Genomic DNA, 144179 nt, shown 5'->3' with positions numbered 1-144179 from the left:
GCTACTACTGGGGTCATTTTTGGATACTCAGCTACCATTGGGAAAAATGTGTGGATATTCAACTACCATTGGGAGAAAAAGGTTTTTAACAATTATTTTGGTTATCTTTTTGTTAATTTACACTCGTTAGAATTGTCCTATCGATTTAATACAAAAGGTACGATTTAGGAAGCGTAGTAACTCTATTATAGAAAGTCCGTAGGTCAATTTTAAACGTGTTGGTTTTTAGAATCAGCATTATGAAAGGATATAATGAAAATACCAATAGGAAGCTATTGTGGATATTCAACTACTACAGGGGAAAAGTGTGGATATTTAACTACTCTTGGGAAATATGCGTGGTTACTCAGCTACTATTGGGGAATTTGTGGATACTCAGCTGGTCTTGAGCCTTTATTTTTACAACTCAAGAAAAGCCACCTTTTAAAGTTTTCCACAACCCCATCTTTTCAGTCGTTTAAGAGAAAGAAAGACGAAAAATTACACATCTATTAACAATTTAACACAAGAAGAAAAAATATGTCCATGATAGCGTTGGGTGCTAACAACCACCCATCACCTCCTTATTTTTTGAAAAAAATTAAAATAAATAGGGGCAGAGGGAAGGTTATATTTCGCCTATTCCTAACCCCTGCGGGGCCAATACCTGCGGTGTTCTCAAGTACACAATTTAACCTAACCTAACAATACATAAAGAAACAAATGAACTTACAAAAACTACCCCTTCCCCCATTTCTTAATAGAGAGGGGGTGGGGTTCACATCTATGAAGGTTTAGAAGTATGAATATCATTCGTCCCATATGAACGTACATTATTGCAGAGTAGCTGCTCTACTAGAGCTATCCAGAGCGAACTAGATTACGAAATATTATACTCACAATTACTGTAGGTGTTCAATTTTCATATTCATCCACAAAAATATGAAGGAAACAAGGATGACAACATTCATAAAAGCGAAGCACTGAAACGGTAGGACAAACGGACATTAAAACTTGTGTAGTGTCAGAACTGAATAATCAAAATATAAATGTATAAGAGTCGAAGCAAAATTGTAAGTAAAATTGTTGAAAAAATGATTGATACAGAATAATGTTTATGGACATACTTACATTTTTAGGACTTGATTATAGAGCTGCTTCGCTTATAATATTGTACTTTGTTGTCCCAGGAATCAGTATACCAAAAATCAGATCAATCGGATTATTAGATCACATAAAAATTTGTTGTTAAAAAGTAAAAAAAATCAACATGTTTAAAATGGACGTACGGACATTCTGGTAATGATTATAGAGTTGCTACACTTTCTAAATCGTACCTAACTACTACAGGAATCACAATGAAAAGTTTGAAGTCAATAGGACAATTCTAACTTGCCTAAATTAACGAAAAAAGCTATCCGTTACGGACGGACGGACGGACCGACTCTAATTATAGAAAAGCTTCGCTTTTAAAAATAAATTTTTGATCCAAACTATGATACAAAATGAATGATAATCAATTTCTTTATTCAATTTAAAAACCTCAGTGAGGTTGTGGGCTAGAGTCCCTGCTTTTAAAGACACTAAATAGTTACCTGCAGTTGCTATGTCAGATGCGTGATTATAATGAAGAGAATGGGCTAATTCCATTACAAGGACTTTATAAAAATAATATGGTAGCGCAATTAAAAAATAAGTTCTATATCATCTGACAATGGATATAGAAAATAAGGTGATATATTAACAGGTGAAAAATTGTTGTCAATTTAGTCTGCTAATATGAACATTATTTATTGTACACTTCAATAATCCATTTGGAGGGGAAAGGGATGGGGTATCGTCAATTTAGCCAGCTGCGTGTAGCACTTTATCAAAGCATACAAAGTAGAAGATATGCTACGCAGCCTTAATAAGGCACTACATATACAGGTCAAATAATTAAAACGCCTACCATTTCCACTTTATGGTTCCTTCTTATATTCCAGAGACTAAGTCATAGGAATATTGATGAAATAGAGAGAAGGGTTTAGATACGATTACGACCAATAGTAACAAAGCTTTTTTAAAACTAGAAATTAAACTTAACACGGCCGTACTAATAGACATAATATATCTAGATGGTCAATATGACCCTGAAATTCGTCAAAATTAAAAAGGGATTCCACAGCAGACATTAACCTTTGTCTATTTTTTTGCATTCAAGTTATACAAGTGACGAAAGTTTTTGAGCATATTTATAATACGCTAACTTTATTCTAAGGAATTTTTATAGATTTTGTCATATGCTTCAAACTACAAAATAGGAAAAAAAATTTGTACACGATATTATTTACACGAGAAATATGACTACTTATAGCTGACTCCTAATTCGACTGAAATTTTAAAAAAAATAAGCCCTTTTCTACTAAAATCTGTGCACAAATTCAATGAATGACATGTTTGGAATGTACCTCCACTGTTCTCCTATTAGCTGATTTAGAATGTATGTCTCTAGATTGTCTCTATTCCCATACTTATATAAGCATAAAAAAAGTAAAAATTCAAAAGAATTTAAAAAAAAAATACATATTGAATTTATCAATACTTTTATCCGTGGTGTAATAAATACACAGAAATGCACCGTTTATCTGTTTAATGTACGCGCATTTATTCATTAATATGTAAATGAAATGCAAATGCACAGAGTATAGTTTGGAGTAATTAACATAAAAACAAGGATGATAATATCTTTGAAGAGGCATAGCGCAAATGATTATAAATCTATATAAGGTACTAGCAGCTAAGCTAAAAGTAACCACTTTTTTTGGGGGGGGGGGGGAGGGTCGATCACTACCTTTCATTTTTAATTTTATTGTTAAAATTAAAAATAAATTTTTATTTTGAGGGGGGGGGGGGGATTTTTATCTATTTTTCTTTGGGGGTTAGTGGTACCCTTCCCCAAAATAATTATAAACCTTCCCAGGACCTGTAAAAGAGAACCCGATCGGTTCAGCGGTTACCGAGATCCTTCGGTACAGACAGACACACATACAACATCCTGTTACTTTATTATAAGGACTATAGAAAGAATCCACAAACAAGTGAATGGAAAATATAGGAATATTTACTGTTTTGTTGGCCTCTAAGGTACTTTAACGTTATTTAGGGACAGAAGACACACATAATTGGTGAATGACTTAGCTATTAAAATAAAAAAACAAGGATGACAACATCCATAAGTAGCGAAGCACAAACAATTAAATAAGAATTTAGATATTAGTTGTAAAAAGCATGGATATTAGGGAAAAAATCACGAAACCTATTCAACATTTGTTTTTAATTCTTTAATATTTATATTTCAGTACTATGACTAAGAGACTGACGGTCAAAGTAAATTACATACTGGATGCTCAAAACAATGGGAAATTTAATTTTGATATTTTTAACTACAAAAATTAAAAAAAAACGGACCATTAACACCAAAGATATGAGGAAAAATGTGAAAAATATAGAAAATAGCCAAAAACCTGCAAAAAGGCAGTCTGACCACCATTGATGTTTTCTTGACACGACAGGAAATTTAATTTTGATATCTATAACTGAAAAACTTCGGAAATCGGGCCATAAACACCAAAATTATGGAGAAAAATGTGAAGAATGCAATAATAGCCTAAAACCTGCTTATAGGCAGCCTGACCGTCATAGTTGTTTTCTTAAAACGACAGGAAATTTAATTTTTATACTATAACTGAAAAAATTTTGGAAATCGGACCATAAACACTAAAGATACGGAGAAAAATGTGAAAAATAAAAAATAGCCTAAAACCTGCTAAAAAGCGGTCCTATCGCCATTGATGTTTTATAACTAAATGTGCTCCTTAATAATGGGAATGTTGTCAAAAAATTTCAGCCTTTTACATTTTATAGGAGCCGAGAAAATCAAGTTTCCCCCAAACTAAGACGGACAGACGGACAGACGGACATACGGACAGACGGACATTTCAAATTATAGAGTAGCTTCGCTACTAACAAACTAAGACGGACAGACGGACATTTCAAATTATAGAGTAGCTTCGCTACTAACAAACTAAGACGGACAGACGGACATACGGACAGACGGACATTTCAAATTATAGAGTAGCTTCGCTACTAAAAATAGTATATGCTTCTACTTAAAGCGCAATAGGGACAGAAGGGAAAAATGTACAAATAATGATACACAAAATTACCCCATATGTATTTAGATTACAATTAAGGGTTGAAACGTTTGGACAATCAAATAAATAAACCAACCAATCAAAATTTAATAAAAGGCCCTAAGATTGTTATGCCAACGAATAAGAATACGTTATCATAAGTCTTTGGGGACTAGTGCAATAAACAGCCAAATGTCCTCTCCCTCCTTGCAATATTATGTATCTTACCTACATGATATCAGTAACCCTTTCAGTATTATCGTAAAAGTTGATCATTACATCATCACAAACTCTAATAATCAGAGTTTCATTACTTTAGAATAAACTGCACAAAAATGGATGTTCAAAATCCATGTAGATATTATATGACCGGGGAAAATTCATGTTATTATTCCCCCTTTTATTCGTTGGTCTATTCGTTGTTCCAGTTGGTGGAGAGGAGATTGGGTATAGGGAGGGGAAAGTGGAATCGTTATTTTAACCCGCTACGTAATTCACTTTCATAGAAATCCATTTGCATTGCACAAAGCAAGATATAAATGATAATTTTGAAAATTGGTAACCTTTAGACATATAAATAAAGGAGATTCACTTCAGGAAGGGAGGTGATATTTGGCTGTTTATGAAACTAGTTTACAAAGTTTATTATAATCTTTTCTTATCTGTTGGCTTAGCACAACTTTTGGTTTTTTTTATTGAATTTTTTATTGGTTAGTTCATTAAGTTGAGTGTCCTGATATTTCAATCTACATAAGGGGTAATTTTGTCATTGCGGATGTAAAACAATTTATTATTGTCTTATCTCTTTAGATCCCTGGATTCTTTTTGTAAAATATCCAACAATATATCAATTCATTTTGTTTTTCAGTAAGATTTAAAAAAAATATTATTATATTTACATATTCAGGGGAGCTTCATGGTGGTCTTTAAGAGGTTTTTATAGCTTTTTTTATGACCAACAAAATGCTACCATTAAAAGCAAAAATCCCCATTCCATTCTCTTTTAAAAAACTCCATTTCTAAATCTCACGTTTTCTCACGTACATCAATATATCAAACGTTTTACTATCATCTAAGAATTCTAATACTTTCTGTGCTCGCGATAAGTAAAATTGCTGCAATTATGAGCCTTTTTACTTAAATTTAAAAATGTTCACATATCTATAATACAAAGCAGAGCGATGTCTGTCTGTCTGAAGCTTAAGATCTCAGTAATCACTAAACAGAATGGATTCTACTCTTCAGGGAATATATCTCCTGTTAGGTTATTTTTTAGGCTATTTTCTTGGGGGGTGGGACACCCCCAACCCCCCTAACCCCCCAAAAAAATCTTTCTCAATTTTTTTAAAAATCAGTTTGAAATTAGTGGTTGCATCTCCAATTTTTTTTTTTAATAACCTTTTGGGGCAAAGCCCCTAGAGGCTAGAGGCAAAGCCGCTAGTAGCATATACAAAGTAAAGCATTATGAATGAAGTAAAACAACAAAAAGTTTTTAGTTAAAAAGAACCTTAAGATGTAAATCCTTTCTAAATTTTCTGATTATTTAGGGGTTAAGATAATCTATCGTAGTATAATAAAGAAAATATTTTTTTTACAAATGTATAATCATTAAAAAAAACTTTTTTATATATAAACAAATCTAACATAATAAAAAGCTTTGTTTTTTTGTTCGCCAAGATATCGCTAACCACTGAACCGAATGTCTACTCTTACACAGAAGGGTTTTATGCTATTTTACTGCCCTATCCTAACTTTAAAATATGAAAGTATATAAGATAAAAGTAAGGAAAGATATCTGTAGTGCTATAAAGATCTTGTTTATTTTGTGTCAAAATAAATTGAAAATTTAACGCACAATTTAAATTCCAATGTTTTTGCTTTTTCCCCAGGTCTTAGGTCCAAATAAAAGATATCATGTAGAGCACTAAATTTTTCTTTTTAGAAGCGAAGCTTTTCTATAATTAGAAACGGTCTGTACGTAACACTTAGCTCTTTTTAATTTAGACATGTTAGAATTATCCATATATAATAAACCTTGCAATTACATGATGATTTATATAACAGTTAGGTATGACTTAGAAAGCGTAGCAAACCTATAAGCGTTACCAAAGACTCCTACGTCCATTTAAAACATGCTGATTTTTAACTTTGCAAGATATAATTAGTCTTTAGATCTGATTTTGAAGTACTGATTACTATTGCAACAAGTCCTAAAAATGTCCTTAAGCAGTATTCTGTATTTAAGCCACCACAGGACCAGTAGCTATATTCCACGAAGGATAGAGATTAATCGGTTCTGCGGTTACTGAGATCTTAAGCTTTAGACGGACAGATAGATTGATAGTGATTTATTTACAATTAATTGGCAATTAGTTTTCTATTGAAGTAATACATATTCACTTTTATTCAAATAATATCTCTTTTATTAAACAATGTCAATTAAACTCTTTATAGTGCCTATAAAAATGACGGTATACAAATGACCAATGATAAGCAAGTACACAGTCTCATTGACCAATGGCAGGCCAGCATACCTTTTAATTGACCAATGGTAGTCCAGTATGACGTCATTTTTATAGGCACCATAGCTTCAATGTCAATGTCTATTACATTATTACTCTACAAAATTTCCATTATAATCTAAAATTATGTACATGTAGTGCAGTGTTAAAAACATTGAAAAGGGAAAATTGTCTTTTAATGTGTATGTTTTTAGTTCTGTTACAACTATTAAATTTACTTATCCTTTACAAGGGAGTTATTTTTAAAAGTGAAGTTTTTCTATAATTAGGGTCGGTCTGTCAGTCCATAGCGGATAGATCTTATCGGTAATTTAGGCATGTTAAAATTGTCCTGTCGACTTGGCATGGTGATTCCTGTAGTAGTTAGGTAGGATTTACAAAACGTAGCAACTCTTTAATCGTTACGAGAATGTCTGTACGTCCATTTGAAACATGTTGATTTTAACCTTTTTAACAACAATTTTTAGTTTGAATTAATTATCATATTCATATAATTTTTAAATATTGATTCCTATTACAACAAGGTACATTATTAAAAGTAAAGTATATCTATAATTCAATCCTAAAATTGTAAGAATATCCTGAAACAGTATACTGTATTTAATCAGTTTAAATTCATACCTACATCTATATATTTTCTGTGCTTATAGAATCATGGGAAAAACTTGAATAGTTTACACAATCTTTAAAAAAAAATTGAAATTGGGGGTGCAAAAATTGGTAACATGTCACAATCTACCTACATTTTTTTGGCAGTAAAGATACTCTACAATTATGACTAATAAGTGTGGGTTGGTGTTCTACTTCATTCTTTGCTCTTTGTATTAACACTGTAATCTATTTATGGTCCTACGACAAACGCAGGAGTCCCAAACGTCGGAGTGGACAAACGTCGGAGTGGGCACTTAACCTAACCTAACCTATTTTAGACCATCTTATAGGTTTTTTAAATGCCTAACCCCTGCGGGGGGCTTATTTGTTCATTCATATCTTAACCTAACCTAATCTGTATAGAAATACTTAATAAAATTAATATTTTAACACTCCTGCGTTTGTCTTCTCCGACGTTTGGGACTCCTGCGTTTGTCCTGGAACCCTATTTATCATTATGATTTTCTATATATTTAGTAGCCATTTCCAAATAATGCTACTTAATATACCTAACCTAACTTAAACCATGCGGAGGGCCCTTACACTGTCGGGCTACTTAATATTACCTGATTTAACCTAACCTAACCCCAGAAGAGGGACCTAATAGAATCCCCCATCCTAAAAAAATGGATCCCCAACAAAAGTTATGGGATATAATCCTGCTTGTTAATTATAAACAAAGTTTTTGACTTTGTAAATCGATATATTAATACTTGGATGTTGCACCACATTTTCATGTACTCTGATAAAGTGATGCTCACAGCTGGCTAGAATAACGATACAACCCCATCCCCTCCCCTCCTGCTGGATGAACGAACTGACCAATGAATTACTTTGTATGAAATCATCATAAGTTCAGGAAAGCAGGGTTTCTACAATGGAAGATAAATTGAGAGACATTCTGCCTTTTGTAGGATTGAAATTTTAGCGTAGATCAAAATTTACCCACGATTGTTCTATCCCTTCCTATGATGTATTGAATGAAATATTAATAGATTTTTGCATGACCTAACTTCATCTAGTTTATATATATGTATGTTTCAAACAAACAAGAACGAAAGCATCCAAAGATTAACATTTTTAATTAAGGAATGTTTTATTCAGGTGCGTTCCTCCCCCCACTCTTATTTTAATAATGTGGGGTGGGGCGTTCTAACCTATTGTATAACATAACCTAAAATAGAATAAACCACGAAAATTACCCCCTTCCCTTATTTTCAATTTTGTTCAAATAAATAAGATGAAGGGCTGTGCTCGATTTGACAATTTAAGGGAAACTGCCTAAAATTAAGTAACGATAATTTAAATTTTATAAATAGGAAGAAAGATAAGGAGAGGAGGGAAGAGAGAGAAAGAGAGACAGAGAGAGAGAGTGAGAGAGAGACAGAGAGAGGGAGAGACAGAGAGAGAAAGAGAGAGAGAGACATAGAGAGAGAGAGTAAGAAAGAGAGAGAGAGAGAGAGAGAGAGAGAGAGAGAGAGAGAGAGAGAGAGAGAGAGAGAGAGAGAGAGAGAGAGAGAGAGAGAGAGAGAGAGAGAGAGAGAGAGAGAGAGAGATAGAGAGAGAGAAAGAGAGAGAGATAGGTAAATGTTAAAGAACTAAAATTAAAAGGAGAGGAAAATATTCAGAGCCCGGCAGCCGCGCGTCAGCAGCCTGTAAGCCTCAGGTGAATCAACCTTTAAAATTTTTTTAAAAAGGCAAGTCTAAACCTCACCTAAATATGGCAATCCCTCTTTTTAAGCATCCAAACAGGTTTAAATTTAAATCTTGAAAATAGTAAAAATAGGGAAGTTGGATATTAAGTGGAGAATATTTCAGAAGTGTTTTCTTGTAGAGAGATGTCGTATTAAAAAAAAAAAATTTCATGCCCAAATTTGTGTCTACACATTTTAGTTTAGAAATATAAAAAAAATTAACAATACACTATTATTCAGAGTCAAGACGAAAATTACACATTTTATATTGCAAAATTATAAAATTATAGTCCTAATATGAGTTCATACCAAATTTTGAATAATGCCTAATGGTTAACAATATGGCAGAAATATTGAAAATTAAAGAGTATCAAAAAGAATGATCGTTGAAATTGTATTACAGTATTACAATTACTTCAACAATGAAATTGGTCAGCAACACTATTCCATAAGTTTGTCCATCCAGCGCTGCTCTTTATTTTGTTTCTCACAACTTCTTTTTAATTTGAGCCAAGTAGTAAAGCTTGATTGTGTTAATTGATAATCTTTCTTGTTTTTATTATACTAGCGGCTACGCCCCTAGAAGCCTCTAGAACACTCAACGCTTGACCTGATCTCATTTTAAATTTGGGTTTTAAAAGAGTAAAAAGAATATTTTTTTTTGGGGGGGGGGTGAAGACACCCTCCCCAAAAATAGTTTAAAACCTTCCCAGGACCTATAAGAAGCTTCACTGTAAAGGAGAACAATTTCAGTTCAGCGGTTAGCGAGATCCTTCGGGACAGACAAAAAACGCTTACTACTTTATATAATAGGATAGCGTTTTCCCTCAAATTACCTTGTTGAGCACAAACTCCCCTATTTTATTTTTTAACAAATTGATATTAAGGAAAGGAAAATCGTTATTTGTTATTTAATGTTAGGTTAAATTATATTGTGTAATGGGAAGCCCCGTAGGGTTTGTCCAATGCATGGCCCTGTAGGTGTAAGGCATCTTATTTTTCCTTTATTATAAAAATTAACGGAAACCTCCCCGCCCCCCCCCCCCCTCTGTCAGTAATCTACAGAAACTTTGAGAGAAAGCACTTCCAGGAGGTAAAATATCATTGATAAAAAAGGAAAATCATAGAAAAGTAATTATATCCTTACACCAAAGTTAACCAAAAGTGCTTTTAGTCTAATTTCTCCTAAAAATATATTTGTTTCAGAGGAGCATCAAATAGGTCTACCGGTGATGTTAAGGTTTACTCCCCCCCCCCCCTTAAAAATATGATAAGAAAAGTTTAAAATATTCGTTGAAAAAAACATAATAAAGTAAAAAACAGGAGTACCCCTCTAACCTTTCTGAACTTCTTTTAACATGTTGATATTTAAAGATTTAGTATTTGTGAATAATTTATAGTTTTATTTTCACAGAATTCTAAATATCTTTAACACCTAGAGATAAATATTTGAACTAGTTCAAGCCGGGGGGAAATAAAAATAATTCACTGTTAAAATCCTATTACAATGAATTGCAGCAGTCCAACCCCCCCCCCTTCTCTTTCTAGAAAAAAAGTTATCATTATTGATTAACGGCTATCAAGAGTCTGTAAGCCGATGGGACTTACCCTATAAGCTACGGAACTTAAAATTCTTAACAAACTGCTCTTCTAAACAATTCTTAAGGCGGGTTATTAGCTGGCCAGCAAAAGTAAATGGGTAATTGTTTGAATTATCTAAAACAGCCTGCAGGTGTAAATCTTGCAATAGGAGCCAGCAGTTTTACTTTTATATCATAAAATTATTATTATTCCTACCTACATAATAAAACTTGAAATTCAAGCATCAATAAATTTTCAATTTAATAAAATAATAAAAATTAAGTTTTCTTGCTTATTATGTAGGTTGAACAAAACTCGAAATATCTAGAAAAGTGGCCAAAAACTAATTTTGTATAACATTATTTTTTATTGACCGTTTTGCAAATGCTACAAACATGTGCGAATATATGTTTTTTTTTTTGAAAGCTACTCTACATATAAGCATTTTTGTACACCCGACAATAGATCACTACGTCAGTCATGTTTTATGTGGATCATGGAAAGAAAACGAAGTAGCGGGTTTCGTCGTATTTTCACAATAGTTTTTCTCCTATATCTAGCCACTGCAGAAGGCTCTAACCCTCCGGGGTCATAATTAACATTTACCCAATCTAAAATAACCTATAAAAAGCTACTGTAAAAATAAGACGAATCCCATGATCTTTTTTTTCTCTTTTTACTCTTTGAACTGTAAATTACACTAGTTTTGCCACAAAATTTTGGGGTACTTTTAATGTTTGTGGTTTGTTTTAAACTTTACAACCAATAATTTCAATTTACAGAAGGGGAAATTTTGTTTATCACCATTGGGGATGTATATATCAATTCATCGATCATTGTCTCATCCCGATTCATTATGAATTTAAGTTGCTTAGTACCTTTTAAATTAAACATATCCAAACTTTATAAACACGGTTTAGTTTTTTTGCTTCAAATTATTAAATTCTCAAAATATTTAAAACCAACACGTTTTAATTAACCCAGTACTCTTATATAAATATTAAAATTTTGACAAAAAGAAATCTTATCTTAATTTTATCATATTTTTGGGGCTATTTTACTTGGAACTGAGCCAATATAAAGACAGTTATGCTTGTATACGAAATTTAAACCATTAATTATCTTGTTTTTAGAGTATACCACTTCATTTTATCATATCAAATATGCATTTGCTTGAAATAGTAAATATCAGAAAGTTAGGGAGGATAACTTCCATAAAAGCGAAGCTTAGCATGTCAGAAGAACTAGATAACAGTGACAAATATAGAGTTACTGCACTTATAATTTTAGATAAACGATTATAGAGAGTTGATATGCCCTCTAAACTCTAAAAACGTATTTTATGAATCATCATGCAATCGATAAACAATATGCCAAAATTAATGCTCAAAGCTATTCGTTACAGACGGACGGATGAAAGTTGAGTTTAGAAATGTTTCTATTTAGGTATACATATAATTTGCAGATTAGTGGTACATGGTAGTGGTGCATGGTAGATTCTTGTAATAATCCTTATACTAAAGTAACAGGATGTTTGTCTGTCTGTGTGTCTGTCTGTGTGTACCAAAGGATCTCGCTAACCACTGAACCGATCGGGTTCTCCCTAACAGGGTAGATTCTCATATGTCCTGGGAAGGTTTTTAACTATTTTGGGGGAGGGTACTACCACCCTCCCAAAAGAAATGACAAAAAATTGAAAATTTTCTTAAAATCTGGGAGACTTCAACGTTACATATGGTAGGTATCGTAACATAAATAAGGAGACTTCAACGTAACATATGGTAGGTATCGTAACATAAATAATTAACATAGACTTTAAGAAACAAAAACATTTAAAGTGCCACTAGAGGCCTCTAGGGGCGTAGCCGCTAGTCCTTAGATAAGGTATTAAAGTCGAGTTAATTAAATAGGTAGTATATCGATTTTATGTCAACATGTTTTAACCCTTATTTATAGGCTACATAAACCTTTGGAGTTATTTGTCAACATAAATATTCTAAGAAAGTTACCAATTTGATCAGTTCTTAATCAATTGATCAAGTGTGACATAATAGTGGCAACACTTTTTGGGAACTTGGGTAAAAGTCGAACCTCAACTTTAACTTTTTAATTTAAAAAAAGAAAATATTGGGGAGGGGGGGGGGGGGGGGGCAACATGTTACTTTTATATATACAAGCGGCTTTCAAGTATCTTTTCAAGTCACTACGATACCTCGCAATGTTACGAAGGAGTCTTTATACTTAACAAATTTCGATTTATTGTGATTTCTCTTGGGAGGGTACCCTCCCCAAAAATAGTTATAAAGCTTCCCGAGACCTATGAGAAGCTACCCTGTTAAGGAGAACCCAATCAGTTCAGCGGTTAGCGAGATCCTTCGGTACAGACAAACCATAAGGAAAACAGACAGACATTAACAGACATACATCCTGTTATTTTATTATAAGGATGTAAATTAATCATAAAAATACATTTAGATCATTAGAGGTATGTTAGACCAGAATAAGTTAACTTTAGATAAAAATTTAATAAAATACAAACAAAAATCGCCAATTCTTATGTCTGGGTTTATACTCTTTGTTCAACCTTTGAGTAGTACTTTGAGATTTTCAGTATATGTATTGTTAAACTAAAGTTATAGTGATTTTTAAGAATCGGATAAGAAAGTTAAAAAAAGGTTAATCTGACTGCTAGCTATAGATTTAGTGTCAGGTTAAATAACACCATGCCGAATTGTGGCATAACAAAGATCGTAAAACTTTGAATTCTTAAAAGTACCTCAGTTGGAAGTCTTTACCATGCATGGTAAAACTTTCATTTATCAAAAAAAACAAAGAATTGATTGTCTGAAAAAAAGACATACTTAGCGTTAGCACCAAAGGGTCCAAATCAGAGTTAAGGTATAAGACAATGGCCAATAAATTCATGTACATCCTCAAGAATATTAAACAATTAGTAGATTACAATTAGTGGTTGAAAAGTTTAGACTCTCAACTTATATAGGTAAACCACCAATCAAAATTTGATAAAAGTCTCCAAAAAAAGTTATCATAAAGCTTTGGGACCAGTTTGATAAACAGCTTAATGTCCCGTACCTCCCTGGTCTAAACGAAGGCTCTTGAAGTTGTACATATGGTTACTGTATAAATATTGGAAATTTATCTAGAGTTACAGTAATCAGAGCCTTGAAAGAATATAGATTAAAATTTAACCAGAAATAAAGGATTTAACACCCACACCACACATCATATTGACAAGGATGAATGTGTTAAATCAGGACAAAATAAAAGAAAAAAACCATGACAGCATCCAGAAAAGAGAAGCCCAACAAACCAGACAGACAAGCGAACATTGAGAAAATTAAAGTGATGGCTCAAACAGAATATAATTTCAAAAGCTGAGCATACATTCTATTTTTTTTTGTAAAATAGAGAATTTTTGATGTTTGCGGGCTAAAGTTTTTAGATTTTATTCTAAATGTCCTTCGCTTATTTGAGAGTGCCTTATTGTCTTATAAAATCATAGTGATACGACAGCTACTTGACGTAATGATTGATATCAAAACATCTAAATTTAACTTACATACTTTCTGTTGATTATTATAGAGTTGCTACGCTTCCTAAATTCAATCAGGAATCAACATGCAAAGTTTGATCTCGATATTAAGAATAAACATACCAAAATTAACGAATAATGCTACCCGTTACGGACGGACCAACCCTAATAATAGAAAAGGTTTGCTATTAACAATAAAAATTAATTCATTTACAAATAAATTAAGAGGTTTAGTGAAGATAAGCATTTAAAAAAAGGATTTTTAAAATCTTTAAAGCCCAATGATTTCTCCAATATAGAAAAGGTGTTTGTGAACTTTATGAATGAAAAATGTTTTGTACATTTTTTTTGTCGTGACAAGAGAATTACCTAAAAATGACTTATCACATTAAAAAGTACATTTGTATTCATGTATAGTATCTCTAAACAACTATCATATCCCTTATTTCTCTGATTAAAAAAAACTATAAATTATACAGTGTGTTTTTTTTTTATGAGAACTTTTTTGAAAGCAATTTTACCCCACTTATAGTTATCAGAATTTAATGATTAATGGCTTATTTTCTTCGTTTTTTAAGGCAATTAATAGAACAACAAAAAAATATTTCAGTTTTTATTTAAAAAGTACAGTAAAATCTAAATTTCAAAACTTAGGTGTCAACATATAAAAATGGTTTTAGCGCATTTTTCTTAAAAAAATGGATTTTCTGTAGTCGACTTTGGGGGGCCAGAGCTGGATCTTTGAAAGCGTAGCCGTGGCCGTAGTCGTGGTCAGAGTTACAGCCACCAACCTAATAGCGATCTTTAAATCATATTAACCACGCGTAATCGTGGCCACAAAAAAAAATGCGATCTTTAAATCATATTGACAACGCGTAGTTGTAATCGTAGCGTGGTTAACCACGCTAAAAGTGACCACAGTCCATTGGTGTGGCTAAAGCGTTGCTAAAGCCACGAAGACAGCTGCTTTTGATAATTTTAACGTAAAACTATTGAAAACGTAAATTATAATTGTTAAATGAATGTATGAATAATTGTACGGGCATGGAATATTTTATTTAAAAACTATCATAAAAATATTTTAATTGTGGTTTTTATAAATAATAAAATAAAAGTAAATTATAAAAGTTAGGATGTAGTTTATTTATATGATGTATAAAATAACGTACGGGCATGGAATGATTTGTTAATATTGAACCGTCACGTATGGGTATTGGGTAATACTAATAAAGTATGTTGCCTGTGTTACATAAAGAGACAGTTTTTAGGAAATTAATATGATAAAACTATAAATATACTTAAATTAAATTAAATTCTTTTGGGGATTTATTACTGCAATATTATTGATAAGGTTGGAATATGATTACATTTTTTAAATTTTAGTAATTGAATGTATTTTTTTATTTATATTGAATTTATTGGACTCTCCCTTTGTCTTGTGTGTAGTGGCTGTCTGTCCAGCCGTGCTGGGCAATTGGCCGGGCGTGCAATGTCGTGCTGTGCCGTGCCCCGGCACGATATAGGCCATACCAGCCGTAGTACCAACTACATTGGCTCATGCCCTTAATAATATGTAAATATTACAAACATTTAAAATGTGTTATTAAAATAGTAATTTTGTATAAAATATAATTTCATTTCTCTGATGAAAATAATTTATTTTTAGGTGGGCCATAAAAGATTTTAGATATCCATAATTCTAGGATAGCCGGCATTGCACTTCTGTAAAATCATTTAAAAATCCATGTTTTATTAGCAGCACTGTGGCGACGACTACGGCTACAGCTACAACCACAGCTACGCCTACGACAACGACTACAACTACAACTACAGCCATGACTACGGCCACGGCTACAGCCACGCCAACGGCTACACATTTAAAGATCCAGCTCAGTACTCCCTCCCTGGTTGAGATATGACCTTCAAACTTTGATATGTTCTAGTACATGTCCCTAATAGTATCTGTATACATTTTACCTCTAAATCTCAACTTTGAAGTGTTTAGCAGCCATTCTTGCAAAAGGTTGATTATTTGAGCATAAGAAAAATGCGCTAAAACCATTTTTAGATGTTGACACCTAAGTTTTGAATTTTAGATTTTACTGTACTTTTTAAATAAAAACTGAAATATTTTTTTGTTGTTCTATTAATTGCCTTAAAAAACGAAGAAAATAAGCCATTAATCATTAAATTCTGATAACTATAAGTGGGGTAAAATTGCTTTCAAAAAAGTTCTCATAAAAAAAAACACACTGTATCAACCTCATTTTTTTTCCCTTACTTATATACAATATATTACACTAGCGGCTACGACCCTAGAGGCCTCTAGGAGCCCTTAAGGAAGGGGGGGGGGGGGTGAACAACCTCCCCTCATTTTCAATTGTAGTTTTAAAATGAAAGTTACCAAAAATTTGGGTTAAGTTCTTTTTTGCTAGGGGCGATTTTCTATGGATTTTTCTTGGTACCTCCCCCAAAATAGTTATAAACCTTCCCAACACATATTAGAAGTTAAGTTATAAGAAGAGAGCCATGTCGGTTCAGTGGTTAGCGAGATCTTTTGGTACACAGACAGAGATCCTTTTAGATTATTAAATAAAAAATTAAATCAATATAAAGATGACGTATGAAATAATTTGGTAAAAAATCAAATACCTATACGATTAAGAATTTATTTTCTTATTAAAAATTCACGAATCGATTTGTAAAAAATCTTCGTAACACATTGATAAAAAGAGATTTGGAAAATAATTGATTGGTTAGCTTCGAACATATATGCAAACATAACAAGTAAGACTTTAATCAAAGCTAATAATTACTCGTATATTAATATTTTAAAAAAACAGACTTTAGATTTATCATATTTTTTTTAGATTTTTAAATATTTTTTTTCTGGGACCAGAGCCAAAAGTCGCTTTCCAACAATTGTACTTTTGTACAGCTGAAGAGGGCTAAAGTAACGATCTCACTAATCCCCTCCCCTTCTGCTAGATAATTGAATAACCAATAACCGACAAGGGAAATGGCAACATAAATTGAGAACACTTTTTCCTCTGTCATAATATCCACGTATTTTTACATCCATGGGAGTGGGCCAATTCTTTAACAGGGTACTTTTGGGAAAGCGCCATCTTTTCCAATTTAAGGAATTGAGGAGTAAATTGAGGAATAGCTTCGCTGTTGCTAACAAAGTATAAGTGCCCAAAATGGTTGGTAAAGAATGGATCCCTCTCTGCGGGAATATCTCGACTTCTACCATTCAATGGCCATTCATTTTTTGCAGTGCAGCTACTTTTCATCAATATTATGTTCGTACATCTATTAAAGTAAAAGAATATAGTGGGCAGGGGTTTAATAATTGAATGTTACGGGGTGGGGTGGGGCCCCTGTACCGACTTTCATAGGGTCTTTGATTACGATCCAATAGCGTCGGAAATATTAACACAGCCAAGTCGATACAAAAGAGCAGAAAGAATTTTGATAGCAGACGAAAAAGGTATCCACCACTGAAACCAGGTAGTTGTCTTGGTTATGCATCTATTCTTTTACATTTATTGTCCATCTGTCCGCAATTAAAAAATAAGAAGAATTAAAAGATAAGTAATACGGTAAAGCACGTCATGCCATAATTTGAAGAGAACAATTTTCCTCTATAAGGAAAAGAAGGACATCTTATGGGGTATTTTTGCCACTCCATTATTAATAAAAGCAAGGAGGACAACATACATAAAAGCAAAGATAAAAATAACAGACGGTCAGAAAAATGGGGTATTCCTATCCAGATTTTTGTTTAGGAATGAATATTTTTTGCCCGAGGGAATAAGCGATAGGTCATCATTTATTCACGAAATATTTCAAAACAAAGTTTTAGAATGTGTTTCCAAATTTCGAATGTGAAATTTCGCAATAAAAAACAAAAGTTACATGGAACATTTTGTTTTGTAGTATAGATTTTTTTATAGTTTTATTTGTGTCCCTAAAAATCTCCTTCCCGGATTACTAAACTACAAAAGCTGAGCTTATTGTTAGCTGAGCGCCAAGTTTGGTGTCCTATTAAATTAGCAAACATTTTTGCTAATTCTCTACTATGTATAACTTTAAATCTAGCTAGTCTATTAGTGTACTAGTAGCTTCTACCCAAGTATCTAGGGAATCTGTTTATGATAGGCTAGAAAAATATCATAAAAACATCCAAAGACTGTTATGAAAATAAATTAGCTTATAATAACAATCACTGGACTGTTACAGAGCTTCGCTTTTGTCGATGTTGTCATACTTGTTTCTAATGTACACTTTCGCGGGTTTTAATGAACAATGTGTCCTGGAATTAATTTAAAAAGTTAAGATCCTCAATCCATTAATTTGACCAATAGAAACAAAAGGAACGAACATTCCGACCTCATTATTGGTTAAAAAACGTACATTAATTTGTACGAAATGGCAGTTTCATAAGTAAGTCAGCTATAAAATAATTGAATTTCTTAAAATTAAAGCTTTGCTCTGGGAAATAAGAACCCCTTCGAGTTTTTATGATTATAATAAAAATAAGAATATTCGTCTCCTAGAAATTCTTTTCCAGTATGGCTTCGACTCCTATAAATGATAACTGAAAAATCAGGTAAAGCATCATATTACAGACATTTTCCATTAAATATTAAAATAAAATCATAAAATTAATAATAAAATAATAATAAAAAGCTGCTTTTAATCTTTTATTTTTTTATTTTTATGCAGAAAAATGATTATAAATCGATGGAAAAAACTAATCTAAGTTGGAAAAATCATTATGTCTAATTGAGTATCGAAGTTGATAAATCTATTTGTGCTGGTGAAATTTGACCGCCCGATTATTTCTGGCTTAATCTAACTCACAACCATTCAAAGGTTCAAATTTATTATAAATAGGGAGGTTTTTGATTAAATAATTCAGTTGTGTACAAACTTTCCATTAGTTTATATTATTGTGTTGTTTTTATGCTTATATTCTCATTTAAATTAAACTTTTGCCTGGGCACTTTTTATAATGTATGTTAGAAATCATTTATTTATTTAATATTTAATATTGTGTTTTTAATGTTTTAACCTATGTTATGTTTTTAGTAATTTTTTATAAGTGATCACATGGTTTTTTAAAATTTGCCTTCTAATTTTTTTTTTATCATATTTCGTCTTTTGTGTTTTACTTTGCATGATATATATCTTGTTTTAATTCAGTATGGTTCTTGATTTTTAACTATATAGCCTTCTCGATTCTATTTTTATTTTGATTTCTAACCTTTATTTGTTAGTTTTGTTGATGTATTATCATTTTATGCATGTTTTGAAGTCTTTTCATATACCCTTTAATTGTCGGAATTAAATTTTTTTTTAGGATTTTTGGTTTTCTAGCCTTCTTGCTCTATCTCTTCAGGTATATCATCTAACTTCATTATTCTGTATTTTATGTATTAAAATAATGATTTTACTTTTTATTAAACTTTAGGTTCCTAATTCTACTTTGTCTGATTGCTATTGCATTTTTTTTTCTATATTTGATATTTTACTTGCTTGTGTCGTTTTTCTTTTATTTTCAGATAATAATGTCCTTTTTTGGATGCTTTCTATGGATATCCACATGGGTTGGGTAAGATTGCTCTATAATTAACTTTGTCAGTCCATCTGTCAGCCAGTCGGTAATGCTATGGGGAAATGGGATTTTCATGGTTGCTATTTATGATATAAGGCTGAAACTTATTGTCAATATTCCCATCATAATTATCTATAAAACATCTTACATTGAGATGTCAGTCGTCATACAAAATAGGAATATTCAAAATTTTAAAAATATTAAAGAGGTCTTTAAATCTCCTTGTTTGTAATTTTATGCTTTGCTACTTGTTCAGATAATGATCTGAAATTCCTATGACCAATGCGGATCTAATCTGTCTGTATTAGTATTTTCCAGCATCTTGTTTTGTATTTAATAATTTGAAATATGAGAGTTATTTATCTAAATTGAGAAATAGTCATAATTTTTTTTGCAGGTTTGTTGTGTTTTGTGATCCACAATTCTATGGTCTTTCTCTATCTTGTCCACCTGCATGGAGATTTTTTTTACAGGTGTTGTGCAAGTATTTTAAAAAGCTTGGATTCACTTACTGTTCGTTTCTTTATTGTTTTAAATCTTTTTTTACCTTTCAATTAAATCCTAATACATATAGAATACAAAATGATATAATGAAGCTGATATCTAACAGAAATCTTTATTGCAGTGATACTATTCTAATACGATATTTTTTAAGGTCTACTCTACGCCTGCATGTTACTAGTCTCTCTAACCAGAATAATGAAAAAGTTTTTATTCAGATAAGATATGGTTTTTCTTTCCAAGTAAAAATGTTGGAAGCGTAAATGTAGTTTGTCTGATTTGCTTCGCTATTTATATTTTACTTAAAATTTAATTTTTAATTTTAGTTCCTTATTTTGAAATATGTCTATATTGTTATTCTATACATGTTCATTTTTGGATTTTGTTATCCTAGTTTACTATAAAATACGTGAACACTACAATTTATTTAGGTTTTCTGAGACTCTGACTTCAATGAAAAGTGTTAGGCCAAAAAAGTATCCGGCCCAACCCTACAAGGTAACATATTTTTTCTTCTGCTTGCTGAAATCTACTCTAAAATTAAAGACTATCCTTGGTAAAAGCGAAGCTATTTTATACATATAAATGTTGAACTGCCTATATGTCTGTCTGTTTGTAATGCGTTACACGTATAACGCTATTATAGTACATTATATTAGTGCCCTTAGAGTCAAATCTATAATAGCAATTTTTAACAGGATAGGATTCAATAATTTTCCCTCTCTTATGAAATATCACCTTTGATAGCAAATTATTATCATGTTTTTTCTCAGTTTTTTTTATGAAATAAACGCAATTAATTGTAATGTAATTAAATATGTTTATAACACTGAATAGTTAGTTTATTTTTCAGTGCATATTTACGTGTTTTGATGAGTTTCAGTCTTTCTTGAATTTTCTTTAACTTTAACCATGATTGTTTGGCATAATGTAATTCAAGTAAATTTTGTTATTTTTTACTTCTGTGTGGACTTGTTATATAATTATTTTTAGCTAAATTATTAATCTAAAATATATTCTTTTATTTCAAAATATAAAAAAAACTATTAAAAGCCATCTCATTCTATTTTGCTAATCTTTATTTTTATGGATGTTGAAATCTTTGTTAAATTACTTAAATTTCTTATTTTAGGTGTTTAATCCTGCATCTTGGTTGAGTTTAATTGTTGTTGTTTTTATTAAAGGTAAATATTCATTTGGTTGAAAATTATGACATGGCAAAATTTTTCGTCAATTTAGCTTGCTTACATGGAAATCCTTTATTAGTCAGTTTGTTCATCTAGTAGATGGTGAGGGGATGTGGTAAAGGGGGTGGAAGCATGATGCGTGTGTTACTTTATTAAAGAACAATTAATTCTGGCATAAGATTCAAGTAATAATGTGTCTTCGTTTGTCTGATAAGATTATCCAATTTGTTACTGCAAAGTTTTTCGTAAATTTGGGTTTGTCTGTACAGACATCCTGAATAGAAAGCTTTATTGTTTATTGTAAATATGACTATGAGATTAATTTATCGACCCTATTTATTAATTCTTCAAATTTTAGGTTTCTACCTACAGATAACGTTAGCAATTATGAACACTTTTATACTTTTATGCAACTGCTCTACAATTAAACAAGGATGATAACATACTAAAATTTGTTGTCAAAAAAGTTAAATATCCTCTTGTTTTAAATGGACGTACGGATTTTCTGTTAACGATTTTATATATGCTGCGCTTTTTAAGTAGTAACTAACCTAATTATAGAAAGCTAACTTTAAGAAAGACATGATTGTCCGAAGCTTAAGATTTCAATAACCCTACATAACCATATTACTAGAAAATTAATATAAAATATTACATGTGTTTTGTTAATAATGCTCTTTACTTACGATTTTCATACATATGATTAACTTTAAATTAAAAATTTTAAATATGATAATTTAAAATCAAACATTTTGATTTTGTCTGCTAATAAACAGGTGCAGACAAAATATTAATTAATACACAATGATTCTTTGACATGCGCTAGTGATATTTTGCGAGATTTTGCTTCGGATTTTTGTTGTTCTGCTTTGTTAGTATCTTTGCATGTTTTGTTTTAAATGTTTGGATCTTGTTTGTTGGTTAATTGATTTGTAGTTATATTGGTTGGTCAGTGGTGGTTGGTCTTTATTGGTTGTCCAGTATTGGTTGGTCAGCATTGGTTGGTCAATTGTGGTTGGTTGGTATTGGTTGGTCAATTTTGGTTGGTATTGGTTGGTCAATTGTGGTTGGTTGGTATTGGTTGGTCAGTATTGGTTGTTCTTTTTTGCTTTTTTGTTCATAATCTAGGGGGAGGTTCTGTCCGTACCTAGTGCAATGACCCCGTACAAGGCATGAGGTGGCGAGGAAAGTACGTTGAGTCATGACCGATGTTCTTAACTCTTTAACCACTGCTGACGCGTGTACTTCTAGGTTCTGTGTGAGCTGCCAGCTGTGGCTGGAGCGGTTGACGGACCGGTTGACTTAGACTGACAAACAGACCGACTCACTGACGCCGTACCAATTAAGGAACAAGTTTCCTTAGTTGTTAGGTCCCCGCACCGGGGATGAAGATTCGAAGAAGCCCACACATCAGCCATGCCAACGATGATGTACCATCAATTGGTCACCCGACCAATCTTTAGGTTTGTGTGTGTGTGTGGCGCAGCGTATTATTAGCGCCTGTGTTTTATTGTGTGCGTGCGTCTTTCCCTCTCCCTTGTCCCTATGACACTCCGCTGTGTCCGGCTACAGGTTACCTGCTATAAAAAAACCTAATCGAGCAGGTTTTCCACTGAATTGCCAAAAGTTTTATATAGATTATACTTCTGGTCATTTGGTGGGGAACTTGATACAAATATCTTCGAAAAATTGTACAAATTCAAACCTCTACTTTGAATAATCAAACAAATATCAAACTCAAATAAAATCATTAAATTAGCTTTAGTATTGGTAATATATTATCAACCTTTTCTATAAATCTTAAATTAAGAAGATGATTAAATTCTACCATTGGTCAATTACAGTGTATACTGGTATCTCATTGGCTATTCTATCGTATGAGGTCATAATCTGTGGAGGGACTTTAATCATCTTCTAAATTAATATATTTTATTGTAACATATTTTTAACTTTTGTTTAGTTAAGAATATAAATAATGAATATTTTATTTTTTTATTTGAATTATTTTCTTCACTTTCCATCTATCATTATTTTTATTTGTTCTGTTGCTACAAATTTATATACTAGAATTAACATCAATAGTTCATTATAATATATTTCTTAGAAGCTATTTTTAACAAAACTAAAACTCTTTCTGTACGTTAGATTTCCTAACAGTATGCGTAAAAAATGTGTAGCATCTCTTGAAGTATCCGGTTCCCTCGCTGAAAATTAAAATAATTTTTTTATAAGTATACAAGTGTTCACTAGTTTTTTAGTTGGCCAAATTTTCCAGCTGCCAACGAAACTGGAAAACCAACTACATGAGCTGCCAAATAAACAACATGAGTATTGTTTATGATAGCGAAGCAGCTTTAAAATCTGGGTATGTTTTAGTTAGGTTTATTATTATATCATATAATTATTTTAAATTCCACTTAGGATTTAAGATAAAGAATTTTCTGTTATCTTCAAGGCATTAATTGTTTTGGGTTGAAATGGATGTAAATTCTGCCTTGGTATAAATCATTATTTCTTGTATGGCTTAATATCAATTAATATCCACTGGATTAAAACCAGTTCTCAGCCACACTGAAAAATTATGTATAGCATCATATTTCTACGAATATTTAGATATTTAATATATTGATATTTACTGGTTTCAATCTTATAATTTTTTTAATATCCGCAAAAAGCTGTCTATAATATGATGCGATAAATAACATTTTATTTATGATATTTCATTCATAAATACTTAAATTATTTTGTCTTCTTCAGGTCAAAATTAGATTTGTGTTCCATGTCCCAGCTGCCAACATACCAACATACCAACATACCAACAACCTTCTTCAGCGGCATTAAACTAAATTAAGGTATTATTTTTGATAAGGTGGCTACTTTATTACCTCAATAGGTAACATTTTATTACGCCTCTAATCCATCTGTAGAATAGCTGCGTCCTGTTGATACGCCCTTTAATTGTTTATAGAGTAGCTGCATTCTAAACAATCTGTGTGACCTAAAAAGTCTGTGGAATAGATACTCTTTTGAATTATCTACAACGTAGCAGTGTCATTTAGCATTTATAAAGTGACTGCGCCCCTATAGAAGGGTTAAGATAGATCAAGCAATATTATTTGTTAAATTTAAATCTAAAAGGTAGCTTCTTTTTTAAATATTTGTATCAGCACTTCTATAAAGAAAATTATCTAATAAATTAATATTTATTTTTATTTATCTAGAAATATTTACTTGACTGCTGCCATAACTAAATGCTGAGCTGCCCAATAGACTTCTTGGCCAGAAGCTACAACCCTCAACAGAGCCCACTCCATCAGTGTGTACTTTTTTCTTCACATTTTTTAAAGGTAATCTACAGCTTGCTATAGATGTTGATATATAGCTAGGAAATTATGGAAAATTAGGATCATTTAATTCTTTTGTTTGTTTTGTGTTCTGAAGGATCTTGTTAACCATTGAACCGATATGTTTCTCCTTCACAGGGAAGCTGTTCATAGGCATTTGAAAGGTTTATATGTATTTTGGAGAAGGAAGAGAAATTGCCCTTAGGAAAATACACCCCCCCACAAAAAAATTCATTTCGTTTTAAAGAACCCAGTAATAGTGTCGGACTGATTATGACGTAAAAAAATTAGCCAATAAGAGGCTATTATTGACCAATGCAATGGCAAAATTTATAGTGGCCTCTCATTTTTTTACGTCTGACACTTTTACTGGGTTCGTTTTAAAAGTTTTGACATCATCCCCTTAAGTGCCCCTAGAAACTTGTAGTGTTGTCGCTAGTTATATCAAAAGGTACAAACATTGCGAATTAATTCTCACCTGAAAGGATCCAGGCCACGAATAGTTACACTGTTTTATAAATATATGGTGCATTATTTGCCAAATGTACCACTTTTCTGCACTACCTCTCCGATTTTGTTAATTCTCTATATTTTGGTCCGTTGGGTGATTCAAGGATGCTGGATGGCAAAAAAAAGGTTTCAGGGTCCCTGGATGTCTAGATATCTAGCTATCTATGAAGGTGGGTAACAAATACTAAAAAAACACCCATTTTTACATCCAACCTATACATTTTATACACCCAAATGATCGTTTATTCATGTAAAAATCGCACATAATGCTATTTAGGCCAAAACAAAAAGTGTATTTTGGATATCTAGCGTAATACCCAAAATACCTGTCCGAAAAAAAATCATTTTTTTGGCTTAAATCCTGTGTTTTATCTTTGGGCATATGTGGTATATAACGGTTCTAACCACCTGGGACTAAAAGGTTGTCAAATTTCACTTTGGGACACCCTGTAAATGTGATTTTTGCGTCTGTAGTGCTAAAACTTGGTCCAAATTGGCTATTTTTTCAAGTTATTCTAATATGGGTCTTAGTATGTTTGGCCATAGTGTTTTCTGATCAGATCAATATTTTCCTATATTTTTGGACACCCTGTATTTTCAAAAAAAAAAAAAAATTTTTTAGTTTTAAAATATTTTTTTTCCATTTTTAAGTTACTTAAAACTGTCATATAGATACAGATTTTGACTAATAACAATAATATTTGCCTATTTTTCAAATTTCTTACTGTGTTTAACGCAATACCATAATACGAATACATAGCATAATTTTGGCTTCCAGACAATGGTTCTGACGTTATAATGTCAAAGACAGCTGCTAGTTGAGTTATACAGGTCCATTTACAATACACATTTACAAATTGATTTTCTTACAAAATAACTACTCTCAAAAACTTTAAGCTGACGAAAGGGATAGTTTCACGAAATGCATTTAAACTAAATTTAGTGAACCACATATTTTTTTCTGGTTAATTGGTTAAACTACATTTATATGGCATATATTTGAAAGAATTTCAATTTTCTGCCACGTAGTTTTTAAAAGCGAAGCTTTTCTATAATTAGGGTCGGTCCGTCCGTCCATATGTTCGTAACGGATAGCTTTTTTCGTTAATTTAGGCACATTAGAATTGTCCTATCGATTTCAAACTTTATATGGTGAATCCTGTAGTAGTTAGGTATGATTTAGAAAGCGTAGCAACTCTTTAATTATCACTAAAATGTCCGTACGTCCATTTTAAACATGTTGATTTTTTTACTTTTTTTGGTATACTGATTCCTGGGACAACAAAGTACAATTTTATAAGCGAAGCAACTCTATAATCAAGTCCTAAAAATGTAAGTCTTCCATAAACATTATCCTGAATCAAGCAGTTTTTTTTAACAAATTTACTTACAATTTTGCTTTGACTTTTATACATTTATATTATGATTATTCAGTTCTGACACTATACAAGTGTTAATGTCCGTTTGTCCTACCGTTTCAGTGCTTCGCTTTTATGGATGTTGTCATCCTTGTTAAAATATTAAGACTTGAAAATCGTCTTTTTAAATTGCATATATCACAACAAGACTATTTTCACGTCTTTATATTTTAAAACTACGTGGTAGAAAACTGAAATTCTTTCAAAAATATATGCCATATGAATATAGTTTAACCCATTAACTAGCAAAAAATATGCGGTCCACTAAATTAAGTTCAAATGCATTTCGTGAAACTACCCCTTTATTTGATTTATTGTGTGAACTTCGATCCTAAAATAGCAATGGAAACTCGTTCATTCAATAAGAATTGCAGGGATGGGACAATGGGCAATTATTTCAATTTAAGAGTTTCCGCTGAAAAGCCATGGAAACAAGATTTTTCCGGAAAATTTGAAGAAAATAGTAAAGTGTTAATGTTATCTAATTTAGAAAACTCCAAAATGGGAAAAAATTCTAAGAAAAAGACTATAATTGTTAATTAGGTTACTAGTACATCACAATAAAGTAAACTGCAAATGCGTGCTAGTCCCCAGTCAGAACTTGCTAAATATTTCACAAACACTTTGGGCAGGTCGCAAAGGTTTGAGACCCCTAAAATGTTGAATATTCGATCCATTGTCAACTCTCTTACTCCCTAAAAAATTGTCTAAGAAATGAACACAACAATAGACATTGTAATAGAAAGCTCACAAGGATCGCATCAATTTTGAAACGCTATATGTTTTTTTTTGCATGATTTAAATATAGTTAAATATTGCTTATTTATCTATTATCTTATTAAAGTTTCTAGAAAACCAGTAGTAACTTTAGGGTATATTGAAATTATAGGAGTTAATCATAGAGAAGCTTCATATATAACATTGTATGCATGTTGTCCTAGGAATCAGTTTTCCAAAAATCAGAAGAATAGGAAAATTATATCATATAAAAAGTTTTTGTCAATAAGCTAAAAATAAAAGTGTTTGTGTAAAATACGCTACTCGAATTACAGACTCTAATTTAGTCTAATATTAAAGCATTTAGAATTGTTATTTTTGTGTGTGTGTGTTTAAGCTTGTGTTATGAAACTACTCGTGTAGTAGAGCTTATATAATTGTTCATAGCAAGATGTCTTTTAGACATAGTTGACGTGGGTTTATTTAACAGAAAAAAAAAAACAGCTAAATTAATAGGGATATGGTCGTTGAAATTTAGCATCCTTTTAGAAGTAACAGGATGTCTGTCTACAGAGATAGAGGGTACAATGGTCTGTTTATTGCACTAGTCTCCAAAGTTTTATAATAACGTTTTCTAATTCGTTGTCTTAACAATATTGGGGACTTTAGTGAATTTTGATTGGTTGTTTTATTTAGTTAAAGTGTTCAAATGTTTCAACCACTGTTTTTAATCTACAGAAGGGGTGCACATCAATTTATCGGTCATTGTTTTTTCCTTTAGATCCCTAAGATGTCTGTCAGTGGAGGGAAGTGTATTTATGTCAACAAGAGGAGTATTTTTACAGCCAAGAGGGTGTATACACTCCACTAGGTGGTAATCCATCCACAAAAATGGAAGATTTAAGTGCGAAGCGAACAATTTTTTTATCATCTTCCATTTATCATTTTAGACCCTTGTACAGGGTGTGTAGGGGGATGGACACCAAGGCAGCCCCCTATTGCATGCTCATAAACATAAATACATGTTTTATTTTTTTACGTAAAATATTTTTGCTACAATGTACCATAACTACAAAGCAACGTAGTAGTAGTGCGACTCTCCACGTTCAATCAAAGGATTAATTCAATTTAGAAAATTTATTTGAAAGATATTTAATTTTTACAAGATATTTCGTTCTACTAAATATATTTAACTAAAGGCTACGCCTTTCTAGGGGCACTTTTTTATTCTAAATTTAAAAAGAAAAAAATATTGGCGTTGAAATTTTTTTTAGGGGTGATTTTTCATAGAAGGGTGGTGATACCTTCCCAGGAGGTTGAATGCTTGATTCTCGCCCCCAAATACAAATTCCCCAATTCTAGAGTTTTTAACCCTCCCCCCTTACAAATAAAAAATGCGTTAGCGCCAACATACTTTTCTTTTCGAGTACCTGTGCTCTTTAATTAAACTTTAATAAAACTCTATTATATAAAAAGTTTTTAAATATAATAAACTGTAAACTCTTAGGAAAATTAAACCATATGGATTAAAACAAGAAAAATGTCTGAACTTTGGAAATAGGGACAAAATTCAAAAATAATAAAGCATCATTTGGTTATTTGAAAATATTGCACTTTGTAAGAAGCAATTGGAATAGATTAATTTAAATTAGGCTATTAGTACTCTTATCTACTACTAGCGGTTACTCCTCTAGAGGCCCTCTTGGGGTACTTGAGGTCAGGGGGATGGGAAGTCGACCCTCCTCCTCCAGTTTTAGATTTAAAAAAAAAATTCTATGAAAAGCCGCACTGTAAAGGAGAGCCATATCGGTTCAGTAGTTAGCGAGATACTTCGGTAAACACTGACATAAATCATGTTACTTTTATGTAGGGAATTTAAATTTTAGAATTCTTATCCATATTCGTCTTAAGTTTCTTTATTGACTGAAAATAAACAAGTTTTTAAAACTAATCCAATTATAGAGAGACTATAAAAGCTATGCTTTGTTTTAGACTTTATATAATTAGCAGCAAAGCCACTGTATAATTATGTTCTGTTCGTCTAAACGTCCATTAAACTTACTTAGTAATAGGGATTATTAAATTGTTATATGCTTTTTAAGAACGGATTGTTTCAAAAATGGATATAATTGTACATTTATCTTTTTTGGATGGTTTCATTCTTGTTTACGCAATGTACGCATTTAATTGCTTAATTAAAGTTTATAATCAGGCAATGTTTTGTTCACAAATTATATAATATGTTGATTAGGTTTCGTGATTTTTTTTACTTAAGAGGTTTTGTGAATTTATTCATTTTAATTCGTAGATTTTCAAAAGTAAGGCTATTATATAGTTGGAGGTGGCCCGTATGTCCGTCTATTACGAATAGCTTATATCGTTAATTGATGATTGCTTGATGATTCCTGTAACTGTTAGATACTATTTAGAAAGTGTAATGCAACTCTACAATCGTAGAAGGTAAAACTTTTTAAGGGAAAAGCTTTTCATAATTAGGTTCGGAATCATCTTTAAAGCTGCCCAGAAAATTGTAAGCCGAACCCCCTGACTTAACGCAACTTTCTGAAAATAAACTAAAAAAGACAGTTTGGTTCAGACTCCATTTCTTCTTCAGCATTAATTAAATTAATCCCTATATCACGAAACCTTCTGATTAGAAATGATGGTTTTGAGTGACTTTAACGCTTGGATAAAAAGATAGCTGTTGGTTTTCATTATTTAAACATAAAAATCTGCAGCCACAAGCCGTATTTTTTACTGCTTGCCAAGCGGATAATTTATTACAGCTGTAACCCACGTCAAAGCCGTTTATTTACTTTAATCTGTCTGTCAGACAGGTAAACAGATACCATGCCTGTCAAGTATTCCTTTAAGATGTAATTAGTCACATGATGGCCATCATAAAGCTAATCGGCTACCGAGACCAACTGTCTACTGTAACCTTTAACTCTATTCTTTTTACGGAACAAATTGAGAAAAAAAAGAATAAAAAATAAAAAGCAAGACAAATTTTTTTAATAATCATATCGTATTTGTAGGATTAAACACAATTTTTTACGAATAGTAAAATAAAAAAAAGTAATACCAGTTTTGTTGGCCCGGGTTTTTGGCTTCTCAGGGCCAACACAGCTGGAATTTATCTTATAATTTTCTATTAAACAAAAAGCTGTCTATAATATATCATTTCTACAACTTGCTTACTATACTTAAGATGAAAAATTTAATGAAATTAACACTTGTAATATTTAAAATATATCCGAAGCAAATTTGGTTTAGATTGCTAATTACATTTATACTGCTCTTATTAAGTGTGTTCTCTGTTTCCTAACTTACTTGGACTGAGGGACATACTGACAGGAGGAAGATGGTACCATCCTATTATATAAAGTAGTAAGTTTTTTTGTGTGTGTAGCTTAAGACTTCTATGACTACTGAACCGATTTCTAAAGCTTTTTATAGGTCTAGGGATGTTTTTAGTCTAATTTATTTTTAAGTTTAAGTTTGGTTTTAGGTTATTTTTATACTTTTTTTACTCCTTTGAATAAAGAGCTCCAATAATGAAAAAAAGGCTTGAACTAAGCGATGACAACTTACAAATTCACTTTCCATTTGTGACAAATGATCTTAATGACCCATATCTTCTTTTCAATTTGTCACCTATAGTTCTATAGTTCAGATAATTAATAATATTTTTTAATGGAAAAATAAGGACATTTACATTATTTTTCATTTTTGACTTTACAAGGACTGTACAATTCAAAGCGAAAAATAGATTCATTCCTATTATGATCTTAACTATTCTTAATTCTATTGTAATAACATATGTTATTATCAAACAATTGTAAATATTACCTGATGATATATTAGAACAGTAAATTGTTACTCAGTAATAATATAATAAAAAGTTAATTAAATATTAAATGGAATAAACAAGTAAATTAAGTAAATTGATGTAAATTGTAAATTTTACCATTATCATTTTTTCAAACTTTTTCTTTAAATGTATATTGGACAGAAAAATATCTTAACTGTTAAAAAATCTCCCCCCCCCCCTCTTTTTTTAAAATGTATAATTCCTGAATGAATGTCTAACTCTGGTGCCCCCCCCCCCCCCCGTGGGGTACTAACCCTCCGGGACTCTTCTAACCTTTGTTTAACCTAGCATTACCCATTATAAGTATAAAAATGCGTCTTTTTTCCTGTTTTTATGTGGTCCAGATGCAATTAGCGGGAAACCAACGTAAGATATATATTAAATTATGATATTATTGGTAAAAGTAGTTTATAAATGAATTACGACTTGAAAAATAAGTCAAAATTCAGAAACAGAATTACCGCTAGAAAATTATTAACATAAACTAAATATTGTTACCAGCTGCAGCGCCTCTAGCATCTAGGGGCTCTGTAGACAGACAAGGGCTTAATAAATTGTTTATAACCATCCCAGACATAAATCTGAAAATAAAATAGCCTAAAACAATCACAAGACTTGTTTGAAGCATTTCTAAATTAAAGAACCCGTTCAGTTATTGAGATTTTAATCATCTTAAAGGATTCATCAAAATATTATTATTAAAAAACAAAATAGTAGGTAAAATAGTGCTCGAAGTTTTTAAACCCCTCAGTATTTTTAACCCTTCCATAAAATTTACATAGGGAGGGAGTGTAGGGGGGGGGGGGATGTAGGATGGCTCGCATTAAATAAACAATAAACCCTTAAAATTACATACCAAGTTTTATCAAATTATATTATTAAAAGCGTCCGTCCGTCCGTACGTCCGTAACGGATAGCTTTTTTCGTTAATTTAGGCATGTTAGAATTGTCCTATCGATTTCAAATTTTGCATGGTGATTCCTGTAGTAGTTAGGTACGATATAGAAAGCGTAGCAACTCTATAATCATTACCAAAATGTCCGTACGTCCATTTTGAACATGTTGATTTTTTTACTTTTTTAACAACAAATTTTTATGTGATCTAATCATCCGATTGGTCTGATTTTTGGTATATTGATTCCTGGGACAACAAAGTATAATGTTGTAAGCGAAGCAACTCTATAATCAAGTCCTAAATATGTAAATATGTCCATGAACATTATCCTGTATAAAGCAGTTTTCAACAAATTTACTTACAGTTTTGCTTCGACTCTTATACATTTACATTTTGATTATTCAGTTATGACACTATATAAGTGTTCATGTCCGTTTGTCCTACCGTTTCAGTGCTTCGCTTTTATGGATGTTGTCATCCTTGTTCAATTAAAAAGACTTGTAAATCCATTAAATATTTAATCTTTGACGATACATAACAAGAACAATTATGTCATGATCATATAATGGTAATCTCATACTGATCGGTCAGTTCGTTATTCCAGTACGATGGGAGGAGACGGGGTAAAGGGGGTGGATGGGGGTATCTTTAGTTTAGCCAGCTACAAATTTAACTTTATTAAAGTAGATGATTTTCTGGTGTAAGATCCAAGTAATAATAATTCCATTCCTACAGCTTATAAATATAAGAAATAATAAAAAATAAATAGTTTAAAGCACTTTTGTAAGTATTAAATTTTATATATAAACACAATGCATTAAAATAAATCAAGGAGAAAAAAAATATTAAGAAAGAAAATTTACATATGTTTTTCATTATAGCATTGCTGCACTGATTATAATGTTATGATAATTTTGGCCACATTCTCGGCTATGTGTATTGCGGTAATGGATTTATTATAACTTGGATCTTACCCCAGATTTTCATGGTCTACCCAGGTTTTAATTAATACCATAAAAAACCTAGTTTTTACCACTTTTACGGTAAAATTTTACCAGCCTTTACGTTTTAAAAGGTGGTAAAATTTTACCGTAACCGTGGTAAAAACACTTTTTGTGGTATTTTCTCACGGTTTTTACCAGCTTTTTTTACCACAATTATCGGTAAAATTTTACCAGATTTCCGGTAAAATATTACCATTTTAGGACGCAAATTTATACCAGATTTTGACCAATTTTTACCACTTTTTTGGTAAAATCTTACCGCAAATTTCTGTAAGATTTTACCGAAAAAGTGGTAAAACTGTTCAACACCTGGTAATATTTTTGTCCTAAATTGGTAAAATTTTACCGGAAATCATGTAAAAATTGACCAAAAATTGTGGTAAAATCGGGTGGTAAAAATCGTGAGAAAGTGGTAAAAAACAACTGACCCTAATTATAGAGAAGCTTCGCTTTTAAAAATAGAAAAAATTATAAAATTTTTTGTTGTTTTTTTATATTTATTTAACTTGAACATAAAATAATAATTCTAATAATCAGCAGCCATTCTCAATGTCTCGCAGCTGAGGACCCTTGGGTGCGCCGCCAAACACACAAGTGTTCTTGATTCTACTGCTCTGGCCGAAAACTGTTGCGCAACCTCCTGGATTTGCTGGGCACCGGCCCCATTCCCTCGTATCACTGATATTCAACCTGGAATAAAATTGCTCATTAGTTAATTAGATAATTACAGGGATATAAAGGGATAAGACAATGGCTGATAAATTGATGTTCATCTCTAATGATGATACACATCGTTACCCCTTCTGTAGATTACAATAAGTGATTGAAATGTTAGGACACTCAACTTAATGAACCAACCAATAAAAAATCAATAAAAGTACCCAAGGTTGTTAGGCCAAAGAATAAGAAAATGTTATTTGAAAACTTTGGGGGCTAGTGTAATTTACAGCCCAATGTCCCATCCCTCCCTACTAAATATCTAATCTATAATACAAAGTAGAACGATGTCTGTCTGTCTGTCCGTCCGTCCCAAAGATAAAGCCTATACTCGCTGTTTACGCAAATGTGTCAGAACTTCCCCCCCCCCCTTACTCTCACACCTAAATTTTTTCTTTTGAAAGCAAAAATAAAAGTGTGTAGGTTCGACTCCCCCTCTCCCCCCTCATTCATTTCCTAAAGGCATCTTGACACGTAGCAAAAAAATCAGCAAACTTATCTAACTAAACATCTTTGAAAACGCAGAACGAGAAAAAATAAAGGGAAAGCTTACCTGGAAAACATAAGCAGTAACAACATCCGTGGCTAACAAGAACAGGCTGGGGCCATAGTACTCGGCATTACTGATTATATGCTTCACGTGGCGTATGGAGTCGTGGAACGCGGGGTCCTAAGTTATGGAGGATTAAATGAAGGAAGGAAGTGGACTGTTTATTACACTAGTCCCCAAAGCTTTATTTTCTTCTTCGTTGCTTTAACAACTCTAGGGACTTTTATTGAATTTTGAATGGTTGATTAATCAAGTTAAGTGTCTAAAGCTTTCAACAACTAATTATACTCCACAGAAGGGGTAATTTTGTGTATCATCATTGCTGATGTACATCAATTTATCCGCCATTGTCTTGTCCCTTTAGATCCCTGTCCCAAACAAGTACTAATATTAGATAAATTTAGACCTAAATCCCAGGCAGGGAGGGTAAAATGGTGTAAATATCATAATGGTATCCAAAGTTTCAGAAACAAGTTTACTTATTCGTCAACTCAAAAACTTTGAGTACCTAATTTTTATTAGGTAAATCTTGATTTAATTTCAATACTTTGTCTTTTGTCCTATCCCATAAGAACCATGTTTCCCGTTGTGTCTACAGAAACGTAAATTATTTTAGTACAATCTTTTTTTAAACTTAAACAATATTTTACTTCGTCTTAAATCATTTAATAACCCATTCCTGAATAGCCTTCTTTAAGAAGTTGAGCATAGATTTTAGCAAGGCAGCCCGCTGGGGTAGGCAGGTCAAACCAGGCTTGGGTACGTCCTAAATAATCAGATAGATTGATATTAATAATATGTTTTGTTATATTTAACTATTTTCAATAGTATAGGGCTACGTTATAGGATTTTATTTTTATTTAAGCAAAGTTTGTGTTATACAATATAAGATTAAAATCAATATTTCTTCATATATCCTATCTCTTTTTTACATTTTCGCATATCTTTATAATATTTTATCATTTCTTATTCAACTTCTATAAATGCCAGGAAAGGAAGTTACACTGGACTGTAAGTTTTACTGGTCTTGAAGGTTTAATCAACACATCTCTCATTCGTTGGCTTGCAACTTAAAAAACTTATCGTCCATTGTCTTTTCCCTTAAGATCCCTGTATAAATAAACAATGCATACCTGTTGAATAAGATGAGAAGCTAGCCTAGAGCTAGAACCTGAGCCACTAGGACCACCAATGGGATCAACAACATCCGCATCCTGAGCCGCCGCCAGCTCCTCCTGAGCGGCTCTGGCCGCTACGTCATGAATAGTTTCTGATCTATCACTCTTACAGCCCTAAATAATATTTTTTATTCCATCGTATTATAGATAGCTTTCTGTGGATATTCAAATAAAAATCATATAATTAAAGCCAGTTTTGTTAGCCCTGAGAGGCTTAAGGCTTAGGCTACCAAAACTGGTACTTGTATTATGATTTTTATTTGGAAAATGGTCAGTATACATGTTTTATCATTATGGCTGAGAACCGTTTCTAATCGATTTTAATTTGTTTCGAAGCCACGCTGGAAAAAGAATGAAAAACAAATTTTTCTAAACTTTTGAATATATTTCTTATTATAAAGAATCTACTTTATTATAATACGCTTTGTTTGTCCGCTTTATACGTCTGTGATGCAATCTTTAACATGCGATCCTTTTCAAGACAGACGGCGAGAAACCAGTATATAATTTACTACGTCCGTCGGTCATGCTTTAAAAGACAAAGAAACTTATTTTTATGAATTGTGCGTATTTTTCTTTATTTCTATGATATACATTATGGATGATGTCAACCTTGTTTTTTTTACCTAGCTTTCAGTGTAATACTTGTATATCAAACCATGAAAAACATACCTAGTAACAAAAGTAATGTGTTCCAATTCACTGCTGGCCAACTGTATGACCTTAAGGAGTGACTCCAACATGCCGCAGGACACCAGCGCCTCGCCGCCGCTCTCATACGACGCCAGGTGGTACAGGAACAGCCCGGAATACAGCAGACCCTGAATATTTTGGTTAGGTTAAAAAGTTATCATTCCTAAGTAAAGAACAGAATAAAAATATGGAAATAAATATTATATATTTAAAGTAATAAAGAAAGATGGATAAATAAAGATCGGTCTTATATGTATTTGATTTGTTTGGTTTTATTTTCTTCCATTCTAGTTTGTAAAGAGAGTTTAAAAATGCATGTTTTAAAAATTAACAATGCTGAGCTTACAAACCGCTGGATCGATCTGTATGGTTCTCCTATTCAATTAGCTTCTCATAAGATCAGGGAATGTTTATAACTATATATATATATATTCTCACTCCTAGGAAAAGTAACCCTAATATTGTTTTTTTTTATTCTTATTAAAACTAAACAGTAAAGAAAGGGCACCCCAGTACATTTTACGAATGCTCTATGCAAGGTGAAATTCCGAGATCTTAAGCTTCAGACAAAAAAAAGCCTTCCTGCTTTATAAAATAAGACATGTGAAAAGCCATTAAAGGGAGTGTGAACGTAAAAATTTCTCATCTGATTATCAAATCTTAACATTTACTAAGCACATTTCACTACACTGATCAACCAAAAACGTCCTATTAACAAAAATATCCAGGAATAATGCCTTGATTTTATGGTATTTTGAGAGGGAAAAAGGAAAAAACAGGGAAAATCTGAACGTTTTTGATTCTTATAATGATTGTAGGGATATTTAACTTGTCATATATAGTTGAAACAATTTACTTACTGTTAAGGATTTATTTTATGCTATAAAATTGCCAATTAGTTTTTTTATAACGTAGTAGTTAGGTAATAAAGACATATTTTAAATTCGTATTATTGACAAAAAAAATACCTCACTGTCTACAAAGGGTTGAATCTCATAGGTTATTTAAAATAATAATATCCTTTTTTATTGTGTTGGACAATAAATAACCCACTTTGGAGAATTAGTTTACACTTTTATCAGACTGTTTATAAAAAAATATTGCGTCTTTATTATTTACAAATTTGTAATTAAGATGGGCCATCTAAAGTTAATTGGATAATAATAAAAAACCTGTTTCTGGCTTTGTTATTGTATTTGGTTTTCAATAAAAAATATTGCTTATTTTATCAATTTCTAAGTAACTATACATTGGTTTTAAGCAAGGATTATGTTAAAAGTCAGCTTAACTGTTAGGAAAAATCTAGATCTATGTGAAAAAGTTTAATTTTAGCTATAATGGGAGAAAAAATCAATTTAATGGACATTTTATATAATACGGAAAATTTCTTCCTTTCCCTGTACCTTATAAAAATCGTCTGAAAAAGCCGTTTTTTAAGCAAACAAAAGCGCGTTTTGCTCTATCTGTGAGATATTATGAATGAGATAATGTTAAGATTTGATATTAAGATGAGAAAAATTTACGTTCACAGTCCCTTTAAAGACACAATACCTGTAATAATAATGTACAAACTTTTCAACCAATAATAATACCCTGGCCTTTCTAATTATAAGCCTAGGCAGAGCCATGCTGGTGATGCTAGCTCAAGCGTGGACCGTGGTTTATATAGAACTGAACTCCTGAAGCCAATAACCAATTACAGGGTTACGAAAGTTTAAATTGATGTTATTTTTTTTTAATGTTAATATTGAATGTAATATAGTTTTGTAATGACATATAAAATATATTCGATAGAATATAAAAAAAATATAGTGCATTCAATATTAAAAAAAATATTTAAATATATATAGTTGTTAACCATATATATATGAATCTATTTCCGGCCGGGTTCTTAAAAGATAATGCCGCGTTTTTTCGACATTTTTTACGCTATGAATAACAAGCGCGACATTCGCGAAATCTAAAAGAGTATACAATGATTTATTTAATTATTTCGCTTTTGATGGTACGGCCTTCCTAGAAAAAAAAAGATTATCTTCAATCCATTTTTGCTGCATATTAATTAATGCATCTTTTTAGAGCTGTGTTAGACATTAGAAAAATTGCTAAAAAAATAATTTAAAATTCAGTATTTTTATGTTATATACTCTGTTTGAAATTCTATCGTCAACGTTCAATCAATCAATGTCTAAAAAACGCCGAAAAAATGTGGCATTCATCTTTTAAAAACCCATCTCGGTGGTATTTCCGGTTGGTAAAGACAACATAAATATAGAAATCATGAAATATTGTTGTTCCACAATTTTGCCACATTTTTAAACATCTTGCTTAAAAAAAATCTTCCAAACAAATTGTAAATTCTACAAATTTAAATATTTAGAGAAAATTGAGTAGTAATTTACTTCTTGATTCAAAATATTTGATTAAATTGAATCAAAACTAATAATTATTTTTGGCACTCTATATTCAAATAATCATAAGCTTATCAATAGTGCGCATGCGCGCACAGAGGTGCCATAAATTTCAAAACTTAAAAATATAAGTTTTGTAGCGAAATTACTCTATAATTCGAAATCTCTGTCTTTCTTTTAGAAACATTCAGGGGAATATACGAAAGCTTATATTTATATTAAAGATGAAAAATCGATAAATTCAAATGCACACGGCACATCTGCGTACACACACACCTGGATTTTTTTTCTTTTAATTTTAATTCGTATGAAGCTAGCTCTAATAAGTAAATATTAAATTTGATATATTTTTGACGATGCGGGAGGATGTTTTAAAAGAAATGATGAAATAATTTTCAAGGTTTTAAAAAAAAGTTAGCTTCTTTTATGCGAAAAAATACAATAAAAAGTAAAAATTTTTACCAAAAAGTTGGTCAAATTTTACCAAGTTTTTTTTTTGTCAAAGTCCAAAAATCTGGACTTAGCCTAAAAATTTACCTTGTCAATTTTTACCAAAAAGTTGGTCAAATTTTACCAAGTGTTTTTTTTTGTCAAAGTCCAAAAATCTGGACTTAGCCTAAAAATTTACCTTGTCAATTTTTACCAAAAAGTTGGTCAAATTTTACCAAGTTCATTTTTTTTGTCAGAGTCCAAAAATCTGGACTTAGCCTAAAAAAATACCTTGTCAAATTACCAACTTTTTGGTAAAAATTGACCAAATTGCGTTTTTTTGTCTAAGTCCGAAAATTCGGACTTAACCTGAAAAATAGAGTTGTAAAATTGACCACATTTTTGGTAAAACTTCCAAATGTGGTAAAATTAAAAAAAAAAAAAAAATTTTAAATTTAGGCTTCATTGTATAGAAGTCATTATTTTAAAGTACTACAACTGATTATGAAGAGCTGTTTTTAATTTAAAACACAAAAAACGGGGTTTTTTGTTTCGTCAAATTTTACAAAAAAAATGGTAAAATTTTACTAATTTTTTGGCTAAAATTTTTGCTGGTAAAATTTACCACGAAACTGGTAAATTTTACCAGCTTGACCAGCTTTACCACTTTTCCGGTAAAAAGGGTGAAATTTTGTGGTATTTCGTAGAACCTGGGTATGATAAAGTGAACTCTGTAGCGGGCGAAAATAACGATCTCTCACATCCCTTTCTTTATCTCATCCTCTCCCTTCCTAATGAATAAAAGGCCCGACCAATAAATGCGAGGGGAAATTACAACCTAAATTAATGACAATTTTTCTCCTGTAATAATATCCATGTACATATATTCTTCATTGCGGTTATTCAAGTAACAAAAACCATATGTAAAACTTTTACTAATTTAGTCAAGGTGGGTATACTGTACGGTGCATATCCTATTATTTAAAGTAGTTAGCTTTTTTTCTGAAGCGAAGGATCTCGCTAATCGCTGATCCCAAATTGTTCTCCTTTACAGTAGAGCTTCTAATAGGTCTAATGGTTTTAGGCTTTTTTCTGCCTTTCCACTTACACCCTTACTTTCCCTGACTTACATCATCTCCCTTCTATTTGATAAATATGATAAATAAGGGGAAGGGGTTAGTATTTTCCTATGTCTAACACCTGAGTGGGGCTCTATTACTGCAGGGATACCTATTGAAAATAAGGAGAAGGGGGTTTTAATGCTTAACAGTGTATTTGAGAGAATTTACAGAGCATTTCAACCATGGAGGGAGAGGACAACATCAGATAATTAGAAGGAATCATCCTAAAATAATCACAAGCTAAAAAGGACAAAATTTTGGTCCTGTGAATAGGAAGAATCATAAATTTGTCGCCCATTTTAGAAATAGCATTACTAAAAGACCTTTATTTTCTAACCTAACACATAAAAACTATGAACTTTATTTAATATAAAACCAGAGTGATAAAAGAGAAAGATAATATGTGGATAAAATTTGATTTTTATGATGTAGGGAAAATATTTACTTACATGAAATGTTTCAGATTTTTTTTATAAATATTAAGATTTCTATTGATTCAGATTAAGTTTTAAGCTATTTTCAAAAACGTATGGCGTTCCCCTCATCACGCGACTAAGGAGAGTGATGGTTTATGTCAATGCATTAATCTTCAAATTTCCAATTAATTAAATTTATCCAATGAATACCCAATGTAAAATTCACTTTATAAATGTACTATACAAAAGGACACACTTTAATAAATGTATTGAAAACCTATAGCTTAATTTTGCTTTCAAGAATATACCTATCTTGTTACAGGCTTTTTCAAACAAACGTCATTATTCAATTGTATGATGCTAAAACTATGGATCATGGAAAGAAAACGAACTAGCGGGTCGTATTTTCACAGTAGCTTTACTCCTATTTCTAGCCCTTGCAGTGGGCTCTAAACCTGCGGATAAATCATGAACATTTACCTAACCTAACCCGAAATAACCTATCAAAAGCTACAGTGAAAATATGACGAAACCAACTACTTCGTTTTCTTTCCATAATCCGAAATTTAAAATCACAATTTTAATAAGTTGAAAGTTAGTAGAACTTTTCCTATTAAGTAATCAAATAATAAATGAAAATCTTTATTGTCAATTTTAACTAGACATTTTTCAACTTAAACAAGAACGAAAACGTGAAACATTTGTCAGCTATACATTTGTAAAGTCAAAGAAAGACGGACTAACGATGACCTTTTATAACTTTTACTAAGCCAACCGAAGATTAAATTATGCATCAGAAGCAGATAAAATATAGTTTGTCTGTAGCCTAAATAATAAATAACTAGAAACAAAAGTTATGAAATAAATAAAACAATGGATCATTTCAGTTATTAAAAATAAAGTCAAAATTAATGGCTTTCATTCTGATGTAGGAAAAAAATCCTAACCGTAATAGACCTCTTGAAGAAATGATTCGCTGTAAAATTATTACTTTTATGTAAAATCAATAAATATTTAAATTTTCCTTATTACTTATTAGCTAATAAATATCAATATTAGCCCATGTTAAAAATCAAGAAAAAAAACTGTCATATCGGTTTAGTGGTTTGCGATTTCCTAAGGTACACACACACACACACACACACACACACATACACACACACACACACACGCACACACACACACACACACACACACATACACACACACACACACACACACACACACACACACACACACACACACAGATCCAGTTACTCTTATATGAGGATTAATTGTTCCTTATTTTCAATAAATTTTTAAAAAAGACAAATCAGAAAAATAACTGGGTACAAAAACCTTTTAAACTAAATCAAACATTTTATTTGTGAATTGTGCTATTTAGAGAAAAAAAGTAGAGCAAGACAAATTTCAAATAATTGAATCATAATTCCCACAGACGTCAAGGCAAAAATTAGAGCATCATGCACAACAGACAGACTGACAGACATAGAAAAATTACAACTTAATATCAAAGAATAAAGGAATAGTTATTAGATATGCGTTAGTTAAAAGAAACTTAAACGCAAAATATATTTTTGTAACTAACCCCAAATCTATACTATGTGATTAATAAAACATCCTATTATATATAGTAGTACGGGTATTTTGTCTGAAGATTAAGATCTCAATAACTATCGAAGTGATTGGGTTCTTTTTTCGGTCAGATTCACATAGGTCTCTTTATGGTTTTCAGCCACTTTCTGCCCGTTTGAATATAGAGCGTCAGATGCAAGGTGCGCAACCGCTAGTAATGAATATTAAGTTACTGCTTTTTAAATCAAAGCTTGGTAGCCGCGCCTTCAGAGCACGGCTGCGACTGAAAAAAAAATTAGCCAAGTTCCGCTGAGGATGGCTTTTGTAAATTGAGGCTTCATATGCCGAGCCTTGCATTTTTCTTCATGACGATTATTTAGATATATTATATCTTAGTCGCTGGAAAACCGAGAAAAAGCCAAAAAAAACATTATTTGAATTAAATATAGATATAAAATAGCATAAAACTACCCTCTGATTTTTGTGAAGCTTTTCTATATAGAAACCTAAATCGGGTCAATGATTACCTTATCTTGAAAAATATATACTAGTAGTAGACATTCCACAACAATTATCAGATATAACTGCCCCCAAAAAAACACGATCTAAATAAAAACTCTCTAATCCCCCCCCCAAAAAAAAAAAAATTTAAGGTCGCATTATCGCGTGGTTATAACTATTTAAAATTAAATTTCATTTTGATTTGAATTAGTTAATTATGTAAATTCAAAACATCCTTACCCTACATCCCTGCCTAAAACTGTAATATGTGACAAACAAAACATACTTCACATGCAGGGATCTAAAGGGATAAGACAATGGCCGATATATTGATGTACATCTCCAATGATTATACACAAAATAACCCCTTCATAGATTATAATTAGTAGTTGAAACGTTTTGACACTGAACTTCATGAACAAACCAATCAGATACAATAAAAGTCCCCAAAGTGTTAAGCCAACAAATAGAAAAACGATATCATAAAACATTGGAGACTAGTGTAATAAACAGCCTAATGTCCCCTCCCTGCCTGCTTTACATGTAATAATCAACAATTAATATGACGATCACACTTAATACTTAATCTTTACTTACTAGACATTTTTCGTAGAATTTCATGTTTTTAGTAAAATATTCTCATAAAATATAAAGTTACTAGCGGCTTCGCCCCTAGCCTCTAGGGGCTTTGCCCCAAGAGGTGATCAAAAAATATTAGGGTGAAATTCGTAAAAGGACCAAGGAAATCTCCTGCAAAAAAAGGACCAAGGAAATCTTCTGCAATAAAAAAAAAATGGGGGGGAGATTTTTTTGTTATTGGGGGGGTTGGGGGTGTCCTAACCCCCAAGAAAATAGCCTAAAACCACCACAGGACCAGTAGGTATATACCCTGAAGAGTATAATCAAATCGGTTCAGTGGTTACCGCGATCTTAAGCTTCAGACGGACGGACGGACAGACATCATTCTACTTTGTATTATAGAAGATAGAGGAGAGGTGTATCCCACTTCTTAAGAGAATATATGGTAAAATAGTATCCCAATTTTTTTTTTGTAAATTTTATGATATTATCCTCTTCGGATTTTTTTTCAATTTTGAAAATTTGAGTATCCCCACTCCCCCGACATAACTATGTAACCTGGCCGCGGCGCTCGGCCCCAGCTTGCCTGCCCAGCCGCTTGCGCTCGCCCCCGTAGCCTATAACCTAACCTAACCTAATTGAAAAAAAGTGCCGAGGCCAGGTTTCATTATTTTGTCGAAGGGGGGAGGGGTACCAATATTTTCAAAGAGGATAATACTAATTTTATAGAAGTGATAAAAATAAAATCTAATATATTCCATACATTTTTGGAAATTTTTTGGTGTGGTAGAGGGTAAATATAAAACACTCTTTTACTCTCCACTCTTCCCGAGTAAAAGTGACAGAGATCTTAATGGATAAGACAATCGAAATTAAATGTGAACACTGATACTTTGTAAAACCCAATCAAGATCCAAGACCCCCAAAAGTTTCTGGGCTAATAAACTGTTATTTCAAGGTTTGGTTGTTTGCCATTACCGAAAAAAGATATAATTAAAGTACGTTTAAAAATCCCCAAAGTAAAAAAAGAAAATCTATGAAAATTACAAATCTCGCAACCTCGTATAATATAGTTTATTAGAGGCATGTCTTCTGACCTCTGAGAAGCGCATCTTCGTCTATTTATCTATCTATCTCCGCCTATAGGAGACTTAAAGTCTGCCACACAGAGAAATAAAGGGGGGTGGGGAGTGTCATCACGGAGAATTTAAGGAGAAAGGGAAGACAGGAGAAAAGGAGGAGAGGGAGAGAGAGTGAAGTAAAATAATTTCTCAGTTGACTAGTAAAGTTAACATGGTACAGTGATCACCATACAAATTAAACACACATTATATTCATTTAAATACAAAACCACTCTTGCTTTTACTTCACAGTTAAACATAACCATAACAATTCAAATTGAATTAGTGATTTTAAGTTAGCATAATAAAACAAAATAAATGAAATAAAAAGTGAATAAAAAAATGTTCAAATGGAAGTCAGCAAGTTTTTTAGCCAAGGAAAAGTTTCAGAAAGTTGTCAAGTCAAGATCTGCAGAAATTTTGGAGGATGATTATAAACAAAACAGGTTAAGTATTGGAAGCTTCTCTGAAAAGATAATTTTCTTAGTAATTATTTACAAACTGTGTTTATAAACTTAAATGTTTTGATGACTTTTTTAGGTTGGACAATTAAGGTTGGGCATTTAAGATTTTTTTTTATAGATTTTAAACTTTGTATTATGATCACTGTCATAATTAGGTACAACTTAAAGAACGTAGCAATTCTATAATCATTAACAAAAAGTTCGAATGTCCAACTAAAGTATGTTTGTTATTGACTCTTTTAACAACATTTAAAAAAAAATATAATTTCGTATTCTTCTGATTTTTGCAATAAATATTCATGGGACTATTAAGCACTAATAATCGAAGCATCTCAACAATCAGGTCTTAAAAGTATGTCCGTGTAAGGCATCTTGTATTTAAGTTATTCTAGTTATTGTTGAAATTAATTCTGTTGTTACTTAAACTTATCATTGTTCGTTTGTCTCTCTTAGTTATGGAGATTCGTTTTTATGAAATTATCTAATAACAAGTCAAAAATCTTCGACTTACAAAATTAAATAGATTTTAGCAGGTATTTATTTCTATATAGATTATTCAGATTTTTATTTGTACAAATATAGCATTGCAGAATTATTTATAGCATCGTGTTATGGATAGCTTTCCAGGAATATTAAAATGTAAATTGATAAGATTAAAAGTTAAAACCAGTTTTGTTAGCGAAGGCCCGGGTTAACAAAACTGATATTATTCTTTTATTTTATTTTATGATTTTTATTTTGATATTCGGGGAAACTTGCAGCTTACACCAACAATGAAATTAAATCGAAAAAAAATTATGAAACCTGTCGTTGCGGGTGCAACACTTGACGACCTTTTAATCTACCTCCCAAATATTATTTTAGATTTATTTCGCATGTTGGATATACCTTATACCTAGGAAAATTGTCTGTAATACGTTGCTATTCATGATTTTTGAATATGGCTGAGAGAAAATATTTTACATCAGAGTTTCATTATTTTTCCATAATATTCTATCCTGTCTATTTAAAGCTAGACAAAAAGTAATAAATAATATCTAAATAGTATTTATATTTATTTATTATTAAGTTCCAGATCATTAGTTTAACACATATTTATATTTTAAGCCTTGTTATTTTCATAACATTTTAATTTATTAATTTTTGTCAATAATTTTGCAATTTTAATAACATAACAATCTTATTTAATTCATTCAAATTTCAATACCCCTAATTTTATCCCTCCAACCCCCCAATTTTTCTTTTAAATCTAAAATACGAAAAATTAGCTTGATCAAAACTCTTGGGGAAAAGCCCCTAGAGGCTATGGGTGAAGCCGCTAGTTGATGATAAAATGATAAATGAATAGTTAAGGTTAGAACACTGTTAATTTGAACCAACCAAATAAGATTCAATAAAAGTCATACTATCAGCCTTCTGACAATTAACTAAACAAAATATATATTTTACACTTTTTGATTAAATTAAACTAGGGGTTGAGCTTATGTTAGCGTGAACTTTTTAATTTTATCATGCAATCTATAATACAAAGTAGAACGATGTCTGTCTGTCTGTCTGTTTGTTTGTAGCGAAGGATCTCGCTTACCGCTGAACCGATCGGGTTCTCCTTAACAGGGTAGCTTCTCATAAGTCTCGGGAAGGTTTATAACTATTTTGGGTACCACCACCCTATCAGGAGAAATCGCCCCTAGAAAAAAATTACCCCTCCCGAAAAAGAGACTCCAACGAAACATAAACCAACTATTTCTGTAATTAGATATTTTAAATAAAAAAAAACATTTTAAGTGCCACTAGAGGCCTCTAGGGGCGTAGCCGCTAGTTCTAATATAATCTGCAGCTCTGAAATTTTAGGAGATCTTTTCCAATCAAGCTTTTTGTAGGCTAAAAAGTTGATTCATCTAATGAATTCTTAATTAACCTAATTTATTAACAGAAATTCTTCAAAGTCCCTGGTATTTCCTCTTTATTTTCAAATAAGTTGAAAAATAAGGGGTTGCTGCCCCTTTAAGGGATTCGGCATACATTTTTTGTTGTTGTTAAAGAATAAGGTGAGGTTTGGGTTTCAGTGCTCGATTGCACTTTGAGGGAAAGCAATTGATTTTTATATTGGGAGAGCTTTTACTTTAAAAAAAATCAAGAATGACAACATCTAAAAAAATCTTAAAACTAATATTCAATCTAATGGTCTGTAATGATGGATTAGCCACTTTAATTTATATTTGAACAAAAGTAAATTAGTGATTTATTTATTGGTAAAACTGTTATATATGTACATACATAGATTTTATCTAACTTTGATTTCTGAATTTAAATCCTTAAAGAAGTTGTATCAACTTTTTTTTTTATAGCTAGCCGGTCCTTTTAGTAAGTAGTAGATGTAAAATTTTTCATAGAATTCAGATATGCAATCGGTTTTTTTGTAGACCTCTTATTTTTTAAGTAATTTAAGTTTTTAAAAAAAAAATTAAGTCGATTTTAAGGTACTAAAATGCAACAAAAAAAAGAAAGAAAATGGCCATTATGAACAAAAATAGTAAGATCTTTAATTTGACACCTTACTTTTTCAATTCTGTCAGGTAATTATTGAAAAAATCGATTTTTTTAAACCCACGAGAATAAAAACTTTGAACTCAATTTTATCATTTCACAAGTAAAAAAATATGGGTTCATATATACCTTTAGAATCAGAAAAATATTACGAATCCATTGTAAGCAAAATTGAAAAAAAAAGTTTACAACCCAGGTTCTACGAAATACCAGAAAAAAAAGGTCGTTTTACCAGAAAAGTGGTAAAGCTGGTCAACCTGGTAAAATATACCAGTTTCGTGGTAAATTTTACCAGCAAAAATTTTAGCCAAAAAATTAGTCAAATTTTACCATTTTTTTTGTAAAATTTGACGAAACAAAAAAACCCGTTTTTTGTGTTTTAAATACAAAACAGCTCTTCATAATCAGTTGTAGTACTTTAAAATAATGACTTCTATACAATGAAGCCTAAATTTAAATTTTTTTTTTTTTTTTTAATTTTACCACTTTTGGAAGTTTTACCAAAAATGTGGTCAATTTTACAACTCTATTTTTCAGGTTAAGTCCGAATTTTCGGACTTAGACAAAAAAACGCAATTTGGTCAATTTTTACCAAAAAGTTGGTAAAATTTGACAGATTTTTGGACATTGCCAAAAAAAATGAACTTGGTAAAATTTGACCAACTTTTTGGTAAAAATTGACAAGGTAAATTTTTAGGCTAAGTCCAAATTTTTGGACTCTGCCAAAAAAAAAAACTTTGTAAAATTTGACCAACTTTTTGGTAAAAATTGACAAGGTAAATTTTTAGGCTAAGTCCAGATTTTTGGACTTTGCCAAAAAAAAAAACTTGGTAAAATTTGACCAACTTTTTGGTAAAAATTGACAAGGTAAATTTTTAGGCTAAGTCCAAATTTTTGGACTTTGCCAAAAAAAAAAACTTGGTAAAATTTGACCAACTTTTTGGTAAAAATTTTTACTTTTTATTGAATTTTTTCGCATAAAAGAAGCTAACTTTTTTTTAAAACCTTGAAAATTATTTCATCATTTCTTTTAAAACATCCTCCCGCATCGTCAAAAATATATCAAATTTAATATTTACTTATTTGAGCTAGCTTCATACGAATTAAAATTAAAAGAAAAAAAATCCAGGTCTGTGTGTTTACGCAGATGTGCCGTGTGCATTTGAATTTATCGATTTTTCATCTTTAATATAAATATAAGCTTTCGTATATTCCCCTGAATGTTTCTAAAAGAAAGACAGAGATTTCGAATTATAGAGTAATTTCGCTACAAAACTTATATTTTTAAGTTTTGAAATTTATGGCACCTCTGTGCACGCATGCGCACTATTGATAATTGCTTATGATTATTTGAATATAGAGTGCCAAAAATAATTATTAGTTTTGATTCAATTTAATCAAATATTTTGAATCAAGAAGTAAATTACTACTCAATTTTCTCTAAATATTTAAATTTGTAGAATTTACAATTTGTTTGGAAGATTTTTTTTAAGCAAGATGTTTAAAAATGTGGCAAAATTGTGGAACAACAATGTTTCATGATTTCTATATTTATGTTGTCTTTGCCAACCGGAAATACCACCGAGATGGGTTTTTAAAAGATGAATGCCACATTTTTTCGGCGTTTTTTAGACATTAATTGATTGAACGTTGACGATAGAATTTCAAACAGAGTATATAACATAAAAATACTGAATTTTAAATTATTTTTTTAGCAATTTTTCTAATGTCTAACACAGCTCTAAAAAGATGCATTAATTAATATGCAGCAAAAATGGATTGAAGATAATCTTTTTTTTTCTATGAAGGCCGTACCATCAAAAGCGAAATAATTAAATAAATCATTGTATACTCTTTTAGATTTCGCGAATGTCGCGCTTGTTATTCATAGCGTAAAAAATGTCGAAAAAACGCGGCAATATCTTTTAAGAACCCGGCCGGAAATAGATTCTATATGGTTAACAACTATATATATATTTAAATATTTTTTTTTAATATTGAATGCACTATATTTTTTTATATTCTATCGAATATATATTTTATATGTCATTACAAAACTATATTACATTTAATATTAACATTAAAAAAAAAAACATCAATTTAAACTTTCGTAACCCTGTAATTAGGTATTGGCGTTAGAAGTACAGTTCACCACGGTCCACGCTTGGGCTAGCATCACTCACCAGCATGGCTCTGCCTAGGCTTATAATGAGAAAGGCCAGGGTATTATTATTACAGGTATTGTGTCTTTAAAGGGACTGTGAACGTAAATTTTTCTCATCTTAATATCAAATCTTAACATTATCTTATTCATAATATCTCACAGATAGAGCAAAACGCGCTTTTGTTTGCTTAAAAAACGGCTTTTTCCGACGATTTTTATTTGTTTCCTATATAAAGTGGCACCTCCGCCCCAACCCTTCCTTTGTTACCTACATTTTATTGTGTTTTAGTCAAAATTTATTATAGGTATTAAAACTGTGGCAGTTTACAGTGACAGCGACAGAAACTCTATGCATGTAGCCATGGCGGACGAACCTACTGTTAGAATTGGTCCAGCTGCCTCACAACAGAGCTATCTCAGGGGAGATACTATTTTAAAGGTATATTATACCAGAGAGAGGAGATACTGTTTATTAAACTAGTGCCAAAAGTTTTATAATTACGTTTACATTTTCGTTGGTTTACAACTTTCGACATCAGGACTTTAGTGAATTTTGATTGGTTAGCTCAATAGGTTGAGTGTTCGAACGTTTCAACCACTAATATTAATCCAAGGGGTAATTTTGTTAATCATCATTGAGGATTTACATCAATTTATCGACCATTGTTTTGTCTTATCCCTTTATATCTCTGACATTATACTGTTAGGTATTAGTTTTAGATGGACATTACAAGAATTGATTGATTAAAATAATCCTTAAATAAAAGTAACAGGATGTTTGTTTGTCTTCGTTTGTAGCAAAATATCTAGCGTACGTACACGTCTCTCCTCTACATTGAAGCTTATTGTATGTCTCGGAAAGGTTTTAATTTATACATGGATTTTTTTATAGGCCTAAGAAAAATTACCCCAAAAATTTTATTTTTTAAAAACTTTGAAAAATTAAAATTCAAGGTAGTGGGTCGGCTCTTTCCCAGCCCCCCCCCCCCCTCCCCACACCTTTCACATTGCAAAAAAATGGGTGTTGTTTTTTGCTTAATGGTGTGATTGATAATTTAAATTGAAACTTGGAAGAATCTACCTATTAAGATTTAGAATAACTCTTATATGCATCATCCTATTATATAAAGCAGTAAGACTTTTTTTCTAAATAACTACTGATCCGATTGGGTTCTCTATTTTAGGTAGGCATCACATAGGTCCTGAGTTGGTTTTATTCTATTTTCTGATCATATTTAAGCCTTAAGATGGATTTTTTACTTTTTCTATTGAAACTAAAATAAAAAAATGTTGGGATCTATTTCAACTCACCACTAACTCAAGTGCCCCTAGAGGCCTCTAGGGGCTTAGTTACTATTGACCATACACTGTATTATCTTAGGTTGCGGCGGAAACCGGCTCCGATGCTGTACATCCTGGCTATGGATTTCTCTCCGAGAATGTCGAGTTTGCTAATCTTTGCCAGGTAAATGCAGGGAGGGAGGGGACAATGGACTGTTAACTACACGTGTCCCCAAACTTTTATAATAACGTATTCTTATTCGTTGGCTTAACAACTTTGGGGATTAAGTGATCTCTGATTGGTTGGTACATTAAGTTGAGTGTCCAAACGTATCAACCACAAAAGGTAATCTATGTAAGGGGTAATTTTGTGTATCATCAATGGGGTTGTACATGTACAGTACATCAATTTGTCGACCATTGTCTTATCCCTTAAGATTCTTGGGTAAATGGATATATTATTACCTGGATGTTACACCAGTTTTTCATGTACTCTAATAAAGCGGTACTCACAGCGGGCTAAAATAAAGATACACCCTTATTCCTCCCTTACAACACCCCCTTACCTCCTTCTGGGTAAACGAACTGACCAATATATGAAGTCCATGTTAGGAACCTAATTTCCATGATATGTCATTAATAATATCCACGTGTATTTTATATCCCTGGACAGGTAATATTTTCCATTTGACTGCAGGGAGGGAGTGGATATTAGACTGGAAGTTATACTGGTACCCAAAGTTTTATAAGCACGTTAGCTCACAACTTTAAATCTTGATTGGTTCATTCAAACTAGCAGTGGCTGAACTAATCTAAGGTGTTGTTTTGTTCAATATATATGGGGATTTATATATGTATATTTCGTTCATTATCTTGTCCACGGTCATTAGTGTGAGGAATGGGGTTGACAACACACCCCTTAAAATTAAAATTATGTAGATTCCCCCCCCCCCCCCCCCCGTTTTTTAAAAACCTCTAAGATTACATCCCTTCCCGTAAAAACCCTGTGCACGCCACTGTACTGCTTACGTTTTTTTCTGGTTAATTTCAAGAATGTAATATTATATTAATAAGAATGATACCTACCTTTTAATTTAAATTTTTTTTTTTATCAGGAGAAAGGAGTTATATTTGTTGGTCCACCGTCCACTGCCATTAGAGATATGGGTATCAAGTCTACATCTAAGGTAAATGATAGAGTAGCTACTCAGGAACTTATTTTGGTTGATTTCAAGTAGAAAGAAATAACACTCTATACTATACCGGAGTAACAGGATGTCTGTTCATTTGTCCTCTACGATCTCAATCTTCTGGTCTTCCATAATTTTCAGGGAATGTTTATGCTGTTTTTTTGGCGGGGGGGGGGGGGGTATGACACCGCTTCTTGGAAAAATGACCTCGAAAATTTTCATTGGTAAAAACCCTCCAACCATCCTCTTTTAAGACGAAACACAAGTAGGCTCTAGGAAAAGCAACTGTGTATTTAAAAGAAGTCTGTCGTTACAATTTTTCTATTATTTAACCTGTTTTTTAGATGATCATGGAAGCCGCTAACGTACCTGTAATCCACGGTTACCACTGAGAGGACCAGAGCCTGGACACCTTGAAGGCGGAGGCAGACAAGATCGGGTTCCCTGTTATGATCAAGGTGGGAACAAGGACAAGTATGTCCACATGTACCGCAATAAAATAGTAAATAATATAAATATAAAACAGGATGTTTAATATGGACAATAACATAATATATTTCAACTTCAAGGCTCGATTATAACATTATACCTTAGGTATAATTCTGGGAATCAATGTTAAAAAAAAAAGGAATATGTAAGTTATATAAATTATATACAGGGTGGGCCACATAAATCCGGACTTTTTTCAAACGGCCATAGCACCAAAACTACTTGGCCAATCAGGACGTTTTACCACACTATAAAAAGCTTAGGTAATTACCTTTTAGCCCATAAAATTTTTTGGAGGATGGAGGATGTGTACTCCGTGCTGGCAGTGCTTATGTTCAACATGGCAGATTCGAAATGAGCGCTAGTTTACCCTAGATTATCAATATGGGCCCACTAAATCTGATCTCAGCCCATCTGTAGCTGAGATAGACTTATAAAACTTGCTGGAGATACTGTTAGATACCTAATGCAGGCACTAGAAAAAACTAAAGCTCTCTATCACATCTGGTTTGTCCGTAGTACTCCGGCAAAGTGAAACGTGGCAGATTTTAAGGTGTCAAAAATGTCATTAATCTTGAAAATTTCTTGGTTCTCGACTACATGGGCCCATTTGGAACCTTAAAAATCGTATTAGACTATGTGTTGCGATAATAACCATAACTTAATCTTCATGCCATTTCCAAAAAGGTATAAAACGTTGTTCTAGCTTAACTGTGGCCAAAATAAGAGCCGCCGTGTCGAATGGTAGCTTGAAAGATGGGTATATTTGGATCCTGCGGTTACTCACGTCCCTAAGGAGATGTGGCCTCCCAGCAGCCCTGATCTTCATACAATTGACTTATTGGCCTGGAGCGCCATTAAAGCACGAACTAATAGACGCGCCTATACCATAAAGACTAAGTGCAGTCAATATTCTCTAAAATGGCTATAACATTTGGAATGATTGTGCAGCTATTACCTTTTATGATACAAATAAGGATTTTAATTGCCAATTATCTGAAAAGTTTATATCTTTGAGCTAAATTTTTTTTTAATTTTATAACTCTGCTAACCCTAAATCTTCATGCGGTTTTTAATATCTTTGTTATGATTCAATCCACGCATATAACGATTGCTTTAATCGTTTTCCAGGTCCCATAACTGTGCTCCTAGACCTTTATTTTTTAAAAATCGGTTCAGAAATAAGGATTTTAGAAGCTATAATATTAGAATATTAGTTGTTTGATCCTTATCCTATTGGGGAGTCTGATGGAGGTCAGGAACAAAGCCTAAAACCAACCCTAAGACATTTATAAACCTTCCCTTAAAAGTGTAACCAAATTGGAACAGTATTAGCAAGCTGTTTTCGTTATCGGCCGGCCGGAAATCGGCCGACTTCGGCCGGATTCGGCCGATGAACATAATCGGCCCAAATTTTCTTCATGTTAAGTTTAAAAATATCGTATTCGGCTATTCCTCAGCCGATTTAGTCGTCTAAGGTGGCAAAAAAATAGTCCTGGTCGTAATAAATTCAAATCCGTTGACCAATCTAAAATCCGTCCACTGGTTGTCGCGTAACGATGTTTTTAAAGTTGTAGACATGATAATAATTGCATAAAATAGAAGTAAAATTTAAAAATACCGTAGCCGGTTATTCCTTGGCCGATTTAGTCGGCCAAGGTGGCAAAAAAAAAGTCCTGGTCGTAATAAATTCAAATCCGTTGACCAATCTAAAATCCGTCCACTGGTTGTCGCGTAACGGTGATTTTAAAGTTGTAGACATGATAATAATTGCATAAAATAGAAGTAAAATTTAAAAATACCGTAGCCGGTTATTCCTTGGCCGATTTAGTCGGCCAAGGTGGCAAAAAAATAGTCCTAGTCGTAATAAATTCAAATCCGTTGACCAATCTAAAATCCGTCCACTGGTTGTCGCGTAACGGTGATTTTAAAGTTGTAGACATGATAATAATTGCATAAAATAGAAGTAAAGTTTAAAAATACCGTAGCCGGTTATTCCTTGGCCGATTTAGTCGGCCAAGGTGGCAAAAAAATAGGCCTGGTCGTAATAAATTCAAATCCGTTGACCAATCTAAAATCCGTCCACTGGTTGTCGCGTAACGATGTTTTTAAAGTTGTAGACATGATAATAATTGCATAAAATAGAAGTAAAATTTAAAAATACCGTAGCCGGTTATTCCTTGGCCGATTTAGTCGGCCAAGGTGGCAAAAAAATAGTCCTGGTCGTAATAAATTCAAATCCGTTGACCAATCTAAAATCCGTCCACTGGTTGTCACGTAACGATGATTTTAAAGTTGTTATAAATGCTGCGTATATTATAAATATAATAATGTCGTCTTCGAAATGAAAATGTCACTCTAAGAAAATTTTTGAACTACAAACAAGTAACAAATGTGATTTAGATGGACCTTTTACCATAAAATTACTTTTTCATAAACTAATTATTATTTAACTACCTTTTTTAAAGTAGCTGCAACCATTTTCCACCCAAAAAAAATTATTGACTGCACTTAATAAAGACCTCTCTCATTGCCACTATCAAGGAGAACTTCGCCCTCTTGGACAGGGACATGGTGACCAGGATCGGGGGCCAGTTTAGGGGGCGGGTAAAGGCGGTGATTGAGGCTAGCGGCGATTTTATTGAATAATCTAATAGTCATATACCTAGTTTACTTCCCAGTTTTTAAAATTCAATAAAATCTTTAAAATTGACGATTTTATGTTCATTTGTTTAAAAATAAGAAAAAGTCCGGATTTATCTGGCCCACCCTGTATATGTATGTAAAGAAATGTAGTGTTATATTTTTCTACCATTGTGTAATGATATATAGTACAGTCAGACGGAGTGACGGCATACCTTATTGTAGAGTAGCTGCTAAATTTTATATTGTTTTTATTTTTCTACCTGTGGAAAACTGTTATTTGATATTGTCATAGGTTGTCCGCGGAGGGGGTGGCAAGGGTATGAGGATTGCCATGACCGCTGGCGAGTTCGAGGCCCAGCTGGAGTCTGCCAAGCGCGAGCCGATGAAGTCCTTCGGTGACGAAGTGATGCTCCTGGAGAAGTTTGTTGTTGACCCCAGACACGTAGAAGTTCAGGTCAGTTTTGTTCCAGGGGAAATTATCAGGAACGCATGGGCTTTTTATTTCACTAGTCCCCAAAGTGTTATAATAACGTTTCCTTATTCGTTTGCTTAACAACCTTTGAGACTTTTATTTAATTTTAATTGGTTGCTTCATTATGTTGATTGCTAAAACGTTTCTACCACTAATTGTAATCTTCAGAAGGGGCAATTTTGTGTATCATCATTGGGGATGTATATCAATTTATCGGCCATTGTCTTATCCCTTTATATCCCTGGGAAATTATACTTGATTAATGCCTATGGAGAGAGATGGTTGATTTAAAACGTAGTTAGACATTTGTATAAAGTTCCAAACATTCTTACTGCCTTGCTAAAATCTTCTAACAACCTATCTCTATTTAGGATGTACCCAAGCCTGGTTTTCACTGCCTACCCCAGCGGGCTGCCTTGCTAAAATCTGTGCTCAACTTCTTAAAGAAGGCTCCATACGCCACGTGAAGCATATAATCAGTAAAGCCGAGTACTATCCTGTTCTTGTTAGCCACGGATGTTGTTACTGATTATGTTTTCCAGGTAAGCTTTCCCTTTATTTTTTCTCGTTCTGCGTTTTCAAAGATGTTTAGTTAGATAAGTTTGTTGATTTTTTTGCCACGTGTCAAGATGCCTGTAGGAAATGAATGAGGGGGGAGAGGGGGAGTCGAACCTACACACTTTTATTTTTGCTTTCAAAAGAAAAAATTTAGGTGTGAGAGTAAGGGGGGGGGGAAGTTCTGACACATTTGCGTAAACAGCGAGTATAGGCTTTATCTTTGGGACGGACGGACGGACAGACATCGTTCTACTTTGTATTATAGATTAGATATTTAGTAGGGAGGGATGGGACATTGGGCTGTAAATTACACTAGCCCCCAAAGTTTTCAAATAACATTTTCTTATTCTTTGGCCTAACAACCTTGGGTACTTTTATTGATTTTTTATTGGTTGGTTCATTAAGTTGAGTGTCCTAACATTTCAATCACTTATTGTAATCTACAGAAGGGGTAACGATGTGTATCATCATTAGAGATGAACATCAATTTATCAGCCATTATCTTATCCCTTTATATCCCTGTACTTATCTAATTAACTAATGAGCAATTTTATTCCAGGTTGAATATCAGTGATACGAGGTCGAATTGGTCCGGTGCCCAGCAAATCCAGGAGGTTGCGCAACAGTTTTCTTCGGCCAGAGCAGTAGAATCAAGAAAAATATGTTTAAGTGTTTCAATCAATAAAGATAAAAATGAAAACAATTTTTTTTTTATTTTTGCGATTTGTGTACAAGCGATGTTTTTCTATAATTAAGGTCGTTTTTTACCACTTTCTCGTGATTTTTACCACCCGTTTTTACCACAATTTTTGGTAAATTTTTACCATATTTACCCTATTTCTGGTAAAATTTTACCAATTTAGGGCAAAAATATTACCAGGTGTTGAACAGTTTTACCACTTTTTCGGTAAAATCTTACAGAAATTTGCGGTAAATTTTACCAAAAAAGTGGTAAAAATTGGTCAAAATCTGGTATAAATTTGCGTCCTAAAATGGTAATATTTTACCGGAAATCTGGTAAAATTTTACCGATAATTGTGGTAAAAATCGCTGGTAAAAAGCGTCACGGAGTACCACAAAAAGTGTTTTTACCACGGTTACGGTAAAATTTTACCACCTTTTAAATCGTATAGGCTGGTAAAATTTTACCATAAAAGTGGTAAAAACTAGGTTTTTTTATGGTATTAATTCCGTCCTGGGAATATAGTATATAAACTACAATAAAAGGAATTATATGAAAATATCATATTATATTGTACAGGCAACGTCTTAACTTTTGAATTGAGTATAAAAATGGGAAGGGGGTATAGAGGGGGTAAAGAGGGGGTAAAGAGGGGGTAAAAAAGGGAAGACGATAGTGTTGCCAGAACAAAAAATACAATTGGCCATTTTTTAATTTTTTAATTTTTTTCCTTTTTTTCAATTTTGCTTACAATGGATTCGTAATATTTTTCTGATTCTAAAGGTATACATGAACCCATGTTTTTTATGTCTGTTTGAGAAAATATTTAGGTCTAAAGTTTTTATTAAACCGAGGTTAAAAAAATAGATTCTTTCAATAATTACTCAACAGAATTTTAAAAGTAAGGTGTCAAATTAAAGATCTTACTATTTTTGTTCTTACTGGCCATTTTCTTCTTTTATTTTGTTGCGTTTTAGTACCTTAAAACCGACTTAATTATTTTTTTAAAAAACTTAAATTACTTAAAAAATAAGAGGTCTACAAAAAAAACGATTGCATATCTGAATTCTATGAAAAATTTTACATCTACTACTTACTAAAAGAACCGGCTAGCTATAAAAAAAAAAGTTGATACACCTTCTTTCTTAACATGGATGACTAAGTACCTACAACTGATTAAATACTTATCAATTACAATTATTATGCAACACAAATCAGGGAGACGGAGATATGACAATAGAAAAAAACGTAATCACACCCGAAATTTCAATATCAAATTTTACCTTACATGGCTTGTAGTGGTAAATCATAGGTGGAATATAGGAATGTCAATTATTTTGTACCATTGTCCCCTTCCTCCCTTAGAAATCAATCATTTAAGTTCACAAGACCTTTCCTATCAATAATCTTTGGTATTTAGTAGGTTTAAAAATAATTTTAGATTTCTCTTATACTAAGTAAATAAATGTTTTATATTTATGTGTGCATGTCCAGTAATATCTTTAAAATGGCAGGAGTAGGACCGTTAGGAAAGCTTCTTATGTACAAACACAAACTCTTAGCTCTTTATTGTGTGCTTAGTTAGAGGAATTGATATCCCCAAAAAGTTTTAAAATTGGACCAAAAACTCCAAAGATATGGAGAAATATGTAAAAACATCTAAAAATAGCCAAAAACCTGCTAAAAGGCAGTCTGACCGTCGTGGTTGTTTCTTCAATCGACAGGAAATTTCATTTTGATATCTATAACTGAAAAAAATTTGGAAATCGGACCATAAACCCCAAAGATATGGAGAAATCGGACCATAAACCCCAAAGATATAGAGAAAGTTGTCAAAAAGTTTCAGCATTCTATCTTTTACAGGAGCCGAGAAAATCACGTTTCTCCTATTCTGTCTCAGACGGACGGACATTTCGATTTATAGAGTAGCTTCGCTACTAAAAAATACCCCCTGGCCTGCATCTCACCAACATCAGTAATCTAAATTTTAATCATGTGTTTTGGTAAAAAGGATAAATATCTAAACCTTGCTTCGTAACCTATGACCAAAACTTTTCTATAATTAGGTTCGTCCGTCAGTCCGTCCGTCCTTAATGGTTAGCTCTTTTCGTTAATTTAGACATGTTAGAATATCGATTTCAAACTTTGCATGACAGTTAGATACGATTTAGAAAGTGTAGCAACCCTATATTGTTACCATATTGTTGATTCTTAAGCTTTTTGACAACAATTTTTTATGGATATAATTATCCTATTCATCTGATTTTTTAATACTGATTCCTATTACAATAAGGTACAATGTTATAGCGAAGCATCTCTATAATCAAGTCCTAAAATGTAAGTTGTAAGAACTTATGCAACAAGTTTACTTAAAATTTTGTTCAGAATTATACATTTATATTCTGTTTTTTTTCCAGTTCTGACACTCTAAAAGTGTTAATGTTTGTCCTACCATTTCAGAGCTTCGCTTTTATGGATGTTGTCATCCTTGTTTTTAACTCAGGATGGAATCAATACATGCCTCCTATAAAATTGACTGAAAACTTATTATTTTTTAGGGATTTATCCCACCAAGCGAATAAGAAACATGATGAGAAGAGATCGAGTAAGAAGAATAAACTTCATAATAATCATCAATATATTGAAGGTAACATTAAATCATTTGGACGATCAACTAAATGAATTATGAACCAGCCAATAAAAATTCAATAGAAGTTCCCAAGGTTGTTAATAAGACTACGTTAAATTATTTGGGGACTAGTGTAATAACAGTTCAATGTCCCCTCCCTCCCTGGTTATGGTATTAACAAGGATGTACAAATATTGCTGTTATGTCAAACGAGTCGTAACATTAGTAAGATTATGGACAAAATCTTGGCTCATTAACGGGTATTGTTTCGTAACAAACATTCAGACAATGATTATAAAAGCAATGGATTGATGTCTGGGAGTATGGACCTTGATAGGTGTAGAGAATCTATTAGTTCAGATTAACAAAAAAATATTACCCTATAACAATGGATTTAGAATATACGTGGATTTATGACAGAGGAAAAGAATCGTCAATTTAGGTTGCTACCATGAACATCATTTATTGGTCAGTTCGTTCAACCAGTAGGAGGGGAGGGGATAGGTTTAATAGAATATTGCGATCGATATATAAACGTCCCCCTTTATAAATTCAATTATATGTAACAATCTTTTAATAAAGTTTGTACTTAGGTACCAACGTTTTTACTAGTAATGTATTTTATTTTAGCTAATGAAGAGGATATGATAGCAATACCTTCCGACAGTTTATACAGTCTGTACAATGATGCCTATAGCAGTGATGCCAGCTGTACATCTTCTGTACGCAAGGCACCTCCATCTTGGCATGGCACTCTACCAATCAGAGCTCCAAAGCAGCCAATAAATGGACCTAACACTTTTAACAGACCAATTAACGGGCAGGAAACTTTAAACAGACCAATAAGAGCTCCCCCAAAACCGGTTCGCACAGGATGGACAACCAACGACAGAATAGTTGAGATGAATGGAAGTTTAAATGGCGGCTCCGGGAGATCTGTTGTACCGTTAAGAGGTAAAATAACGATAATTATAGACAAATTCAAACGAAAGAATTTTTAGAAAAAAAATATCTAAAAATGTTGCAAAACAATTTATTTAGAATTAAATATAAATGTGGTATCCGCCTAGGACAAATGGCAGACACCAGAGTTCAAATGACTACGGCAGTGTGAACAGACGTGGACACCTATACTATAGAGAAGCTACGCTTCTCTAGCAATCACTAAATAATAAACAGAGTCTATTCAGTTGTTCCTTTATTCAGGGTCTAAGGTTTACTAAAGTTATATACAACAAACAATAATTACACAGATAGGAATAAATAATCATAAACAGAATCAATATAATACATATACAATAGTCAGTTTGGGCAATAATGATCCCCCATCCCTGGAAAGGGTGGGGGGAATTAACAATACAGCTTAACCATAATAAGGCTGTCAGAATCTATCATTAATTTTAGGCATAGGGAGGGGGTCGGCAGACCCCTTCCCCAGGACTCGGGGGAGGGCCCTCAGCCCTTCCCCGAACCCAGGTCAGGGTTGCCATAGGCATGGCTCACGGTTGCCGAATACCACAACTCTCCCCTCGGAAGGCTGGGAGGGGGGTCTCCCTGCCAGACTTCCGACAGTGGTTGAGGCCTTTGGCCCGCTCCTTAGGGCTAATTTATATACAAGCGATAATGATTCAATGGAATCCTAGTGGTGATTTTCAGGGCTGATGGGCTCCCAACGTGGGATAGAAGGTAGAGGCTGGCTTTTGTTGGACACGTAGCTCGGCGCCAGCAGGTGTCAGGTTGGCGTGGGGCACAACCGCTGCGGGGCCGGTCAGTAGCGGGGCATTCTGGTTGTTGTTGGCAGCGGCTGGGGCACTGGCTACCAGGTTGACCGTCTGAGCGACAGCCTGGCCTCCAGAGGGGCCGCGGGGCCTTCCAGAGTGTGGCCCAGGCCTGCCTGGGCGGTCATTCCCACTATCGGCTGATTGCATGGATACCATTTCCTCGGCTGCTTCCCGGCCGATAGGAATGGCATCCCAGTCTACTGAAAAGTCCCGGGACTTGGCATGGGTGAGCCTGGCTCTGGCCAAGGCCTTACGATACAAGGTTGGGTGGTACAGGAACACTTGTGACATCGCGTTCATGGCGGCCCGTACACCTCCTTGTGCGGCTGTAAGGGAAATGATGGTTAAGTCTCCCAGCAGCTTGAGAATCAACAGCAGCAAACACAGTATGGCTGCGCCATCTCCCCACTCGTGAATAGCCTGTCTGAACCCAGCCCAGACATCCAGGGTTGCTTCTCCTTCCTCCGCCAGTCGGTCAATATCGTAGGACACGATCCCATGGTCTCCGGTGGCTGAACAGCTACCTTGCTGAACGCATGAGCCATATGACAGGCCGGTCAGCATGGCGGCCTTATACGCTGGGAACGCTAGCAGCTGCTGCCAGTCGTTCAGCTCAGCCTGCGAATACAAGCCTCCCGAACTAAAGTCATCCAAGGGCTCTGTCAGCAGCTGCTTGGGTGTATCCAGCGGGGGTGGCCTCTTCTTAGGTGCGGGGGTTAGCTCTATCCAGCCTTCCTCAGCGTGTACAGTCAGGGGGTAGGTGGAGGAGCAGGGAATTTTGGTGGCGTGGCCGCTATACACCTTTGTCACGGCATCTACAAATCCTGTGGGCTCCACCGGCACCTTGTCCCAACATTCATTGCTCTCCCTGACAACATATTTGTTGCGTTGGCAGGTAAGCTGGAGCAGTACATCTCCCCTCAGCACAGAGAACGTGCTCCCCTGGACACGCACCGGATGGGCCGGGTCTAGTTGCTGGAGCTTCCAGCAATTGGCCGCTACTTCTTCTGCTGCGGTGCTTCTCATTGGAGTTTCCAGGGTAAATCCGATGTAACCTGCATGTATCTGGGCCTGCAGGGGGACATCCACGTCCCTGGCCGATACTCTGGGCAGCGCTTCCGCGGCCGGGTCGGCTGCCACGAACAATGCTGGGTGGTTGGTGGCATGGGCCTCAAAGTCGCAGTTCACTATTGAGGTGGGGGTAGTCATGTTGATGAAGAATTGGGCTTGATGGTCAACCAGAAACGCCTCCATCACCAGGCTAGGCTGGAGGCTGCGGATCAGCCTCAAGGGGCAATCTCTCCCCAGGTGGTCCCACACGTAGGTGGCCTCCCCAGTGATGCAGGACAGCTCAGAATGGGGACACTCTAGGGTCAGGTGGTCAGACTGGGACTCCACCCGTCCATTCTCGACTACATAGGTCTCTTCCTTGACCAGCAGCCGTCGCTCCTGGAGCACTAATTCATTGCGGTACAGCTGGCCCTCGAAATGGACGTCCTCCCCTTCACAACCCACCCCCTCGGGGCTGTTGACCAAGGCGCCCACCATATCGAGGGTGAAGAACAGGGGATGGTTCAGCTGAAACGTCAGTGGCTGGGTCTTGCCTGGCAGCGTGTAGACTCGGTTCCTGGCCAGGTCTCGGCACGTTTCTGGATCAATCTTGGTTGGCCGCATGAGGGTGGGGACCGAGGTCACCTTGAGGTGGCCCCATACTCCACACCTAAATGTCCACTGGGACACGGTGAGTTGACAGCTATATCCCGTTGTTTCCCTAATCTTGACTTGTTGCAGGACATGTACCTCATGGCCCAAGGGCACCTCCTGGTGTAGCGGCTCCGTGCTACACATCTTCTCCTTGTTGTAGGCTGTGACATGGGTGGGGTTGGCACAGTCCCACCCTACCAGGACGTAGCTAGTTGTAGGCCACACGGCTGCGAGCAGTAGTCCCCACAGAACCATCCACCAGTGTGAGAATCTACCAGACAGCCATCGACCTCGCACACGCATCTGGGGATCCTCGGCTCAGGCCACGGCTGCTTCTTGGGGCTGGACACTGCTAGGTTGCTCCTGGCTAGATATAAATTTCCATTGAGCGTTATCTTTGGGTGCCCGGGGCATCCCGATACCCTCCCCAATGACAGACTGACAGGCGACTGGCGCCTGCCTGGGTGTCGGCTCCCCTAGCCCCAAGGGGTCCCTTCCCTTGTCCATGGCATGCCCAGTGGCATGGGGCTGGAGTGCGTGTGGCACAGGCTCGCCCTGTATTACGTCCCTCCCCTGCCCTAGGAACTCAGGTGCATGTGGCACAGGCAAGTCCTTATATCCCCAAATTTCAATCTCCCCAGCCTCTGGTGCGGGAGGCACAGGCAAGGCTGGAGGGTTACCATGCTTTGGATACAATACATTTGTCAAGTTTAACTTATCCTGGCTCGGTTGGGAATGGTGGGCAGCTGGGTTCCCTCGGCTGGCAGGGGGCGCTGGCTGATGGAGCGCTGGACCCTCCCTGCTGGCTGGTGGCGCTGGCTGACTGGGGGTGACGGATGTCACCCCTCCCTCTGGGACTGCTGGCTCGTTCCAGGATCCAGGTCTCTCGGTGGCGGCAACGGTTGTCGCCCCAGGCACCAGGGTGGGGGCGCTGGATAGCACCCCCCAGTCATCGCAGGTGGCGGCGGCGGTTGCCGCCCCAGACATCAGCTTGGGGGTGCGGGGGCGCACCTCTCGTCCTTCCCAGGTGGCGGCGCCGGATGGCGCCCCATACATCGACTCCGTATATGTCAAGGCTTGGCCTGCCTCGCCAAACAGATGAGAGGCCATCTCCGCCGCTTGCCCCGCCAGGGATAGTAAAAGGGCGTTGCGGCGGTTTAGTGTGTCATGGGGGGGCACACGGTAAGCCGCCCATGACATTTCGAGTCTCCGGATGTGGGAATTCCAGGATTGCTTGGGCGGTCCTTGGTACTCCGGCAGGTTACTCAGCATCAGCTTGCGGTACTCGGCTGGAGCCGGCTGGGGATCATCCTGGAGCCATCCTTGGAGCTGGTCACCTCCTGGCGCTTGTGGCTGCTCCATCGGGTCAAAGGTTCAGCGGCGGGACACGAAGTTTTTAAGTCAATACTATAAATGGTTTACACTTGAGGCTTTCTAGCCTAGCAGCCAACACTGTTTATCACTAGGTTGGTAGTTTAACTACAAAGATTTAAATTAGGTGTACCTAAAGTACTTGTCACTAGGTGTCTGAGTTGTAGAGTAGGCTGGTAGGTGTAGATAGCTGTTGAGGGTCTGAACTGCTGTCAGGAACTGATTTGGTTTTCCTTATCACACTATAGATCGGAGGGAGGAGCTTGCAAGTCTTTTTTCTAAAAATATCTCTGTTGGATGCTATGGAGTAGCTCCGCTCCTGTGTGTGTGTGTGTGCGTGAAATATCCTTTCCTTGCAACGCGCTTACGCACCGTCAGATTCGCGCACACAGGTAAAACGCGCACCTATCCCTCAATCCGCTCTCTCATTGGTCCGCTTTGTCTTATTCGTCCGTTGAATTTTGTTGTGCGTCCCGAGCTCTGCTGCGCGACCCGTAAATGGCGCGCTGTTCTCCCGGTCGCTATCTCCACACCGTGGGCGGACTTATTCAAGTGTGGGTAGGAAGGGGGAGCGCGTGAGGGGACGGGGTAAAACCGTCCGTTCCCCCCTATGGGGAGGGGGGGGGTGCTGTAGGTTTGAAGTAACTGTGTGGTGAGGTAATTGTGCCCCTTTCCTTAATCCTGAGCTTATTGTTATGTCACCTCGATTGTATTTTCTTCAATTGATGGTGGGCCCCTCCCCTTCCGTTGGGATAAGGGGTGTATTTGTTGTGCTGAAGGCTTGGGGGGTTAGATTGTTTATCAATGCATTGTTATATTACATCTAGGTTCTATTTTTGGCTTTATCACAATACACAACAGATTTGCTTACCAAGCCTGTTCTATTTTTAGCTTTATCACAATACACAACAAATTTGTTTACCAAGCCTTGCTCATAAATCTATTGTTCAGTCTTCACACTAGGGTGGTAATCCCTAAAATGTGATATAATATCTGTTTTTCTAGATGGGTGGCTGTGCTGTAGCCTCTCAGGATACTTGGAGTTAACGTAGTTTTCTTCCGCTTGGTACACTACACTCGTATTTTCGCTCGCAGCTCGCAGCTATTTGGCTTGTTTCAGCCTGTCGGCGGCAGGGAATGTCCCGTCCTGCAGCACCGTGTATCCGAATCCGGCTGGTGGCGGCAGGGAATGTCCCTTCCTGCAGCGCCGCTGGTTCGGATCCTGCTATCTCTTGCAGTAAATGTTGGCCTATTTTCAGCCGTTTGCACTTATTTGGCCTGTTTCAGCCCGTCCGCAGGCCTGTTTCAGCCCTTGAGCGCTCAATTCTCCGTTAGATGTCGGCGCTTCTCGCGGTTCTCCGTCAAGTTTCGCTGCTCTCCGCAGTCTCTCGTCCGATTTCGCTACTCTCCGCAGCTCGGGTTCCGCCACACTTAGTGGTCTTTTGCTAGGTTTCGCTTCCACAACTGCCGGATGCAGAGTTAGACCTTGCTATCCAGGGTGGGTAATTCAGGTTGCTTGTGTCAGTTTTGCCAGTTTCACTGCTGGGAGTACCTTAGCCTCAGCTGCGCGTCTGCTCTACACTTGTGGTTTGCCGTAATCTCACACAGCTGTCACCAAAAGTTGTGGTATCCGCCTAGGACAAATGGTAGACACCAGAGTTCAAATGACTACGACACCTATACTATAGAGAAGCTACGCTTCTCTAGCAATCACTTAATAATAAACAGAGTCTATTCAGTTGTTCCTTTATTCAGGGTCTAAGGTTTACTAAAGTTATATACAACAAACAATAATTACACAGATAGGAATAAATAATCATAAACAGAATCAATATAATACATATACAATAGTCAGTTTGGGCAATAATGATCCCCCATCCCTGGAAAGGGTGGGGGGAATTAACAATACAGCTTAACCATAATAAGGCTGTCAGAATCTATCATTAATTTTAGGCATAGGGAGGGGGTCGGCAGACCCCTTCCCCAGGACTTGGGGGAGGGCCCTCAGCCCTTCCCCGAACCCAGGTCAGGGTTGCCATAGGCATGGCTCACGGTTGCCGAATACCACATAAACATTGGAGACATGTTGAGAGAAAATGTAAATATTTCTTGCATCGTATTAGAGACAGCTCACCGTGGAAATAAAAATGAAAAATTGCAGGATTAAAACCAGGTTTGATAGCTGCGAGAGGCCGAAGGTCCGGGCTAAGGAAAGTGGTAAAATTTCATGATTTTTTTTAAATATTCGTGGAAAATTGTCTATGATATGATAGTATTTCAGTATAGCTGAGAACCGGTTATAATCCAGCGGATATTAATCGGTTTCATACTGAAAAGTAAGTTCTTAGAATCTGAAAATCATTCCCAGTGCTTTCATCCATTTAAACTGTTTTTAACCTATTTTTAAAACGTATATAAAAAATATACTATGACACCAGTAGAATCAGACTGCAGAGCCTAAATTTGAATTAAATCCCCAATAAACTTTTTTGGGGGGATTTAAATATTAATTTTTACTGTTGCCGTGACCATTTTGACCGAAGCAAGAGGTTTTTTTTTATTTGGGTAAAATTCGTAGCTTTTAGAGTGTTTTGCTTCATAAATATTGTATTCTGGTATAGAGTAAAATTAGGCCTTATGATTGTACTATAAAAATTCACTAAAAAGTTAATTCTTTATGATATATCAACGAATTAACATTAACATGTTTGTGTTCTCTCACTTATTTTAAAAACATAAAAAATGGCTGTAAAGGGTTAAATGACAACAAATGTTTATGCAATACAACAAATTTATTTTTGTCACATATACAAATGCGTTATAAAATAAGATTATTCAAACTTATTTTTTAAAATAATTTTAAAAAGAATGTATCTTTTATTTGTATGGTTTTCATTCTTTTCATTTTAATTAAATAAAAATTATTTAACTACATTGGAAATAAGTCACTTTGTGAAAACACTCTTTTTTTTAATTGTTAGGAATTGAAATAAAACAAGACTTCTTATTGGTTAGATTTCAGAATTATTTGATTTATTGTAAATGTTAGATTTTTCAATGAAATTAATTGTTTTGGAAAAAAAAATTATTTCCAATGAACAGAGTAATGTTTTTTTTATTGTATCAATATAAAGTGAATTATATAAAAATGTTTTGTAAGCCACAATATTACCCGAAGTAAAAAAAGAGCTTTTGCTTCGGTCAAAATGATTACAGCAACACTAAAAATTAATTTTTAAATCCCCCAAAAAAAGTTTATTGGGGACTTAATTCAAATTTGGGCTCTGCAGTCTGATTCTATAGGTGTCCTAGTATATTTTTGACCCCCCATTCAAAAATAGGTTAAAAACAGTTTAATTGTAGAAGTGCCCTGGAATGGTTATGAAAACCTGCCCATGACTCAAGCGCCATCCCACCAACAACAAAACGGTCAAAAACTGTCCAAATCCAACGGCCCAAAAATTGCCCAAAACCAAATGGCGTGGCAACCCGAGAACAACTGTGAGAAAAGCCGGCAGAGGGCGACATATTCCAGAAGCTTTAATGTTGGCACCACAAGTAGTAATTATCAAAAGATGAATTTGACAAGAAATCCAAGGTGTCAACCACAAAAAGTTGGTGAGTGTTACTTTTTTCCCCTCATTTTCTTGTCAATTTAATTATTTTTGTCTGAAAAAAAAGATGAATTGTTTTCTTTAAACGGGAATATTTAAACAATATAAAATCAATTTATCTTATTAACTGCATTAGATGATTCTTATGCTTTTAAAAAGTTAATTGTTTATTGTTAATTACCAAAAATAATGTTTTAAATTTGATTTATTGAAAATTTTCTGGAATGTAAACATATATTTTTTTTCATTTTAAATCAATCTTCAGAGCTTGGCAGCCTTCATCTAGCTGTTTTGGCTGCTTTAGATGCTTTAGAATGTTATAAAAGTATATTTATTTATGTTTTGAAATAATATTTATGTAGCAATAATTTGAAATATTTCTATATGCTATAGTTTCTCCAATTATTTGCTGCAAAAAGGAACTTTGCAAACATATTTTCTACTTTTTGGCATGGGTAGAAAGTAGCAAAATCGGCCAGTATGGCTTTGAAACTGATTATTATCCGGTGGATTAGAATCGGTTCTCAGCATATTCTGAAAAAAATCAAAATACAGACAATTTTCCCACGAATATTAAAATAAAATTCCTAAAATTAATATCAGTTTTGTTAGCCTGGGCTTTCGACCGCGCAGAGATAACAAAACTGGTTCAAATCTTATAATATTTATTTAATTATTCGTGGAAAGCTGTCTAAAATACGATGAAACAAATAACTATTCTAATTTAAGAAATTTAGCAAGAAATATTTGATCCATATAATACCTACGTTTGCTTATAATTCTTTGACCATCCAAATTAATGATAATTTTAATGCATTTTCTATAAAATAACATCCTATTAACAACCAAACGGCAAACATACGGAAAATTTGTTGTATAGATATATGAAAATTGTTTAAAATAATGTACCAATTGGCTGTTTTAATTCTCTACGGAGATAACCCCACATATGACATGATATATCTAAGCTTTCCACTCTAGAAATCATAATAATTACACTTTATATTGCAGATATAAATGTAAAATATACGTGGATATTATGACAGGAGAAAAATTGTCCTCAATTTAGGCTGCATGCATTATCCCCTCTTATTTATTCAGTAGGAGGGGAGGGGATTAGGGAGTTCGTTATTTTAGCCTGCTACAGAGTTCACTTTATCATAGAACATGAAAATCTGGTGTAAGATCGAAGTAATAATAAATCCATTCAGATATAATACATTAGTGTTAATAACATCCTTATCTGTCATTTGTACAGAGAAAATATTTTAGTAGATTTTGTGCAAAAAAGTTGGCGGATTTTATTAAAATAAATATGAGATACAAGTTTAAATCAAAGGTAAATCAATAAACTGTCATAACTTAACATACAACCAACCCTTTAATTTAAGGATCTTTGTCTGTTGGTCAAAATTGTAAAGTGCTTCGATAACCACATCATAATAAGCCAACATTTGCTCAAAAACTTATTGATATTATTACTCGTTTGACATAACAGCTATAATCAGTACATCCTTGTTAAGGAGGGGACATTGGGATTTTTATTACACTTGTCCCCAAAGTTCTATAATAACGTTTTTTATTATCAACCTTGGGGACTTTTATCGAATTTTGATTGATTTGTCCATTTAGTTGAGTGTCCAAATGTTTTATTTACAGATGTAATCTACAGAAGTGGTAATTTTGTGTATCATCAATGGAGATACACATTTTATCGATCATTGTCTTATCTCTGTATTGTAACCCTTTCTAACTTATAGACAATTAATAATAAGTAAAGTATATGGAAAGTTTGTATATATCATTCATGCTAAGCTGATTTTTACAAATAAATATTTATACAATATTTTTATAAAAATCTCTTAAATTTTGTGTTTTGATCTTAGGTAAATGGAAAAATTGTCTCAAAAATCAGCCATGTGACGTCATAAAAATGAGGAATTATCCATCATTTTCTTAGTGGTTTTCTTTCCCACTTCTATTCTCTCATCTTCCACATTTTTATGACGTCGCATGGCTGATTTTTAAGACACTTTGTCCAGTTACTGATATTAGTGACTTTTTGACTTATTTGATTAGCTTTTTTTCAATTTTAAGGTTGTTTTTGCTGCGCTACTATTGTATATAATTGACCTCGTTAGTAAAATATTATTTTTATTTTTCAATCTCTTTTTTAATGGCATAATTTATTCCATTTTATTGAAACACCCTATTTAGTAAGGGGAGGAGGAATAAGTTATGATTTATGACAGAAAAGTATAAAATTGACCAAAAACTGAAATTATATAGGCCTGCATGTTTTAATGTTATGTGGTTGAGGACAGGAATTAATATTTGGAAAAATCAAATTTTACTAAAGTCAAAGATAAATTGATATAGAGTAGCCATTTTATTTTTATAAATTCAGAATACTTGCTCAACATTTTTTTTTTAGTAGCGAAGCTACTCTATAATTCACTTTGTCCGTCCGTCAGTCAGTCAGTCCGTCAGTCCGTCAGTCCGTAACGCTATGGGTAAAATGGGATTCACTCAGCTCCTATAAAAGATAGAATGCTGAAATTTTTTGACAACATTCCCATCATTAAGGAGCACAATTGACTATAAAACATCATTGGCGTTCGGACCGATTTTTAGCAGGTTTTAGGCTATTTTTATATTTTTCACATTTTTCTCCATATCTTCAGTGTTTATGGTCCGATTTTCAAAATTCTTTCAGTTACAGATATCAAAATTAAATTTCCCGTCGTTTAAAGGAACAACCATGAAGGCCAGACTGCCTTTTCAGCAGGTTTTAGGCTATTTTTATATTTTTCACATTTTTCTCCATATCTTCAGTGTTTATGGTCCGATTGTCAAAATTTTTTCAGTTATAGATATCAAAATTAAATTTTCCGTCTTTTAAAGAAAACAACCATGACGGCCAGACTGCCTTTTTGGCAGGTTTTAGGCTGCTTTTTATATATTTAACATTTTTCTCCATATCTTTAGTGTTTATAGTCCGATTTTCAAAATTTTTCAGTTATGTATATCAAAATGAAATTTCCCGTCTTTTAAACAAAATAACCATGACGGCCAGACTGCCTTTTTAGCAGGTTTTAGGCTATTTTTATATATTTAACACTTTTTTCCATATCTTCAGTGTATATGGTCCGATTTTCCAATTTTTTTAAGTTAAGGATTTAAAAATTAAATTTTTTGTCGTTTTAATAAAACAACCATGACGGCCAGACTGCCTTTTATTAGGTTTTTGGCTATTTTTATATGTTTTACATATTTCCCCATATCTTTGTTTATTTTGATGCAATTTTCAAACTTTTATGGGATATCTGTATCAAAATAATCTTTCCCATTGTTATGAGCATCTTTAATATAATTTACTTTGACCATCGTCATCAAGCAAAATAAAACAAGGTTTCATGTTTAATTTATCCAATAAATCTATTCTTGATTTTAGTAAAAACCTTTTAAATCTACCTGTACGTATTCCACTACTTATGGATGTTGTCATCCTTGTTAAATCTTTATTTCAAACTTAATTGATTTTTTTGCTTTCCCATGCTACTTAAAGATATAGATCTTCTAGTTTCAAATACTTGTACTGTATAAATTTGAGAATATTTATTTCTGAACTATGTTGTTAAAATGGTTTGGCCTAGTTATTCATTAAATGCCGAAATTTTTTTTTACCCCCCCCAAAATTTTTACCCCGGGGGTAAAATTTGATTGGGGGGGGGGTAATTACCCCCCCTAAAGTCTGTTGGGGGGGGGTAAATACTCCCCCCAAATCTGTTGGGGGGGGGGGGTAATTACCCCCCCCAAACTAATTTACCCCGGGGGTAAAATTTTTGGGGGGGGTAATTTAATTATGTAAAAAAAGCACCTACCTAATCTATTAAGTTAATAAGTACTATCCTATAACATAAAGTAATAAGTAAGGTTTATTTGACTATAGCTTCAGATTTCATTACTTTTAATACTGAGTTCTCCTTTTTAGGAAAGCTTCACATAGATCCCATGATGGTTCCACACTATTATAGGTCAATCCTTTGAGTGGTTTTAGGCTATTTTTCTCCTCCCTTTTTACCCTTTAGAAAACACGAGTTCTTAGATGCTAAGGGCGCCACTACTATTCAAATACATAGTAGTAAAAAAAATTTTCAGTAAAATTTTTTTTTAAGAACATTCAATTTGGGGGGGGGGTAAATACCCCCCCCAAAAATTTTTTTTAAGAACATTTATTTACCCCCCCCCCAAAATGGTTGGGGGGGGGGGTAAATACCCCCCCCCCAAAATCGTAAGGGGTAATTTTTTTTGGGGGGGGGTTTGTTCACAAAATTTTGGGGGTGCCAAATGGCCCATTACCCCCCCCCCCCTTGGACGCCTATGGATGGTATACGCTAGATTAGAACCGTTTCTCAGTCATACTGTCATGTATAGCACAAAAAATGTTGTACGAAAACTAATATAAAAAACAAAATCAAAACCCGTTTTTTCTATTATTTTGTTATCCGAATCTTTCATTAATTATTTCATATTTATTTAGTTAAAAGGAGAGAAAATGAGCACCAGCAAATAGAGGCGTACACAGCATGGGTCAACTCACAGCTTAGGAAGCGCCCTGGCATGCCTTTAGTTCAGGTACATTCTGTTCTTAATTCATTTCCTAGGCTATAGATAAATAATTTGGATCATGGAAAGAAAACGAAGTAGCTGGTTACTTCATATTTTCACAGTAGCTCTTTTCCTATTTATAGCCCCGGCGGAGGGTTCTAGCCCAACGGGGCCTATTTCCTATCTCTGTGAGGTAATCATTAACCTAACCTAAAATAACCTATCAAAAGCTACTGTAAAAATACGACGAAACCTGCTTTTTCGTTTCCTTTCCATGATTCAATAGTTAACATTACGGGTTAACTCACAAACAAAATATGCATGACAAATTGTTTGTTTGTGCTCTTATTAAAATTTTCTGAAACCTACAAGACTTTATATGTACTTCTGGACTATTGATAGGATATGTCCGACCGTACGTCTGTCTGTCCGTCAGGATAGTCTCTACGCTGTTTCTTCCTACTAATAAAAGCTGGTTGTCTTGATACCTATGCAAATAATTGTTCTTTTTTCATTTAGACATTGCATTGTGTAATTAATTTCAGAATTATGCTTTTTTAGGATTTTCAAGATGACCTAAAATCTGGAGTAATGCTGGCTGAACTGCTTGATATCATAGGTTAGTAAAATTATAAGGAGGGTAGATAGATATTCCAATTTGATATACAATTTCATTTACCAAACAATTTATATACAAAAACTAGTATTTAGGGGCTATGTTTTGGAAAGTGTAGGGAATGACAGAAAAATAGCCTAAACCCATCAAAAGACTTAAATACAAAAAGATAAAATGGCCTAAAACCATCCCTCGACATATATATAGCTTTCTTAAATTAGAAATCACAATCGGTTCAGTAGTTACAGAAATCTTAAGCTACAGACAAAAACTCCTTACTTCTTTATATTAAAGGATACCCTTATATTTATTCTGCTTAAAAAGACAAAAACCTTATTGTTAAGGAAATGTGATTTCTTAACTGCTATTTTAGCTAGACAGCTGCAATTTTTAGTCAAGATTCCTATTATTCATGCACATATGCTCTATATATTTTTGTCCGTCCGTAATGTGTTTCTCGGCTGCTATTGAATATAGACAGCTGATTTTTTAGTGAAGAATCCTATTTTATATGTTCATCTAGTCTATTTTTGTTCGAATTAATTTCGTTGTTGGTATAAGCTGCTCCAAAGCATAGTAATGAATTACGCCTGTTTATGCGCTAAGGCATTGTCCTTTCTCTTTCCAAAGGCTTGAATAGTATTGAATAAATAACCTAAAGCATCTATAAGTGTAAATAAAATATGTAAATATATATTCTTTAAAAATCTTTCAAAATTTCCAAGAAATCCTCCGAAGGTAATTGCTATGGTATACTTGACATTAAAGCATCATGCAAGATTACTACAGTTTTGGTTTCTTAAATTTCATGGCATTAAAAACGGATTAAGTCATCATTTAAATTAAAATTATTAGGGTCTGTCCATACGTCCGTCCGTCTGTACGTAACGGTTAGTCCTTGTTAATTGTTAATTTGATTTAAAGATATCTTTATTCTATTCTTTTGAGTTTTGGATTGGAATATTGATTCCTAGAACAAAAATTTACTTATTAAAAGCGAAGCATCTCCATAAACAAATCCAAAAAAATGCAAGTATGTCCTTAAACAGTATCTAAACAGTATTCTGACAATCTACAAGTGTTTTTGATCGTTTGCCATAAAGTCTAATTTTATTTCTTCGCTTTTATGAATGTTGTCATCCTTGATTTTACAAGATATTCATGCAATGAAATGTTTCTAAAAACAACAGTATTTGTAATGTTGTGATTATATTTCATGTAAGAAAACAGTATTGCTTCTAATCAACAAGGATGATACAATTTCATAGAAGTATTAATAGGAGAATACTGTAGTTTTATTTTTCGAATTAAGAAAACCTATTTTTCCTCCTTAGTTGGCAACAATTACATAATAATATTTGTATTAGATTACAAATAAAATGATATACTCTCCTAAATTAAAAATAAAAGAGTCTTTTACTTACCAGGTAAAATATAAAATCTTCAGAAAATATTTTTGGGGCTTTGCAGCTACAGCTGTTTCCAGCCGCAAAAATGATTTAAATTTAGCCAACATTATTCAAACACTTTTATTAATCTGCAGCCAAACCTACTTTTTATTGATAATCTGCAGCTACATATGAGCTGCCATCACAGCATATATATGAATATGGCGGCTGCCTATCATGTAACAATATCAAAAATTTAATTATGGACCTATAATGGATGTAGAATTTAAGTGGATATTATAACAGGGGGTAAATTGTCGTCAAGTTGCTATCATCCTTGTCATTTATCGGTCAGTTCACTCATCCTGTAGGACGGGAGGGGATGGAGGGATAGTTACTTTAGCCAACTACAATTTTCACTGTATAAGAGTACGTGATAATCTGGTGTAAGATCAAAGTAATAATAAATTCATTGGACCTATTTACATGACATATATTCGTGAATTGTAGAGATGGTACGCTACACAAGCAACAAATTAAATATATTGATATTCAACAGAGACATAGGGGACAATGGTCTATTTAACACACTAGTCCCCAAAGTTTTACAATAATGTTTTCTAATTCGTTTGCTTAACAACTTTGGGGACTTTAGTAAAATTTGATTGGCTGGTTAATTAAGTTGAGTGTTCGAACGTTTCAACTGCTTTTTTTAATCTACAGTAATTTTGTGTGTTATCATTGGGGAGGAACATAAATTTATCAGCCATTGACTTATCCCTTTAGATCCCTGGATATTCATAGAAGGTATGGTGGAGTATGAAAACCACTAAACAAATTTTAATTTCTCACACAATCTAAAAAAATTATGGTTTTAATCAAACAAGAATGACACATCTACATGACTGGAGAGAATATTCAAATACATATAATATGATTATAATTACTTATACATATACTAGGGATACGCACCGAGAGGCATCTAGGGGCCATTAGTGGGGGAAGAATATAACCCCCCCCTCCCCGCTTTCAATTATATTTTTAAAAGAAAAGTTTTAAAAAATTTGTTTAGGGGATCCTTTTTTCTAGGGGCGATTTCTTTTGGGAATGTAGTGGTGCCCTCCCCCAATAAAGTTATAAACCTTTCCAGAACCTGCATGTGAAGCTATATTGTAAAGGAGAACCATGTCGGTTTAGCGGTTCTTTTATATTAAGAAATTTTTAAATGTATCATTTATTTGAAACTTTTTTCTTGGTGAGCTTAAATTTCAAAGTAATTGCTTGACCACAAAATTAGAAAGTCAATTTGATATTACAAGAAAGTGATAATATAACAATGTATAAATGGATGTAGAATATACGTGGATGATATAACAAAAGAAAAATTGTCGTCAATTTAGGTTGCAATTTCCCCCCGCATTTATTGGTTGGGCCGTTTATCCACTGCACTGGGAGGAAAGAGGATGGGGTAAAGGAGCGGATTATTTTAGCCCGCTCCAGAGTTCACTTTATTATAGAACATATAAATCTGGTGTAAGATCCAAGTAATTATGTATCCATTAATGTATAAGGATATTTATTTTTAGTAGTTAAACTACACTTAAATTCACTGTGTCTGTCTGTCCGTCAATCCGTCCGTCAGTCAGTCTGTAATGCTATGGGGAAATGTGATAGACTGGTGAAGATACTTTAAGCAAAGAACATCCAGTTAACAATTTACGTCAGTATGTAAGTCACTCTACAAAAAAATTATTTATTTTTTAAAAAGTTACGATATTTTTTGCTATTTTATCCTTTTTTGCTATTTGAATTGCTGATTTTTTTGTAAATCGCTACTTATGGAAGTTGTCATCATTGTTTTAAATGTTAAAGTGTTTCTATACTTGGAGATTGTTAAATATGATCTGAAGTAAATCAAACGTAGGTTTACAATTTTCAGGAAAGTTTTATGATAATCCTTCTATTGGGGGAGAGGATAGTAAGAAAAACGCTCCAACAAAAATAGAATTTATTATGTAAAAAAGTTTCTGCTTGAAAAAAAATAAAGGAGGGGTGGGTGTTAGTTCTTCTTACCCCTCACTTTTATTCATTCGAATCCGGTGGATAGGAACCGGTTCTCATCCATACGAAAAAACTATGTCTAGCATCGTATTATATACAGTTTTCTACGAATATAGAAATGTACAATCATAAGATTAAAACCAGTTTTTTAGCCGGTGCCTTCGGCACCACGGGGCTAAAAAAAACTGGCTTTAATCTTATAATTGTATATTCTATATCCGCGGAAAGCCGTTTATAATACGATACGAGAAATAACTATTCTCGTATTTATTTGAATCCGGTGGATAGGAACCGGTTCTCATCCATACGAAAAAAATTATGTCTACCATCGTATTATATCCAGCTTTCTACGAATATAAAATGTACAATCATAAGATTAAAACCAGTTTTTTAGCCGGTGCCTTCGGCACCTCGGGGCTAAAAAAAACTAGCTTTAAACTCATGATTGCACATTCTATATCCGCGGAAAGATGTTTATAATACGATGCGAGAAATAACTATTCTCGTATTCATTCGAATCCGGTGGATAGGAACCGGTTCTCATCCATACGAAAAAACTATGGCTAGCATCGTATTATATCCAGCTTTCTACGAATATAAAAATGTACAATCATAATATTAAAACCAGTTTTTACGATGAAAGAAATAACTATTCCATTATGACTTCGAAACCGATTAATCATAAGATTAAAGCAAGATTTGTTAGACCGCACCTTCGGCATCTCGGTGCTAACAAAACTTGTTATAAACTTAGAATTGTACATTTTTATATCAGCTTAAAGCTGTTTATAATACGACGCAATAAATAACTATTAATGTCATTTCTTTTTTTAAAATATCTTGAGATATATTTTTATAATATATTAAAATAAGTTTATAACCTTTCCTAATAATGTAAGATTTTCGAATCATTTGTTACATGAACCGTACATTTTTAATTTTTAAGAAAATTTGAAATGGTTTGAAATGCTCCAGACCAAATTAAAACTCTTTGTTTGTTCTAGAGAGTTATTTAGAGATGCTCTCTGCATTCTAAGGGATAATAGGGATGTCAAATAATATAAAAATAGTAAGAATAGTCCAAGCAACAAGCATAAGTATTTTTATCATTTTTTTCTTTATCAATCTAGGCAAAATCTGCGTTGCGCCTACTGCTACTCTCAAATGCGCAACATTAATATAAAGAGTTGAGATAATGCCTTGGCCCAAAACAGGCGCAAATTCATAACGATACACAATTAGGTTCAAAGGGTTAGTTGTCTTCAATAGTTTGGATTTGAATTCCTTACTACTTTTATCAACCAGATGTATTATCAAATATAAAATTGGAATTCATATGATTTTTTTTTTAAACTTGTATTCCAACAATCATTTTATTTGATATACTTTCTATTTCTGGTGGCTGTATGATTGACTCTCAGAAATATCATTGTGGTAAATTAATTTACTTCAAGCTTAAGATACCAGTAACCAGTAAATGAGAGAATGATGGGAGCAGAGTTTAGAAAGCATGAACAAACTAGGACGGTTATATCACAAGTAGCGTAGAATTTCATACTATGATTTGAAGAAAATTAAGCAAAATATAATGGAATATGCTTCTTTTCTACTTAATATTATTTGGTGAGTAATTTTGATGTTTTGCTTTGATTTGTATAAATTGTCCACAGAATTTAAAATAAAAACCTATAGAAATTATTTACTAAAACCTATTTTTATACCAGTGAACACTGCAGGATTGTTCTAAACCTTACTTAACCTAACCTAATGTTAAGTAACAAAATACATTTTTTCTTCTTTAAAAGTTTCGTTTTGTAAACCCGATGAGGGAAAACCGCATGCTTTGATGAACTGTTTTTATAGTGGATTCAAAACCATTCAGACTTTGGCATTTTTTATTTGGGTAATTAGCAAATTTTTCAGGAGTAAAAAAAGAATCGAGTAGCATTGATAAAAAACATCAACAATGTAAATGAGAAAAAAAATAATTTTGTGACTTTTATGGTTTTTGGGTTACTTTGCAAATATGATAACTTTTCACCTGTCCAACTTTTTGCAAGGCTCGGTATCAGTTGCGAAAACCCATTTGGAAGCTTTAATTTTTTTTTAGATGGATTGCCTTTATAGGGTCAGTTTTAGACTACCGACTTATTTTAAAAATTGTAAAATGTTGATTTCCCTGAGGCTTACAGGCGGCTCACGCTGCCGAGCCCTGCTTTTATGACATTTGAAAGTGGTAAATTCCTACGACGTATTACATTCATGGCTATTCTTGTCCAAGATCCAGCATATCTACTTTGACAATAGATACACTTATGTATAGACGGGTATGTACAAGAAAAGCTAAAAACAGTTAAATTAGTTTATAAATTGACAAATATTGATAAAAGAACTGTATAAAGCAATTATCAATCGTGTATAAGAGCATCATTACAAGCTCTTATTGAAAAATTACCCCTTCTGTAGATAACAATTAGCGGTTGAAACGTTAGGGCACTCAACTTAATGAACCAACCAAACAAAATTCAATGAAAGACCCCAAAGTTTTTAAGCCAACACATAAGATGCCGTTATTATAACACTTTGGGGACTAGTGTAATAAACACCACATTGTCCCCTTCAACGATAGAAAGACTTCTTTGATATTAATACAGAAACGAAACGGGAAGGGGGGGGGGGGGGTGAAAGTGTTCAAATGAACATGTAAATACCCTCCATCATTAATAACCTACTTATTAAGACTCAGTCGTCCGTACAATATTGTTTTGCAATATAAATCATTTTTTTAACAATTACTTTTAAACTTAACCTAAGTAGGGACAGGGAAATGCATTCTAATAAGAACTATTCTATAATTATCAACAAGAGTAGTCTGGACCACAGATAATAAAAATTTAAGAAATTCTTCAGAAAAATAAAGACAAAAGTCGTTGATACAGAAATACTTTTCAAGTATAAGAAAAAATTCATGGATAGCATTGTATTACAGACCTTTTTTCCACGAATATCAAAATAAAAATAAAAAAGGTTTTAATGTTATGATTTTTCATTCGAATATCCACGGAAAGCTGTCTGTAATACGATGCGATGAATAACTATTATGACATATTCAGAAAATTTGTTTTTAGAACAGTTAATTGAATGTAAAGATATTACTATATACTGGTAATGGTGTGTGTGGGTGTGTGTGTGTGTGGGTGTGTGTGTACTGTAAACTTTGGAGATTCTATAATATATTTCTTAACCACTAGTACATAACCTTAAGAGAGGCGATGCTTCTTTTTTTGTTCATCTAACTCTACGTAGAGTTTAAAAAGTATTCATAAATAGTTTGTCTTGTTTATTTAAGTCTCATTTGATATTATCTGATATTGTTAAGCTTTCCATTGAAGTATTGTTCCAGCCTTTCACTAAATATAAGTCCATACAATATAAATTCTGATCTTGAGTTAACCTTTATTATACAAGTGACCTGGGCTGGTGTGTCCTCCAGGAGGTTTGAATTAACAATGAAATAAAAAAAACTAGTATAGGTAATTTTACCAGAGGCGATACATGTATTTTATGCACAGAAAGCTCCGTTATTTTTACATGATCTATCATTTACCATTGATTATTCAATTCCTTGAAATATTTGGTTTTATAATATTAATGCGCACAGACATGCTCATGAACTCTGGGAATGTAAGGGATAAGACAATGTCCGATAAATTTATGTTCATTTCCAATAACGATACAAAAAATAACCCTTCTGTAGATTACAATTAGCGATTAAAATGTTTGAACTCTCAACTTCAAGAACGATGTTCCCAAAATTGTTGAGCTAACGCATTAGAAAACGTTACTATTTAACTTTAAGGACTAGTGTAATAAAAAAACCAATGACCCCTCCCTCCCTCCCTGTCATTAGATAAAGTTTTACAATTATAAACAAGGAAATAATAAAATTTTATAATTAATGATTATCATTTTGCCAACTAATAAGTTTTATAATCAAAATAATTTGATATTTAATGTTTCATTGGATTTTAGCTAAGAAAAAAAGTTAATTTACGAGGAAATGAAAGAAGTCTCTTTGGTAATTTTTTACATGATTGCATTTGAAAAATGAAGTTTGATTTCTAACAGTAATTATTGCAGTTGTTATCAGAGACAAAAGAAGAGGGAAAATGAACCATAAAAAGTAAAAATTCTTAAACATAAATTCCTAGCCTAAGATCTATGAATTAAAACATCCTATATAAAGTAGTAAGCTTATTTGTCTGTAGCAAAGTATCTCGCTAACCGTTGAACCGATATGATTCTTTTTTACAGCAAAGCTTCTTATAGGTCCATGCCAGTTTTTAACAATTTGGCGGAGGTTATCTAAACCCTCCCCGAAAAAGATGATCCCCCCCCCCCCCAAAAAAAAAAATGAAAATTAGAGGAGGTGGACTTTTTTCCTCTAACCTTAAGTGACGCTGCTGGCTTCTAGTGAGGTAGCCCCCTAGTACTAATATAAGTAAATAAGCCTTGTAAGCGAAGCTATTCTATAACTGGTGCATTTCTGACAATTACATTACTCTAGCAACAACAATTAACCTTTTTATTTGCAACTTAACAGAACTTAAAACTGATTTGATCATTTTACATTCAAAGCAATTTGTCCCATTAAGTAATTTATTGACAAAAAAGGTAATTTTCCACTTGTAACAAATTTAATGTTTTTTTAAATGTTTCCCTGGGTTTTTTTACACATTTCTTTTGTGTATGTACTTGTTCCTTAATTCTTGAGTGTGTTAAGTTTTTCTACAAATCTATTTAATAGTTTTATTGAAACTGTTTAGATCTTAAGTTCATTGTATGGTATTGTTTTAATTTCTTATAAAATCAATATCTAAATAATATTTTTTTTATTAATTGTTTAAAGATGTGAAATATTTCACTCAAATGAGAAACAGTTATTTTGTAGATGGTATACAAATAAATATTTTAATATAGATCATCTTAAATGGCAAATAAGATTTGAATATTAAATATTATTTTCCTAGTTTAAAAACTTTGATTGCATGGCGTTTGTCTAAAAGTGAACTATGGTGCTTAGTAACGTTTTTCACCCGCTAATATGCAGAGCCCATTAATATTACACATGTATGATCTGTTTTTATTTTGATTATCTAGTAATTGCACTACTGAATCAAGATTCTATTACTTTTTGTGTTTTCCAATCAGTTGATTTTTATTTTCATTAGAGGTCAACATTATTTTGAAAATTAATTACTTATCAGCAATTAAGCAAATCACTTTGTCGATCATCCGTCGTTTAGGCTGGTGATCACTTTTAAACAATTTCCAATAGGGTTGTTTTAGGTCATTTGCAATTTAGATACCTGTGCAATAATCAGTTAGATAGGATTAGACTTTTTAATTAAGCAATCTGTAAATTAGGGATTGTAAATCATACTGGTCCTCAAATCGTTATAATTACAATCTCTAATTCGTTGGCTTATAACTGTGGGCAATTTTGATATTTTTTAGTAACAATCAGTCCAAACTTTTCCATCGTTAGTTTTCATCTCCAGAAAGGGTGATTATATTTTTCCTCTAAGATCCCTAACAAATCAGCATATATTTACATCAGTTTTGTAAGGGTTTATTTAAACCTTGTAGAAAATTGTCGCCACCTTCATGGTGTCAAAGAGATAATTGGACATGTCATCTCGCCAAGAACACTAAATTTTTAGAGTAGCGGCATATAACATATAATATGTGGTTAAAACTAGTATTAATTTTATGATTTCTATTTTAATTTTCTTGGAAAATTTCTTTAATACGAGGCTATGCATGATTTTTCATAATGGCTGAGGAAAGGTTCTAATCCAGCGGATATTAATCGGTTTCGAAGCCATGCTGCAAATAGAATTCTAATAAACTTTCGCTTGTCAAGCTCCTGTATTTTTTTTCTAATTTTCATTAGTAAATATTGATGAAGGGGAATCACATTGGTATAAGTAAGATTATATAATAAATATTCTAATTCTAGTTTGCTCTTTAATTTTCAGAATATTTATCCCTGTGTGTACATAAAAACTTTGCACTAAGATAAATCTGTCAGTTTTCCTTCTTTTCTTGAAAACATCTTAACCCTGAACTTTATGGTTTAAAATGTTTTCTTTTATCTTTTAATTGACAACATTTTCAAACAATTATTTGCTTTAATACAAACCATTTTTCTAACCTTCAGTTTTTAACTTCTTGTAAAGAAATCTCTACCCAGGGGGCTTTACAATAAGTATTTAGTTGCCAACTGGGAAAATTGGCATTTTCAATGCTTGATATGGCTATTGCTTAAGACATTTTATGTGTATTTTGATACATTTTTTGACTCTTAAAAGATAGAAAACGGAGTGACCAACTTTTTATCCTTTTTTATTTCAGCTGGTGAAAAAGTGACCTTATCAGTCTAAAGAACAGAGTTGCCAATTATTTATTTTACATTTTTTATTTTAACTGGATATAAAATTAGTGATTCTCTTCAAAACAGAGTCGTCGACATATAATTTTTTTTTATATTTTAGCTGGTGATAAAGTGAGCAGATGCTTAGACAGTGATCCTATCACTTTACAGAACAGAGTTGCCAACCAAGAAATGATTCTTCATTATTTGTCAAGCAAAAATATTGATGTTCACAACCTTGATTCCAGGTATGATCTATCTATCTACTACCTATCTAATTTATGCATATATGTAACCATCTACCAATCTATCTAATTGCTTATGTCTAACTATTTATCTATCTTGCTATCTATATGAGTATAGTATATCTATCGATTTAGATATCTAGCAGAAGGAGATACAGAGTCTTTGCTAAGGCTAATCCACAGTGTTGCTTCCCATTACAAACCCTACTCTGTCCTGAAGTCTAATAAATCTACTCAGGATCAAAACAGAATTATCATTCAAAATGGGGTAAGTTGTTTATATTTTATTTATAAAAGACTTTTCTAACGAAGATTTTCTATAATTTGGGGATCATGGACCATACCTAACCTAAAATAACCAAAAAGCTACTGTGAAAATACGACGAAACCCGCTACTTTATTTTCTTTTCATTAATCTAGTTAGGCATAATTTATTATTAGTCTAGTGCTTAGTTTTATTTTATTTTATTTATATCAAATTTTCAAAGTATGTAATGTACTGTGATGAAAACTAGATAATAATGATAAAAAGCTAATTGATCACTGAAAACAGAATTATGATAAATGACCCTTGTAATAGGTGATAATAGATAAATGGATGCACAATGACATCTAAATATAGATAACAGAGGGAAGGGAATTACAGAATCTGATTTTACAACAAAAAATTAATTTTATATTATTACCAGATTTTACATAAAATTGTGATGGTTTGTTATCTTTTGGTGCTTTGATTTCGAGTCTATCTAAAGGATTGTAAAGGCTAAGACAATGAAAAGTGATGTATTGTACACCTCTTATTATGCATAAAAGTTTTGAAGTCAACGAATGAGGCCGGGAACATGTTTATAAAACTTTGGGACAAGTATACTTTATATTCCTTGTACCCTCCCTCCCTAAGTCTATCACACTAAAAACCGCCAAATTCTGACATGTCAGTTGCTTGACGTTAAAAATTTCAATGAGGCTTTGCAATAAGTTGAAATAATGGTTGATGCTTTCCCTCAAACTATCTAAAGAGTACAGAACACCCTCCGCTAAATAATTAGATTTAATGATTAGAATGATAAGACAATGGATGATAAAATATTGTTTATCACCAATGATATTTGACAAAATTATTGGTTTAAAAGTTTTGACACTACTAGTTTGTAATCAATCCATAAAAATTCAAAATGTCAACGAATGAGAACGTGTTTAAAAAACATTGGGTACCAGTCAGGGGCGTCCAAGCTTTTTTATTTGGGGGGGGGGGGGGGTAAAATCATTACTTTTAGAATTATATTGGCAATAATGTTCTTTCCAGTATGGCTTCGAAACCGATTAATAACCGCTGGACTAGAACCGGTTACTCGCAATACTGAAAAATCATGTATTTTGGAATTTACAAATAATAGAATGAAAATCATAAAATTATTTCCAGTCTTGATAGCCCAGAGCTAACAAAACCTTTTTTAACCTTGTAATTTTTCATTTAAACATCCGCGAAAAGTTGTCGATAATACAATGCGATAAATAGATATTAATGGCATTTATTTCTGGATAAAAAATATTTAAATAAATTTTTTTTTATGGTTGATATTGAATATGTATAGAAATATTTATAGAATCTTCTTGTAAACAAAGATGGTGGGGTAGTGATTACTGGTGATAAGTCAAATAAAGTTAATGAGCCAAATCTGTACAACCACAACCAACAAATTCAAGTAAACACAAGAAAACAATTCTATGATAACAATAATAAACAGGAGAATGGTAAACAAGGAAGACAAGAATTAGTTGTTCAAGATTCGCCGTCCTTTAAGGTATGTGTTATAGTAGCGATGTTTTCTGTAATTAGGGTCGGGTGTCCGTCTGTCTGTCTGTCTGTTATGGATAGCTCTTAAAGTTAATTTAAGCATGTTAGAATTGTCCTATCAATTTCAAACTTGGGATGGTTATTATTGGAACAATTATTTAAGATTTGATAAGTGTAGCTGCTCTATAATCGTTAACCGAAAGTCCGCACGTCCGTTTGATTTTTTAACTTTTTTGACATAGATTTTATATGATGTAATTATTCTATCCTTTTGATTTTTCAAATATTGTTTCCAAGGATATCGGAGTACAATGTAATAAGCGAAGCATCTCTTTAATATTGTAATAAAAATGTAAATATGTACTGAAACGAATCCGAATTTATGATTGTTCTAATATAGAAATTGTACAAATATTTTGCAAATTAAGTAGTGCAAAAAAACTAAATGTTTTACAAATGTTGACTGTCTAAAGTTGGATGACTTTAGTAATTCAATCCACTAGTGCATGCAAGGACAAACAAGACTAGAATTATAGGGATCAGGCTTCTATAAATAACTTTTTATGTTATATGAAGTGGTAATGTTTTTTTGTTATGAATAATTTGGAACTGCTTTACAATTTTCCTGGGATGGATATAGACTAAATTGTTTTTAGATTTAAGCCTTACAATAGTTTTAGGCTATTTTTCTGCCTCTTTATTACCCCTTTTAATTTAGAGCCCTTAGATGGCAGGGGTGAAGCCGCTAGTATCCTTAAATCTGGAAAGCATTGAAACTACATATAGTTTCATTTAATATTGAGACTATTTTTTATGTGGCCTTTGCATATGTCCCACAGAAAGGTCAAATTTGCTTGATGTTTACGATGACACATAACCAATAATAAGCTTTTTGATTTTATAACAACAGAAATGTCTTGGAAGTACAATGCAAAAAAAAGGTAAATTTACTACTTTTCAAACAAACACACACACACACTGAAGAAAGTCAATTTTACTTTTTTTTGTATAAAGGATATATTGATTTTATATTTTGTGCATGATCCTTACATCCCTGAAATATTATTCTTAACATAGTAAGCGGCGGCGTGGCGTAGCCGTGAAATATCTGTGTGAATTTTCAGCAGCGTATCCTATCTATAATTCAGTAATAGGGAGGTTCATGCGTTCTCCATAGTCATTGTCAGTTAAGTTTTTCCATTAGTTTATTTACTTTGGGATTAATGTCACATTAACTTCTAGAGATCTTCTAATAGAAGCGTTTGTGACACATAGCTGTTTTTCTTCTTTAAACGTTTTCTGTGCTAACACTATCGGTTGCGCCCAAGGAGCCCTCTATGTGCACATATGGTTGGGGGGGGGGGGGGGGTGATAGGTCGACCCTGCTCTTCTTTTCAATTTTAATTTGTAAAAGAAATGATAAAAAAAATTAGGAAGGAACTTTTTTTCTACGGGCGAATTTTCGTGGGAGAGTAGAGTTAACCTCCCACAAAATAGTTATAAACCTTCCTTGGACCTACAAGAAGGTTCACGGTACAGGAGAACCATATCGGTTCAGTGGTTCGCTAAAGACAAAAAAGCTTACTAATTAAAAAAATACTAGCGGCTACACCCCCAGAGGCCTTTAGGGGCACTTGAAGAGAGGAGAGTCGAATGTGATAACCCATTTGATTAGTTTAGATTTTAAAAGAAAAAGTAAAAAAAAAATTTTGGGGGGAAGGTAATTTTTTCTAGGGGCGATTTCTCTTAGAAGGTAGGTGGTACCTACTACCTTCCCCCAAAATAGTTATAAACCTTCCCGGTACCTAAGAGAAGCTACCCTATTAATGATCGAGAACCCGATTAGTTTAGCGGTTAGCGAGATCATTCGGTACAAACAAACAGACAAACAACCAGACAGAAAGACATCTTTTTACTTTGTATTATAGATAGTTGTCCTTGTTAAAGCTTCAAACAGTAATGTCTAAGTGATTTTCACTAATTTATCTTCGACTCTTCAATTCTTTTGTAAACTGAAATATCATGGGGTTAAGGTCATAAATAGGAAAATAGGACATGCGTATCCATTAGTTCCACAGCGACAAAAATTTAAGTATCAAACAATTTTCAGAATAAAATACTGTTTCAAAATTACTCGTTTTTTAAAAAACCTAGAGCCATGATTGTCAAACAGCAGTTATACGGCCCTAATTGATTGTATAACAGCTGTGCTTTTTCTGATTCAGATTGTTCTTATATTTTCTAGCTATAAATAAATATCTGCAAATAACTATGTAATATAATTTTCAAGCCTACTTTTTGAGTTCATTTACAAGGAATTTTTGCTTCGTGCAATTTCAGAAACTGTTTTAAGTCATTAAGGACATTTTTTATCCTAATAAAATAAAATTTCTGATTTTTTTTGTAAAGAAGGTGTATCAACTTTTTTGCTTTTTATTTAAGATAGCTAGCCGGTTCTTTCAGTAAGTAGTAGATGTAAAATTTTTCATAGAATTCAGATATGCAATCGGTTTTTTTGTAGACCTCTTATTTTTAAAGTAATTTAAGTTTTTTTAAAAAATAATTAAGTCGGTTTTAAGGTACTAAAACGCAACAAAATAAAAGAAGAAAATGGCTAGTATGAACAAAAATAGTAAGATCTTTAATTTGACACCTTACTTTTAAAATTTTGTTGAGTAATTATTGAAAAAATCTATTTTTTTAACCTTGGTTTAATAAAAACTTTAGACCTAAATATTTTCTTAAACAGACATAAAAAACATGGGTTCATATATACCTTTAGAATCAGAAAAATATTACGAATCTATTCTAAGCAAAATTGAAAAAGTTTTATAAAACTATAATAAAAAAATAAGTTTATTTTAAGAATCATAATTTTCGGCCTTAAAGGGTTAGCTTGAACCAAACCTGAACAAAACCTAAACAAAAGACAATGCAATGTAGCAGATATTTTTTAAACACAAGAAACAATAATGTATTTTTAACTGCATTGTTTTGAAGTTTATAAACAGACTGATGCATATTTGTTCATAATTTTTCATTCTTTACATGTTCTTTAATATCACTATATTTATTGTAGTATCTATTGTATATATTGTATGAACGTTCTCCTTTTTTCTATAGGTTGATTTTATAGGTTAAGCTTCCCGATTCGTCAATTTTTGCGATTTGTGATTGGCTAGTTTAGTAGTTACAATTCTTAAAATAAACTTTTTATTTTTTCTATTTTTTATTACAATTTTTTTAAACTTTTTCAATTTTGCTTACAATGGATTCATATTATTTTTCTCATTCTAATGGTATATATGAACCCATATTTTTTATGTCTGTATGAGAAAATATTTAGGTTTAATGTTTTGATTAAACCGAGGTTAAAAAAACAGATTTTTTCAACAATTACTCAACAGAATTTTAAAAGTAAGGTGTCAAATTAAAGATCTTACTATTTTTGTTCATACTGGCTATTTTCTTCTTTTATTTTGTTGCGTTTTAGTACCTTAAAACCGACTTAATTATTTTTTTTAAAAACTTAAATTACTTAAAAAATAAGAGGTCTACAAAAAAACCGATTGCATATCTGAATTCTATGAAAAATTTTACATCTACTACTTACTGAAAGAACCGGCTAGCTATCTTAAATAAAAAGCAAAAAAGTTGATACAACTTCTTTAACCTAAGTTGATCATTGAAATCTCAAAATTTCCTTCTTTGCTATCTTTTTGGTTTATGTGACGTGTCAAAATTTTCGGGTACGCATTGCTCACCCCCTGGCAAAACCTTATACCCTTAGATAATATGATGTCTTTGTTTTTTAACAATAAAGGAATTGATTAGCTAACTGCATGAATGTACATAAAATGTATAATGAAGGGCTTGTGTATGACTTTATATGCCAAAATGACACTGGGATAACACAATTAGAATTAGTGATGCGAAAAAATTTGCCGCATTCATTTTTGCCGGAAAATAGTTTACATGGTCTTATTTTTTAAGCAAAGCTTTTGTTTATATGTTTATTGTTCGTTAGTTTTGTGTAGCATGGAGAATTGATTTAGGATTTATATGAAGAATAAGGATAGATATAGAATACGTGGATATTATGACAGGGGATAAATTGTTGTCAACTTATGTGGCTAACATGGACATCAATTATTAGTCAGTTCGTTTATCCATTAGGATGGGAGGTGATGGGGTAAAGTGGATGGATGGGGAGATAGTTATTTCAGCCAGCTATAAGTTTCACTTCATTAGAGTACATGATAATCTGGTGTGAGATCCGAGACAACCCAAAAAACGCTTTCTCCTAAAATGCTTACCTACTAAATTTTTTTTTTATAAAAAAGGCTTGTTTTATAAATAGCATTCAATAGAGTTATAGACGTGTTCTGAGATAGGCATTTTTTGAGTATAGCCTAAGATCCAAGTAATGATAAATCCATTCACCTGTGACAATTAGACTACTTTATTATATTAGTATTTACGTCTATTTTATATCACTAAAATCGGGCATTGATGGAATTAGTCGAAATTTGCAATGCATAGGTCACGATATTATAAGCAGAGCTACTCAAAAAATAAAACCATCAAAATTAGATATTTTGCATTTGAAGTATTCTTTTTTCAATATTGTGTTACATCTCTGTATTAATTGCTTTTGTGGAAGTTGTCATCCTTGTTCAAAGTTGAATTTATTTTGATTTTATGGATGTTGGCATTCTTGTTCAAAGTTGAATTTATTTTGATTTTATGGATGTTGGCATTCTTGTTTAAAGTTGAAAAAAGTTAATTGATGACACTGTGTAGTAAATTACAATAATTTGTCCTGCATTTCCTTTATTTAAATGGATAAATATTTTACACAGAGATACAAATAATTATGGAAGGGTTGCGAAATGACAACATTTTATAATGTAAAGAAGTATTTATTTTCGTTAATCTATTTTTACACAATTATCCATTATTTTTCTGAACACGATATGTTATAGAAAATCTTTTTCAGATTGGCTTCCAAACTGATTAATATCCGCTAGATTAAAACCGGTTCTTGGCAATACTGAAATTTTTTATCGTATCGTATTGTAGACAATTTTCTAATAAAAGTAAAATCAAAAATTATAATATTTATACATGTGTGCGTGTGTATGTCTATCAAAATCTCTAAAACAGTTGAAAAAATTGTCAGGTTCTAGGCTATGTTTTTGTTTTATTTCCCCCATCCCACCTTTCAACACTAGGACAACTTCAGTTTATATCTAAGTTGTTAATGAAGAGAAGTGTCGCTCCTAAAATTGTTAAACATTTAAATTTAGAGGAAGTGATTTTGTCCAATTTTCTTTGTCACAGTTCTATACTTAAACATTACATAGTCGTAATTTATCTTAGATACAAGGGAGGGATAGGAAATGTAGAGAAAAAATAATCTTCTTTTTAAATTTGTTAAAGCTAAGCGAAGATTCAAAATTTTAAAGATGAAGAAAATTTGTGCTTTTTAACTCTAGAGGTGAGTTTAGGATAACCTCACCTAAACTCAGGAAGGGAGAGGACATTAGGCTGTTTATTCCAATAGTCCCCAAAGTATTATAATAACATTTTCTTATTCCTTAGCTCTACAACTTTGGTGACTTTTATTCATTTTTGCTTGGTTGGTTTATAAAGTTGATTGTCCAAATGTTTCAACCACTTATTGTAATCTACAGAAGGGGTAATTTTATGTTTCATATTCCTGCCTAGAGTTCTTACAAACTTATAGGACATATGAGAAGCTTCACTTTATATGAACTCTTAGTGGTCTTGCAGCACACTACATATTAGTTATGTATCCCATCGTACTATAGACAGCTTTCCGAGTTATGTATCCCATCGTACTATAGACGCATATTAAAATAAAATATTATGAAAACCTGGTATTAATTTTATGATTTAATTTTAAATACTGCGGGAAATTGTCTATAATACGATGCTATACATATTTTTTTTGTATTGCTGAGTTCTAGTCAATCGGATATTAATCGGCTTCGAAGCCATACTGGAAAATAATTACTTTACTATATGATAAGAAATTAATTAAGTAATACTTTTAAAATGTTTACTGTTTAGATGTAAGTTGTAATTTTAGATAATTGATAGATAACACTTCATACAGATTGTAGTAAACTGCAGAGCTGCTCTGCAAATTTTTTTTAAACAAGGGAGATATTTTAATCATGTATAGCATCGCATAACTAAATTATCTATAGTTATATAATCTTTTTCTACATTTATATAAAACAAATGCGTGTATTATATTCTGTATTACTATCTAAGGGCACTAAAGGTGGGAGTTTAGTCGATCAGCCCCCCTCCCTCCCCATATTCAGTTTAGGGTATTTTTTTTGGAGGGGGGGTCTAGGGGCCATTTCTCTTGGGATGTTGGGAAAAAACCTTTCTTTTTCCTATATGAAGCTTCACTGTAAAGAAAAGAACCCTATAGGTTCAGTGGTTGAAATTCTACTAATTAATTGAATGTGTAGTAAAGTATGTAAGTCAAGTTAAGTCTAAATAGCTACTACAGTTCTATAACAAATTTTTCTTGAAAAAGAGTGTAATAAAATAATTATAAAGTTGCTACACTTGTAAAAATAATTAAGCATATGCTTTTAATTCTGTATTTGACCGAAAAAGTTTTGATAAGTTAATTAGTTGAGAAGTTTTCAATATTTGTTCACAAAAAAACAACGGTAACTTTTTCTTCATCTAGACAGACTTCTTATTATCATTGATATATTGATTTTTTTTAGAAGCGAAACTGCTCTGCAAATAAGTCATGTCCGTGAAGAATGTATTGGAAAAATATTTTTATTGATTATTAATTATTTAAACTAAATATTTCTTGTGTTGATTTAGGTTCAGATACCATATGTATATTGTACATGTAATGTAAGAATCAAATTCTCGTTAACTGTTCAATTCTTTATTATAATGTTAATATTTGCTTGTTTTTTTATTTTATATTACCAGCAGCTGCGCCATTTAGCATCTTGAGACTCTGTATTCGAAGGGATATGGAAAGAAAGAAAAATAGCCTTAAACCATCTCAGGGCCTATTGAAGCTTCACTCTATATGAGAACCATATTGGTTCAGCGGTTAGCGAGATCCTTCGCTACAGACAAATAAGTTTACTACTTAATATAATATTAATAGGATTGATTAAATTTGTGTATTTTCTAGTATTAATCTTTAGTAATATTACTTAATGCTTAATCTTATTTAGAAAAAAACATTTAAAAATCTTCAAAAACCTACTAAAACTGATATAACTGACCATAAACATAAGTCAGTGGTCACTTGCACAGTACCGTTAGTTTGTTCCACTAGCATTCTCTATAGATCACCTAAATCTGTAAGAAAAATGGAATAATCTAGAATTATAGGAAACAAATATATCGAAATAAACATAGCACAACAAGGATGACAAAATGCATAATAGTGAAGCTCTGAAGCGGTATGACAAACGACCATTAAGACTTGTAGAGAGTCAGAACTGAAAAATCAGAATATAAATGTAAAAAAGTATTTTTAGGACTTGATTATATAGATGGTTTGCTTATAACATTGTCATTGTCCTATCAATCATTATTCCAAAAATCAGATAAATCGAATTATTATATCACATAAAAATTAGTTGTTAAAAAAGTTAAATATGCATAAAAAGGACGTACGAACATTTTCGTAACGATTAAAAGAATTGTAGTTGGAATTAACAAGGGCATAATTAACAAGCCAAAAATTACATTAAAATCATTAAAATGTACATGATAATTAGATAAACTGTTAATTATACGTACTTATTATTAATTTAATGACATAAAATATTTATTATTTAAAATAAACACAAAATATAATATAATTAATCAAGTTCCTTGTTAAAATACAATGTAGAAATGGGATATTATATTTAATAGTTATTTGTCGCATCGTATTATAAACAGCTTTCCGCGGATATAAAATTTACAATTATAAAATTAAAACCAGAATTTTAAGCCTCGAGATGCCGAAGGCACTGGCTAAAAAAACTTGTTTAATATTATGATTGTACATTTTAATATTCGTAGAAAACTGGATATAATACGATGCTAGACATAGTTTTTCGTATGGATTAGAACCGGTTCTTATCCATTGGTTTCGAATGAATACGAGAAAAGAATGATTAACCTAGATTAATTTTATTTTGAAAATTAATGTAACATTTGTTTAATTAAAAGTAAACATATTTGTTTATGTATGAAGTTAAAAAAATTTTTATGATTATAATAATTATACGAATCAACTATCATTAACATACACAGGAGCTATAATTAGAGATTTCTCAATAGCAGATAAAAAAATGAAGTATTTTTATAATAAAAAGCGGCTACGCCCCCTAGAAGCCTATAGGGGCACTTGAGGCAGGGAAGGGGGGGGGGGGGCGAATCTTCAGATTTAGTTTTAAAGATGTAAAGTAATATTTTTTTAAGAGGGCGGAGATTTTTTTCTAGATGCGATAGTGGAAGTAACCTTCCCTAAAATAGTTAAAAACCTTTCATAAAAGCAGAAGCCGTTTTGCAAAAAAAAACTCAAAGAAACCAAATAATTCTCTTCGTGTGTCAGACAGATGTTTTGCCTTTAAATGCAGCTCTGAATAATCTCATCCTTGTTTTTATTTTCAGGACAGCGTGGCTCGACATCCAGTCAGAGAAAATGAATAATCTCATTCTTGTTTTTATTTTCAGGACAGCGTGGCTCGACATCCAGTCAGAGAAAATGGGAAATCTGAGATAGACCAAACCAATAATAACAATAATACCAGGGACACAGATAAACATTCAAAAATATGTTTTCCAGTTTCTCTTCTAAACCTGTATTAGAACCAGTTCTAAGCCACTCTGAAAAATTATGTATAGCATAGTATTATATCCAGTTTTCTACGAGTTTAAAAATGTAAACTCATAAGATTAAAACCAGTATTTTAGCCCCGACACGTGGAAAGCTGTTTATAATACGATGTCCGAGGCAATTAATATCCGCTGGATTAGAACCGGTTCTCACCCATACTGAAGAATTATGTATTGCATCGTAATATATCCAGTTTTCTACGAAGATCAAAAAGTAAAATCATAAGATTAAAACCAGTTTTTGTAGCCCGTGCATTCAATATATCGGAGCTAAAAAAATATTTCCGCGGAAAGCTGTTTATTATACAATGCGATAAATAGCTATTACATAATTTGGTAATTTTGTTTATGGATATTATTGTCATTGTTTTGACATTTTATAATTATATTTTCTAGCTGCTATGCTTTTTTCTTTGGTTAATTTCTCTTGGTAGGGTGGTGGTACACTTTTCTCAGGACCTATGAGAAGCTCACTGCAAAAAAATAACATAAAATAAGATACAAATGCAGCCAAGCACAAAAAAAAATCAAGTTTGTTCAAAAAAAGGTCATAGTAAGTTGTAAAGTAGTTTCTAAGTTACCATAAAAAAGAGAGAATAGCGATGTAATTATTAAATATTTGTTAAAATCAAGCAACATTTGTTATTCAAGCATGACCGAAAGACCAATTTGTTGAGGGTTTTCCATAAAAATAAGCAATCTATCTGAAATAGCAGCTAAAAAATTATATTTCTACTATAGAGTTACAGACTGACTAACTGACGACCAAAGTAAATTATAGAGTAGAATGTTTATCTCTGTTTTTCCAATATAGTGGTAGTAGCTGGTGGACTTGTAGAAATCAGGGAAAATATTCATAAATATTACATAGAAAACCATTAAATTTAATTGCTTTAGAAGAAAAAGAAACTATCCTAATATAGTAATAATCAGGGATCTAGGGGGATAAGACAATGGACGATAAATTGATGCACATCCTGAAATAATGATACACAAAATTACCCCTTCTGTAGATTAAAGTTAGTGGTTGAAACGTTTGGACACTCAACTTAATTAACTAATCAAAATTCAATAAAAGTCCTCAAAAATGATAAGCTAGCGAATAAGAGAATGTTAATATAAAACTTTTGGGGCTTTTGTTATAAACAGCCCAATGTCCCCTCCCTCCCTGCCTAAAAGTGGTAATAATAAACATTTTAACCACGTACACATTTTGACATAAGGAGAAAAAGATTGCAAAATTTTTAGTTTCTTAATGTGGACTTTTTGCTGTTATTATAACAATATACGACTTATATAGTCATAATGCATACAATTTTCAAATATAACTAGAGAGTTGATATCATGGCTTTGCATTCGCTTGTCAGCCTCCTGAATGCCTCAGAGAAATCGGCAGTGAAAAATTTTTTTAAAAAAAGCTAGACGCGCGGTTGCTAAGCCCTGGTTGATATATTAAGATTCTATGATTGCAGTGTTAGGGCAACCTAAATGACGACAATTTTTCCTATCATAAAGTCCACGTATATTCTACATCCATTGTCAAAGGACCCGCAGGATTTGAGCACCTCCAGAATAGGACCCACAGGATTTAAGCACCTAAGGTATATGGGGGATTAAATGTTTGATTGGGACTTTAAGATAAAGTATCCTAATTCGTTGCCAATCCATTGAAAAATATGACTATAGGGTAGCATTTGCTTTAAAATGATATGAATATTTACTTAACAGATTGAAAATAATACAATTGTGATAGAAAATATTGAAGAGAAACCACAAGCAGGCCAAGCTATGTCCAATGGTTTATCAGTTGAAGTTAATAATAATCTAAATTCTTTACCAGTGTCTATCTCTAATAGTCCTTCTACTGAACATAGTAAAAGACAGGTAAATAGGAAGCTTCTACCCAGGGGCGTCCAAGCTTTTTTATTTGGGGGGGGGGGTAAACATTTTTTAGAGGGGGGGTTAATTTGTTAATTTTTTTTACCCCCCTCCAAATTTACCAACAGGGAATATTTTTTGGGGGAGTATTTCCCCTTCCCCCCCAAAAAAAATTTTTGGGGGGTAAATACTCCCTACTAAATGGTTGGGGGTGCCGTAGGCACCCCATGAGTAGGGGTAAATTTTAAATGGGGGGGGGATTAAATGAAAAAAAATTTAAGGGGGCCCCCCCTTTAGACGTCCTTGCTTCTACCAAAGTTATCAATGTTGGTTGGTCGTTTATGATAATTCAATAATTCTTATAATAAAGTAACAGAATGTTTTGTATTTCAACTCTCCTCTCAAGTGCCCCTAGAGGCCTCTAGGGGGCGTAGCTGGTAGTATATATGTAAAGTAGTAAGGTTTTTTTTCGTTTTTCACAAACCACTAATTTGATTGCTTCTCATTTTAGTGAAAATTTATTTAAGTTTCATGTTATTTTTCTCTCCCTTTCGCATAAAAAGGCAATTACTATTCTGTGATATAATAATAATATTTATATTAAGTCATAATTGTCCATGATTAAGCATCATTCCCTGTACTAAATATTATTTGTCCTTGTTTTTTTTTGTAATTTATGTTTATTGTCCTATGGTTCTATAAATTAAATTCTTGGTTTTACTTTTTAAAAAAAATCAATAAACAATAAAATAACTTTTCTGTAAAAAAACTAAATTGAATTTGTGTTTAAATAGCGTAGAATTTATACACATTATATATGTCGGTTTCTATATCCGTTAGTATTAATGCTATAGCTAAGTTACTAATGGGTAGAATTATGTACAGAACATGTTAAATCAAACTTAAATCTAAGCAGATTATAGTTTCTATTAAAAATGATGTCATATTATACAAATGACCAATGATAGGTCAGTATGAATTTATATCGACTAATGGTAAAATATATACTGGCCTATCATTGGTCAGTTGTATTGTATGACTTCATTTTTTATTGGGCATTTTAAGCTGCATCACTTGAATCTTTTTAAAGGGAAACCCTATGGTACGAACAAGCCCCGGAAGAAAGTTACCCACATTACCTACTAAAACACCTTCTCTGCCCACAGTAAAACTTCCATTGCTAGCAGCAGCCACCAACCCCTCAATCAAGTCAGCCTTACTACCAAACACATCCCTATCACCATCGTTAACAAAGTCAATAAAAATACCGCCAATTGTGTCAGCGAAACCGTCAAGATCTGCAAGTTTTTCTGTCAAACCAGTGACCATTTCAAATAGCACTCCAAACGTCATTCCAATGGGAATTTCAAACCCCAATCCAAATGTTATTCCAAATGTAACTCCAAATGTCAATGCACCAAATAATTCAAACAGTATTCCTCCAATGCAGCACACAAAACCAAATAGGAAAGCCAAATAAATAAATTATATCTAAATGTAAACAAGGATTAGTTTGTCCGTAAGTTCCGTATAAAAAGAAAAGTTTAATATATACTTTTTTAAAAATTTTAAGCTATCGACAAATTATTATAATTAATTTATCTTTTATAATCAAAAAGATTTCAGTCAGTATACTAAATTACGAATAGATAGAAATTGCCTAGTTGCAGAGTAATTGCGCTAGAAAATTTAATTACAAAAAAGGGATCATGGAAAGAAAACGAAGTAGCAGGTTTAGTCGTATTTTCAAAGAAGCTTTTCTCCTTTTTGTAGCCCCTGTGGGGCCTATTTTCTAACCCTACAGGGCAATCATTAACATTTACCTAACCTAATCCAACCTAAAATAACCTTTTAAACGCTACTGTGAAAATACGACAAAACCCGCTACCTCGTTTTCTTTCCATGATCCCCAAAAAGTATATAATAATTATTTCTTTAGCTTGCTCAATTTATTAAAAGATTATTTGGCCTATATTAAAGCAGAAGCAAACCAAAAGCCCTACAATTTTGGGAATCCTTGGAACAGAAAACTTTAAGCAGAACAAACAGCCTATGTCATAAATTTCAGGTAAAGCATATTTAAACATTTATTTATGGTAAGGATCTAAAGAGATAAGACAGTGGCCGATAAATTAATGTACATTCCCAATGATTATACACCAAATTATCCTTTCTGTAGATTACAATTAGTGGTTGACACTTTTGGACACTTATCTTAATGAACCAACCAATCAAAATTCAATAAAATTACCCAAAGTTGTTAAGCCAACGAATAAGAAAACGACTTTATAAAACTTTAAGGATTAGTGTAATAAACAGCCCAATGTTACCTCCCTCCCTGTATTAATGGGCCTGAATGATTAATATTTTAATGGCAGATAAATTGGCAATAGATAATATTCATTTGTCTTTATACATTCAAAAAAGCAGCTCAAATGATAATTTTCTTCTTTAAAAACAAGTACAGAAATTATTACTATAGTTTTCCTCAGGGCTGTTGATTAAACTAGTCCCTACAGTTTTATAAAAACTTTTTCTTATTCGTTGACTTAACAACTTTCGGGACTTTTGTTGAATTTTGTTGATTGGTTTATTCATGAAGTTGAATATTCAAACGTTCAACTACTAATTATAATCTACAGAAGGGGTAATGTTTTGTCATCATTAGGGATGTACTTCAATTTATCAGCCATTGTCCTTAAGATCCCTGGTTTTTCCTCCAATTAAAATTATTTTAAGTGTAGATAAACTATAATATTTGAGGCAAAATACTTTTTCATTGGTTAACATTTCCTGCCTGCTTTTACACAATTAAATGTTGTATTGTAACTAAAAAAATATATTTTTGATTAATAAAAAAAAAGAAATTGTAAATAACAGTATATTTAATTAAAGTCAGTGGACCATGGCCTGGATAGGATGGGCTGGAATCATTCAAGAAGCAACAACAAATTTATTATCAATGAAAACCAGGTAACAAAAAACTTGACAATTACAATTTGGTCATAAAGCTGGACAAAGTGTCTCAAAAAATCAGCCTTGTGACGTCGTAAAAAATGAGAGATTATCCATCTCTTTTTTAGGGGTTTTCTTTTCCACTTTTCCTCTCATCTCCCTCATTTTTTTGACGTCACATGGCTGATTTTTGAGACACTTTGTCCAGCTACTTTGGTCATTAAATAGTGCAACGAAAATGAATAAGATTTTGAACATAGTATGGAGACTGTCAACACGTTAGATAGAAACTGCATAGGAACAGTAGACTGTTCAGAGCTGGATCTTTAAATGATTTATTGCCAGCCCTGCCACTGCCAGTGCTGCCAATATATCATGGATATTTGAAAGATTTTACGACTGAGCAATGGCAACGCACTCTAAGCCGGTGGGTGTTTCCAAGATGTTTCATGGCTCACTTCCATTTTGATATAAATATAGTTGAGCTACATTCAAAATCGGATCACTAGATTCATCAGCAGTGGCATAGCTGTGATTTAAAGATCCAGCTCAGATAGAAACTTTAAACTGCTGAACAGAACAGTTTGCAAAATAAAATTTGCGAAAGTGAAAGTCAGTTTGTAGGATGATTTTCTACTTAAGTTTATCTCATAATAAATTTGCAAAACCACAAAACTCTCTTTTTACTCACTTTAAGCTTTTTCCTGGTAATATTGAGATTTCTAACTTTTATAATTTTATATCGATTTACTTAATTTTCTGTCTATTATACATGCGATAATAGTTATTTCTCGCATCGTATTATAAACAGCTTTCCGCGGATATAGAATGTACAAATGTAAGATTAAAACCAGTTTTTTGTAGCCCCGAGGTGCCGAAGGCAAGGGGGAAAAACTGGTTTTAATCTTATGATTGTACATTTTTATATTCTTAGAAAGCTGGATATAATACGATGCTAGACATAGTTTTTTAGTATTGATGAGAACCGGTTCCTATCCACCGGATTCGAATGAATACGAGAAATGACTATAACATGATTTTTCAATGTGGCAGAGAAATAAGAAATATTTTTAAACGGTTCGCGCTAAAAACAGTAAAAAATTAACAATTAACCAATGAGAGGCCGCTATATATTTTACCATTGTGAATACTGGCTTCTCATTGGTTAACTGTTAATTTTTTCTGACGTCATAGTCAGACACTTTTACTGTTTTTGTTCGCGCTCTATTTTAAACCCCTCCGTCAAAAATTTAAATTAACACTCCCCACAAAAAAAAAGGTTTGACTTCATTTCCTAGAAAATATTTATTTATTAAACATGAATTTGAATTATAGAATGGAACAGCAGGCAGACGACTCCTACCACAACCTCCAGGTGGCCAGAGCCTGACTCCTGGCCAGGAAATCTGGCAGCCAGAGTTTCATCAACTGGACAACCAACCTAGGTCCCGAAGATCCAGGTATAGATATGGAGAAAAATAACGTATAGTCAAACATATAAACAAATAATATACAATGGAATATATTATTGCCATGATGGTGGGTTAAATCAAGATCTGTGATTTTGTACAACACATAATTTTCCTGGTCTTTTTCCTAAATATTGTTTTAACGTTTAGCAGAATTTTGTATTGCTTTCAAAAGTTATTTTCTCCTGTACAATTTAAACTTTTTGCCATGTGTTGCACAAAAATACACCCACCTACAAAATCGTCCTTAGATTTTTTTTCACACCCCCGAAAATTAAGTTCGCTGTGACTTACTTTAACGTAATACCCCGTTTGTTTTTTAGTTATCTTTTTAAGTAGGTAAAGTTGAGCTTAGGGGGTATCCACTCTAATTTGTTTTGCCAGGGGAGAAGGGGGGATTTATATTCCCTTCTACACTTTGCAGACTTAAACTATTGTACATATCTTTTTAAAAAGACCTCTTCAACCAACCTTTTCTAGGTCAAGATCCCTGGAGCAAATGAGCAGCTTGGAGGCAGCCTACTGTAGTCTGCCAATAAATTCTGGCAGGCATAAGATTCCAGGTAGATATAGATACTAATATACTATGGTGACAGCCTACTGTAGTCTGCCAGTAAATTCTGGCAGGCATAAGATTCCAGGTAGATATAGATACTAATATACTATGGAGACAGCCTACTGTAGTCTCCCAGTAAATTCTGGCAGGCATAAGATTCCAGGTAGATATAGATACTAATATACTATGGAGACAGCCTACTGTAAAATACCTGTAAATTCTGGCAGGCATAAGATTCCAGGTAGATATAGATACTAATATACTATGGAGACAGCCTACTGTAGTCTCCCAGTAAATTCTGGCAGGCATAAGATTCCAGGAAGATATAGATACTAATATACTATGGTGACAGCCTACTCTAGTCTCCCAGTAAATTCTGGCAGGCATAAGATTCCAGGTAGATATAGATACTAATATACTACTAAGACAGCCTACTGTAGTCTCACAATAAATTCTGGCAGGCATAAGATTCCCTTAGTTTAAGAGAAAATTAAATGGGATTTTCCATGTATTATTTCTTACCTTAGATAGGTTAGGTTATATTGGATAAAAGGTACACCCGCAGAGTAAGGGTACCGAAAGTATAGTTCTTGCTTATTTGAGGCCCCCGAAGGGGTTATGAATATAATTGTAGAGTAAGTGCTAAGAAAAGTTTGTTTGACACAGTTTCCGATTTAATGAAAGATATATAAATAGCAAAATAATTTAAATTTACACAAATAAAAACTTATTTAGATTTTGATAAAAGTTGGAGATTGCAAAAGTCACCAGGAGATGGTGCTAGTAGTCAGGTAATTATCAAATACAGTGTCCATGCAGTATTATATTGTTTACACAGCTTCTCACTTACTTAATGAGCAATACACACAGTCATCTTATTACTTCTTTTAAATATTTGTGTCATAAGATTGTCTATATTGTTGATGATGGCAGTTTACTGCTATTGTATATCTAAAATAAGTAAGTTTGAATTGAAACTTGATGTTGAGGGAGGGAGAGGACATGGAACTTTTGTGGTATCCGCCGAGGATAAATGGCAGACACCGGAGTTCAATTAGATTACGGCAGTGTGACAGACGTGGACACCTTACTATAGAGAAGCTACGCTTCTCTAGCTTTCACTAGATAATGATCAACATCTATTTTCAGTTGTCACTTTATTGAAGGGTTAAGAGATACTGAAGCTATATACAACAAACAATAATTACATGGATAGGAATAAATAATCATAACATGAAAGCATAAATAATACATATACAATGGTCAGTTTGGGCAATAATGATTCCCCCATCCCTGGAAAGGGTGGGGGAGAATTAAGAATACAGTTAACCATAATAAACATGACAGATTCAAATCATTAATTCTAAGCGTAGGGAGGGGGTCACTAGACCCCTTCCCCAGGACTTGGGGGAGGGCCATTGACCCTCCACCGAACCCCAGATCAGGGGTGCCATAGACATGGCTCACGGTTGCCGAATACCACAACTCTCCCCTCGGAAGGCTGGGAGGTGGTTTCCCTATCAGACTTCCGACAGTGGTTGAGGCCTTCGGCCCGCTCCTTAGGGCTAAAATATATACAAACGATAATGATTCAATGGAATCCTAGTGGTGAGTATCTTCTTAGGGTTGATGGGCTCCCAATGTGGGATAGAAGGCAGAGGCTGACTTGGGTTGGATACGTTGGTCAGCGCCGGCAGGTATCAGGTTTGCTGGTGGCACAGTTGTTGCTGGAACGGTCAGCAGTGGGACCTGCGGGTTGTTGTTGGCAGCGGCTGGGGCACTGGCTGCCAGGTTGATTGTCTGAGCAGCGGCCTGTCCTCCTGAGGGGCCGCGGGGTCGGCCAGAGGGCGGTCCTGGCCTACCTGGGCGGTCATGCCCGCTGTCAGTTGATTTCATAGACACCATTTCCTCGGCTGCTTCCCTGCCGATGGGAATGGCATCCCAGTCCACTGAAAAGTCCCGGGACTTGGCATGGTTGAGCCTGGCTCTAGCCAGCGCTTTCCTATATAAAGCTGGATGGTACAGGAACACTTGTGGTATCGCATTCAGGGCTGCCCGGACTCCTCCTTGTGCTGCTGCCAGAGAAATGATGGTTAGGTCCCCCAGCAGTTTGAGGATCAGCAACAGCAAGCACAGTATGGCGGCGCCATCTCCCCACTCGTGGATGGCTTGTCTAAATCCTGCCCAGACATCCAGGGCTGCCTCTCCTTCCTCCGCCAGTCGGTCAATGTTGTAGGACACTATCCCATGGTCTCCTGTGGCCGAACAGCTGCCTTGCTGAACGCAGGAGCCATAGGATAGGCCGGTCAGCATGGCACTCTTGTATGCTGGGAACGCCAGCAGTTGTTGCCAGTCGTTCAACTCAGCCTGCGAATACAAACCACCTGAACTGAAGTCATCTAAGGGTTCTGTCAACAACTGCTTAGGCGTATCCAGCGGGGGTGGCCTCTTCTTGGGAGCAGGGGTTAACTCTATCCAGCCTTCCTCCGCGTGCACAGTCAGGGGGTAGGTGGAGGAGCAGGGAATCTTGGTGGCGTGCTCACTGTATACCCGTGTCACAGCGTCTACAAAACCTGTGGGCTCCACTGGCACTTTGTCCCAACACTCCTTGTGTTCGCGGACAACATACTTGTGCCTTTGGCAGGTCAGCTGCAGCAGGATGTCTCCCCTCAGTACCGAGAATGTGCTCCCCTGGACACGCACCGGGTGGGCCGGATCTAGTTGCTGGAGCTTCCAGCAGTTGGCCGCTACTTCTTCCGCTGCAGTGCTTTTCATGCGCGTTTCCAGGGTAAACCCAATATAACCTGCATGGATCTGTGCTTGAAGGGGAACGTCAACATCCCTGGCCGACACTCTGGGCAGCGCAGCCGCGGCTGGGTCAGCTGCCACGAACAACGCTGGGTGGTTGGTGGCATGGGCCTCGAAGTCGCAGTTCACAATTGAGGTGGGGTTGGTCATGTTGATGAAAAACTGGGCCTGATGGTCAACCAGATATGCATCCCTCACCAGGCTGGGCTGGAGGCTGCGGATCAGCCTCAAGGGGCAATCTCTTCCCAGGTGGTCCCACACGTAGGTTGCTTCACCAGTGATACAGGACAGCTCAGAATGGGGACACTCGAGGGTCAGGTGGTCAGACTGGGACTCCACCCGTCCATCCTCCACCACATAGGTCTCCTCCTTGACCAGCAGCCGCCGCTCCTGGAGCACTAATTCATTGCGGTATAGCTGGCCCTCAAAGTGGACGTCCTCCCCCTCGCAACCCACCCCCTCGGGGCTGTTGACGAGGGCGCCCACCATGTCGATGGTGAAGAACAGGGGGTGGTTCAGCTGGAACGTCAGTGGCTGGGTCTTGCCTGGCAACGTGTATACTCGGTTCCTGGCCAGGTCTCGGCACGCTTCTGGGTCTATCTTGGTTGGCCTCATGAGGGTGGGGACCGAGGTCACCTTGAGGTGACCCCATACCCCACACCTGAATGTCCACTGGGACACGGTGAGCTGACAGCTGAACCCAGTGGTTTCCCTCACCTTGACTTGCTGCAGGACGTGTATTTCATGGCCCAGGGGCACCTCCTGGTGTAGGGGCTCCGTGTCACACATCTTTTCTTTATTGTAAGACGTGACATGGGTGGGGTTGGCACAGTCCCACCCCACCAGGACGTAGCTGGTTGTAGGCCACACGGCTGCCAGCAGGAGGCCCCACAGGACCATCCACCAATGGGAGAGGCTTCCAGGTAACCATCTTCCTTGTACACGCGGCTGGGGATCTCCGGCTCTGGTCACGGCTGCTTCTTGGGGCTGGACACGGCTGGGCTGCTCCTGGCTAGATACAAATTTCCATTGAGCGTTATCTGTATGCGGCCGAGGCACCCCGATACCCTCCCCAATGACAGACTGGCAAGCGACTGGCACTTGCCTGGGTGTCGGCTCCCCTAGCCCTAAGTGCTCCCTTCCCTGGTCCAAGGCATGCCCAGTGGCATGGGGCTGAAGTGCATGGGGCACAGGCTCGCCCTTACTCAATGCCCTCCCCTGCCCTAGGAACTCAGGTGCATGTGGCACAGGCAAGTCCTTATTTTCCCAAATTTCAATCTCCCCAGCCTCAGGTGCAGGGGGCACAGGCAAGGCTGGGTGTTTACAATATTTTGGATACAACACATTTAACAAATTCAACTTATCCTGATGGTGAGCAGCTGGGTTCCCTTGGCTGGTAGAGGGCTCTGGATGGCATGTAGCTGGACTCTCCCTGCAGACTGGTGGCGCTGGCTGGCTGGGGGTGACGGGTGTCACCCCTTCCTCTGGGACCGCTGGCTCGTTCCAGGACTCAGGTCTCTCGGTGGCGGCGACGGTTGTCGCCCCAGACATCAGGTTGGAGGCTGGCTCGTTCCAGGATCCAGGTATCTCGGTGGCGGCGACGGTTGTCGCCCCAGGCACCAGGTGGGAGGCGCTGGATAGCACCCCCCCATCATCCCAGGTGGCGACGCCGGGTGGCGTCCCATACATCGATGCAGAGGTGCTGGCTAGCACCTCCTGCCTCTCTCGTTCAGCGGCTGCCAGGGCCTCCCCATACACCGTCTCAGGGACGCTGGGCAGCGCCCCTCCACTCTTGCTGGGTAGGCTCAGTCGGGCAGGTTCCATCATGTTGAGGCTGAAAGGCTGGGGCCTCAGCACCTCTGGCTCGGCTATGTTGTTGGGCTGTATCAGCTCTGGCCCCAGATGGTTAAGACTGAAGCCTAGGCCAACCCGGTTGGGTTCAGCCGCGCCGCCCAGTACGTTGATCCTAGCTGGGACAGTCCCGAACTGCGGCATCCCATCGGCTCGGTCCGCAGCTCTGGGGGCGGCTGCTTGCGGTGGTGGTGCTGGGGGCGCGCTCCCTTCCATATGGGCCACTCTGCTGGGCTTCCCTGGAGGGGCACCCTTGTCGGCGGTGCGCCTGCGGCTGGCTACCTGGGCCCAGTCAGCTCTACAATCGGCCGCCGTGTGACCGTCATAGTGGCAACGCTCACACTTGGCAGAACGGTCACGGCGTGGCTGGGTGCGCCTCTCCTCTAGGCTAACTTCCACAGGCGTTGGACAGTCTCGAGCTCGGTGGCCTCTCCCCTGGCAGCGGTAGCAGCGGCCTGGAACCTTGTCATCTGGAGCGACCTTCCCCATCTGGTGGAGACCCGGAGCCAAGGAGCCAATCTCCATTGGCTCCGACTCGTCATATTGGGGCAACTGGATGCAGGCAGATCCAGTCAGCCCGTCGGTCGAGTCCACTAAGCACACACCTTCCTTCAGCTGCTTAGTAACCATGGTCACGGTGAACATGGCCTTGCGAGTGTACTCAGGTACACTCGCAATTTCATGGTTCATCATGAGGCGTTTTACATTGGCGTTACGAATTCCACGATTTAATTCGTCCACCAACAACTCAAGATCCTCATGGTTGTAGGCGTCCCTATACAAGGCGCACTTAGTTGATATGTACGCTTGTATAGGTTCTGTCGAGTGTTGCTTGTAATCCCTAAACGCTTGTTTAAGCGTTTGGGATTCAAAAGCAGGGCGAAATAGCAATTCACACTCGGTCTTGACCTGTTTGTAGGTCAAGGCTTGGCCTGCCTCGCCAAACAGATGGGACGCCATTTCCGCCGCTTGCCCTACCAATGACAGTAGTAGGGCGTTGCGGCGGTTGAGGGAATCATGAGGTGGCACGCGGTAAGCCGCCCATGACATCTCAAGTCGGCGGATATGTGCCGACCAGGATTGCTTGGGCGGCCCTCTAAACTCCGGCAGATTGCTCAGCATCAGCTTGCGGTACTCGGCTGGGGCCGGCTGAGGGTCATCCTGGAGCCATCCTGGGGCTTGGTCACCTCCTGGGACTTGATGCTGGTCCATTGGGTCAACGGTGAAACGGCGGGCACAAAGTTATACAGTCCTACAATGAATGGTTTGTCACTTGAGGCTTCCTAGCCTAACAGCCAACACTGTTTGTATCACTAGGTTGGGAGTTTAGTTGCAAAGATATAACTTAGCTGTACTTATCAATAGTTAGGTGTTGAGGTAGATAGATGTTGAGGGTCTGAACTGCTGTCAGGAACTGATTGGGTTTTCCCTTATCACACTAGAGCTAGGAGGAAAGAAACTTGCAATTCTTTATTTGCTACAACTACCCCTGTTAAATGCTATGGAGTAGCTCCGCTCTGGTGTGAGAGTGTGTGTGTGTGTGTGTGCGTGGAATCTTCTGTCCTTGTAACGCGCGTTCGCGCCGTCAAATCCGCGCACACGGGGAAAACGCGCTCTCACCCCTCAGCTCGCTCTCTCATTGGTCCGCTTCGTCCGTTGGATTTATGATATTTTCCGCACTCTGTTGCGCTACCCGTGAATGGCGCTCTGTGTATCCGATCGCTAGCTCCACACTACAGACGGACTTAGTCTAGTGTGGGTAGGAAGGGGGAAGCGCGTGAGGGGACGGGGGTAACTCCGTCCGTTCCCCCTGTGAGGGAGGGGGGTAACTGTGTGCTGGTGTAATAGGGCCTTTTCTTCTTAATCTTAGGCTTATCTGTTATATCACCCTGATTGTATTTGCCTTCAATGGAGAGGGGCCCCTCCCCTTCCCTTGGAATAAGGGGTGTATTGTTATTGTGCTGTGGGCTTGAGATTGTTTTGATTATATTACATCTAGCTTCTATTTTTTTTGTCCTTATCACAATTGCATAACAGATTTGTTGACCAACTCTGTTCTATTTTTAGCTGTTATCACAATACACAGTAATCCAAGCCTGTTCTATTCTTAGATTTATCACAACACAACAATTTGTTTGCCAAGCTTTGCTCATAAATCTATTGTTTGGCCATCACACTAGGGTGGTAATCCCTGCAAATGTGATATAATATCTGTTTTCTAGATGGGTGGCTGCGTTGTAGCTTCTCAGGATACTCGGGGTTGACGTAGTTTTTCTCTGTTCTGGTGCACTACACCCGTATGTTAGCTCGCAGCTTGCAGCTATGTGGCATGTTTCAGCCGATCGGCGGCAGGGAATGTCCCGTCCTGCTAGCGCCGCTGATCCAAATCCGGCTGATGGCGGCAGGGAATGTCCCGTCCTGCTAGCGCCGCTGGTTCGGATCCTGCTATTTCTTGCAGTAAAGTTGGCCTATTTTCAGCCGTCTACACGTATTTGGCTTGTTTCAGCCGGTCCGCAGGCCTGTTTCAGCCCTTTTGGCGCTCAATTCTCCGTTAGATATCAGCGCTGCTCGCGGTTATTCGTCAGATTTCGCTGTTTCGCTTCCACAACTGCCGGATGCAGAGTTAAACTTTGCTGTCCAGGGTGGGTAATTCAGGTTGCTTGCGTCAGTTTTGCCAGATTCACTGCTGGGAGTACCTTAGCCTCAGATGCGCGTCTGCTCTACACTTGTGGTTCGCCGTAATCTCACACAGCTGTCACCAAAGTTGTGGTATCCGCCGAGGATAAATGGCAGACACCGGAGTTCAATTAGATTACGGCAGTGTGACAGACGTGGACACCTTACTATAGAGAAGCTACGCTTCTCTAGCTTTCACTAGATAATGATCAACATCTATTTTCAGTTGTCACTTTATTGAAGGGTTAAGAGATACTGAAGCTATATACAACAAACAATAATTACATGGATAGGAATAAATAATCATAACATGAAAGCATAAATAATACATATACAATGGTCAGTTTGGGCAATAATGATTCCCCCATCCCTGGAAAGGGTGGGGGAGAATTAAGAATACAGTTAACCATAATAAACATGACAGATTCAAATCATTAATTCTAAGCGTAGGGAGGGGGTCACTAGACCCCTTCCCCAGGACTCGGGGGAGGGCCATTGACCCTCCACCGAACCCCAGATCAGGGGTGCCATAGACATGGCTCACGGTTGCCGAATACCACACTTTGAATAAAACTGGTACTTAAAGTTTTAAAACCACCTTATTTTATTTGTTGAATCAAAAATTATGGGTAATTTTATTGAATTTTAATTACTTCGTTCCAAACTCGTAGTGTGCAAACTTATCAACCAATAATTTTATAAAGGTGTATTTTGTTCGTCATCATTTGGGGTGTTTATTTATCGTCCAAAACTTGAATTTTGATTGGTTCTTCATTAGAAGTGTATAGACTTTTTTACCAATGGGGTAATTTTGTTCTATCATCATTGGGTATGTACATCAATTTATCATACATTGTTTTCAATTTTAGAGTGAGGGAAGCGAAGATGAAATCCATAACAAGCTGCAAATGATTCCCACAAATAAATCCACCAAAGATAACACCAACAATATAACAGCTACAGTTGATTATGATCCTCATATTGAAGCTTATGTAGTTGATACAAAGGACAAGGATACATATGAAGATGATACTCAGGGTAACTTTGAAAACTGTGGTTTCTTTTAAAGAAAAAATTAGAATAAAAAGGAAAAAAAATGTTTGAATTAATAAATGTTTTGGAGAAAACATTTAAGTCAATTTTTGTTTATCGATTTTTTCGTCACATTAAGAAAAATTTATGTAATATTAATGGATAAGTCTAAAAAATTATAAGTATATTTGTTGCAAAACTTCTTAAAAAAGGATACTGTTTAAGGACACACTTACATTTTAGAACTTAATTATAGAGATGCACAACTTATAATATTTTAACTTGTGGTATTAGGAATCAGATAAATAGGATAATTAAAACATTGAGAAATTTGTTGTCAAAAAATAAAACAAATCAGTATGTTTTAAATGGACGTACGGACTTTTTGGTGACGATTAATTAATTGCTACGCTTCCTAAATCTTACATCTTTGTTGTTGGAATAATTAAGCAAAGTTTGAAATTTATAGGACAATTCTAACATGTCCAAATTAAAGAAAAGAGCTAACCTTTACACGAAAAAAGCTAATTAGAGAAAAGCTTTGCTTTTAAAAATGTTAAAACACAGTTTTTCAATGCTATTGTACTAGATACAACAGATGATGATATACTTCTTGATAGGATAGAAGCTGAGGGGGACTCTCAACCTAGCTTAGAATCTCATAATACAGGTAGATATATAGATAGATAGATAGATAGATAGATAGATAGATAGATAGATAGATAGATAGATAGATAGATAGATAGATAGATAGATAGATAGATAGATAGATAGATAGATAGATAGATAGATAGATAGATAGATAGATAGATAGATAGATAGATAGATAGATAGATAGATAGATAGATAGATAGATAGATAGATAAATAGATAGATAGAAAACATAAAACAAATGTTGTAACATAATATTTTCCTTACATATAAATGCTATGTAAATATATACTTTCTATGGCTTTAAGAAGATTATTGTTATAAAATATTTTTGACACAAATAGCACAAATATAAGCTTGTATTGCTTATGTTTTAAGATGTATAAATTATCTACAAGTATGCAATTTTTGTGTCTTCTTACTTTTTTGGCGATTTCAATCATAATGCATCGATCTTGACAACGATTAAACTTTTTGAAAGTGTACGTATTATCATTTTATGCTATTTTGATGTTAGGTTGCAGGAATAAGCTATAACCAATAAGCGAAAATAAATCTAAAATAAAATTTGGGGGGAAAATAAAAAGGTCGTCAATTTTACTAAGTGTAGCCCCCTAACGACATCTGAACATCACGTATAGGTTTCGTGATTTTTTTCGAATTCATTTCGTTCTTTATATAAGCTGGTTAGGTTCATTAAAAGTAAGGACTATAGTCTTATAGAAGGTTAGAGCCTCCCACAAAGGTAGAAATGTTTTTTTTTAACTCAAAATTTACTAATTTAGAGGATGACCTGTTGCCTAAAACTCCAGAGACACTGCGCAGAAAGAAGTGGTCAGCTCCAAGGTCACCAGATCTGTCCGTACGGGATAAACCTGTTTTAGCAGTACATGACAAACCTGTTTTAGCAGTACATGACAAACCCATCCATACATCTACAGGCATAGATTATTATATGATTGAATTTTGGAAAGAATAAATGAATAAGGAAAAAATATTAATATCTTACAAAATCATGTCTCGTAATTTTTCTTCCTGGATCGCAAACAAAGTTTTTGAAGGTTATTTCAAGTTAGGTATGGTTAAGTTAGGGCCAGACTCAGATAAGTATGTTAGCAACCAGCAGGATTAGATCCCCCTTAGAGGCTAGAAAACAAAAATAGAAAATAAGGGAGATGTGTTTTGGTGGCATATTCATAGATTTGTGCGATTGCACCAGCTATCCAAAATCCACAATCTACATGCAGTAACAATCTATGATTTACAGGTCTTATTGTTCACGATGAACCACAATCAGCAAGATTATCATTTACAGGAATGTATTTATGATCAATTGAGGGGCACTTGAAGTGTGTGGAGGGGGGGGGGGGGGGGGTAGTCGACACTCCACTTTCAATATATTTTTTTTTATTTTGGGCTTTCATTTCTATGGAGTATTTCTCTTGAGATGGTGTTGTTAACCTCCCCAAAAGTAGTATACATCTTCCTATGACCTATGAGAAGATACACTGTAAAGAGAACCCTATCAGTTAACGATCCTTTAGAACACACACACAGACACAGATCCTGTTATTTTTATATCAGGATTGGACTATTATTTAATGTTTAGTTTATAATACATATTTCCTGTCAATAGATAAAACTACCAATGGAACAAAGGTTAAAGAAACTATCAATGAGGAGAAAGAGAATGATGAAAATACTGACAAAGATTCAGGAAGAGTAATTTGTCAAATTCAGATGTTCTCATTAATCGAAAATTAGTTTATTTAATGCTTATATTTGCGGGAACTTTTGTTTAATGAAATCTTCCAATTTTTAACATTTACAAAACAGCCTGCTTTATTGCATCAAGATCCATGACAGATCTATATAGGAAATAAATGTCTATATATGAGCTCAAGTTTTCCAAGCGATAAACGTTTAAAACTCATAGTGCTCCAATAATCCATAATAAACTCTCATTGACCAGAACGATAAGACCCATTATTTTACTGTATGAAGAATAAATTCATTTTTTTTATTTCATGTTGCTATTTGAATTATATTGAAGTATTAAATTTCTGTCCATAAAACAGAAAATTTAAATCCTTATACTAAAGTAACAGGATGTCTATGTGTCTGTGTGTGTGTCTGTGTGTCTGTAACGAAGGATCTCGCTAACCGCTGAACCGATCGGGTTCTCTTTAACAGGGTAGCTTCTCATAAGTCCTGGGAAGGTTTATAACTATTTTGGGGGAGGGTACCACCACCCTCCCAAGAGAAATGACAAAAAAATCGAAATTTTTTAAGATTAAGGTGGTATTGTACATAAAAAATTAACTTTAACAAACAAAAACATTTAAAGTGCCACTAGAGGCCTCTAGGGGCGTAGCCGCTAGTTTATATTATAGTAAATAAAAGAAAACTTAGTTTTAAAATAATTTGATACTAGCGATACGTGCGTAATGTGGTCAGAAATTGAACTAAAATTTAACAGTTAACTAAACATTTTAACCCTTTCAGGATGATAATTTGAAATAAAAAATATAAAACTTAGTTTTAAAATAATTTGATACTAGCGATACGTGCGTAATGTGGTCAGATATTGAACTAAAATTTAACAGTTAACTAAACATTTTAACCCTTTCAGGACGATAATTTGAAATAAAATATATTAAGATCCTAATATAGTTTAGAGAAAGAAATCGTCAGGGTGAAGATAATGGGTTAATAGTCAGAATTCAGATAACCAAAAGAAAGGTTTTTTTTGTCTGTAGCTTAAGATTTCGATAACTAATGAAATTATTGAGTTCTTCATTTTTTAGACGCTTCACTTAGGTCCCGGGATGGTTTTAGGATATTTTATCATCAGATTAATATCCGCTGGATTAAGCCCAGTTCTAAGTCATGGTGAAAAATCATGTATAGCAACATATTACAGACAACTTTCCACGAATACTAAAATAAAATTACAAAACTGGTTTCAATATACGCGGAAAGCTGTCTATAATACGATGTAAAAAATAACTACTGATTTTCGATACCGTTAACGATTCTATCTCAATTTAATTCATAATTGTAAAAATTTAAAATTACTAAATGAAAACAGATAATGAAGCTATGAAAGAAATGAATGAGGAGTCCTTTGAATCTGAGAATCCAACATCAATAGAGAGTGTTGAGCTAGAAACTGAGGAAAATACTCTGGATCATTTACAAGAAGGCAGGGGAAATGGAAATGTTAATGGGTCATAAATTTATTGTAAAAGTTAAATTATAATTTATATAGAGATGATTGGTTCGAAGCTTGGCTTAAGTTAAATTATAACTGCCGCTAATAAATAGGCATCTTCCACCAGCCCAATTTAATTACAGTCTATACAGTATTTTGTTGGAGATGTTATCAATAAAGAAAATCATACTTACATTTTATTTTTTTATACATTTTCATGTTAAGGAGCTTAGTAAATTTGATTTAATTCAAATTAAATTATGGAAAAAATTAGATAATATACCGAAGTAAAATTGGTTTTGGATATTTTACAAGGGGTAGTAAGTAGAAGTAGGAAGAGTTAGATTAAACCCCATTTTTAAACAAGCTAAGACTTAGTCTCTTGTCCTTAATTTTTTATCATTTCCACATCCCTGAACTAACTAGGAGAAACAGAACAAACGTATTCCCAAATAATGATGGAACTAAACTCTGCTAAATCCCAGCTTCAACAGTTATATGATCTGGTAAGAAACTTTTAATTTGTTTAGTTACTTGCGGTTGCACCTCCTCCCCCCCCCCCCCCCCCTAGAGGCATCTAGGGGCACACAAAGTAAGGGGGGAAGAATAAATCCTACCCTCTTATTTACATTTTTTAAAGTAATTTTAACTATGGGCGATTTCTCTTGGGAGGGTGGTGATACTTACCCCATGACCTAAGAAAAGCTACATTGTAAAGGAGAACTTTATCAGTTTAGCGGTTATAGAGACCCACACCTTAAAATATACTGTTACTTTTATATATGAATACTTATATGAAAGTTATAAGATGTCTGTCTGTGTGTACCGTTGTTAAAATGTAAATTGGTAAACAACTCAATTTAAAAAGTTGTAGATTGTTTCTTTGTTTGACTAAAAAATTTAGATTAATTATCCTTTATCTTTTAGATTTTGTATAGTGTAATGATTAATAAGTTTTCTTCTTGGCTTGTGACTTTCTCAACTTTATCATTTTATTCAATAACTAGTGGCAGAGTGGGGGGGGGGGTGAGGTAGGATTTGGCCATCCTCTTAAATTTAAATTTTAAATGAACTAATTAATAAAAATCCTTTTCTTGGGAAAATATCGATCATGCTGTTAGCGAGATATTTCGCTACATATATAGACAGACCGACCTCCGTTTACTTACTCTTGAATATGGACAAATAATTGAAATAATTTTAGTTGAGTCTGCCAATAACTCCAGGAAGTGAGGGAAGATTAAAAGACTTGGACAGTGGAATTTACCTATCAAATGCACAGGTAAGCATTGTGGATGGATACTTTACCTCTCGGAGGACAGATAACAAAATCTTTAATTGTAGCTGGACAAAGTGTCTTGAAAAATCATCCATGAGACGTCATAAAAATGAGGCATTATCCATCCCTTTTTTATGGGTTTTCTTTCCACTTCTCCTCTCATCTCCCTCATTTTTATGGCGTCATATGACTGATTTTTGAGACACTTTGTCCAGCTACCTTTAATTGAAAAGGTCTGGAAAAGACTTTCATACTCAAACCTGACATCCCCCGACAATGAGCCGATGCGTCACCAATTACGCTGATGCAGCAAATTAAATCGTATTTAAGGATGATACCAGTCAAATAAGTTTCATTTACTATGTTAGTAGCGAAGCTATTGTGTCATTGTGGTATGTTCGTTTGCCTTGTACTATATACATATCTTTCATATAAGGAATTCAAAAGAAATTATATTGTATTAAATGAAAAAAAGAATCTAAACATAATAATATAGTCATAACAAGAACTTCAAAAAAATTTATGATTATTGGTGGTACTTATGGTTACTTTTTTAAAAGCGAAGCTTTTCTATAATTAGGGTCGGTCCGTCCGTACGTCCGTTCGTCCGACCGCGATAGATAGCTTTTATTCGTTAATTTAGGCATGTTAGAATTGTCCTATCGATTTCAAACTTTGCATGATGATTCCTGTAGTAGTTATGTACGATTTAGAAAGCGTAGCAACTCTATAATCATTACCAGAATGTCCGTACGTCCATTTTAAACATGTTGATTTTTCTAATTTTTTAACAGCAAATTTTTATGTGATCTAATTATCCGTTTGATCTGATTTTTGGTATATTGATTCCTGGGACAACAAAGAACAATATTTTAAGCGAAGCAACTCTATAATCAAATCCTAAAAATGTAAGTATGTCCATAAACTCATTAAACATTATCCTGTATCAAGAAGTTTTTCAACAAATTTACTTACAATTTTGCTTCGACTCTTATACTTTTATATTCTGATAATTCAGTTTAGACACTATACAAGTGTTAATGACCGTTTGTCCTACCGTTTCAGAGCTTCGCTTTTATGGATGTTGTCATCCTTGTTTCTTTCGCGAATTGATGAGAATGAGAAATAAGTACTTTTATTTGTAATTGGTAAAAAAGACATCAAACAAGTAGTATCATAAATCTATAGTTTCAATAAAATAAGGCCCTATTAAAAACTGTGTACGCTAATTTTGTCATTTTTTGCTCTTTCTAAATAAGAGGAGCTCCCTTTTTCTATTTCAATCATAAATGATGTACACTATCAATAAAATTTTCAATCTGATTTGAAATGTAAATGTCAAAATATCATACTTAGTGTAAACTTGACTTAAAACAGATAGATATACCTATATATAGATAGATAGATAAATAGATAGATATGTCAAAATATCATACTTAGTGTAAATTTGACTTAAAACAGATAGATATACCTATATATAGATAGATAGATAAATAGATAGATATGTCAAAATATCATACTTAGTGTAAACTTGACTTAAAACAGATAGATATACCTATATATAGATAGATAAATAGATAGATATATCAAAATATCATACTTAGTGTAAACTTGACTTAAAACAGATAGATATACCTATATATAGATAGATAGATAAATAGATAGATATATCAAAATATCATACTTAGTGACAGTGTAAACTTGACATAAAACAGATAGATAGATAGTGAGTTAGAAAGATATATAGATAGATAGATATGTCAAAATATCATACTTAGTGTAAACTTGACGTAAAACAGAGGACAAACATCTGAAATTCATGAATATTGTCAACACAAGATATTTTTACTAATTTGTGCTCTAAATTTACACTTTCTTTATCGTACTTATCTGATGCAGAAATCATCATGTCAAGTTTGAAATCGATAGGACAATTACGTTGAGTTGTATTTTTCCCAAGTAATGAGATATTTTTGTCTGAAGCTTAAGATCTCAATAACTACTGAACCGATTCGGTTCTATATTTTAAGGAAGCTTTACATGGGTCTTGTGATGGCTTTAGGCTGTTTTGATATTCCCTATCTGTCAATTCGCATAAAAAGCCCAAATAACTAGAATCGTAGTAAAAATTGGCTTAAAATTATTTTTTGTTTCATTATAATTTGTACTATTGTGTACCATTTGGGGTACAACTTAGTAAAACATATTTATGATGACCATATTCAAATATAGATAATATGAGAAAATAAATATGTATTATTCAATTATAAATATTCACATAATTATAGATATAAACTTTCTCTTTGTTTTAATAATATCTTTATTTACATAAATACAAAATAATTGTTTCACATCAGCGTAGCTGCTATGTACATAACCATAGTCGTATGCCCGTCCTTAATTACCAACATAATTTTACAAATATAACAATGATAGTGTAGATTCCCCTGAAAAATTTAATTAAAGTCTGTTAACTTATAAACTACTCTATAAGTTTTAAGGTTGCTTCTGTCTGTCCATCATTCCGTTGGAAACGTTTTTAGCAAAGGTGATTTACTCAGCTTTTTAAAAAGATAGACCACTGCCGCAAAACAAATATATTAGATGCGCAGTGCCACTGTTTATCGGTCTATTTTAAATCACACAACGAGTGTATGCATTACAGATATAGGGATCAAAACTACAGTAGAGAACTTTATAAGAAGAAAAGAATGACTCAGAACTTTTTAAAGATTAAAATTGAAGGTTGAAACTGAATAGTTGAAAAGGCATTTTGTGTGAAAGTGTCAACCATTTTACGCTGCAGGATTCGATGGACAGTAATAAAATGCCGTCTCTCGAAGTCGTATGCGGTCATACGCATTATTGGATGGGACACGCAAATGTCAGATCTCAGTTTTGAAGGTTTTAGAAAAATGCATTTTTAAATAGCGAATTTAAAAAATCCCATACCTCGTTTTTATCTTACAGAGAAAATAAGTAAATTAAATTTTACCGCTAAATTTATATTTGAAATGAGCGTCGCCCTTCAAATATTACGTATGACCGCGTACAATCGAGAAAAAGCATTTTTTTAGCCGTCATCATAATTTCTGTGGATGTACCCACGTTTCCACAAAAAAAAATCGTCCAAAAACACATTATCAAAATTAAGAGCATATTTTATATAATTGTACGCTTCAATTAACGTTTTTTTGTGCAAAAAGTCTGAAAATTCAGAAAGTCTGACAGACGAATAACAATTAAAAATTTGATACTTTATTTTGAGTCAACTTTGTAAAACCATGTCTTATAGTCTTAAGAATCTTTAAAAATGAAATTAGTAGGATAATTCTATTAAGCTAATTAAATCAGTATTAAGATTAGTAACAAATTTGCCAAATGAAGCATTAACCCTATAAAAATTAAATAAGATTATTTGGATCATGGAAAGAAAACGAAGTAGCGTGTTTCGTCGTATTTTCACAGTAGCTTTTCTCCTATTTCCCCTGCAGGGGACTCAAACCCTGTGGGGCAATCATTAACATTTACCTAACCTAACCTAAAATTACCTATCAAAAGCTACTGTAAAAATACGACGCAACCCGCTACTTCGTTTTCTTTCCGTGATCCGATTATTTTAAAAAAGAATGAAGAATCATTTCATCTGCTGTAAAGTGGAAACACCAATTTATATCTCTCTGTCAATTGATTTAGTAAATTTCACTTTCTTAACAATTATTCTCATTCTTATTGCGCAATTAATTATCATAATTTATGAAGATGTATTCCATCTTTCCGCGGATATGAAATTGAAAAAATTACAAAACTGGTGTTAATTTTATGATTCTTGTTTAATACTTGTGGAAAATTGTTTGTACGTGATTTTTCAGTATGGCGGAGAACAGATATTAATCGGTTTCGAAGCCATACTGGAAAAAGATTTCACAATTGAAGAGCACAATAATTACTTGTAAGCATATATCTATAATACAAAGTAGAACGATGTCTGTTTGTTTGTCTGTCTGTTTGTTTGTAGCGAAGGATCTCGCTAACCGCTAAACCGATCGGGTTCTCCTTTACAGGGTAGCTTCTCATAGGTCCCGGGAAGGTTCATAACTATTTTCTTGGGTGGTGGGACACCCTCAACCCCTCCCCCTCCCCCCCAAAAATGAAAATTACCCCTCGACCCAAAAAATTTTTTTTCTTTTTAAAAATAAAATTAAAATAGTGGGGTCGACTACCCCCCCCCCCCAAAAAAAAAAAATACGAAAAATTGGTTTGATTAAACCTCTAGAGGCTAGGGGCGTAGCCGCCAGTATCATAATCGCTAATCTAATTCTATTTAACCTTTTATTTAATGGCATCAATGAAATCATTGCCATTAATTTTAAAAAAATACTATCAACTTTTGAGCATATGTAATTATTAAAAGAGTAAATCAGAAAAAGCACTTTTTAAAGTTACTCTAGACAATTGTTGCTTTCCATAGCTAATTCAATGATCGACTATTATTTCCAAGGTTGCGTGATTTTTTTTAGCATTTTTGAAATGTTTGTATTTAAAACTACCCTGTTTTTATTATTACAGTTAGGGAGTTGAATCCATTTTTATAGAAGCAGAAATATAATCTATGATTATGGTTTGGACCCTCTAAAGCTGTAATCTACCCTTCCACTTTCCCCTCTCTTGGTGAAGATATCTTCAACGCCGATACGATTTTTGAAATATAAGATTCCACTTTTGTCTCTCTTGTTGAAGATATCTTCACCAAGAGAGGCAAAAGTGGAATCTTAAATTTCAAATATCGTATCGGCGTTGAAGATATCTTCACCAAGAGAGGGGAAAGTGGAATCTTACATTTCAAAAATCGTATCGGCGTTGAAGATATCTTCACCAAGAGAAGGGAGAGTAGAATCTTACATTTCAAAAATCGTATCGGCGTTGAAGATATCTTCACCAAGAGAGGGGAAAGTGGAAAGGTAGATTACAGTTTTAGAGGGTCATAACCATAATCATAGATTATATTTCTGCTTCTATAAAAATGGATTCAACTCCCTAACTGTATTAGGCAAATATATTTTATATAAAAGCAACTGGTACCGTCCTAGAGTTTGGTTTAGGATAAACTAAATTACCCCTTATAGAGATTTAAAGCACTTTAAACAAACGAAATTAGAAGAACTTTAAGGAGTAGTTTAATTTACAGCTCAATATCCTCTCTCTCTCAGAATTTAGAAATTTCAAAATAATAGATTTATAGTTTTTTTGATTTAGTGATTTTCATGTTCAGATAAAAAGGATGATGTAATATCCTTTGCACGCGCCTGAATAGGGCGCTATTGGATATGCCTCTTTTCTTTTTTGGATCTGGTGCAGTTCGCGGTAAAATGTTCATTGTAACGATCATCTCTAAAAACTTATGAACTTTAAAGGCTTCTAGCTGGCAAACGGCTGAACGTACATGTCAGGTTCACATACCTTTTTGCGTGGCTCAAGAAGGCCTACAAATAATCTAAAATAGCCTAGATCCATTGATGCACAGAGAATGCTTTATGTATAACTAGCGACTACGCCCCTAGAGGCCTCTAGGGGCACTTGAGGAGGGGGGAGTCGAATTTGATAACCCAATTTCTTATTTTAGATTTTAAAAGAAAAAGTAAAAAAAATATTTTGGGGGGTAGAAATTTTTTTTGGGGGGGGTATTTTTCATTTTTTGGGGGGTTGGGGGTGTCCCACCCCCCAAGAAAATAGTTATAAACCTTTCCGGGACCTTTGAGAAGCCACCCTGTTAAGGAGAACCCGATCGGTTCAGCGGTTAGCGAGATCCTTCGGTACAGACACACAGACAGACACACAGATACACAAACATCCTGTTACTTTAGTATAAGGATACGCGTAAAATAAGTCTTTAAAAAAGATAATCGTTACCAGGAACATTTTACCGTGAACTGAACTGGATCCCCCTTATTACCTATGAATATAAATATTTTATCAAATAATAATTTGCGCAATGCCTATGCAATTTCTTTGAATATGCATCTTAAAGAAATCTCATAAAAAAAATCTACAAAAAGGACACATGTAATAAATATGATTACATACAATCTTTTTAAAAATTTCAAATATGAAAAGATACAATATTTTATTTAAATATTGTATATTGCACCACATCTAATTATGTCATAAAGCAATTAACTTTATCCTGTTAAATAAATTCTTTTCTTAGATAAATGTCTTGGAATAGTTTTATTCTATTTTCTGCCCTCGCCCACCCTTTCGAATACAGAGCCCTTATGTGCTAGCGGCGCATCCCCTAGTATTAAATAATATAAACATTTGTTTCATATTTAACAGCAAACAAGCAACAAATAGATTTACCTGGTTCTTCTAGGCCTAACTATAACCAATAGATTATTACCCTAGATGGTCAGTCAGAAATAATAATTCGTCAAACTTAAAAAAGAATTTCAAGCAATCGAATATTTTTGTTTACATGTCATACCAAAATGTGTAAACGTTCTAACCAATTATATGGCTGGACTGTTAAAACTTCATTTTTATTTTCTTATTGGCTTATTGATGGAATGGGTATCCATTGATCCAACCTGAATACATACATGCCTGTACCAAATTACTCAAAATAATTTTTTCTATGACTCAAATAGCTGATTTGTACCAAGTTTTTAAAAAATATCACTAAAGGAAATCGAACTACTCATTAAAATAAGTTTTATAAAAAATCAAAATTCAAGTAAACATGAAATAATGCTTAATTTGCTTTCTAAAAAGATTAATTTAATTTTTCTTGGCAATATAAAATTTTATATCACAAAAATTACTTTGTGGGGAGCTCAGGAATAAATGGGGTATTCCTGTCCAGTTTTTTGTTTAGGAATGAATATTTCTTACCCGAGGGAATAAATGATGGACCGATAGGTCATCATTTATTCACGAGGGTAAGAAATATTCATTCCTAAACAAAAAACTGGACAGGAATATCATTCTCATTTAAACAAAAAACTCACTTTTATGCTAGTAAAATGTGGTTTAATTTTGGTTTTTAAATTTCATTTATTTCCCTGGTATAATTTTTCTTTCTTTTAGTAATTAATAAAAATTTTAAAATCTTCCAAAAAAAATTAAAAATCTTCTAAAATCATACCAGGGATATAAATGAGATACCAGGGAAATAAATGAATATTTACATCCACTATTTAAGGGCTCGTTTATATGGGAATGGATTTTTAATGTAATTTTCTAATTTTTATTAGATTTTGCCAAAAGAAGTTGTATCAACTTTTTTTTTTATAGCTAGCCGGTTCTTTTAGTAAGTAGTAGATGTAAAATTTTTCATAGAATTCAAATATGCAATCGGTTTTTTTGTAGACCTCTTATTTTTTAAGTAATTTAAGTTTTTTAAAAAAATAATTAAGTCGGTTTTAAGGTACTAAAACGCAACAAAATAAAAGAAGAAAATGGTCAGTAAGAACAAAAATAGTAAGATCTTTAATTTGACACCTTACTTTTAAAATTCTGTTGAGTAATTATTGAAAAAATCTATTTTTTTAACCTCGGTATAATAAAAACTTTAGACCTAAATATTTTCTCAAACAGACATAAAAAACATGGGTTCATATATACCATTAGAATCAGAAAAATATTACGAATCCATTGTAAGCAAAATTGAAAAAAATTAAAAAATTAAAAAATTACAGAAATGGCCAATTATTTTTTTTGTTCAGACAACACTATTGTTTTCCCTTTTTTACCCCCTCTTTACCCCCTCTTTACCCCCTTCCCATTTTTATACTCAATTGAAGAATTAAGACGTTGCCTGTACAACATAATATGATATTTTCATATAATTCCTTTTATTGTAGTTTATATACTATATTGTAAACTTTTTTTTTCAATTTTGCTTACAATGGATTCGTAATATTTTTCTGATTCTAATGGTATATATGAACCCATATTTTTTTATTTGTGAAATAATAAAATTAAGTTCAAAGTTTTTATTCTCGTGGGTTTAAAAAAATCGATTTTTTCAATAATTACCTGACAGAATTGAAAAAGTAAGGTGTCAAATTAAAGATCTTACTATTTTTGTTCATAATGACCATTTTCTTTCTTTTTTTTGTTGCATTTTAGTACCTTAAAATCGACTTAATTTTTTTTTTTTTAAACTTAAATTACTTAAAAAATAAGAGGTCTACAAAAAAACCGATTGCATATCTGAATTCTATGAAAAATTTTACATCTACTACTTACTAAAAGAACCGGCTAGCTATAAAAAAAATAGTTGATACACCTTCTTTACCAGCGATTTGATATGTCGTTTTGCTTCAGCAAATGAAAACAGTTTCTTGCAGCTAAAAACAAAGACTCAACTTAAGCTGTAAGCTAGCCGCCTAAATTTTCTTAAATATTTGCTCAGCTGCATCTCTAACCTCAGCCGATTTATCTTATTTTTTGCTTTAAAGGGAAGCGCTAGAATGTGTGACGTCATAAAAATATGTCTATTTTCAAGGGTTTCTTTTCCCACTTCTCCTCCCATCCCTCCTTTTTAGACGTATTTTATGACTTCACACATGACACTTTCCAGCACTTCTTCAAAGACCAACCTTTTCTGCCAATCAATTCATTCCAGTTTAGAGCTAACTTGCAAATCCTTTGAGTTCTATGGTAGATTATCAACAATTTTTGTTGACTATGTGGTTTTATAATGATGAGAGAGGAGGATGCAAATATTCAGAGATCTGAAGGGATAAGACAATGGCCGATAAATTGATGTACATCCCAATTGATGATACATTAAATTAACCCTTCTGTAGATTTTAATTAGTGGTTGAAACGTATGGATTCATAATTCAATAAAACTCCCCAAAGTTGTTAAGCCCATGAATTAGAAAACGTTATCATAATACTTTGGGAACTACTGTAATGAAAAGCCCAACGTCCCGTACCTCCCTGGATATAAACAGACTTTCATGTTAAGATGTTATGCTCTATGATCATATTTAAATTAAGAATTAAACTCATCTGTAATTATTGATTGATATTTTACAAGTTTTATACATTCGATTTATGTTTTAGAATAAGTTACTTATCGCATCGTATTTTAGAGAGTTTTTCGCGCATATTAAAATGTAAAATTATAAGATTAAAACTAGTTTTGTTAGCCCCTAGGGGCCGAAGGCTCTGGCTAAAAAAACTTGTATTTATTTTATTATTTTTTTATTATTCATGGGAAATTGTCTGTAATACGATGCTATACATGATTTTTTAGTATGGCTGAGAATCGGTTCTAATCCAGCGGATATAAATCAGTTTCAAAGCCATACAGGAATAGTTATTTCTCGCATCGTATTATAAACGGCTTTCCGCGGATATAAAATGTACAATTATAAGATTAAAACCAGTTTTTTAGCCCCGAAATGCCGAAGGCACGGGCTTCGAATGAATACAGGAAATGTTGTTATTTAACTGGAAGTTGTTGCAATATATATAAACTAGCGGTTTCGCCCCTAGCCTCTAGGGGCTTTGCCCTAAGAGGTTTGATCAACCTATTTTTGTGTTTTTAGATTTAAAAAGAAAAAAAAATTTGGGGGGAGGGGGAATTTTTTTTGGGGGGTGTTTAGGAGACCCACCTTTTTAAATTTTAGCTTATAAAAAATTGGGGCCAGAGGTTGTGGGTGTCTCACCCCCCAAGGAAATAGCTTAAAACCATTACAGGACCAGTAGGTAAATTCCTTGAAGAGTAGAGCCCAATAGGTTCAAGGGTTACTGTGATCTTAAGCTTCAGACAAATAGACATCGTACTAATTTGTATTTTAGATGACTTTAAACAGTGGAATGACGAGATACTTGTGTAAAGATAAGGTTTCCATGTTTTTAGGTATTTATTGGAAACTCTTTTTATAAAACTTATTTTTAGGAGATAATCCAGAGTAATGAAGAATTTCGGCAAGTATGGAGTAGAAACCTTGAATCTGTCGGAGAGGAACAAATGAAAGCTTTTGGATCCTTACTGCTGGAACTTCAAGTGGCCAAAGATGCCATATCCAGTCTTAGATCCAGGTATAACTATTTTGGATCTCTACTGCTGGAACTTCAAGTGGCTAAATATGCCATATCCAGTCTTAGATCCAGGTATAACTATTGTAGGATCAAATTTGAGATCAATTACATTGACCGAAAAATTTTAAGATAAAGGACAGACAATTTAAGACCAAAGTTTGAACATTTGATACCTTTTTGATAATGTGATACCTCAGCACAGACAGACAGAAAGAAATCCTGTTATTGTTTTATAAAGATTTTAAGTAATAATAAATATTTCTAGATTTGATGGTAGAGACCCTGGACACCATATCCTGGATACTTTGGAACAGTGCATCCTAGTTCTAGCACAACATGTGGACCAGCCACAACAAGGACAACTAAATTCACAACAAGAGGCAAGAAAATAGTTTTAGCATCGAATCACAGAAAAAAATGTCATTCTAAAATCCACTGAAAGCTGTCTATAATACGATGCGAAAGATACAATTATAAAGGCTTTACTTTTTGATTAAATCTGACGCTTTCAATTGATTTAGACACATCTATTCTAATCGTAATCATAAATCAAGTGTCTCGCCAGCTTTAATAATGCGCTCTCTTTGATAATAAGTGCGTATCAAAGACCTATATGCAACAAAACATTTTTAAAAAAATATATATGATTTTAACCAACACCCCCCCCCCCCCTACAAATTTTATATTAGTAATACCTCTGAAACCCTCAAAAAAGTAATTTTTTTACATTTCACACCAATTTTACCTCCATTCTCCACCCCCTCTAAAAAATAAAGGGTGTTTAAAAAAAAACCAATCGCTTCACTCTTTTCAATATAAACCCCACAGTTTTGGTCAAAAACTATAAAAAAATGACACAAATCATGTCCAAGCAATGACAATGAGAAAGCGCTATTGAATTTTGATTTCTACTCACCTCTCCTGAGCACTATAGCTCGAGTCCTAGCCCTTGTGTAGAATTTTTCCTTACATGGAGATTAAAAATCAACAAATCGTCTTAAGTACTTAAAATCTTGTAGATAGACCCCATAATGTTTAGAATTTTTGATTAAGCATGTAAAGACCTTTCTATAGACATCTTAACCATGTTTCTAACTCAATCCTAGCCAATTTGGCATTAAAAAGACAGACCCATCAAACATTTAGACATGACGGGTCTCTCCAGTTCTTGATGCTTGACAGATCTTTCTTTTTGATGCCAAAATGGCTAAGATTGTGTTAGAAACCTGATTAAGGTGTCTATAGAAAGATATTGACAAGCCCCATCAAAATTATAAACATTATGGGGTCTATCTACAAGATTTTAAGTACTTTACACGGTTTGTTCTTTTTTTTTTAAAGACAGAGCAGTCATGTCTCAATGTTTGATGGATCTGTCTTTTGGATGCCAAAATGGCTAGGATTGGGTCAGAAATCTGATTAAGGCGTCTATAGAAAGATATTTATAGGCCCCATCAAAAACTCTAAACATTATGGGGTCTATCTACAACATTTCAAGTACTTTAGACAGTTTATTCTTTTTATAAAAAGACAAACTGTCTTAATTTGTAATAAAATATGCACTCTCCACGTAGGGAAAAGTTTTCCACAAGGGCTAGGACTCGAGCTGTAGTGCTCAGGAGAGGTGAGTAGAAATCAAAATTCAATAGTGTTATCTCATTGTCATTTCTTGGACATGATTTGTGTCATTTTTTGATAGTTTTTGACCAAAACTGTCGGGTTTATATTGAAAAGAGTGAAGCGATTGGTTTTTTTTTAAACACCCTTTAGGTAGGGGTGAGGATTTGTAACTAAACCTAAATAACTAAGGAGTTTTAGACCAACCCTTAACCATAAGATTTGAAGAAAAAAAATCACCAAACCTTTCACAAAAATGATATCAATCTAGTTATTTCTATTTTCATTTTCTTTTCTTAGAACATTGAATCCCAAAGAAATGGACAAGCAAAAGAAAATATGACAAGAAATAAGACAGAAACTTATATCCAAGCAAATTAATAACAATATATATTCTTTCATTTTAATGTATTTTATATGATATTGTAATCTGTAATATTATAATTTTAATGACTAATGTTTGTAAGTATTTTTTATTTATCATTTTCAATAATTAATGATACAGATACACCAATATAGCAAAAAGAGAGGGTACAATGAGCTGTATATTACACTAGTCCCCAAAGTTTTACGATAACAGTTTTTTTTTTGACTTTACAACTTTGGGGACTTTTTTATTGGTTGATTAATTTAGTTGAGTGTTTAGTTCAAACTACTAAAGGGGGTAATTTTGTGTATTATCATTTATCGGCCATTGTCTTATCCCTTTAGATCCCTGCCAATATAGGTTAAATTGATTAAAATATAAATTTTATATAAAAAAAACTGTTAGATTTATAAACCTAACCAAAGAGTTTTTGTAAAAAATATATTTCTTACTGTAATTGTACATATTTATCACTAGAGGAGGCGTTCTAAAATTATCTCGCTATTGGCTAGATTGAATCTTAATCTTTTTCTTCCATTGGCCTATCTCTGAATATTAATCTTTTTCTTCCATTGTCCAACCACTGAATATCAACCCAACTACAAAAAAGTTACTACACTTAAAGATTTTTTTTTAAAGATACTACGATTTTAGTTTCGTTTTTTCATCATTTTTTAGAGATTATATGTCCATCTCTCTCACTACCCTTTCCTTCCATCTTTAAATTTCATTATTTTTATTTAAAACCATATTTATAATTTTGTCTCTCTTTTTTAAAAATATTTTAGGATCCTAGAATTTTTTTTGTTTCAAATTATCGTCCTCAAAGGGTTAAGATATTTAGATAAATGTTAAATTTTAGTTTAATATCTGAACACATTACAGACGCAGCGCTAGTATCAAATTATTTTAAAACTAAGTTTTCTTTGATTTACTATTTTATAAATTTAAATTTTCTATTTAATGAATAGAAATTTAATACTTTAGTATAATTGAAATAGCAACATGAAATTAAAAAAAAGAATTTATTCTTTAAAGAGTAAAATAATGGGTCTTATAGTTCTGATCAATGAGAATTCATTATAGATTTTAGGAGCACTATGATTATTAAACAATCTACTATTGGAAGACTCGATCTCATATATAGATGTTTATTTCCTATATAGATCTGTCATGGATCTTGATGCAATAAAGCAAGCCGTTTTATAAAAAATCTGTCGAAAATAATTCATAAGGTAAAAAACAGAAAAAGTAATCGCTCATATAGGTATAGAATAAAATACTATGGTTTGTTAAATTCTTTATATTATACTTTAAAATGTTGAAATAAATGTCGACTTTTTTCTAATACCTAATTTTCTCTTTTTTTCTATTACTAGAATAATCACGCAACCACTCAGATAATCAAATTATATGTATAAGTATTTCTCAATCCATACAAGTAACCATCATAATCAAAACAGTATGGTTTTTTTCTGTGGCGAAGGATCTCGCTAGCCAAAGAACCGATATAGTTCTCCTGTACAGTGAGGCTTTTTATTAGTCCTGAGATGGTTTTAGGCTATTTAATTTTTATAAATAAGTCTAGATGCAAGGAGCGCAGGCGTTAGTATAATACAAAGTAATTTTTATCTAGTTTTATATTTAGTAAAAATCACAAAACCTTCGAAGGAGTTGTGCAGGTACTTTAAATAACTCACATAATTTAACTTTTTTAATATACAATAAATTTTTGCTTTGAAACACTAAATTCAGCCAATAAGCCAAACAGACACCAGGACAGTCCTGGCAGGACTTTTTCATTTAAGGCCAGGTCCTTCATAAAAAATTGCTAATTAATATTAGAGTTTTTTATCTGGGCTCAACAGCTACGCCTCAGCCGCGCATAAGCCTCAACTTTAAACCCGCTTGTGTGCAAAAAAAATAATGAAAAGATGGATTGTTTATATGGGAACAGATTTAAACACCCAGCTGAATTTTAAAGTTAGAAAAAGACGATTTCACTGAGGCTTACAAGCGGCTGCCGAGCCCTGGTTTTTTAAATGGCTTATTATTACACAGAGAAAGATAAATAAAAAGAAACTTTTTTCTTTCTGTCGGCTTTACATTCTATAAAAAGGACTTTAAAATATTAAATAGCTTTGAAATATACTAACTTACCTGAAAAACACGAATATTTAAAACATCTTGCAGAAAAAAAAACTACTTTATTTTAAAGATACTTGGATGAGAATCCCTTCTTTATTTTTATTAGATGTCTCTCCAACTCTTGGCCAGTTTTTTTACGAAATGAAGGAATTATTATATCAGTTTTTTTTTAAAGCAAAGCTTCTATATTATTAAAGTCGGTCTATTCGCAAGTCAGTAACGACACCGATAATCCGTATTTATGCCCATTTTAACGTAATGATTCTTAGCTCTTAAAAAGCAAAGTTATTTAATCTATTACCATTAGGCATAATTTTGGTATTGATTAATGCAGATTTTTAATTGCATAATGTTGAATCAAATACGATGCCTTTTTATCTAAGCGTTAAGATCGTTTAAATGGCAAAATCCAGGTATGTAGATATATGAATAGTAAAACAATTTTTTAATATACTACCCTCATTTTATTTTTGAAAAAATATAAAACCTGCATTGGGGTCTAACCCTTCGTGGCTCTATTCTCACGAGATACTACCCCATTGGGGCTCTTCTAACCTTTACTTAATAAAATACCTTGTTTTTTTTTAGTTTGTGATCCAGTTGTTATAAGAGAGAAACCGCCTCCGGAATGCCTATATTTACCTATTATAGGAATTATATTTAAGAATGAAATTTATTCCAAAATGCCTGACTATAAGGGGCCTTGAAAACCAAGCACATAAATTTTGGTAGGCCTGTTTCTCTTATATAAACAGATATATTCTACATATATCAAATTGGATATAGAAATATCATGCAGATTTTTTTTATTGATTTCAGTACCTTAATTTCAATTCTATAAAATGACTTGTTGATTATTGAATAATAATCATTTACACTCATCATTGCTGAAATTCAGCGTTTTATTGACAACAACTGCCAAGATTTAGTTCACAAATGATTTTTAAATAATTTTATCATAGCAGTTTTATAAAATTTCCTTCTGTTAATATTTGTATTATATGATTTGATACTTTTTTAGTGTTGTAACCGCTCTGTAATTTATTTTGTATGCCTGTCCGTCAGTCTTTAATAATTTTTCCAGATGCTCCTGTAGATAGGCGGCTAAAATTTTTGTAAAATTTCCTATACCAATAAGCATCCAGTACATATTTTACTTACTTAGTTGTCGTACATATAACGAACATATTTTATTGTTGATTTTTCATAGATACATTACATAATTATTGATTAATAACCACTGAATGTACATAGAACATTTGCTCTTACTTCTTATGGATGAACAATTATCCTTGTTTTCAATATCTTTACTTGCATTTGTGTTCAAAAGTCATTTTTTTGCCATGGTGATGCAAAGAATTCGGAATAAGTAAAATGTATTTTTTGCCAGAATATAGGAATACATAAATAAAAAGAAAAAGAAAGTATTATTCAGTGAAAGTTGAGGAAATTATTACTAGGAAAAGTTTAATTAGAAAGAAAGACTAAATTTTTAATTTTGTGGTTTTTAGTTATGAAAAAGTACTTTTAATGAATAAATCATTCCATTGCAAAAAACGCGATCTTTGGTTTGTTTAAATGTCCATTTATTTAGCATTTTTCAAGAATGTCAAGCGTGGGAAAATTTTTAGAATGTGGGAACCATTTATTTTGATTTAAATGGTACATATGATTTTCATTTAAATTCATTTTTTGGACCCATGAGAAAATTTTTTTAACGTGAGAACCATTTAATTTTCATTGAATTTCATTTTTTGGAAGTGTGGGAAAAACGGGAGAAAAAATATGTTTTCGTATAAAGAAATGTTCTATCAGTTTCAAACCTTTTTCATTCGATAGATCATACTGACTTTGGAAAAACTGTCAGACCGATTTTTGAAATTCAATCTGTGAAAAAAGATATTCAAGTTTTAATTTTTTGTTTTGAAAATATTATTTTACATGTATTGACGCCATCTTGGATTATGATAATTTTTTTTGTTAGAAGATTTTTTTCTAAAATATTTTTAAAAAATTAACTTTTTACAATAAAAAAATCTTTGAACTTAAATTGACCAATAATTCAAAGATTTTTTCTCTTTGATTTGGAAGATTTTTTATGATTTTATTTTTAATGTCAAATAAAAACACAACACTGAAAAAAATGAAAATTAAATGAAAAAACGTTTTATGATTTTATTCAAGAAATTATTTGCTAACATCACCTTTTTGTTGCAATAGAATGTTATTTAAGCAAACAAAATTTAGCATAAATGGATATTTAAATCCCAAGGTATTAAATGATCGAGCGTTAGCTCATCATTTAATTTTTAAAATTTTTCAGGAAAAGGAAAACTATTACAAAAATTTTTTATGGATATTTTGTTACTTACAGACTTTTAAAAGGTCATGCTTTTGTTGTAACCCAGGTTCTAATGCAATAAAAAGATTTAAAATCTTCAGTAATTCAGCTATTTTTAGAAGGGCGTTGACACCCCCCTGACGTCACTGATCTCAATATACAGAGTTTGTAGCTTGTTTAACTGTCTTCTTTGCTCGCAAACTTTTACATATGTAGCCTCTAGAATTGCTAAATAAAATTCCGCAGATAATTTGATAAACTTTTTAGTAGCGAAGCTACTCTATAATTCACTTTGTCCGTCCGTCAGTCAGTCAGTCCGTCAGTCCGTAACGCTATGGGGGAAATGGGATTTACTCAGCTCCTATAAAAGATAGAATGCTGAAATTTTTTGACAACATTCCCATCATTAAGGAGCACAATTGACTATAAAACATCATTGGCGTTCGGACCGATTTTTAGCAGGTTTTAGGCTATTTTTATATTTTTCCCATTTTTCTCCATATCTTCAGTGTTTATGGTCCGATTTTCAAAATTTTTTCAGTTATAGATATCAAAATTAAATTTCCCGTCGTTTTAAGGAACAACCATGAAGGCCAGACTGCCTTTTCAGCAGGTTTTAGGCTATTTTTATATTTTTCACATTTTTCTCCATATCTTCAGTGTTTATGGTCCGATTTTCAAAATTTTTTCAGTTATAGATATCAAAATTAAATTTTCCGTCTTTTAAAGAAAACAACCATGACGGCCAGACTGCCTTTTTAGCAGGTTTTAGGCTGTTTTTTTATGTATTTAACATTTTTCTCCATATCTTCAGTGTTTATAGTCCGATTTTCAAAATTTTTCAGTTATATATATCAAAATTAAATTTCCCGTCTTTTAAACAAAATAACCATGACGGCCAGACTGCCTTTTTAGCAGGTTTTAGGCTATTTTTATATATTTAACACTTTTTTCCATATCTTTAGTGTATATGGTCCGATTTTCCAAATTTTTTAAGTTAAAGATTTAAAACTAAATTTTTTGTCGTTTTAATAAAACAACCATGACGGCCAGACTGCCTTTTATCAGGTTTTTGGCTATTTTTATATGTTTTACATATTTCCCCCTATCTTTGTTTATTTTGATGCAATTTTCAAACTTTTATGGGATATCTATCTGTATCAAAATAATTTTTCCCATTGTTACGAGCATCTTAAATATAATTTACTTTGACCATCATCATCATGCAAAATAAAACAAGGTTTCATGTTTATTTTATCCAATAAATCTATTCTTGATTTTAGTAAAAATCTTTTAAATCTACCTGTACGTATTCCAATCGACGATTTTTTGTGCTTCGCTACTTATGGATGTTGTCATCCTTGTTTGCATACAAAGGGTGAAAAGGAATTTGTGCTATTTTTTGAAGCAGACAATTATGAGATTTCTAACACTAACAAGTGAAAAATAACGATGGCTAAATAACTTCTGTAGGTTCAAGAATTTCTGTCTTTATTTTTAGTAGTGAAGATACTCTATAATTCACTTTGTATGTGTGTTTGTCCTTAACGCTATGAGAGAAATGCTATTTTCTCGGCTGCTATTTTAGAAAGACTTTTGTTTTCAGAGTATCCAGAATAATTTGTCCTTAGTTCTGTTGGTTCTGCTACAAAAGACAATTTTCGTTATATTTTTCCTTTCTCTTTTTCATAGCCACCACTGAACATCTGCTCATTATTCCTATGCATGATTTTCATGTGCATTGCCATTATGGATGTTGTCATCCTAGTTCTTTCTTTAAATTTGATATAAAACATTCACAAATGCAACTTTTAATAACAAACTTCTACCGAAATCTTAAAGGGTTGAAATAAAAGTGATGACAACTTTGATTGTTAATTTATAAAGCAGCTTACATAGCCTATAAATAATACTGGCCTACCATTGGTCAATTAAAATTTATACCGCCTATAATTGGTAAACAGTGCGTATTGAGGTGCTTTGACTTTTGTGTCAGAACCTAAATTGGGACATAGTGCATTTTCAATAAAATCTAAAATGCAGCCATTTTTTAGAAAATTATATTTAAAAGTTTCAAGTTCAATTTTTATCAACTAGGAGTTACCGCATAATCATGACAAGAAAAGCAAAGGTTATTTATTTACATTTTTGAACAACTTTGCTTTTATAAAGTGTGTCATAAAACCTCTCTATATATGATTTTTTTAAGGCTAAATTTCCGTGACCTTAGCAAAGCAACTGATAAAAAAAGACATTAATTAACTCACTTCAGGAGTGGTTTTATGAAGAACTTTATTTATAAAAGCAAACTTGTTCAAAATTTTAAATAAATAATCTTTGTTTTTCTTGTCATGATTATGCGGTAACTCCTAGTGGATGAAAATTGGACTTGAAACTTTCAAATCTAATTTTCTAAAAAAAACGGCTGCATTTTAGATTTTATTGAAAAGTGAAATGAAGTTACCTTACCTAGGGTAATGAAATGCACTATGTCCCAATTTAGGTTCTGACACAAAAGTTAACGCACTGTGGGTAATTTGTAATGTAAGACATTATTTTTATAGGCACTATAAGCTGCTTCTTAATTATATTTAAACCCAGCACGGGAATTCCTGTAGCAACCATTTATATATGGAAAACTCTAAATATGAAAAAAAAAATTATTTCTATTGTCCATATTTGTTGACTCCCTGTTCGATTGGGAATAATGACATATGCGTGGCAACTCTATAGTAACGTCATGAAATGTAAAAGTGTCTAAATTAAGAAATCTTCATTAAAGCAATTTTCGACAGGTTGACATCAATATTATAAATATATTTTGTTTCTTTAATTGTGTTGTCTTTCACTACATTATAAATTACAAGTTGCTCCGACCTAGCCTCCAGAAAAAGGCGGGAGAGGTCAGTAAATTGCCTACACCATAGCAAGACATTGGTGAAACTTTCCTGAAAAATACAACCCATTCAGACCATTACATTGCGAGATCATTAGCTTCAGACAAAAAAAATCTTGCTACTTTATATTAAAGGATAGGTATTCGATAAATAAGAACGCGTAAACAAATAAAATCTATAGATGCTAGAAAGTATTTAAAAATTAAAGAAATAACTAAACGTCGATATTGTTGTCACGAGTCCGACAGAGCAGTGGTAATTAATAGTTTACATCTTAATTTAAAATAAATCCAAAAGATAGTTAAAATTTTCCTTTAGTTGGTAGCATTTACTGTCCCATATTCATGTCGGAATTTTAAAAGAATCTTATCATCGGTCTACTTAACCAACCCAAACAATATCACAAATATTTTGGATAGGGCATCAAATAATTTGTTGTTGTTGTAATGTAGCGATTCTTAAACCTTCTTGATAAAACAATTTAAAAATACATTGTATTTTGAATCTAATGGAAAAAATCCTTTTAATCCAAGCATAACCATACATAACTCCTTCAATCTTTTTTGGGGAAGCTTTAACCCTATAGGATACATTTAACAACGTGTCATAAATAATTAATTGTTTCTATGCCAGAGCCACGACAACTCTAGTTATTGTAGAGGAATGACTTTGCCCAAAACAGACGCAACTTAATACCATGCAAAGTTAGGACTTCCAGACAAGGTAATGCAATCAAAGGGTTAAACGATTGTAAGACGTTTGGTTGAACAATAATGCTCTTCACTTTTGGAAGATTTGCTCAGGGGCGTCCAAGCTTTTTTTTTTGGGGGGGGTAAAAAATTTTAGGGGGGGGGGTAATTCGTGTTTGGGGGGGTAAAATGGCGCGCGAAGCGCGCCGAAATTTTTTTTTACCCCCCCCAAATTTTTTACCCCGGGGGTAAAATTTGATTGGGGGGGGTAATTACCCCCCCTAAAGTCTGTTCGGGGGGGTAAATACTCCCCCCAAATTTGTTGGGGGGGGGTAATTACCCCCCCCAAACTAATTTACCCCGGGGGTAAAATTTTTTGGGGGGGTAATTTAATTATGTAAAAAAAGCACCTACCTAATCTATTAAGTTAATAAGTACTATCCTATAACATAAAGTAGTAAGTAAGGTTTATTTGACTATAGCTTCAGATTTCATTACTTTTAATACTGAGTTCTCCTTTTTAGGAAAGCTTCACATAGATCCCATGATGGTTCCACACTATTATAGGTCAATCCTTTGAGTGGTTTTAGGCTATTTTTCTCCTCCCTTTTTACCCTTTAGAAAACACAAGTTCTTAGATGCTAAGGGCGCCACTACTATTCAAATATATAGTAGTATCTCATTCTTTAGAACACAAAAATACAATAATTAACTCACTAACTAATGAACTAATATGATTATACTTTAAAGTGAAGCGTCTTATAGGTCCTGGTAAGTTTTATAACTAGTTTTGAGACACCCTGACATTCTCCCAAAAGAAATCGCCTATAGAAATTCTTTTTCATTATTTAATGAAATATTTAATTTAGTTAGGTATCTATTTTATGGAATCTTCAGTGCTTTACAATTACATCATAGATCCCCGGGATGGTTTTAGCCCTTATAAAGGCCCAAGCAAACATGATCAAACTATTAAATTTTTTGTTATCATGGTTAAGAACTGTTTTAACTGGTAGGACTATATTTGGGTATAGTCCCTTTTGTGGCGGCAACGCTCTTTAAGGGGCGTTTCTTCGTTTTTTTCACACAAGCTTCTCTCCTATTTCTAGCCCCTGCGGGGGGCCAATTGCTTAACCATGTGGGGCAATCACCTAAACCAATATAACCTATCCTAAAATAAACTATCAAAAGCCATTTAGGATATACTTTTCATTAACTATTAGGAGACCAAACGAGGAACATAAAATATATTACACCTCAAGGCTCGAGTCACACTATGACTTTTTTAGGGGGGGGGGGGGAAGGCGGGGATTACTCCCTCCCCCCCCCAAAAAAAAATTTTCAGTAAAATTTTTTTTAAGAACATTCAATTTGGGGGGGGGTAAATACCCCCCCCCAAAAAATTTTTTTTAAAGAACATTTATTTTGGGGGGGGTAATTACCCCCCCCAAAAGCGTTTGGGGGGGTAATACCCCCCCCAAAATCGTTGGGGGTGCCTACGGCACCCCCAAGGTAGGGGTAATTTTTTTTGGGGGGGGGTATTGTTCACAAAATTTTGGGGGTGCCAAATGGCCCATTACCCCCCCCCCCTTGGACGCCTATGGATTTGCTTCTGAGATACTCCAAGATAAGACCTTATGATCCTTTAAACATTATTTAGGTCATCTAATAGTTGAGAAAGAAAACATAAATAAAAAACCTTTTTTTCCAAATGATACTATATGCCTGGTAGTACATGATACTTGAGACAATTTGTCAAGGTTGACAAGGAAAGAATACTGTAGTAGCCAGTTTTAGGACTAATTAGTATTTTTATGGTTTCATCATTTAACAAGGATGACAATATACATATTTGAAGTTTAGAATTTTTAAGTTAAACAGTTGGGGAGTTGAATCCATTTTTATAGAAGCAGAAATATAATCTATGATTACGGTTTTGACCCTCTAAAAAACGTAATCTACCATTCCACTTTCCCCTCTCTTGGTGATGATATCATTAACGCCTATACGATTTTTGAATTTTTTAAAATATGTGTTTGAATAACAAACTTACCCCCCCCCCCATTCCCTTATTTTGGAAAAAAATAAAACATTTGTCGAAAAACCAAGTTTTGGAAATTTTAATTTTATTACAATATTCAAAAAAATTGTTATCACCCAAAATAATGTTTCAAAAAGCTTGGCTTCGCAAACTAGGTCTGAATCTAATCTGTTATTAAAATAGGTATTGTTTTCCAAGTTTCAATTTTCACCTCACAGTTTTAATTCTTAGCGGTCGGGGGTTTTTTTTTATCTCATTTTCTGTGTGTGAAAGATAGAATGCTACAATAAGGTGACTTTTTGAAAATAGGTTTGACACATGGCGGGCACAGGATGCCAGCAAACCTATTATAATGGGGTTAAAGTACATTATGTACGTTATAAATACCTTTTATGATTTATGAAAGAAACAAAACTGTTTCGGTACGCTTAAAATGTTAAATCAAATGTGTATATATAGCTTCTGGGCAAATATCTATAATCCATAAAGGCGTTGTTATTATACATTACTATAATTCGATCAGAGATAAAAAGATATGTTAATAGTTGAAATTATTTCAAACTCAATCTTACTGATTTATCTTTTCTCTATTTCTTATTATTTTTGGCAATCAAACAGCAACCGTCTCATTACTTTGATAAAGTTTATGTAATCAAAAAATTATTGTCTGGTTTATACATGTTAGTTAAGGTGTCTGCATCTAACAACAATAAAATCTTAAGTTTAATATATGCATATGTAGAGGTCAGACCCCAATTATAGGCTAGCTACGCTCCCGTTTACTGTTCTATTCCTTGTCGAAAATGTGCAATATCTGAAAATTATGCTTATGAAATTATTGTGTGTATTGTATTCTAGGACTTATTCCATAAATACAAAATGAAAGGAATCTGCCATTTTATCCTGCTTAACCCATCCTAACTTGTGTAATTATTGGGTTAAGCAGGACCGTAGAATCAGCCCCCAACCATAAGTTGAGGGTGAAGGCTGCAGTCATAGTCATAGTAACCTATCCTTTAAAGATGTATATAATTATGTACCTGACATTGTGTTGACTTTCATAGAATAAACTTGTACAATTTTTGAACCCACTGTTTTTGTGATAATTTGCACTCTATTTCGCCATACTTGTCCGCTAGATTCGCGCCGTCAATCTACATATAGATTTTTAACAAGTTTCAACTTTATTTTATAAATCAACGAAACCTTTTTAATATGTATCTATTCTTTAACTCCTGGCTACCACTGAATATGGTTAACCTAATTTTTGTTTAAAATCTGTGTTATTGGTGTGATGCATTGGAAATTGGTTCTAACACACATGCTTTCAATATATGTTAAACTCAATTTACTTACAGAAATCTAAAGGGATAAGACAATGGCCAATAAATTGATGGACATATCTAAAGGTGATACACAAAATTAAATTTTCTGTAGATATCTCTGAATGAAACGTTTGAACACTCAATTTAAAGAACCAAACAATGAAAATTCAATAGAGGTTCCCAAAAATGTTAAACCAGCGAATAAGAAAACGATAGTATAAAACTTTGGTTACTAGGGTAATAAACAACCCAATTTCTCCTCCTTGCCTGATTTACTTATCTATCTTAGTAAATCAGTTAGTTTAATTTTTATAAGAGAGTGTGTTTAGTACAATATGACAGTAATTTTAGACTCAAACTTTTGTCTTTGTTGCGATAATCTTTACAGAGACAAACTGTACTTGATTTACATTGAACTCAAATTTGATGAAATTCTTATCAAGAAACAAAACTAACCCTTTCATAGTTTAAAACCATTGGTGGAAATGTGTAGACACTGACAGCTGTTTCAACTTTTGATTATTTGATGATAACAAGTTCTTAAAGTTTTTAAGCCAACGTTTAAAAGAAATGTAGAGAATAAACCTTAGATATGCCATTCAGATATTTTAATTTCCATGAACCATTTTTAAATCTAATATTTCATTTAAATATTGTTGTAAAATATCTAAGTAAAGTCCAAGTTATTTGATCTGGAAATATATTTAAATTTAGATGAAGTTGTTAGACAAATTTTTAAGGATAATTTACAACAGCATGCTTAAATCAAGGACATCCAATACATTATAAATTCTTATATATAGGTTTCTTGAATTTGAGGGACAACGCCACCCAAATATTGTTTTCGATTTATTTCGCTAGTTGGATAAACCCTATTCCTGATCTAAGTTATTCGATAAAAATAGTAAAGTATTACAATTGTACAAATTACTATATAATATTTGCCTTATTCGTAAATAACGGCTGCGTACTCGTAGTTAGCATCTTATAACTTTAATATAAAAATAAAAAAAAACCTAAAACCAGCTTGGGGGCCTAAGTGAAGCTTCTCTAAAATGTAGAACTCAATTGGTGCTGTAGTTCTGGAAATCTTAGGAAAAATCAAACCAAAAACCTTGTCACATTAAATAATTGGATTTTAGATACACCTTTTTTGATAATTTGTCTTTTACATACAAATATTATATTACATATTGAAAAAATAACACAAAAAATGTCATTATTTATAAACGGTTAAAACCAATGTATATCTGTAAAAAAAATCCTGCTAAAGACTATAAGTTACCCGTAAAACTACAGCACTTACACATGCAAGCCGATCTATTTTATTCAAAATAGGCCTTAAAATTTGGGCCTTTATAAGATTAATCTTGTAATAAATATTGGTTTTTTCATAATCTTTACATACACTAAATATTCAACATAGAATTTATAATTCTGTTAAAATTCTAAACAAATTTATTCTCTTATATTCTACTGCTGTTTTGACATGGGCTTTACTTTAATATTAACTAAGGGATGAACTTCTAGTATCTAGAAGTTCTATATTCTACGGGGCAGTGAAAAGTAGATAAAATGGCCTAAACCCCACTCCAGTCTTGGATATATAAAAAATAGAATAGCAAAAAAACCTATAGACCTATTTAAATCAAATTGTTCAGTATTTTTTGCAATCTTAAGCTACAGATAAAAAATACTTCTTTATTTATTACTAGCGGCTTCGCCCCTAGCCTCTAGGGGCTTTGCCCCAAGAGATGACAACAACAAAAAATTCAAAAAAAAAAAAAGAACTAAAGAAATCTTCTACAAAAGAAATTTTCTACAAAAGAAATATTCTACAAAAGAAATCTTCTACAAAAGAATTCTTCTACAAAAGAATATTTCTACAAAATAATTCTTGTACAAAAAAAAAAAAAAAAAAAAAAAATGGGGGGGATTTTTTTTATTTTTGTGGGGGTTGGGGGTGTCCCACCCCCCAAGAAAATAGCTTAAAACCACAACAGGACCAATAGGTATATACCCTGAAGAGTAGAATCCAATCGGTTCAGCGGTTACCGAGATCTTAAGGGACAGACAGACGGACAGACGGACAGATGGACAGACATCAAGCTACTTTGTATTATAGATGATGAAAAGGGAAATGCCTTGGCATAACCCTTATAATCATGCACAAACTAACACCATTTTCAAATGTCTTAAAATCAAAGATAAAAATTTTTATAAGATAGTTTTTGTCATTTATTGACCATTATCTTATGGCCATTATAACCATTTTTTTGTCTATGGCAGTTTAAAACTTATTTTCTTATGTTTTAGTGAAAGTAGCCATGAAAATAAAATGGAAAAAACTGAACTTGGGATCATTAAAGTGATAACATAATCAAGCTCAACCTTTTTAAAATTTATTCATTGCTTTTATATATAAAATTAAAGTTATTATATATATTTTTAAGTCATTGCATTTATAGATTTCAATTCAAAATTCAGTTTTAGATTAAAATAAGTTTTCTATTTTTAGTAGCGAAGCAACTCTATAATTCACTTTGTCTGTCCGTCAGTCCGTAACGCTTTGGGGGAAATGGGATTTACTCAGCTCCTATAAAAGATAGAATGCTGAAATTTTTGACAACATTCCCATCATTAAGGAGCACAATTAACTATAAAACATCAATGGCGGTCGGACAGCTTAATAGCAGGTATTATTTTATTTTCCACATTTTCCCCCATATCTTTGGCGTTTATTTTCAAAATTTTTTCAGTTAAAGATATCAAAATTAAATTTCCTGTCGTTTGAAGAAAACAACAATAACTGTCAGACTGTCTTTTTGCAGGTTTTTGGCTATTTTTATATTTTATACATTTTCCCCCATATCTTTGGTGTTTTTGATCCGATTTTCAATAATTTTTCAGTTAAAGATATCAAAATTAAATTTCCCGTCGTTTGAAGAAACAATGACGGTCAGATTGCCTTTTTGCAGGTTTTTGGCTATTTTTATATTTTTTACATTTTCCCCCATATCTTTAGTGTTTTTGGTCCGATTTCCAAAAATTTTTCTGTTAAAGATATCAAAATTAAATTTCCGGTCGTTTAAAGAAAACACCAATGACGGTCAGATTGCCTTTTTGCAGGTTTTTGGCTATTTTTATATTTTTTACATTTTCCCCCATATCTTTAGTGTTTTTGGTCCGATTTCCAAAAATTTTTCTGTTAAAGATATCAAAATTAAATTTCCGGTCGTTTAAAGAAAACACCAATGACGGTCAGTCCCATCCACGAACTTTTGTGCTTTGCTACTTATGGATGTTGTCATCTTTTTGTGGAGATAAAAAAGGAATAAGTTTGGATTTCTCGTTATTCTGTAATTCATATGTCAATATTTGAGAAAAAGGAAGTGAGATTTTCTCGGTTGTTCTTATTTAAAACAATATTGCTGGTTATTGCTGTCTTTTTAAAAACATTACTGTAATTTTTGTTATTTCGTTATTTCGTAACTACTTATGGACATAATTGTTTTCGTTATTAAAATTAAAATGATAACGTTTGAAACAAAAGCATGTTAACATGTTTATTAATACACTAGCGGCTTCGCCCCTAGCCTCTAGGGGTTGTGTCCCAAGAGTTGATAAAAGAAATAGGCGAAATACGTATAAGGGCTATAGCCCCCCCAAGGAAATCCCCTACAAAAAAATGGGGGGGGGGGATTTTTGTTTTTTGGGGGGTTGGGGGTGTTCCACCCCCCAAGAAAATATAGCCTAAAACCACCACAGGACCAGTAGGTAAATTCCCTAAAGAGTAGAATCCGATCGGTTCAGTGGTTACCGAGATCTTAAGGGACGGACGGACAGACAGACAGACAGACGGACGGACAGACAGACAGACATCGTTCTACTTTGTATTATAGATAATAAGGATTTCTAACTACATTTGGGGTAGTTTTGTACGTCAAACGCAAAGCAAATAGTATATACTCTACTAGAGTTGGCTCGATATAACTATCTCGCTATTGGCTAGTTACCTATTATGATCTTATAGAACAATTTTGTTGTCACCCTATAAATAGAAAATATAGAAAAATAATTTTAAGATAAGATAATTTTCTTGGAAAATACTTGCCCAAATTGGTTTTACATTTCTTAGAATCTTTATAATGTATTGGCATGATTTAATAACCAATTTAAAATTTAATTTACTTACCTTTATAAACTGAAATTTTAATTCATACACTTTATTTCACTCTCTCTTTAGATTTAAAAAAAAGACAACATCAAATATGTTTTTGAAAACATGTTGTGTTCATCACAACATGTTGTAACATAAACAGAGGTAGGTAAAAAGAATGCTGTGTTAATGCAGAGAAGGTAAAGAAAGGTGAGGGCAAGGGGAAATATTTTATTTCAATCTTGTATACATTGGCATTTAAAAGAAGACTGTAAAACATATATATACAGGGTGCGCCACATAAATCCGGACTTTTTCTTATTTTTAAACAAATGAACATAAAATCGTCAATTTTAAAGATTTTATGGAATTTTAAAAACTTGAAAGCAAACTAGGTATATGACTATTAGATTATTCAATAAAATCGCCGCCAGTCTCAATCGTCGCCTTTACCCGCCCCCTGAACCGCCCGCCGACCCCGGTCACCATGTCCCTGTTCAAGCAGGCGAAGTTCTCCATGATAGGAGCAGTGAGAGAGGTCTTCTTGGTACGGGCGCGTCTATTGGTTCATGCTTTAATGGCGCTCCAGTCTCAAAAGTCCATTGGATTAAGATCGGGGCTGCTGGGAGGCCACATATCCTTAAGGAGTGAGTAACAGCAGGATCCAAATTAACCCATCTTTAAAGCTACTCCTTGACACAGCGGCTCTCATTTGGGCCACAGTTAAGCTAGAACAACGTTTTATACCTTTTTAAAAATGGCATGAAGATTAAGATAGGGTTATTAGCGCAATACATAGTCTAAAACGAGTTTCAAGGTTCCATATGGGCCCCTGAAGTCAAGAACCGAGAAAATTTTAAGATTTTGGACGTTTTTGACATCTTAAAATCTACCACGATCCACTTTGTCGGAGCACTACAGCCAAGTCAACTGGGATAGAGAGCTCTAGTCTTTTCTAGTGTTTTCACTAGGTATCTGATAGTATCTCCAGAAAGTTTCATTAGTCCATCTCACCTACAGATGGGCTGAGGTCAGATTTAGTAGGCCCAAGTCATAAATCAACGGTAATTTATCTGCGCAATTCGAATCTGCCTTGTTGAACATATGCGCGGCCAGCTCGGCGTACACGTCCTCCATCGTCCAAAGATTTTCATGGGCAAAAAGGTCATTACCTAAGCTTTTTATAGTGGGGTCAAACGTCCTGATTGGCCAAGTAGTTTTGGCGCTATGGCCGTTTAAAAAAAGTCCGGATTTATGTGGCGCACCCTGTATATGTTTCATGCTGAAATAGCTCTTTTGGTTAAGACATCATATTTCAGATGTCAAGGAGGGTGGTTTGAGACCCATGGCTGAAACAATATTTTTTCAAGGTTATATACTTTGGCATTTAAATCGAGACTATAAAACATATATTTATGTCTTATACTTTGACATTTAAAATAATACTGTTGAAAACATACATATGTCTCATGATGAAATAGCTCTTTTGCTTAAGGTGTCATATTTCAGATATCAAGGAGGGTGGTTCAAGACACACCACTGAAATAATATATTTTCAATATTATATACTTTGGCATTTAAAATAAGACTGTTGAACACAAACATATGTCTCATGCTAAATTAGCTCTTTTGGTTAAGACAACAGGTTTCAGATGTCAAGGATGGTGGTTCAAGACACACCACTGAAACAATATAATTTTCAATATTATATACTTTGGCATTTAAAATAAGACTGTTGCACACAAACTTATGTCTCATGCTAAATTAGCTCTTTTGGTTAAGACAACAGGTTTCAGATGTCAAGGATGGTGGTTCAAGACACACCACTAAAACATTATTATTTTCAATATTATATACTTTGGCATTGAAAATAAGACTGTTGAACACTCACATATGTCCCATGCTGAATTAGCTCTTTTGGTTAAGACAACAGGTTTCAGATGTCAAGGATGGTGGTTCAAGACACACCACTGAAACAATATTATTTTCAA

At 33.6% G+C, this 144179-nt stretch overlaps 6 protein-coding genes and 1 long non-coding RNA gene across 7 annotated transcripts; 5 read left to right on the top strand and 2 right to left on the bottom strand.

Annotated features, from left to right (window-relative positions):
- Positions 1-33704: 33704 nt before the first annotated feature.
- On the bottom strand, positions 33705-35698 carry LOC145328749 (uncharacterized). The gene is made up of 4 exons (XM_080172570.1): positions 35629-35698; positions 35177-35261; positions 34499-34617; positions 33705-33918 (listed from the first exon to the last, which is right to left on the bottom strand). Exons 3-4 carry the CDS (start codon positions 34522-34524, stop codon positions 33762-33764), a joined length of 183 nt encoding a protein of 60 aa, XP_080028696.1. The 5' UTR covers positions 34525-34617; positions 35177-35261; positions 35629-35698; the 3' UTR covers positions 33705-33761.
- Positions 35699-35700: 2 nt separating this feature from the next.
- Positions 35701-38175, bottom strand: LOC145328748 (uncharacterized). Its single transcript, XR_013882581.1, has 3 exons — positions 37918-38175; positions 36346-36494; positions 35701-35787 (listed from the first exon to the last, which is right to left on the bottom strand). It is a non-coding gene; the product is annotated as an uncharacterized LOC145328748 (long non-coding RNA).
- Positions 38176-44602: 6427 nt separating this feature from the next.
- LOC145327480 (uncharacterized) lies at positions 44603-97534 on the top strand. The gene is made up of 12 exons (XM_080171027.1): positions 44603-44965; positions 59571-59659; positions 60272-60595; positions 67861-68115; positions 72655-72749; positions 73284-73341; positions 83345-83471; positions 83604-83736; positions 85076-85273; positions 94015-94125; positions 95905-96060; positions 97145-97534. Exons 1-12 carry the CDS (start codon positions 44862-44864, stop codon positions 97532-97534), a joined length of 2040 nt encoding a protein of 679 aa, XP_080027153.1. The 5' UTR covers positions 44603-44861.
- Positions 48983-52665, top strand: LOC145328746 (methylcrotonoyl-CoA carboxylase subunit alpha, mitochondrial-like). The gene is made up of 5 exons (XM_080172568.1): positions 48983-49768; positions 50000-50133; positions 51076-51159; positions 52091-52162; positions 52510-52665. Exons 2-5 carry the CDS (start codon positions 50044-50046, stop codon positions 52555-52557), a joined length of 294 nt encoding a protein of 97 aa, XP_080028694.1. The 5' UTR covers positions 48983-49768; positions 50000-50043; the 3' UTR covers positions 52558-52665.
- Positions 55569-57033, top strand: LOC145328747 (methylcrotonoyl-CoA carboxylase subunit alpha, mitochondrial-like). The gene is made up of 3 exons (XM_080172569.1): positions 55569-55754; positions 56144-56314; positions 56890-57033. Exons 1-2 carry the CDS (start codon positions 55620-55622, stop codon positions 56237-56239), a joined length of 231 nt encoding a protein of 76 aa, XP_080028695.1. The 5' UTR covers positions 55569-55619; the 3' UTR covers positions 56240-56314; positions 56890-57033.
- Positions 97535-98038: 504 nt separating the features above from the next.
- LOC145327479 (uncharacterized) lies at positions 98039-111381 on the top strand. The gene is made up of 9 exons (XM_080171026.1): positions 98039-98122; positions 98950-99027; positions 100345-100469; positions 100959-101041; positions 101770-101825; positions 109239-109407; positions 109991-110071; positions 110838-110993; positions 111320-111381. The coding sequence occupies exons 2-9, from the start codon at positions 98974-98976 to the stop codon at positions 111379-111381; spliced, it is 786 nt and encodes a 261-aa protein (XP_080027152.1). The 5' UTR covers positions 98039-98122; positions 98950-98973.
- Positions 111382-113133: 1752 nt separating this feature from the next.
- LOC145327478 (uncharacterized) lies at positions 113134-125011 on the top strand. The gene is made up of 5 exons (XM_080171025.1): positions 113134-113257; positions 113693-113772; positions 114471-114548; positions 124462-124604; positions 124870-125011. The coding sequence occupies exons 1-5, from the start codon at positions 113134-113136 to the stop codon at positions 124994-124996; spliced, it is 552 nt and encodes a 183-aa protein (XP_080027151.1). The 3' UTR covers positions 124997-125011.
- Positions 125012-144179: the final 19168 nt, after the last annotated feature.

The sequence above is a fragment of the Acartia tonsa genome, chromosome 9 (assembly GCF_053477335.1).
Source record: "Acartia tonsa isolate MP-2025a chromosome 9, ASM5347733v1, whole genome shotgun sequence".
NCBI classification, from domain to species: Eukaryota; Metazoa; Arthropoda; class Copepoda; order Calanoida; family Acartiidae; genus Acartia; species Acartia tonsa.
The sequence above is the reverse complement of the archived record's forward strand: the minus strand, read 5'-3'. Positions and strand labels throughout refer to the sequence as shown.

Excerpts from the sequence above, each read along its gene's own strand:
- LOC145328747 (XM_080172569.1), top strand. The coding sequence starts at position 55,620 with ATGAGGATTGCCATGACCGCTGGCGAGTTCGAGGCCCAGCTGGAGTCT. Across the intron at positions 55,755-56,143 it reads CCAGACACGTAGAAGTTCAG|GATGTACCCAAGCCTGGTTT; the intron begins GTCAGTTTTGTT and ends ATCTCTATTTAG.
- LOC145327480 (XM_080171027.1), top strand. The coding sequence starts at position 44,862 with ATGTTCAAATGGAAGTCAGCAAGTTTTTTAGCCAAGGAAAAGTTTCAG. Across the intron at positions 59,660-60,271 it reads TAATCATCAATATATTGAAG|CTAATGAAGAGGATATGATA; the intron begins GTAACATTAAAT and ends ATTTTATTTTAG. Across the intron at positions 94,126-95,904 it reads ATTCAAAAATATGTTTTCCA|ATTGAAAATAATACAATTGT; the intron begins GTTTCTCTTCTA and ends TTTACTTAACAG.
- LOC145327479 (XM_080171026.1), top strand. The coding sequence starts at position 98,974 with ATGGGCTGGAATCATTCAAGAAGCAACAACAAATTTATTATCAATGAA. Across the intron at positions 101,042-101,769 it reads TGGCAGGCATAAGATTCCAG|ATTTTGATAAAAGTTGGAGA; the intron begins GTAGATATAGAT and ends AAACTTATTTAG. Across the intron at positions 110,994-111,319 it reads ACCCATCCATACATCTACAG|GTCTTATTGTTCACGATGAA; the intron begins GCATAGATTATT and ends TATGATTTACAG.
- LOC145328749 (XM_080172570.1), bottom strand. The coding sequence starts at position 34,524 with ATGTTGTTACTGCTTATGTTTTCCAG. Across the intron at positions 33,919-34,498 it reads TTACTGCTTATGTTTTCCAG|GTTGAATATCAGTGATACGA; the intron begins GTAAGCTTTCCC and ends ATTTTATTCCAG.
- LOC145328746 (XM_080172568.1), top strand. The coding sequence starts at position 50,044 with ATGCATGTAGCCATGGCGGACGAACCTACTGTTAGAATTGGTCCAGCT. Across the intron at positions 51,160-52,090 it reads AGTTTGCTAATCTTTGCCAG|GAGAAAGGAGTTATATTTGT; the intron begins GTAAATGCAGGG and ends TTTTTTTATCAG. Across the intron at positions 52,163-52,509 it reads GTATCAAGTCTACATCTAAG|ATGATCATGGAAGCCGCTAA; the intron begins GTAAATGATAGA and ends CCTGTTTTTTAG.
- LOC145327478 (XM_080171025.1), top strand. The coding sequence starts at position 113,134 with ATGAAAACAGATAATGAAGCTATGAAAGAAATGAATGAGGAGTCCTTT. Across the intron at positions 113,773-114,470 it reads TTCAACAGTTATATGATCTG|TTGAGTCTGCCAATAACTCC; the intron begins GTAAGAAACTTT and ends AAATAATTTTAG. Across the intron at positions 124,605-124,869 it reads ATATCCAGTCTTAGATCCAG|ATTTGATGGTAGAGACCCTG; the intron begins GTATAACTATTT and ends AAATATTTCTAG.